General features: G+C 40.0%; 1 protein-coding gene and 1 long non-coding RNA gene across 2 annotated transcripts; one reads left to right on the forward strand and one right to left on the reverse strand.

The window, feature by feature from the left end:
- Positions 1 to 16,293: 16,293 nt before the first annotated feature.
- On the reverse strand, positions 16,294 to 19,266 carry LOC117671097 (uncharacterized). Its single transcript, XR_004592762.3, has 2 exons — positions 19,158 to 19,266; positions 16,294 to 17,265 (listed from the first exon to the last, which is right to left on the reverse strand). It is a non-coding gene; the product is annotated as an uncharacterized LOC117671097 (long non-coding RNA).
- Positions 19,267 to 19,293: 27 nt separating this feature from the next.
- Positions 19,294 to 69,373, forward strand: TNFRSF21 (TNF receptor superfamily member 21). Its single transcript, XM_034426814.3, has 6 exons — positions 19,294 to 19,879; positions 32,385 to 33,027; positions 34,126 to 34,620; positions 44,335 to 44,600; positions 66,308 to 66,527; positions 68,927 to 69,373. The coding sequence occupies exons 1-6, from the start codon at positions 19,808 to 19,810 to the stop codon at positions 69,154 to 69,156; spliced, it is 1,926 nt and encodes a 641-aa protein (XP_034282705.2). The 5' UTR covers positions 19,294 to 19,807; the 3' UTR covers positions 69,157 to 69,373.
- The last annotated feature ends 60,400 nt before the right edge of the window (positions 69,374 to 129,773 follow it).

A 129,773-nucleotide genomic window follows, 5' to 3' on the forward strand; every position in this document is an offset into this window, starting at 1 on the left:
GAAATCCTGGTGCATTACTTAGTGCAGCAGTTATGGTGCCATGAGACAATTGCTCAAAAGTCACAATCAGGCAAATGTTCAATGTAGTTATTACTTTTGAAATATTTCCAGCCCACATTTGTGATGTCATTTTTTTTTTTTTTACTAAAGCTTCAGACAACTTTCTCCTGAAACTTGGTACCTTGTGTAGACAATCTGTGACCCTTTGGGTCGTCCTTTCAGAGGTATTTATCAGATTCCTCAGTGCCTTCAACAACGATCTGTGCTGCTTCACAGGAAAAACTGGAATACATTTGTGTTGAAAAACTATAGCACAGTCAGAAATCAGCACAGGAAATATCACATTCTGAATTATGTGATTCACTATTTTATAAGGTGACTAGACGTCCCGCTTTTGGCGGGACAGTCCCACTTTTGAACAATTTGTCCAGTGTCCCGCGGCGTTTTAAAAAAGTCCCGATTTTGGGAAAGAATGCACCGCACAGTGGTGGGTTCCTCCCGGCTGCCTCCTGAGTCCGAGGGAAAAAAACTGTTTAAACTCTTGCCGCGGGGCTTCAAAGGGCTGCCCTACAGCTGATCAGTGTTAAAAGAAAACAAATGAGTAGACCGATGCCTGCAAAAATAGAAAAAACAGCCCCTAACAGCTTCCGCATAGGTTAATTAGCACAAGTTGATTAGATCGACTTCCCCACTCTCAGCTGATTTGCTCTCAGCTGTTTTGCTCAGGGCTCTGTAGTTGCTAGCTGCAGAGTGCTGGAGATTTTTTTCCCCTAACTATGCTGAAAAAGTGAAAGCGAAAGTAAAGAAGGGTCTTTGCTGCAGCATGGCAAAATGAGGCAGAGAGAGATTTCTTTTTCTTTTTCTTTTTCCTCACCAAAAAAGGTAGGTGCAAAACTGCAAACAATGGGAAATTTAGGGCAAAAGAGGAGAGTTCAAGATTTTAAAACACAAAAGGAAAAAAGCTCTATTTAACTAGGGATTTGTAATAATTGAGATACTATTAATTGTATATTGTGTTGAAAGAAGGAATGGTTAAGTTGTGGTTTGGAGGAATATATGGGGGAAATTATTTGGTTTATTATTATTGGTAATATAATTAATTGATTTGTAAGAAATTGGATTGCATGAAAATAATTGGAATATTCATGTTCATATTGATTAATATACAAAAAAGATAGTTATATAACTAATTGATTTGTATTAAAATGTTGAATTTATATTAAACAACTGTATTACATAATTACATAATTAACCAATGTGAGGATGGATATAAAAATAAATGACAATGGGAAAGGGTATAATATAGAATAGAAGGGAAAAATTGAATTTGATTAAGATTAGAGATGAGGATGAAGGGTAATATTGGTTTTTTAAAAAAATAGATGAGGAATAAATATGGCAAAAAGGAAATATAGAAATTGTAAATTTAATTGAAATGACTAAACACTGTTTAAATTTGTGAACCAGCCAAATATTCTGTTCAAAGAAAATACATTGTATGTTTGTATGTGTGTTTCTAATTATTGCTATTTATTCATATTTGTTCTCTTTTATTCTTTAAAGTTTAACAATTCATTCTTTATCTTAATATCTTTATATTTGTTTGGGGCTGGCTTTCTTCCCTTTCATCTTTTTTATTGTACAGCAATCTTTCTCCTCAAACCTACCACCTCTCTCTTTTCTTTCCTTACTTCTCTTCCCCCCCTCTTCTTCTCCTCCCTGCTTCCTCCTCCTTTCTCCTTCTCCTCCTCTCTTCCTCCCTCTCTTACCCTCACTCCTACTTTAATTTCCCTTCCCTTCCTTCATCCCTCTCTATTGCTGTATCCTTTTATGCATATGGACTACTCAGAGGGCTGAAAAAGTTATTTTTGACTGGTCTGGTCCTCACACTTTTGACCAGTCCTCGAACTTACGACTGTCCTCACATTTTACATTTTTGCCCTATCTTGTCATTATGGTGAAGAGAAGCAGTTGTGAAATGAGTGACATGGTTGTTAAGAATACTGCACGGGCATAAATGTGAGGATGGTCATAAGTGTGAGGACCAGTCAAAAGTGCAAGGACCTGTCAGAAATGACTTTTTTCTATACACATAGCCATGGCCACCTGGTCACATGACCAGCTAGCCACGCTCACCCAGTCACATGACCTCCAAGCCACGCCCACAAAATGGTGGGTGTCCGGCTTTACCAATGTTAAAATCTGGTCACCTTACTATTTTATGATAATTTGGTAAAATGTTTTATAAAATTTGCCAAATTTCAATTCCACGGGAGTCATGGATCCTGGATTTTGAACACGTTTATTGTTTCTAATTTTGTTATACTTTATAAACTATTGTTGATTACATTTTTTTTAGTTAAGATGTGATTAAATTACTATTTGTTAGATGCCCCATCTATGGATCAAATGTTTGGGATAAAAAAAAGTCTGTAAATAAATCAAAGAAAAGTTAATGTTTGTGGGAAATAACTATATATGGCTATAATCACAGAAAATAGGGGCACAGCAAAGATCAGAAAGTTTAGTGTAATTATTCTTAGAAGTAAATTCCACTGAGTTACACAAAACCTACAGCAGCTATGAGAACTAGTCACTAGCTTGAATTGAATTGAATTGAATTGAATTGAATTGAATTAAAGTGATAAAACTTCATTAAAAGTCATTTTTCTTCTAAGGCTTTCCTTTGAATATTTTCATTTTAAATGTAATAATTTGAAACAGCTGGATATTCTTTCGTGTGCAAACAAAAGGCACATTCAAGGACAGGTCTACAGAATAAAATTCTAAAGCTTTTGTGATGCAAGGCATTTTAATTTACAAAATGTTTTTCTAGACTTTAAAAATAAATTGTTTGTGAGTTTACAATGAAACATTTCCAAACTGTAATTATAGAATCTTTTATTAGAAGGGAGAAAAATGTGGCTGTCCCAACAGGAAGACAAGAGAAGGCAAAGTCTTACTCTGTAATTATGCTTCAGGAATGCCAAGTATCTACCTTTCTTGTTCTATTTTAATATTGACATCAACCAGCACTAAGCTTCCTTAAATCCATTCAAAAGCAGGAGTGGATTTGCTGAAAGATGAATTTCTGATAACAAAAACAGATACTCTTTTACTACAAACACTCTGGCTATTACTGCTGATAACAAATAACCACAAAGAAAGTGACTGGATTATTTGCAATGTTTGGTGCACATGGGATTCAGTCAAGCTTTGGTTATAGATTCTTGCAACATTCAGTGTTCTCTGCTTTGTGTCCAGGAAAAAATAATACTACGGAAAATATATTTCAAACTTATTGGAGAGGATTTTTTAAGATGGCTGGAAGATTTCCAGGAACTTGTTAAGACTCACCACTGCCTCTGATGAGCAAATCTTTTCCCCCTCCAGCCTGGTCATCCATTTTGAACACACAGTTTTTTTCAGAGAAATGAACTACTTCAAAAGCTTGTGAAACTGCTTTGATCAGAGTATAGTGGAAGAAAAGATGTCTGCCTATCAGAAGCTCTTAAATCTCTGCAGTCTACTCAATTATCTTTTGTTTTTGCGCCTAATATAATACTATGCATTATATTATGCATAGATTCCCAGAGAGACAATGAAGACAATGTCCATATTAAAATACAGTTGAGTGTTATTTCCATTAAAAATATTGTTCAACACAATGATTCATCTATTTGTTATTAAAATATTTGAATTGCAAGCAGTGTTTTCCATTTTAAAACTTATTCTAGATATCAAGCAACAAGAGTATCAGATAAAATGGTTTTGACAGTAGAAAGATAGTTGACAGTTTACAATAAGGTATTCCAGGGCTTGAGACCTGTATCTGAAAAGCCCCTTTTGCATTTCCTCTGAAGATGTGGCAAGACAAGAAGGGATTTTCCCAAGGATGTTAAAACTTGGGCAGGCTCGTATAGGAGAACAGACATTTACAAATTGTCTAGTTCCAAGCCATATGGAATTTTAAAACACATAGCTATAACTTTATATTATTTTCAGATAGTGAGTGATAACAGTGAAGTGGTTATAACAAGAGAGAAAAACTCTCTTAGAAGATTCAAGCTTGTATTCACAGATTCATGGGCCATCCCTGTCAATTGATGGAGAGAGGATTAGAAAAGGGAATCTGCAGGTTTATGCTCTTTGTGTAGGAATGCTTACTTTACATGTTTTTATATAATATGGCTCCAACTGATGTCTCATCTTCTCATCACTTACAATCCCTGGTTCTTGATACACTCTCTGTCCACACCCTTTGCAGATGCTCCTTGCTACCTTAACCTACAAGTACACTAGGTAACTTAGGCTTTCTTATCCCAATGTTACTTCCAGAACTTTTTTCTCCAGAGGTTTCTACAAATACAATACTCGTAGCTTTGTTTCTACACATTTTTGTTGCTGTGCAAAGCTAACTGCCCCAACAGAAAACGTTTCTCTGAATAGTAACTGGAATAGTATTGCCTCCTAGTGGTGCAGTGGGGAATAAAACAAGAATTCCAAAATTTGGCCTTGATTGAATCATTTGTCTGTTGACAGCTGTATTAAATGAATTAACATTTTTAGTATGATTTGTGTCTGTGTTCAAATTGCTTAAAAACATTTGAAAATATACAAAAATATTTCTAAAAACACTCAAATTAAAAACTAGGTTCACACTAAACAAAATAGTTGCAGGATGTTTGCTACACTTTTCAGAGGCTGTAACTGCCTGTGTGATCAAGAAAATGCAGGAAACTGATTATAATTTATTTCTATAGAAAAAATACAGTACTTTTGTAAAGCTTTACAAAGAAAAATCTTAAAATTAGATGGATATTTACATGATTTACTAAGTAAGCAAGCTCTAAGTAAGAAGTTGCTTGCTTTTAAATAAAACAAAATGTAGAATTAGCTAACTTACGGTTTTTCTTAGATGATTTTTAAGACAGATTCCAGAATAAGTTATAACCTATAACCCTTTATTACATAATACTTTTAAATAGAGCATTCATGCTGTTCTCTATTTTCTCCATCTCTTTACCTTCATTTTGCTTTTTTTCTGTGCTGCAATGGCTTCTGGAACTTAAAACACCATGCTGCATGATTAGTTCATCAGATTTCAGGGTGTTTCAGCTGAATATGTTAAACTAAAAATTGGACTTTCTGCAAGCTATGACAATGCCCTTCCACTAAGACACCAGCTATCTTGGACAGTTGTGAAATGGCCTGATTAGATGCACCAATGAACCCTGCTCTTAATCAAATAAAAGGCTGGTTCATAGTGGGGAAATGGCCATAGATATGTCTCAAAATGTTATCTGAATGAACAGATTTTTTTTGTTAGGAAGGGAGAAACTAGGCTCTGTAAAATAATTTAAAAGCCCAATGGTTTTACATCCCTACTAAAGCTAAAACAGAAACAGATATATTAAGCATACAAAGTGCAAAGTATAATATAAAATATACAAGTTTGGGCATGTTGTGGAAAGCTTTACAATCTATCTTTTCCAAAACAAAATGTTACAATTGAATTTCTCCTCACAAACTTCCAGAAGTAGACTGCCAAGATGATTTCTTGTCAACGAAAGGATATTGACCTAAGAAATTTAAATGAGGTTTATTTCAGGTAAGTGCCAGAGATATTACTTAGATGTTTGACTAGCACTGCAAACTAGTCCCTTGTTTATGCTGCTCCTTTTTCCCTTCCGAGGACACCATCTGTGTGTTGTTCAGGGAAACACAGTAGATGGGAAACAATAGATGGACAGTTTTGTATTAAAAACACTGTTTTAGTCCCTCTGAAGACCAGTGCTCTATTCATAAAATCTATCTGTCAACTTCTTATTTTTCTCATTACTGTTTGCTCAGTAATAATCCTAGACATTCAGGAGAACTCCACATCATCACTATGCAAGGCAGCACTACCTTGAGGAAACTGTGACTCTGGGCTATACTTTGCTGCACGATCAAGCTGCTGGACTATCAGGTATAAACCCAGTGGTGGAATTCAATTTTTTTTACTGCCGGTTCTATGGGCGTGGCTTGGTGGATGTGGTGTGGCTTGGTGGGCGTGGCTTGGTGGGCATGGCAGGGGAAGGATACTGCAAAATCTCCATTCCCACCCCACTCCAGGGGAAGGATACTGCAAAATCCCCCATTCCCTCCCCACTCCTGGAGGAAGGATATTGCAAAATCTCCATTCCCACCCACTCTGGAGCGAGCCAGAGGTGGTATTTGCCGGTTCTCCGAACTTCTCAACATTTCTGCTACTGGTTCTCCAGAACCTGTCAGAACCTGCTGAATAGCACCCCTGTATAAACCAGCTAGAAAGGAAGCCAATTAAGAAATCCTTTTCTGCGTATCATCCCCTTTGTCTGCTTTTCGGACAGATGTTCAGACCTCTGTCTTCAAAGTGGAGCAGTATAAAACATCTAGTAAAGTACATTATGTAACTGTAAACTTATGAACATGGGAAACCTTGAAATATAAAATGTGTAAGACTTCTTATGAATTCTACAGAATAATAATTCTAAAATTATGGACATCAAGTTTTAATTGCTAGCTACTAGGCAGAGTAGTTTATAGGTTTTTCTTTCATTAGTAAAAACAGCAATAACACCTCCAGTGAAAATGCATTGTTAATAAATACTTCTGAATAACTTATGACTATGAAGAAGAAATATGAACAATTACAATGAGACCGCATCTAGGTATAATTTTACCTATAATCAACAGCTTTCATGTGAAGAATACATCTTGTGAATTTTGCTAATTACAGAAAATAATTAGCATTATGCTGCTATTCCATTTTTAGGTATATTGTTGGTTAATGGTCCATGATGATTTCTGCTTTTTCCTAAATGGCACCAACTGCAAGGGGATCATTGTTAATTAGTGCTTTGAAAGCCAGTCATTACAGTTTGGAGAAGGTAACACAGCTCCAGCTGATTGGAGGAAACTATATAAACTTTGGAGGCTATAGAACAGGAGTGTCAAACTCACGTTGTCATGGTGGCATCATGTGACGTTTCGAGACCTTTTTCCCCCTTCACTAAACCGGGCATGGGCGTGGCCAGTGTGTGACACATCCAGCCTGTGGACCGGGAGTTTGACAGCCCTGCTATAGAAGTTACAGAAGTGGCATCATAATTTTGGTAGTAATTTTAATCCTTTCCCTCCATGCTGTTTTTCCAGTTCCTTGCTTCAAAGAGCAAGTTGACCACTGCCTGTATGTGTTAATGCATGGGATCAAACAGCTGCTCCAGGAGAGTGGAGTGGCCATGGCTGGCTTTCGACAGCATGGTAGGCAGACATATTGGTTTATGACTTGGTACAATGTGCAAACTCAAGATTTGGATTGATTTAGTAAGCTAAGATTCAGTTAACCATGGAGGAATATGTTGTGTAAATTGCATGTGGGAGGAAAATAGGAAAGAAAAGTGAGTGTTCCCAGAAAAATGGCATTACATAAAAAGTTTGATAGTCCATTCTATAATGACAAATTGATATGATGATGATAAATGATAAATTGAGCTGTCACTGCTGCTGCATTTAGTATTTGAAAAACACAAAAGCAGAAATAAAAAGGGCAAATTTTGTAATGAAGAATCCAACTCCATCTCTTCAGTTTCCTGAGATTCAGAATATTTTTCTGCAGGATTTGAGAGAGTGCACTGGCTTCTTTACCTAAGAGAAGGATTTGTTACTTATCTCTATTTACTCTGTTCGATAGATATAAGAAACCTGAATTCAGAGTTTTAAATGATTGTGAACTGAAGCTCCCAAAGCATTTCTAGTTTCCTACTTCAGCGTGATGCCCTATAGAAGTCTTGAGTGACATCTCCCAATTGGGCATTCATATAATTCCAACTCATCCCTATGCACTACTCATCCATCTTCTAAATCCTGTAAGTCATATAACAATTAAAACTCAGACACAAACATTTGTCCAATAATAATATAGAATCACAGGATTATAAGGGACCTCTAGTTTAACCACTTGCATAAGATATGAGATCTCATATCAGAGAAATATTTTCTTGAAAACCTCCAATGTTGAATAAGCAAGCTGTTCCATTGCTCAGGTAAGCAAGCTGTTCCATTGCTTGATAATTCTCAGTCAGGAAATTCTTCCTTATTTCCAGGTTGGATCTTCCTTTGACAAACGTCCACCCATTTCCTCTTGTTCTACAGTCAGGTACTATGGTGGATAGTACTATGGTATCTATCATAGATAGATACTATGGTGAATCAATGTATCTTACTTGTGCCCAGATCTTCAAATATTGGAAGACTGCTATCATATCTCCCCTGAACCTTCTTTTGTTAATGAAGATTAAGCTAAACATACCTGATTGCTTTAGCTGATTTTGTATAATTTAGCTTCCAGATTCCTTATCATTTCTGCTGCTGCTCTTCTCTGCACTCTTTCTACAGCTTCAGCATCAGTGGTGGGTTCCTCCTGGTTTGGCCCGGTTCCGCCGAGCCAGCCGCGGTGACGATAGGACCTTATTTTTCTTTCCATTGAACTGCATCTTGTTGGATAGGACCCAATGCTCATGTTTGTCAAGCCCTCTGAATCTTGAGTCTGTTTTCCAAAGTGAAATATGCAAAACTGGACTCGTCCTCTTATCCCCTTGGAGGTAACTGGCAACGATTGGATACAGAGGCAACAAAATAAGGCAGGAAGTAGAATAAATAATTTTCTAGCATTTATATGTATGTTTTAGTACATATTTTATGGGGATGTGTTTAGTCTAATCTTTCCCATCCTTGGTAATTTTAAGAAGAATGGACTAAAATTCTCAGAATTCCCCAGCCAGCATGGGAGTTTAAGTCCACACATCTTAAAGTTGCTAAAGTTGACAAACACTACTGTAGTCATATAGTTACTTTCTCAAACCCATTGTGTTTTCAATTTCTTATGTATCTTAATTTTTACATTGAATTCATTTTCACTAGTAGTTTTATTCCCATCTCTGCTTACTAGGTGCTCTATTCCATTATATTAATGTAGCCACTAGAGGTCACTATACTGATAGTCAGATTTAGGAAAAGCAAATTGGATACTGTAATATATTTTTATGTTACAATATTTATTAAGGTATAAAGAGATGAAAAATGAAAAAGGTAAGGTACAGGGAAAGTTGAAGGTCTGTTTCCTCAAAAGAGAAAATTCATGGCATTTGGTAACTAATTAATCAGGACAGTCAGAAGGGCAATTCTCACCAATATTGTTAAGGGAAAAGAAGAAAAAGCAACTAGCAGTAATTTTAATATATTCTTGTTTTTTAACATTATGAGAAATATTTTTTGTATCTAAATGGCAGTGTTTGGGAAATAATTGCTTATAAAATATCCTATAAGGCCTCTATGCTTAAAAATGCTTTGATTGAATTGATATAAATTATTAATCATTTATAATGATTAATAAAATGTACCCATGAAATGTTTCATTGAATAATTCAGCTCTTGAAGAATTTGGAAAAGAAATTATTTCAGAAAAATTTGGAGAATTTCTTTTAATATAAATAACACAATTTTTAAAAAGTTAATTTTTGACTTAATCATCACATTATACATATTAAAAAAAATTGGGGATTTATAGCTTCTTAAATGTATTGTATTCATGAAGAACTGAATTTGTCTGGCACTTTCATAGAATTTAAGCCTGCAAATGGGGAAAGTGGAAGTGTAGATATACTTTAAAAGTGACAAATACAGAGAAATAATTTAAACTGCTTTAACACAATTATCTCTAATATTTTTAAAATTTGGCAATTTGATAATTGTTTTAATAGAGATTTCATTTGCAACATTTCACCTAGTTACAGATAAAAATCTAGATAAATTAAACAGGTCATTGAAATCTTTTCTTGGTTACATTACTGTTAGAAACAATAAGTAGACAATTAGAAAATCTATAATCACTATGTAAAATATTTTCTTCTCTTCTTTGTTTTAGAAATATTTATAGTAGTACTTACTTTTAGCCAACATAGATAATGGGAGGTATTCAATATATCAGCTATCAGTAAATATGCAATGGTTTTATTTTGGTACTTATTACACATTAATAAAGAATGGAATTGCTCTTTCATTCACCATATGTTTCAACACTGGCATCCGCTCCCTCCCCCACTTTCCTCTTTTTGCTATTGCCTTTCTTCTGATTCCCCACTGCACCCACCTCATAATAGCTTGAAAGAGAGTTTTGCACACCTTGGGAAATGAGAAGGAACAACTGATTACATGCAGGAATGCTAATTTCTAACAGAACTATGGAACCAGATCTACATTCCCTGAAGAGAACCCTTCACTATTGATGTTTCTTTGCCTTCTGTGTTAATTTTCTCTTATGCATCTCATGATAGCTGGCCTCCATCTTGCATGAGAAGTAATTAGACAGAGAAGCCTGTTATTTTTTATGTTTGATAACAATCTGAGATGGCATATTATGAACATAAATATTCCACAGTAAAAATCCAGCTTTCATCATAAAAAAAAAAATTAATTATGAGAGCTGAATGGAACCAAGAAAGATATGTTCACATAATACTAATTAGTTCTTTTGTTTTCTTTTCAAGACCGGAGACCTTACCACAGGTACTTAGCACCTTAAAGCTGATACAAACATGGATTTTTAACAGCATCTTCACTGTTTCAGGAACCCAGTTAAAGAAAGACTGGTTTTCATCATACATTCTCTAAGACATTTTGGGATTGAGTTTTGCATATTATCAAATTATTTAGTTAGTTAGTTTGAATACTAAGTAATGGAATGGAATAATGTGTAGCAAAAACCATTGTTTGTTTTCATATATAAATCACAACAAATTCCATTACTAGTATCAGTTCACTATCCTGCAGACTTTCTGAGACATGCAAACATTTGTTTCTATCTACTTTCCCCCCCCCTTTCTATCATCCTATAATCTCTTAATTGGGGTAGGATCTGAATGGAGCCGCGTGTTTACGGTCTACAGAGAGTCCACAGCAGATATTTTCTCTTTGCATCCTGAGGATTGAAAATTTAACTTTCTGAGCTGGAGGCAAGCGTTTTCATTTCTAGCCCACCACACATTTGTTTCTATCTACTATGGTGCAAAAACAATGGGATGTGTGTTTTAACATTGCATTTTGGTTATAAAAAATGATTTTTTTATGATTAGATCTATATGTTCTAACTGCCTAGTTTCATCATTTTGAATTCTCGATCATACTACTAAACAACAAAAAAATCTTATATATATTCTTATGGATCTTATGGATTCTATTTAAGAAATTAGCCTAGGGTTTATTCCTGTTTCAACTAACTGAAAGACAAAGCAGATGTTGGTATTAATTATATGAACGGAACAAATATGCATATTTGCTCCATAAGGAACTGGGCACTTCTGAAACAGAAGCAGAGAATTTGGAGGAGTGGGTAGCATAAATGGGCACTTTTGGAATGTTGAGAACACCCTGAGGGCATCCTTACAAAAGGGATACCATGGGGCACAGCATTCACACAACACCATTTTCCATATGATAAATTGGTGAGGTTGCAGATATCCTTTTATCAGTCTTCTTTGGGAACTGGTGAGAAACCTTCCAAAGCAAGCTTAGATGTAGAGACATACATCATTTCTATTCTCTTAAATGCAAATGGAACATAATATTAAATTATGTGTACATTATGACATGATGTTTTACAAATGCCAGATCCCAATACGTTTCTTTTGAAAATAATATTAATACAATGTGGGATGGAGCCTCCTAAACAGCAAAAGTAAGGGAGGTATTCAAAAGTATTTAGTATTTTATACGTTAAATTATATGATGAATGTTTATGTTTTATGTTACCCTATGAATAATTTAATGGTTGTTCTATAATGTGCCTTGGGTCTATTTGGATCTGGCAGCATTCATATCCAATAAATAAAGAGGCCTAATAAATGTATTGAGAACCAGTTTGGTGTAGTGATTAAAGCATCAGGCTAGAAACTGTAAGATTGTGAGTTATATCCCTGACTGCAGGATGACCTTGGATCAGTCACTTTCTCTCAGCTCTAGGAAGCAGATAATGACAACATTTCCCAAAAACTTTGCCAAAAAACCTGCAAGGATTTGTCCTGGCAATTGCCAGGAGTCAACACTAGCTTGAAGGCAGCAAAGCAAAAACAAAACAAAAAAATGTATTATCTTAATGTGGATTTCTGATTTTCCCTTCCCTTCTGTGGTTATCATGGCTGCTTCTATGTTTTAAGGTTAAATAAAAATAAAAAATATATATCAAAAAACCTTCTTACAACTGTAATGAACCTGGGACAAATTCTTTTCAGTTTATGGTATGGTCTTCTGGATAAGAATCTCCAATATCTACTAAAAAAATAAACCTTAGAGTCATAGAGCTGGGAGCTTGGAGGTCTTCTACTCCATCCCCCTGCTGGACAAATGGTTGTCCAACCTTTCTTTGAAAAACTCCAGCAATGGAGCACCCATGACTCTGGAAGGCAAGCTGTTCCATTGAATTGTTCTCACTGTCAGGAATTTCCTCCTTAGTTCTAGGTTAGATCTCCCTTTGATGAGTTTCCACCCATTGCTTTTAGTCCTGCCCTCAGGTGCTATGGTGAATAAATTGCCTCTCTCTTGTCTGTGACAGCTCTTAAACAATTAAATCTTACACAATGAAAAGATATTAGTTTGATGTGAAATTCCAAAAAGGTTTTAGAAGAAAAACAGAAATCTCTGGCCCAATAAATCATATCAAGATAACAAACTGAACCTTACTCCTCAATTTCTTTGTAGGCTATATTCATACAACACATCAAGCCATACTTTAAAAACCTGATTTACTGAAGTAACTGAATTGATTTTGTTTGCACTAGACATAGAACCATAAATTAACCATTACAGCTCAGTTTAGACAGCAATATACATCTTCTACTACTGTCACCTTCCATCATCCAGTATTTATAGCACACTGCCTATAATTCAGGAAGTAGAAAACTGACTTCAGAATTAGGAATTATTAATGACCTATGCTAAATACCCCATTATCTTGCTTATTATCTGACTATCCTATAAAACACTAGACTCAAATATTGTTGTAATGATTAACTAATGATTGATGATTATTTGTCATCCAGTCAGTATCAATTCTTAGTGAATGCATAGGTAAGATTTTCTCCAGAGCAATCAATTATTCATTCAACCAATATAATTAATAACTAATCAGTTTAAAGTTTTAACAGAACTGATACAGAGAAGACATGATCGAGGTATTTAAAATCACATGTGATGTAATGCAGAAACTGTTCAAATATGTGATGTCATTGTTTTAATGAAATGTAGGCAGAATCAGAACAAATAGAAGGAAACGTTTTTTTACATGGTGGACAGCTAAACTGGAATTTGCTACCAGTGATTGCAGTAAGTGAAGCCAATGTGGATTGTTTTAAAAGAGGCTAGAGTAGACAGACTGACCAGAGGGTCACACTAGTTGGGGTCTGACCCAGTGGTGAAATGTAAAATTTGTTACTACCGGTTCTGTGGGTGTGGCTTGGTGGTGGTGGGGGTAATATGACTGAGTGGGCATGGCCAACTTTTTTTTTTTTATTTAAAACCATTTTTTCTACAACCTCTTCGGCTGAAGAGGTTGTAAAAAAAATGCTTTTAAAAGCCTTTGATGATCCCAGATGACTTGCCTAATCGGCAGAGGCTTTTTTTCCTTTAAAAACATATTTTCTATAACCTCTTTGGCAGAAGAGGTTGTAGAAAAAATGCTTTTTAAAAGCCTCTGATGATCCCAGCTGAGTTGCGCGATCATCAGAGGCTTTTTTTTTTACTTTTAAAAGCATTTTTAGGCCAAAAAGGTTGTAGAAAAAATGCTTTTAAAAATTAAAAAAAGCCTCTGATGATTGCGCGGTTCAGCTGGACATGGGGGGGCAGGGATTTTTGCTACCAGTTCTCCGAACCACTTGCCTCCATTGCTACCGGATCAGGCGATCCGGTCCGAACTGGGAGCATTTTACCCCTGGTCTGACCAGTGCATATATGACCTCAGATGGATCATAGAAGTTTTTCTCTGGCCTAAGAAAACGTTAGGAAAGTTAGTAAGGAAGGTCAGCATCAGGTATTGATGAGAAGCTTTTCAAATTATTTTGGCCATGTCTCTCAAGTGTTTTATTCATATGGATATGCAGGACAATTAAGATGTTGAAAAAGTGCCTTTTTAATTGCTGTTTTAAACTATTGGAGGGGAAGGGAATGATGAAAATCCTGAAAGTAACAGTCTAGCCCCGTGATAGCGAACCTATGGCACGCATACCTGAAGTGGCACACGGAGCCATGTCGCCTGTCACGCCAGCCATCACCTCAGCTCAGCTCCACCACACATGCGTGCATGCCTCCCATCAGCCAGCTGGTCCTCGGGTCTCTGCCACACATGCATGGGGGCGGAGTGCATGCAGGGGGGTGCTCGCATTGCATTCTGAGGGTTTGCGTGACCCCCTGCACCCCATTTTGTTGGTGCACCCCATCCTGCACCAACCTGGAAGCCAAAACGGGGTGCAGGGGTGCCGTGCAAGGCCCCCTATGCTGTTTTGGGCCTGGAAAGCCTCCTGCACCAACCTGGAAACTAAAATGGGGCATGGGGGAGTATGCACAGGGGGGAGCATGCGCAGGAGTGGAGTGCATTCATGGGGGGCACTCACATTGCATTTTGGGGGTCTGGGCACATGTGTGTGCATTCACATGCGTGCGCTTTGGGCACTCGGCACCAAAAAGGTTAACCATCACTGGTCTAGCCAATAGAAGGCATATTATAGAGTAGCATGCAAAGTAAGTATTTTAGACTAGGGAAAGAGATGAAAGTGCAGAGTCCCTTCACTAACTAATGCTATATGTAATGGTCCAGTGGTCAGTAGATATATAGGTGCAGAAAACCAATGCATGCAACATGAAAGATGAACAGATTTGGCTCAACCAGGAGCCACTCTTATTTGATTTGTTCCTCCTCCTCCTAAAAAATTGTGCCCACATTTTGGCCCAATCTTTTAAAACCTTAATGCCATGTACACCAGATGAAAAATGCTGATTACAGGAATCAGTTCCTTTTTGTGGTAAAATTATAAGACCAATCCATGTCCTTGAAGAGTTTAGCAGACAGGTCTAGTTGGAAAAAGGAACACAGTTTGCAAAAAGTAGATACTTTCAATAGTCCCTTGCACAATCCTCTGTATTCAGCAATATTAGTAGCAACAGAGAATAAAACTGGTATTAAAGTGTCAAGGATGACACTTTCCAGACTAAGACTGGGCAAATGCTAAACAACTCTTCTCCTTTGCATTGCTACTTGCTTGCTTGAATCTTTGTAAAACAGGAACAGATTTTGCAAGAAGATATTTGCATAAGATCATCTAGTTAGGGCCATGAATTTTTCTTAGCACATTCCTATTCTTTTCGTTATTTTTAATTTATTAAAAGTTATTACCAACAATAGAAAATCAGAATCATAATGTATAAAAATAGTTCATGCTAAAACACTAAAGGCAGAGGTAGAATATAGAATAACATGTATTAGCAATCCTAGCAGAAGAGATAAAAAAATCAAGATCAACTCAAAATCCAAAATTGTTAAACAGGTGAGAAGATGAACTTCCTACAGCCTTGAAATTGCTGCTTTTAATTAAACTATATCTTGTCTAATATTTCTACTGCAAAACTAATACATTTCCATAATTTCAACATAATTTCAACATATTTTTTTTAAAGAAATGCAAGTGGTTCTACCATTATAACTAATTTGATTTTGAATTTGCTGCCAAAACCTAGCAATGAAAGGAGATTTTCAGCAAGGAATTGAAAACTGTTCCAACAGACAGAGGGTGTAGTGTCAATCATATGTTAATTATAGAAGATGTTTGTACCATTTGTTCTTATAATAAAAGTCCTTCAAACAGGAATACCCTGCATCTTTAAGCCTAGAATTTTTACCAGGAGAATAAAGTAATAGTCGTGTTTTTCAAGGGCTCTTCCTTGGAACAGCTTTATCCAAGGAATAATACGGGAAGACCTCTTTAGAACTATGGTATCAACTTTTAGTTGACTATCTTGTTCAGGAGGAGGAGGAGGAAGCACTCATCTTTCTGAATGCAAAATATAAAACCTGCAAAATAAATAAATGCAAAAAAATAAAACAACTTGATGTTTGTTCAAAATGAAATGCTGTGAAGATTTTAACGGGTAACTAGACAACTTGTGATCTGGGTCATCTTTCAGAGATATTTCCATACCTAAACAGAGAAACAGAAACACCATGGGTTGATGGTTATTGTTTTGATTTTAAAATTAAAGAAAAAAACATTTTATTAAAAAAGAAAGATTTGTAGCAAGACAAATATAAATGCCTTTTAACAAAAGATGCTTTTGATAACAATATTATTTCCTCAACTTAAAGTGTCAGGCAGTTAACCATGCTGGGACACCAGTTTCTCCAGATAAAGCAGCATAATCTACATGGTTTGTCTTTGCCTTGTGAAAGCAAAGTACGACTGTATTGGAAACTGTGCCCACTGAAGAGGGGTCTCTTCATCTTCTGATAAATTGAGCTTAATTCTTGGAATCATGACAAGGTCATTTTTGAATGGATCAATGTATATCTTTGTTACAATAAGATTCTTGTGGAGTTTCCCCACTATCACTTGTGTTCCATTGCAAGCCTTGGAAGATCCAAGTTACTCATTAAAATAATGGGAGAGTCTATCTTCAATTCAGTTTATGTGATGATAATCCAGAGAGTTCAGTTAAGGAATCGTGTTGGGAAATGAGTAGTGTTAGCTCCTTCACTGACAGCATTGAAGGAACAATATTCTTTCATCACTCCGTGAAGCATCTAAACTATTTGGAACTGAATACTGGTGAGAGAGAAGTTTCCTGAAGATAAGCTCCAGCACGAGTCCAAAAGCTTGGAAGACTTAAACTCTGGTCCTGGTGACCGATCCAGATTGGATCCTGCAACATTATCCTGGGACACATATATTTGTCTTCATTTGTGAGTACTGGAACAGCCACAACTTCCCCAAATTTCATTCTCCCAGGAGTCATTGGTTCTGCGTCTTAGGTACATTTTATAAGTTAGCTCGTTTGCTTCAAAAATTGTTGTTGTCCAGGTAAAGACCAGAGTTTTATAGTATATAGATGGAAATCAGTTTCACCGCCTCGGTATGTAGTTTTGGTTTCTTTTGAGTGGTCACAGAAGGATAGTTAGAAAATAAGCTTTGAATGGTTTCCCAACTGTGGATAGATATGAAATTATCAGTTTATTTTATTTTTACAATTTTGATGATGATGAAAATACTAGAGAGTTAAATTCTGATTTTCTAACTCAGTGGTTCTCAAATATTGTGGTCTGAGGACCCTTTTGCATTCTTAAAAATGAGTGAGGACCCCAAAGCTCTTTGCTTTATTCAGTGTGTATTTATTGATATTCACTGCATTAGAAAAATTGCAAAAATATTTTAAAGTTCTAAAATACTGTAGTTGACACTGCTCACCTGCTGAAAGGGTTTTGGAGAGCCCCAGACCAGGGGTGAAATGTAAAATTTGTTACTACCGGTTCTGTGGGTGTGGCTTGGTGGTGGGGGTGTAATGTGACTGGGTGGGCATGGCCAACTTTTTTTTTTTAACTTTTCAAAGCATTTTTTCTAATGCTTTGAAAAGCCTCTGCCAATCAGGCAACTCAGCTGGGATCGTCAGAGATTTTTCAAAGCATTTTTTAAACCACCTCTTTGGCCAAGAGGTTGCAGAAAAAAATGCTTTGAAAAGCCTCTGACGATCCCAGCTGAGCCGCGCGATCATCAGAGGCTTTTTTTTTTACTTTTAAAAGCAGAGATTGTAGAAAAAATTCTTTTAAAAGTAAAAAAAAAAGCCTCTGATGATCGTGCGGCTCAGCTGGGCATAGGGGGGGGAGGCACTACCGGTTCTCCGAACCACCCACCGCCATCGCTACCAGATCGCGTGATCCGGTCCAAATCGGGAGCATTTCACCCCTGCCCAAGACAACACTTTGAGAACCACTACTAAAAGCTCCCTTTTTATGACCCTGCAATTCCTGAACTCAGGGTAGAGTTGGGGTGATCGGATCGATCTGAGCGTTTACTGGCCAGATGCCCTTCCTGACACCATGCAAAGTTCACAGCAGATATTTTTTCTTTATGTCCTAGGAGATAAACATCTGCTGCCACCTGAACTCTCAACCTTCCAAGTGGGAAGCAAGTGTTTTTACCACTAGGCCCCCACGCATCTCACACTTTGAGAACCACTACTTTAATCTTTATATTGCTGAAAGAGCTATAATTGGCTGAGTCACACAATATCAAAAGCCAAATGGGCTACCATACAATACAGTGCAACATATAGACTAGACTAGTAGATCTTTTATTTGGTTCCTGAAGATGTGTTTTTATTAATCATGGGAAGGGGTCCACGTGGATTAAGTGGACAGGTCCATATCTTGACATTCACATTGGGATTGTCCGATGTGGTACAATGGTGGATGAAACATGTTAATATGGTATATGTTTCTATGAATGGTGGTGGCAGTTCACTTACAACATCTATATAAGAAAATTTGCACATGCATCTTTCCCTATATATATCTTTATCATATGTCGTATCTATGCATTTTCAGAGCATAGGAGAGAATGATTATAGACCTTTCTTCCTCAATCATGTGAAACCCCTTTGCACAATTTATATATGCTAATGCAAAGTAGCAATTTTCATTATAAACATTATGGGATCAGAATTCAAGGAAACAAAAACTTATTGGAGTAGATAACATATAATCTGATTTTCTCTCTTACACACAGAGAGAGAGAGACAGACAGAGGACTGTCCATGGTTTTGGAACAGCCCTGGGATCTCTCTAGAATTGTTCAGTTGTGATCAACTCGCCAGCTTACCGGTAGCTCACGGTCAAGGAAAATGGATGCTGTAGTTTAACATACAGCCGGTTTTGCTGCCCAAAATTAAGATGATGTCCCATCCTTACCATTCAAAGCTGATTTATAGTCCCCCAAATCTAATACACCTGGGAGAGCGCGGGTGCCCGATTCCTGTTCCTGTGGAATCGAGCTAATCGCATCTGACCCAAAGCCCCTTTGCGGACAAGCTCAGTCACTTACAAGACTCTAGTCTGGAAAAGGAGATGGAGTACATTACTCTTCTTAAAGTAGTTTCGAGTCCGACGAAAGGTTTTTGGGCTGGGCTGGGCTGGGCAGGACGGGGCGGGGCAGTCTTTCTGAAAAGATGATGTAACAAAAGAAAGCCCCGCCTCTCCTTCTCGGCCCATGTGCGCTCTCGCCGCCTCTCTTCCCGCCCACCGGCTGCCTTGGGCACAGACGTTTCCCCGCCCTTCTGGTCATTCGAAACAGGCTGAGGAGCGAGGTAGGTGGGAGTAGGGTCTCCCGCCGCCCCCAGTCGCTATGGGAAGCCGGCCGTTTCTCCTGCTGAGCGCAGTCCTCCTCCTGTGTCTTTCGGCTCCTACCGCCAAGGAGCTGCACGGCTGGCCCCGGAGCCCGGTGGGGCCAGCGTTCCCTCGTGCCGGGGGGACTGCCCTTTGCTAAACCCCCGCCAGCCCCCTGCCCTTCCCGCCCTGCCCTTCCCCGAGTCCTCCCTTGCCCATCCCCTGCCCGGCAATGGGGCAGCGGGGCTGCTAGATGGGCAGCTCTTCCGGCGGTGGGCAAGGCGCGCCCTTCTCAGCTCTCGGCCTCCATGGCTTCGTAACGGCCTCCGCCCGCGCAGAAAGCATCTTTCCCCGCACCCAGCGACGGCCATGGGGGCTTCCGCCGCCGCCGCCTTCCGCAAGGCCACCCGAGGAGCCGCGTTGGTCTCCAGCCTTCTCCTGGTGAGTCACCGTGTCAGGGATGCGGGCGAGAGAAAGGAAGAACCGAGCGCCTCGGGAGCTTCCCTATTGCGGTAGAGGGGTAGGTGGTTTGTGGGGACGGGGGGGGGGTGAGGGAAGCAGCCGGGGAGCGAGCCTCTCCGCAATGCTGTTGCTCGGGAAGCTGCGCCCTGAGCCATCCAACCATCTTTGACTCGAGCGGTCCGTGCTCCGAAAATGAAACACGCCGGCTCTCCCTGGTATGGAGAAGTGAGCCGCCTTTGCTTTGGAAGCCTTGAGCTTTCCGTCCGGACCTGGGGCGACTCAAGTCACAACCTGCCTATGGTCGGAGGCGGTTTTTGGCGGTTAACCTCAAGTGGCCTTCAAAACAAGAGAGCAATCGTTTATCCAAGGGGAAGGCTGGCGTGGGGAAGCCTCACAAAGCCGGCTGCTCATCCCACATGTTCAGAAGCTAGGGAAAGGCAGTGGGTTGGCCCTGGGCTGGGCTTCCTTCCAAAGTTCGTGGGCGAAATACCTCCAGGATCTCATTTCTTCCGTCTGCCAAAGGACTCCTGCCATCAGACTGGTGGGGAGAGATGTTTCAATTTGCTAAGTCATGGACCAGTGGCACTGCAGCAGGGAAACCTATGAATCACCCCTTTCCCAACTGGGAACTCCTCACCTCCTCCCTCAGGCTGGGGGGGGGGAGGGGGGGCTCTTATTTACCTAGAATAGACAGTGTCTCTTTTTTCTGGCAAATAGGGAGAAGTTTCCATAGGCTGCCTTTACACCTTTACAGAAAATATTCCCATCCCTGGGTTAGAGAGAGATGGCTAATGGGAGAATTGGAAGAGAGGAAGATAGTCACAGAAGAGTTCCGAACTCTTGGGGTCAAACATGGGAACCCCCTATGCATCTTTGACCCAAACTCTAGTCTCAGACCAGAGATTAGTTAGTGCTTTCCACATATCATGATTATAACAGTGGCTTTGCAAATGCTTTTCTGGTGTGTCTCAGGACATACACCCAGAGAGAAAAAGGCTGAAGAGCTGAGGTTATGAAAGGAATGGTTCTGCTACAGCCACTGTTGCTTTGTTGCCATCAGGAGATGGGGTGGACAAGCGCGTTGTTGTTCAGTTTTTGGCCTATTATAGGGGAGGGGAGAATTAAGGGACTGAGCTGCTGTTATTTAATTCCTCTGTGGTTCCAATGTTGCTTTTCATTAAAAGTGAATTACTAGCAGGGTTCTAGATCATGCCGTCAAATACCTGGTAAACAAAGCATTGAGAATTTGAATGTATTCTTGCTGCACCAATATGCTGCTTTTCTAGATTTTATTTATTGCATTTATATTTGCAGTCTTCAAGGGAGGCAAAAGTGTAATTTGCCAGTTCTCCAGTTTCATTCTTGAGTAATCCTCTGAAATTGGCTAAAGCAAGACATATAATGACCTTCATGACTGTAAGGATTTGCTGTTGTGAGGAATATTAAGTGGAGATCCATACCAGTACAAAAGTGCCATATAGAAGTCACACAAATATTTACCTGCAATCCATCATCTTTAAGACACTGTGCGGGTGTGCAAATGGTCTTGTTCAGATCTCTCAGTAGACTCCCTGATGCAAGATACTATGTTGCCTTCAGTTTCTCATCTTGCATTTCATAATAACATTGAGTTCATTTAAATTGAAGTGTTTGGAAGAGTGTTGTTGAAGTCTTACTTAGCTCTTTTTATCAGCATTGATACTGTTGCAACATCTGGCACATAGGAAATTGCTTTTTTATTTACCAGGCTTATTTAGAACCTGGTCATTTTGTTGTCTGCCAGATGCAGGAATGTTTTCCCAGTACTGATCTAAAATGCCAAAACTTATTTCAAACATAATGCAAAGCCGTAATGAGTTATTTAGGAAAAGAGGGGTAGTTTAACAAATTCATTTATTATTTTTTTGTAAACCACAGTTTGCTTTCTTGATAGGATTCTTATATAACACTTGAGGCTGGAGAGAGACAATTCTTGAATGGCAGGCAGAAAAACCCACTTCAAAATATGGGAAAGGCCTGGGCAGATTTAAGTATATAGATAAAATTTAATTGATAAAGAGCCAGATAATTTCATTGCTTAGCATGCATTAGTTTCATCTTTCTGTCATATTCAAAATCACAATTTGGTAGCAAATCCAGAAGGGGATCTGAAACTATAGCCAAGGCTTTAAGAAGTGTGATGAGTGCTGGAAACAGAGGTTTTGCATTTGGTAGCTGAAACAAAAGTGGGCAAACCAGATTATAGATTAACAAAATGTTTCAGCCTGGTCCATGCTTGCACAAGGATTGTTCAGAGTTAATAATGACATAATGGGAGAAAAGAGTAGGATCCTTTGGCTCATTTTTGGTATCTCTGAACAATGGTAAAATGATCATCATATTGCCCGTAGGATAACTATATGATTAAGGTGATAATGACATGTTTCCCTTCTTCTCTGTTGTCAAAGTGGGAATTTTTCTACTAGACCTCAGGAGATTCACAGAGGTTGGTACAGTTGCATAGCTACTTGGATGCGAACTGTACTGTTGCTATGGTGCTGTACATTCAGCATTTTTCAAGGACAACACGAAGTTTGTTTTTCATTTGGAGCCCTTGTGAATTTGATTCCCTTTATAACAGCTGAATTTGGCTAGCATTTGGGGTTTGGTGCAGTGTTAATCTTTCGAGATTATTTTTATAGTCAAGGGTGTTTCGGAAATACCAATTGAAAGCTTAATTCTTTGCTTCTTCAAGGAGTGATTAGTGCTTTGAGAATAATGATTTTTTAAAATGATAATAATTCAGTTAAAGGGAGTCCACCTTCTTTTGTAGATATGATTGCTGTGGGTTCCAGCAGGACCACTTCCAGGAAGGACCTCAGTTTGGGCTAATTTTGACCCAGATTAGATTATTAAATTCTCAGGATTAGGTTTAGGATTCACATACTCCTTTTTATAAATAAGATTTTTTTACGTGCTAATACATCCTTTCCCAGGCTTTACTGTCTGTAGTCAGAATTATACTTGCATTTTCTGTTACGTCTTGCAGGTGTTTTTATAATACAAATAACATTCATTTAGTGACCGTAATTAGAACTGGCCACTTGGTTGTTAAGTGGAGTGCTCACTAAATGAAATCATGACTGTACATATGATCGTACTTCAACTTTTCTTTGCTGTACAGATCTTAGGGTTGTTAATGTGCGGGTTGGTCATAGTTGTTTTTTCATCACTGTCATAATTGCCAACAGTCACAAAATTTGGCAGTTCCTAAATAAAGTCTACCTATACTTCACTGCTTCTTTCAATCTGTATATGTATCAAATTAGAAGGAGAGCTTTTTAATGCCTGCATCAGTTGAAACAGTTCCAGTTTACAGAATACACAATAACAGAATTGGAAGGGACCTTATAGGTCATCTAGTCCAACCCTCTGCCCAAGCAGGAGACCCTACACCATTTCTGACAATTGGCTGTCCCATCTCTTCTTGAAAGCCTGCAGTGATAAAGCACCCACAGCTTCCGAAGGCAAGCTGTTCCATTGGCTGATTGTTCTCACTGTCAGAAAATCTCTCACAAATGAAGGCGAAAATAAGAAAAATCTCTTCTTATTTCTAGGTTGAATCTCCCCTTGATCAGTTTCCATCCATTGTTTCTTATCTGACCTTCAGGTCCTTGGAAAATAGGTTGTCCCACTCCTCTCTGTGAAAGCTCCTCAAATATTGGGACACTGCTATCATGGGAATGGCGCTAATGGCAGCGACGGCGACAGCAACACCAGGAGGCTGCAAGGAAGCCCTCGTTGTTAATAGAGGAGAGGGCAATGCTGCAAAGGCTATAAATGTTAGATCCCTTCAACCTCTAGGGATCTGTTGCACTCCTCTTTCTTGAAACTCTGAGGACTTATTAAACTAATTGAACTAAGTAGCCTGAGCAAGGTGATGGATAGGGACTGAGGATTACAAACTGGAGATGATGACTTACTCTCCCCGTCAACTGTCCCTCTCTCCTTTATCAGATCTAGATCTATTATGACCACTCAGCGTTAACTTGCAATCTTAGATCGATCTGCAGCTTTATTTACCACCTATTCCCCCAAGATTACCCTGATTATTTAACCCTAAATACTTTGTCCAGTGGCTCTGCCTTACTTTTTTGATCTAATCCTCGGCCATCGCTGGTATCAGGACTGGAGGAGATACAGACATCGAGAGTCTTGGATTATGGGGAGATAGACCACCTTCTCTTTGTTTGTTTCAAATGGTTTGGTCGCTGTGAGAGGACGACCCTTTGAGACCTCTACCCCCACCTCCTTTGGATGGACTTACTACAACCACAAGACTTCCCATCGTCGTGAGAGGGCGATGATGTTCCGATGTATTGACATTTGTAACATACTGGTCTCCCTTTTACATCTATTTCCTCCCTTATTTTAAATTACCTGTCTTAACCATCTCTAACACTCTTAGAAGAAAATGATCCTTCATCTCCTTCAACTTGCTCCTATCTTTGATGCATTCAACTGCGGAGCTCCTTGCACTGCGAGATTCCCCCCTCTCGCATGTCTGGTCCTCTCAGTTATCAAGGGCCGCCCTTGAGGGCGGGTTTTGGAACCCCGAGAGGTGGTTTGCAAAAAACCGACTGCTTTGGGGGTTTTTAGATAAATCTTTAAGTTCTATTTTAAGGGGTTCTGGGAGGGATTGTGGGAATGGATCTGGGGGATCCATAAATCCACTGAAAGGGGTAATGGGTCTGATAATCATGGTGGGGAGGATGGGGACAGAAATCTGACAAGGATGCAAGGGGATGAAGCGATGGGCATTAGTATAGTAAGTGGGAGGGGCAGATATGACGGCTGCAGGGGGCCATATTATATCTCGGGAGTGCGCACTCGATGTTTACGAGCGATTGCCCACTCCGACCCCCAAAGCACTGCTCGTTTCCCGGGTTGTTCAGAGTCTCAGACCCTGGGTCTACGGCTGATGTTATGTAATGCCAGGTCAGTGGTAAATAAAGCCCCTCTCATTCATGATCTTATTTCAGAGGGGGGTGCTGACCTGGCAAGGATTATGGAGACCTGGTTAGGCCAGGAGGGAGGAGTTCCCCTTGTGGAAATGTGCCCGCCAGGTTTCCGTGCATTCCATCAGCCAAGGACTCAGGGAAGAGGTGGGGGAGTGGCAGCAATCATTAGAGAAAGTCTTTGCCAGAGGGAGGCCACTGTTCCTCAGATAGCCGGATGTGAGTCCCTCCTTGTGAAGTGGGGTCGGGGGATTCAGATGGGCCTACTGATTGCGTACCTGGCTCCCTGCCACGTAACAGTGGTCCTGCCTGAGCTGCTCGACATTATAGCCGGGGTGGCGGTGGAAACCCCCAGACTTATTGTTATGGGGGATTTTAACCTGCCATCTGCTGGTGAGATGTCGGAGATGGCTCGGGAGTTCATGGCTTCCATGACGGCCATGGACCTGACCCAGGTAGTTCAAGGCCCCACCCACTTGGGGAATCACACTCTGGACTTGATTTTTGTCTCTGATCAGTGGCTAAATGATCTAAGAATAGGGGATATAGACATCAAGCCCTTGTCATGGTCTGATCATTCTCTCCTTCACATGGACTTTCAAGTCACTTCCACCCACTGCAGGGAGACGGAACCAACCAAATGGTCCCGTCCCAGGCGCCTGATGGACCCCGAAAGGTTCCTGATGGAGCTTGGGCCATTTCCTGAGACTCTGGCTCACGACTCGACTGAGGACCTGGTGGTCACCTGGGACAGGGCGGCTACTGGGGCCTTGGACCGCATCGTGCCTTTGTGGCCTCTGACCCAATGCCGATCTCATCTAGCTCCTTGGTTTTCTGAGGAGCTGAGAGAGATGAAGCGTCGGAAAAGACGCCTGGAGAGCAATTGGAGGACAAGCCGATCTGAATCTGACCGAAGACAGGTGAGATTTTATATTAAAACCTACCTAGTGGCGATAAGAGCGGCGAAGTCTAGCTACTTCTCTGCTCTTATTGCATCTGCAGAGAACCGCCCAGCTGCGCTGTTTAGGGTGACCCGCTCCCTACTTCAGGTGGGGGTACGGGAAGATCCCTTAAAGGGTCGAGCTGAGGATTTTGTACAATTCCTGCATGATAAAGTCGCTCAGATTCGGGAAGGCCTGGACTCCGATTGGGTAGATCCAGGGGAGGAGACGGGGGCAGGTCTTGAGAGCGTTATCTGGGAAGAGTTTGACTCTGTGGCTCCTGAGGACGTGGACAGGATTCTGGGCAAGCTTAACGCTGCCACATGTTTATTGGACCTGTGTCCCTCCTGGTTGGTACTGGCCTCCTGGGAGGTTACACGAGGCTGGCTCCAGGGGATTATAAATGCTTCTCTGAGTGAGGGTGTCTTTCCCGCCGCCTTGAAAGAGGCAGTTGTGAAGCCCCTCCTCAAGAAGCCTTCCCTGGACCCGGCTATATTATCAAATTATCGTCCAGTCTCCAATCTTCGCTTTGTTGCGAAGGTTGTTGAGAGTGTGGTGGCGCGACAACTACCCCGATACCTGGATGAAGTTGTCTATCTGGATCCGTTCCAGTCGGGCTTCAGGTCACGATACAGCACAGAAACGGCATTGGTCGCATTGGTGGATGATCTCTGGAGGGCTCGGGACAGAGGTTGCTCCTCTATCCTGGTCCTATTAGATCTCTCAGCGGCTTTTGATACCATCGACCATGGTATCTTACTGCACTGGCTGGAGGGGTTAGGAATAGGGGGCACCATGCTTCGGTGGTTCTCCTCCTTCCTCTCTGACCGTTCGCAGTTTGTGTTGGCAGGGGGGCAGAGGTCGACCTTGAGGCACCTTATTTGTGGGGTGCCGCAAGGGTCAGTCCTCTCACCCCTTCTGTTCAACATTTATGTAAAACCGCTAGGTGAGATCATCCGTGGTTTTGGGGTGAGTGTTCATCAGTATGCTGATGACACACAACTATACATCTCCACCCCAGACGACCCCAATGATGCCCTTGCTGTGATGTCCTGTTGCCTGGAGGCCGTGCGGATCTGGATGGGGAGAAACAAGCTCAGACTCAACCCCTCCAAGACCGAGTGGCTGTGGCTTCCGGCGTCCCGGTATAGTCAGCTGGTACCATCACTGACAATAGGGGATGAGATCTTGCTCCCCACAGAGAGGGCCCGCAACTTGGGTGTCCTCCTGGATTCACGGTTATCTTTAGAAGATCATTTGACGGCCGTGGCCAGGGGTGCCTTTTATCAGGTTTGCCTGATCCGCCAGTTGCGTCCCTTTCTGGATCGGGACGCCTTGCGCACGGTCACTCATGCCCTAGTTACCTCCCGTATGGACTACTGTAATGCTCTCTACATGGGGCTCCCCTTGAAAAGCACCCGGAGGCTCCAACTGGTCCAGAATGTAGCCGCACGGGTGATTATGGGCGCAGCTCGTTACGCCCATGTAACACCTCTCCTACGCGAGCTGCACTGGCTCCCAATGGTCTTCCGATTGCGATTCAAGGTGTTAGTTATCACCTTTAAAGCGCTCCATGGCTTAGGACCTGGGTACCTACGAGACCGTCTTTTGCCACCAATAGCCTCCCACCGACCAGTTCGTTCTCACAGGGAGGGACTACTCAGGGTACCGTCAGTCAAATTATGTCGACTGGCAACTCCCAGGGGGAGGGCCTTCTCTGTGGGGGCTCCAACCCTTTGGAATGAACTGCCCCCAGAGATACGGAATATCCCTGATCTCTGTGCTTTCCGCCATGCCCTCAAGACCCTGATGTTCCAACAAAAGGGCTAAACATACGAACATGTGAATGATTTTTAAATGTTATCTAATTCTGGGTTTTATTTAATTGACCAAACTAAGTAATAATTTTAATTAGCAATTTTATGATGTTTGTGTGTCTATATTTTTCTTGACTGTACACCGCCTTGAGTCCTACGGGAGAAAGGCGGTATAGAAATATAATAAATAAATGAATGAATGAATGAATGAATGAATGAATGAATGAATGAATGAATGAATGAATGTATGTATGAATGTATGTATGTCATCCCTGGTCCTTGTCTTCACTAAACTAGCTAGGCCCAGTTCCTGTAACCGTTCTTCATATGTTTTAGTTTCCAGTCCCCTAATCATCCTGGTTGCTCTTCTCTGCACTCTTTCTAGAGTCTCAACATCTTTTTTGTAGTGTGGTAACTAAAACTGGATGCAGTATTCTAGGTGTGGTTTTGTTAAGGCTTTATAGAGTGGTATTAGTACCTCACTTGATCTTGATTGAATCCCTCTGTTTGTGCAATTTAGGATTGTGTTGGCTGTTTTGGCTGCTGCTGCACTCCAGTGGCTCATATTTAATTGATTGTCCACTAGGATTCCAAGATCCCATTTACAGTTACTGCTATTAAGCCAGGTCTCACCTAATTTGTAAATGTACTTTTGGTACATGTGTATGTATACGTATACAGTTGATGGAAGGATGTCAATAGAAAATTCTACTTAGTCTTTGAAGATAAAATTTCTAATCAAATAAATGGAAAAGTAACTGATTATTAGCCTGAAAAATGTAACTCCCCCCCCCTATTTATAATAATCAGAATGTACAGCCTAGAAATCTGATCTGCAAGCATCTCCATGAATGAGCAGGAAGGAGAAAGCCCATGATGCTTGCTATTTCTCTACTTCAGGTTCATTTTTTATAAAATTTGGATGACATAGCCATTTCACATCATAACATAATAAGGCAACCCCAGTAAATAAACTACAAAATTAAAAAATAAGTTTTAAGAAATTCTAATTTAGTACTGTAATTTCTGTTGCTATTATACATTTATATGCATACATAATATTAAACAGCATAAACCACTGATATTTTCAATAGAAGGTATATTCCTTCCTTCCCAGTAAATAGATGAACTAGTTAAGAGAATGTTAAATATTTGAGGAGACAGACCTGGTCCCTGTGAATTGAAAAGCCCTGCAAGTATTGTTGCCTGAGTCTTAAACACAAGAATGCTAAACTAAATTATCACCTCTGAATATAATACACCATATATGATTTTTATACTAATACAAGGCTAATAGTTTCATTCAGATTTGAACTTCTCAGACTCTCATTGAATTAATCTACTGCCCCAGTAATAAAGGGTGCCAGCTGCCCTTATTTCACATTTCTGTGCATTGATTGTTGACCTAGTTATTGGTTAGCAACTCATCTGCTCAACTAGTTTCCCTCTCTCTTTTGTCTTTAATGTCTTTACCTTCCTGATTTAATAACTTGCCACTGATACATTACTTTTTTGTTAATAAAGTAACTTACTTTGAGCTATTTCAAGTGCTTTTTAAAAAATAAATCTGAGCATCGAAAAGGAAAGGAGCATTCAGTCCTTTGAGTCATACGTAAGCAGTCCAACTAGTATCAGCAAGCTGTCTGAATACTTAAGCAGCATTAATAGGTATTCACTGATTTTAAAGCTTATTTTTCAAGACAATTTCAAGTGTCAAAAATTTTAAACGTTAAGAAATTAAGAGTTGGAAAATATTTGCATGTTACTAACACCTGAGCATAATATAAAAATTATTCTGTTAAAATTAAGTTATTACCCATTGCTGGTTTATTTTATATGTGTACTGGCTCTATCTTTTTATATTGTCAATGATGACATGTTTTTTTTTGGAATCTTGTTACCTTGTTACCATGATCTAGTAAATCATGGTTCTTATTCTTATAGTGAGCAGTTGATTTGGACTGGCGTGGTTCGTGTGAAGTTATGATTTGTTGGTTAAAAATCCTAGCTTGTTATGCCTGAATCATGATAAACTGATTTGCTCAACAGATATTTGTCAAAGCAGTTTTTGGCATTGCATAGTGTGCAATACTGTCATTGTATGCTAAGCCATTGTTTTAATTATGCTTTGATGAACATGCCAGAGTCCTACAGATACACAGATTAATGATTGTCGGGTTGTATAATTCCTGCTTTGTTTTTCCTCTGTCTTAACCAGTTGTTTGTCTTGAGTTGCTATAGATTGATTAGAAAGTTAAGTAGGGTACAGGGCAGGGGTGAAATGCTCCCAGTTTGGACCGGCTCGGGCGAGTAGATAGCGATGGTGGAGGGCAGTTCGGAGAACCGGTAGCAAAAATCCCTTCCCCCACCAGCCTCCAGCTTGCTTACCTTAGCTGCTGGTCGCAATGCCTGCCTTGCTTCGCTTGCTGTAATCCCTGCAATCCATTGCTTCAGCAAGCAACTGAATCTCCCTGCCTGCAATCAAGCTCATCAGTGAGCAGTTCTTTCTGCCTGCCTGCCTGCCTGCCTGCCTGCCTGTAAGTTTTTTTTCCCTTTGGGAGCTTTAAAAAAAATAGTTAATTGGGGTTTTTTTAGTTGTTCTTTTTTTAGACCTAGCCATTTAAAGTTTAGGAAGTTTTAAATTTAGCTGCTTTTATATAAAAATAAAAATAAAATAATATTTGTGCAGCTTTCTGAGATTTTATGTGTTTCTGTAGTGTTTCACTCTAACTACACAAACACACAACATCTCACAAAGCTGTACGTGGAATTTTGTATGTGTAAAGTGTGAAAGTTGGTTTTTTGGACTTTTTGTGGCTGTGTGAGGTTCCTGCTTATTGCAGGGGCCATTCTGGGTCTAGCACAGCTGCTTTTACCTTGTGGGTGAGCCAGTTGTGTTGTGTTGTGTTTTGTAGGTTAAAAAAGGGCAACAAAGTGATGTCGACTTGGCCACACCCACCTGACCAACAAGCCACGCCCACCCATTCACCTGACCAACAAGCCCCACCCACTAATTAAGCCATGCCCACAGAACTGGTAGCAAAAATTTTTAGATTTCACCCCTGGTACAGGGTAAACCAGGAATACACCAGAAAATGATGGCTGTTCACACATCATGCTCATCCTTACTTACAATAAATAAGCAACAACCAATCATAATTATTAAAAGAAATAAACCATAATGTGTTCATATTTATATATCATGCTTTCACTACAAGCAAACTGTATTTTGCTTAACACAATGCAGAGTATCCTTACTTAGCAATTGCCTCAGACAGTGGCCATTTATAGTTGCAATAATAATGAAACAGTAACTTTGAGACCAATCCTTCCATTTATGACCTTTGCAGGTCTGCAAAGCAAAGGAAAGCTGAAATAAGGCCCTAAGCACAATTGTGGTTTGACTTAGCAACTGCTTTGCTTAATGACTGAATTGAGGATACCAGCTACTAAATGATGTGTGTGTATCTATATGTAAATCCAATAGGTTTTTGTAGTTGTTCTTCCTATGCGCAGTAAGCAGACATTCATTTTGTATTGATTGATCAATATTGACTGATATCACCCCCAACCTTAAGATTCTTGATAAAACCAATAAAACTGTTGTGTGTATGTGATGTTTGCTCCTGCAAGAGAAGAAAAGAAAGAAAGAAGAGAAGCTCTCTACAGGTTGAGGGAAATGCATAGTTTGCAATTTTGAACATATGTATTTCTGGTACACCAACCAGTGGGAATATCTTACTGGGAATAGAAGAAATTGATTGAGGAGGTAATAGAAGCACCCATGAGTAGGTTGTGACCAAACATCTGCCCTCTTACAAAAGTTTGTAGCTGAGCCAGAGTTTTTGGGTGGACCTGGTATTTGGGATTAGAAAGGATTCTATTAAAGAAGCAGATTGGTTGACACTATGAGAAGTAGTTCTCATACAGTCAGAAAAACAACAGCAACAACAACATGCTAGCAGATCTTACTGTTGCAAAAAGAAGGAGAAGTTGGAACTGGCCCTTTCTCTATGGGATGAGAAAGAGCATTTGAATGCTGATCGGTTTGAAAACAAGGCAGAGCTGCCTGGGAGCTAGATCAAACCATTTCTCATGTCAATCATAGTCTTCTATTGCAATTCCTTTCTCAAAAAGGTGAGCTGAGGACTTAAAAAGAGAAATAAACTGGTCATCCACTCTACATCAAGCTTTCTTGTTTTTACTGAAGGGTACTCTTCTGTTGCCAGTAGTGGGTGGTAGTTTTGTCAAGGTGTCAAGTGGAGATGAGCTATCTGGGCTGCAGTTATGTTCTGATTCTCCTCCAAGACTGCCCATTTTGAAACCTGGATTCTTAAGAAATGTCCCTTCCTCTATCATCCTGCTTTGTGAGAAGGGTTGAGGGTTCTGTCATCTGAAATGTATGTATATATCTGGAAACGAGTAAATCCGTAAATTATTATATGTTTTATAAATGTGAACATATGTGTCAGATTTCACCACTGAAATTCAATCTGAAACCCATATTTTAATTCAGTTTACCATCACTTGCTGAGATCAAGAGAAAGGCAAAAAGACTTCCAAGAATCCAAGAAATAAGTGTTCATAAGAGGGTAAATAGCTTCTGCGAAACCACAGATTTGAATATGTATTTGGATTATACTTACTCAGTAAATCAGTACAGCTGATACCATTTGCTGTAATTTGCCTTGCAAGATGTATTTGACTTGCATTTGTGTATGTGTTTCAGGGATTTATGTTCCTGGGCACTGTGGATGCTCAGTCCGAGTTGTCATCTGAACAGAATACCATCAGTACATACACCCATCATGATCGTGCTACTAACACACATCTGACTTGCCACAAGTGTCCTGCAGGAACTTACGTATCTAAGCACTGTACCATGACGACCTTAAGAGAATGCAGCTCTTGTGCTAATGGGACCTTCACAAAGCACGAAAATGGTATAGAAGAATGCCATTCATGTAGAAAGCCCTGTGAGCAGTCAATGATTGAGAAGACACCTTGCACTGCTCGGACTGACCGTGAATGCTCCTGCCCACCTGGTAAATTTTTACAAGGAGACATTTGTATCCCTTATAAAGTATGCCCCATTGGATGGGGCTTAAGGAAAAAAGGAACTGAAACTGAAGACATCAGGTGCAAACCATGCCCTCGTGGCACTTTCTCTGCTGTGCCTTCTAGTGTGCTGAGATGCAAATCCTTTACTAACTGTTCACAACTAAACATGGTGGTGATAAAACTAGGGACAAAAATGACAGACAACATCTGTGGATTGCAGTCAATTTCCCAGAATGTAGCTGGGCTTTTGTCAAGTCCAGGAGAAGATGAAAAGCACTACAAAGTTTCTTCTGCTACTTTTCTTACCAAAGGTAGGTGTAAAGCACTGGGAAGCATTCTTTGCTGGAACATGGGAAATCATGTGATGAATATGAAACTTTATTTTAAAGTAATCTGGTAATGCTCCAATTTGGAGCTCCCTTCCTTTCTCTAAAAGATACCTGTTTGACTTTACATACTTTACATTATGTTAGATCCCTTTTTTACAGTTCTTCGATAGTTAGCCTGATTCAGTTTCAGCATAATTCCTCTTGCAAGTACAGCACATTATGGCAGCAATTATTTGACCAGCATGAATGTGGAGATGGAAGGTCCAACTACACTGTAGGGAGAGAGAGAGAGACATGAAGAGTTTTAAGTTGCATCACTTTTATCAGTCTGATACAGAATTGTATTTCTTAAACTTGATAGATCTTATGTAGATATATATATATATAAGAATGTATAGTCAGATACCAAGTGAGTTCTTCTTTTTCCAACAATTAAACTGATTAATTTGCATAGTGTTTCGTCCTTTTGCTTGATTGTTTAAAATACTGTATGCAATAAATAGTAACACCTGCATCCTAATCCACTACTTTTACTAAATCTTTCATTGTTAGTATTTTGATTTCATTTGAAACTATAGTATTAAACTTGGCTTAAAATCAGCATCTATTGCAAAAATATTTTTCATGAATTGAGGATTTGCAGCCTAAGAACTATGCTCAGCAATTATGTTTTGCAAGACCTGTAGGCACTCTTCGGGGCTATTTCACAGCATGAGCTACATCGGAGTAAACAACCTGATGCCTTCCAGATGTTTGGGATTTCATCAGCTATCAGCATTTTTCTTCCTCATGGGATTGTGGGATGTGGGGTCCCCACCAATTAGGGAGGACACTTCATTGTATACTCTTGAGCCAGTTACTTCTTTCTAAATTAAGTGCTCTTAGAGGTCATTCTTGGTCAGAGCTGTATTAATAGCTCCATCAAGGGCTTTCCAGACAGTCTGGATTTCAACTCTTGAAATTCCCAGACTTTTCGGTCACGTTGACTTCTAAACATAATTGGTAGCACCAGCCATGGAAAGACTGGCTGATAGGGTCTGTGCTTGCTGATTCATTTTTAATATTGTATGTGTTTTTCAGGTGTGAATGCTTCCTCTTCCAACTTCACCACCACTCCTCCCCCAAGCACATATGCTGACATGATGGAGCCAACAGACATTTACAATGAAACCTCCAAGAATGAGACTGTGGCAGCTTTGAACTATTCTAAGTCTATAAATCACCAGCAGCTATATTACCACAAACACACCCCTTCCAATCTTAACTTACAGCCAGCACTGGAGATGAGTGGCAATGTGAAATCCAGCATTCCATATAAACCCCCTAAAAGAGGGCCCCCGAGACAGGCTATGCATAAGCATTTTGATATCAATGAACATTTGCCATGGATGATTGTCCTGCTACTGCTGCTTGTGCTTGTGGTTATTGTTGTTTGCAGTGTCCGCAAAAGTTCACGAACTCTAAAAAAAGGACCAAGGCAAGATCCCAGTTCAATTGTGGAAAAGTCTGTTTTGAAGAAATCTTCTACCCCAACCCAACATCGGGAGAAATGGATCTACTATTGCAATGGGCATGGTGAGTAGTTATAGTTCTATAAACAGAAGTACATTCACAGCTAAAATAGACCTCCATTCCAGTTTAAAACATTCAAATCTCATAGCTTCTTAAAAATAACTTTATTCTGACATAAAAGTTTATTATGTCAGAAACCACAGGCCTTCTTTTTTTCATACTTATTTATTACATTTATATGCTGCACATCTCACAAAGCAACTCTGGGCACCTTACAAAATAGTGATATAGACTAACATGGAATGTATTGTTTTATAGTCATGATAGAGATCATAATAGATACTCTGTATTCTGCAAAAAAAACACAAATTGCCTCCTCAAAGTGTCCCAAACTATATAACATGTATGACTTTACAAATAGGCAGTCTGTAGCAATCATTTAGGGAGATATATGCTGCAAGGAATTATGTTGCTATGTAGCTATTTATCAATTTCTATGATGCTCAGTGACTACAGTAATTTTAGGTGGCTTATGTACTAGGGCAGTGGTGGCGAACCTTTTACACACTGAGTGCCGAACAGGTATATGCTTTGCTAACACATGGCTCCTCCCTGGTCCGCTGCACGCATGATTGCACCATCTGTACATGCGTGGTTTCACGCGGCTCCCCTGTGCACTGCGCGCGCAATCCCACCATCTGCGCATGCATGTGGTTTTTGCGTGTGCAATGCACATGTTCGAACGCAATCTATGCATGCGTGCGCTGCGTGCAAATACTCTCATGCACATGCACAAATGCGAATGCATGTGCAGGAGAGCTCCGAAGACCATCTGGGTCCCCTGAATTACCCACATGCGCACCAGAGGCCCGAACACCAGCTGGGGCGCACGCATGTGCGCAGCTGCAGGTGAATTGGGCGACAGCTCATGTGCCCAGAAAGATGGCTCTGCATGCCACCTTGGGCATGCGTGCTATAGGTTCGCCATCACGGAACTAGGGTCAAAATAAAAACAATATATTAAAAATAACAAAAAGACAAACTGAAGCCAAAATGAGTTCAAAAGTTTGGCTTGAAAAGTTTGGCTATCTTAGGTCTATGTATTGGTCAGAGCTATGTATTGTGGGCCTGACTATATACTAGTCTCCATAGGTGTCTGTCCAGAGGGTGAGTAGCATCACTAGGAAGGGATAGAAGATTTCAATGGGTCTTCATCCTATCTCAGGCAGCAGATCCTCTTATGCTGCCTTAATGATAGATCTCAGTTTCCCAAACAACTTACTACAGCACTAAAGCTGTTTCTCTCAATAGGTTTTCCTGTCTGTCTGATATAGAGAGGGTAATATTTAAAGGAAAGTGGTCCTCTTAAATCAGCAGCTCTGCATGTGCATCCTGCTATGTCTTTTTGCCTGTTTTAATGATCAGAATTTGCATTTTGATTGACACTCGTCATCTCTCTTCAGAAAATGCAACCGTGGAGATTCTCAACATTGTGATATGGATAAACTAAAACCTTTTATAGGGGCCTGTTTTCTTTTTTATTATATGCAATATTTTTGGTCTAAAGCCATTCCCCCTAACTTTATTTGATTTTCAATAAACAGTTTAGAACAACAGCGGGCAACTTTTTCCAGTTAGGGAAATAAAGTTAAGGAGAAGTCTTCCTTCCAAAGATGAAGTGTTATTTTTGGTGAAAGTATTTTGCTTAAAAGGTAACAACCGAGCACAGATTGGATTGCTGACAGTATGATCAGAAGTGCTGTGCGAGATGGTGGACTATATGCAGCTGATGGGTTTTCCATCTGAAAATAAAGTATCTGAAAGGCATCTGGGTCATTTCTACAGAGCCTAAGAATTCCTCCCCTCAGACTACTGTTAGTGAAAGGCTTGTCAATGTAAGTTCTGTTTTGCAATTTAAATCTCTTCTATGCTGATGCTTTTCATGATCTCATAGAATCTTGGGATCAATTACAACCTAAATCTGTTCTGTCCTCCTGTCGTCAATTCATGATCTCAAGGACACTGGCATCTTTTATGACCTCATATGTATTTGGAACCATTCAGGCATCAGTCTGTTCCACTCTGCTACCATTTCATAGGCTCTTTAAAGCATTATTATTATTAAAGTATTATTAAGAAACAATAAATCTTTTAGATTCATTTTTTTCCATTGCCATTTTTGTTTCAGATGATCTTAGGTTCAGCTCAGTTCATAATTCAGTTCAAGCATTTTTTATCTGCTTGCATTTTTCCCATATTCCCATATTTTCTTTTTTCTTTCTTTCCTTCCAGTGCATCTTTTGTGCTACCCATAGCACATGTTTATTTAAACTGTATCTGTTTTCACTGTTGTTTTTAACAATAAAATGATTTCATGTCAGTGGAGACCTGATGACACAAGGCCTTGCTCCTCCTATTTTAAGAAATTTAAATATATATTTAGAAAAATTGTATTTCACAAAGATACTCCTGATGTATAGTAAACCTTCACACAGTGGACTTCCCTTGTGTTTATGGTCTGTACACCCTGAGGTTCACATGTTGGGCAACTGCAAGTGACCCCAAGACCTATGCTTCACTGTATAAGGTCTGAACAACAGTAGGGGTCAATTTTCAATTTAGTCAAATGCTTATTGTTCATAAATCTGATACCTTTGATGTTGAACATTTGCTCTCCTGTTTAGGGAAATGGGGGCTGTATGAAGTGAGAAAATCAGTCCTCAGATACCCTCAAGAATCTGCTACTTTAAAGTGCTTTTTAATATAGCCTTCCTGGCATTTATTTCTACCTATCTCAATCCTGCCTGTAAGTTTCTGACTCAAGCTGTGTTTACCAGACGTGATGCTTGGCATCAGAGCCTTGGTAGATCACAGGGAGCAACTTGCTTCTTTCCCCTACCCTAGCATGTAGCTTCCTGGGATCTGTGGTGACCACACTCTTGATATTGACTGTGTAAATGTACGTAGTTTATTAATGTGTAATTGTTATTCTGTCACTTTATTTTAATAAGTTTTGATAGTATTCTGATCTACGAGAATGGAAAGAAAACACAACCAGGTTCTCACTTTGCACTTGGAAAATTGTTGTTGATGAGGAGGTGTGAAGAAAAGGAGAAACCTGTTTTTCTTCCTGAGCTGAGGGGGAACAGCAGAAGAAAGAAATTCTTTAGCATAATTAGTTTCTGTCCATGACAGGCAGGATTTCGTGATGATTATCCTAAACAAGGAGCTTCAGTGAAAGAAAACAGATAAATGAAAACGGTAGGATTATGGATTATTTGTGTGTCTGAAGATTCATTCTATTTCTTTCACATTCAATTATCAGGAAAAAAGAAAAGAGACTGTTCCTGTGTACATACTCTTTTCATGTCCAGTTCTCAGAGACTGGAATAGACCATGCAGTTTTCTTGACAAGGTTTTTCAAAAGTGGTTTGCCATTGTCTTCTCCTGAGGGCTAAGAAAAAGTGATTGGTCCAAGGTCACCTAGCTGGCTTTATGCCTAAGGAAAAAAGACTAGAACTCCTTGTCTCTCCCAGTTTTTAGCCTGATGCCTTAACTGCTATACTAAAATGCTGACCTTAAACACACACATATAAACAGTAAAATTTATAATCTATCTTTCCTTTTGTCTTAAAGAGGAAGGTTAAAGCCATCCTAGATACTATTTTAGTGACTACTTCTATGGCTTGCTTTTAGGCAATATCAGCTGAAAATAATCTTTCAACTGCAAGCTATTTTTAATAAAATATGTAAAGCTTTCTAACATTCTGTAAGTAAAGGAGAAAGCAAAAAATCAGCAGCCTTTACCAATATGAGTATTTCTTTTCTTTTTTTGTTTGAAGTTTATTTTATTTTATATATACATATCAATGCGTGAACAGCATAGCACCTGGGTGTTGTACATTTTAATACAGATAAAACTATAATAATCACAGTTGTTACATTCATCCAGGTTATGTATTTCTAATAATAGTACACATTTCTATTAAGCTATAGTTTTTCATTATTAAATTAATCCATGTTTCAATATATTGTTCTAATGCCAATCACTATATTATTTAAACATACATAATACCGCCATTCAATTTCTAAACTTCCCTCTTGTTATTCCTTTCATTTTATTATGTAAAAAAATGTGTATACTAATATTCCCCCTTTCTCTTATTGCTGTCTCTATTCTAACTTTTAATCATATCTCCCTTATATTAAAAGATGTTTTCTTTCAATCCAACATCTATCACCCACTTTGGTGCTTTGAATCCTGTTCATTTTTAACTTACCTCCCATATTTCACTCTTTGCATCTATTTGTATTAAGGTACAATCATTATTTCATTTTTCAATGTTTCAATACACGGTTCTAATACCAATCACAATATTATTTAAACATACAAGGTTATTCTAATCATATTCTTTACAATAATCAAATCTATATAATTCTGATAGTAATTCACATATGTTTATATTAAGGTATGTTCTTTTATTATTTAATTGCTCAATGTTTCAATATATTATTCCAATGCCAATCACAATATTATTTAAATGCTCTTAATAATACCATCATTCAATCTCTAGTTTTCTCATTTTATTATTGCTTTTGTTTCATTACACACACACACACACACACACACACATGAATGTTCCCCCATTCTCTTATTTCTACCTAACTTCTAATCATGCCACCATTCTTTAAAAAAGGGGAAAGAAACAACAACAGAACCCTTTCTATCCATCATCTCTTGCCTGCTTCAGTACTTTGATTCTTATACTTTTTAATTAACTTGTCTTCCATATTCCTTTCTTGGATCTTTATCCCTATCTGCATCTACATCCTAGCTATTCAATCCCATCTCTACCCTCTTCCACTGCCTAGCTTTCAAAATATATGCCCGAACCCCCATCTCCCTTTCAAATGTATCTTTCTGTATCTCCAATTCTTTTTTTAACTCTTTTAAAATATTTTCTCCTTGGTTTGATTCATCAATCATTGTTATTTTTATTATTGTCTCCTCCTTGTCGTCTTCTTTTGTTCGCTGGTTCCTCGGTTCTGTCATTTCCTCCATTCCTTCTGCTAGCTCCTCCCTTTTCTGGGTGTCTTGATCTTTACTCATTGTCCCTCATATAATATTTTCCATTTTTTCCATAATCTTAAATCCTTTCTCCATAATGTCCTTTGTGCGTTGAAAAATCAATGCCATCTCATTCAAAGTTCCACTCATTTCCTCCTTATGGGGCATCTTATTTTGTTTTAAGAAGTCCCCCTTTTGTCCAGTGGTCTAAGAACCATTTATTCAGACTTAAAGTTGCCCATCAAGAAGTACTAATCACAGTTCTTTGTATTCCATAGGTAATCAAGCAGTTCCATTCAAATAGTCCTGGGAATTATACAAAGCCTCTTTGAGTTCCCTTTATAGGTTCAATCTTCTAGCATAACAGGGGTCACTTTAATTGAATATCTTCCTTGTTTTAATATTTAAATCTCCAGTAGTCATGGCGTAGTTGGATATAGCCCAGTAAGTATTTTCACAGTCCTTCAAATAAGTATTCCCAGGCTTGTATATTTTCCTTTTGTCAGCAGGTGGTACTCTCAACTTAAATTTCAGTGTTGCCACTAGTCAGTCTGATTTTAATTATTTTAATTGTAATTTTAATTGTAATTCAATTATAGAAGCAGGATAAGTTTTTAAAGTAAATAATTCTAGCATTTTAAAATGCCTTCCCATTACCACGTCTTCCCAGTTTAAGAGTCCAATTTTCTGTATTTTTTAGAAGTTTATTGTTTTTCTCTCTTTAAATCTTTTCCTTCCGGTCTGGTATTTACATCAGAATGCTTAATCGCCGCTTTAACAAATAATTCTGAGCAAATAGATCTAGATTATTCATTGGGGTTAGGTTTTAATTAAAAAGGAATCCTCTCCCCCAGTTCCAGTAATCTGTTAATCTGTTAATCACTCTTCACCTACTTTGCTCCAGCACCAGTCTTAGTTGTTCCTCGGCTGTCCCAGCTTCGTGGCAGACATCTTTAGGCTGCCTCTTCTCCTCATTGTGGCTGAGAGGGAAAGAGAACCCTAGGTCAGGCAGGAGAGTTGCGACTCTCTGCAACCTCACAGGGCACCCCTCTTTGCTTCACCACCCCTACAGGGTGGATTTGGCTCCTTTCAGAGCTCACCAACGGGGAGAACTTGGTGCGGGGGCATGGAGACCTGCTCCTCGTGTCCGATCTCACCACAATGTCAACCAGAAACCAGTATTTTTTCGGGGGGGAGTCAGTTCAGGGTGACACAAATTGAAAAAATATATATCCACAACCTTTTTAAAGATTGATTTATCACTTCATATAATTTCTTTATATATGCACACTGGTTCGTTGCAAGAACATCTTAAATGTTCTAGTTTAGTCCTGAATTGTTAAGGAACAAAATCCAAAGTCTTGGAATATCCAGCAGTGTCTTTTGCATTCTAATTTACATCTGGAACATGTGACAACATAGCAAACTTACTTGACTGAAATTAAGTAACCTGAAGAACTTATCAAGAAAGAGTTGATAAAGCTCTGGGCTTTAATGCATTAGAATTTCTGCATGGGGCCAAAAGTAAATATCAAGATTGTTCAACTCCTCAGAACTCTAGAATTGAAATTATTGTGAAGACAATAAAGAACAAAAGTAAACTTTAAGTCACCTGACAGAAACCGAGGCAATCGGTACTTCATAAGGCTTTGTATGAGAGAGTGATTGCTGGATGGAAAGGATATACCATCCATGCTGCAAGAGGCTGCTGAGAAGGGCTTAGGCACAACTTCACAAAAATATGGTCTAATGCAAAGGGGAGTTTGGAAGGATTGAGCTAATAGCTACCACAACATTTTGGAAAACCACAGGGCCAGCCAAAGTTTGTGGATCCTTAGTATACGTAGAATATTATTTTTGGAAAATCCATTTTCTGTTTGATGCTGCATCTTCAGTGCTCCATGGAAATGTAGTAAAACCTTGTACATTGACTATTATATCATAGGGGGGCAGGTATATAGAACACACTGTTCATCTTGCTTAATCTTAGCAACGTAGATTCACGGCAGTTTTATCTAACTCATCTTGGAGCAGAGAAATAAAGGAATTATCTGTTCAGAGCACTAAGTTTCTTTGTGCTTCCCTATTGAATTCCAAGTACTGCTCCACTGGCTGCCACTTCAGAAAATGCCCTTCTTTTTCTCCAAAGAATTTAGCCCTTTCTGATAGTTTGGCTGCAATTTCAAATGAATGGCATTCTGCTGGTTTAATTTTGGGTCATTTCACTAATGGATGAAATAAGCCTGCTTGATTTAAATCTGCACTTTAGTTGGGTAAGTTTCATTGAAAACTAAGGATGTAAAAAAGAAAAAAAAACAATGCCCATTGAATAAGTCTTGACAGTTTTTTAGATAGATGTTAGCTACAAAATGTAGGGTAGTCCAAATAATCGCTGGATGACAGTAAAGAGTGAGATTTTTCTGACCCTTTTCACTGCCATGTAGTGATTATCTGGATATCTGTAACCCAGATAAAGTTTCCCTAAGGTTGATTCACACAACAGTGGTCTTCAACTGAGTACAGGGCTTAATGGTTTTTATTTTGTTTTATGTTTGCCTTTGAGTCAGTGTAGATTCTTGGCAACTGCCTGTATGAGTCTCTGCAGTTTTCCTGGCAAGATTTCAGAAGTTGTTTGCCATTGCCTACTTCCTAGGGCTGAGAGAGGATGACTGGGCCAAGGTCACCCAGCTGGATTTGCGTATAAGGTGGGGCTAAATCTCACAGTTAATCTTTTCTAGATTTGCACCCTAATCACTACAACAAACTGGCTCTTTAATAGGGAAATGAAAAATGGACAGCTTGTTTATTTTCATTGAAATTGCATGATATGATTTCAAAATCTTTTCTGTAGAATAGTCATTATGTAGCTCTAATGGCAGGTGATTAATGTAATTTTCTTTAATGATAAAGGGAATTAAAGATTTAATTTTTTAAATCATCTTGGAATTGAGGATTTACTCAATTCAGTCTGAGTCTTATGGACATACAGTATTTAAGATTCCTTTCTACTAATGAAACAAAAGGAGGTATAAATAGTCCCATTGCCAGTACCAAAGTCCATCTAATGCTATACAAGTGGAATTTTTACTCATTTCTCCCCAATTTCTTAAAATCTTCAGATAGTTCCGGTGATCTAAAGCAAAATTTGGGCCAGAGAACAACACAATGCTATAGAGTAGACTGAGAAGAGAAGTAAAGAAAAAGAAATCCCCAAAGAAGGAAATGGCAAACCATTTCCATATTGCTGCCAAGGAAACTATATTTACATGTCCATCAAGTAATTAAGTTTTGAGTTCAACTTGGGTGAGGCTTGACTTTATGTTCAGAAGAAATCTGTTCCACTGAGGCCATTCAGTTATTGGAAAAACTTTGCTTGGGTACAAACAACTCTGTTAATATCCATTGCTTCCACCATTGTTTTCTTATTTGATATCATAAGCAGTTTCTTCTTGGCATAATGAAGCATTATTCGTTGTTTTATATGATAAAACATAATAATGAAGTAGATCATTTTAATCTGCTTTTGATTAAGGGAGATAATGTGCAAAATCCATGAAATTTATTCAGCACAAATCGTATTAAACCTCTTGAAACTAGAATGCTGAAAATTTGACTTTCACATTGTTATAATTTAAAATAAATCTGCATGAATTTTGAAGATTGGTTGCTGAACCACACTCTGCATTTTTTAATTTTAATACAATTTTATTACAACATTTTTATCTCAGCTTTCAATGTTACATGAGGCGAATAGCCTCCTTCTAAAATAAATTAGCTGAATTTGTTACAACCTAAATAACAATCCTGTAAATTAGGTTGGGCTAAGGGATGATTGATTGAGATTTGTTGTATAATCATTTTGGAATTTGAGTATCTTTGTCTTACTCCATCATATTTAGTTCCATTGCTTTTATTTGTCTTATTATTAGATTCCAGGATGGAACTATATTATGTCGCTTTTAGATCTCCTTGGCTTGTTGAGAGTTCAGTTTTTTGCATGCTAGCATTACCAGACAATTATCCAAAGAACTCAAAACTCTTTCTTGAAAATACTCTGGAATCTTTAAGTAACATAGAATTCATCTGATAGAATATTGGGCAATTTGTTATATCACTTCTAACTTGCATGAAATACGATGTTTTTATGTGCACAGACATTTTAATTTTTTTCCAAAAATCTATTCTTTGATATAGTTTAAGTCTTAATTTTTCTATTTTATTGTATTTTATATTTGCCCTTTCTCAGGTGTAAATTAATTATGTAAATTTATTTACAAATAAATGAAAACATCTTTCTTCTCAACTAGAACGTATTTTATGAATATATGTAATGCAGATGTAACCTTCAAAATCATGATAGTTGAATGAGGATTTCCAGAGAAGTGAAACCATAATTGAAATTGCTTTGGAAAAAGCAACTCCCAAGTTCCATTTTTAAAATTTGCCTTTGAAAATTATCATCTGTATTCATTGTAGCAAGACTACAAATAAGGTCGCCAACATTACATGCATTTTTAGATGAATAACTATACTGAGGGGGGGGGAAAGAAACGAAAAGTGTTAGTGAATCTTCTAATTCATAGCAGTGTTAGTATGTAATTTGCAAAATTTTCTTTGAACAAGCGTTCCTACCGTAAGGTAAAGAGAACTTTTTGATAAGCTTGTATTCAATATTTTTGCACCTTACCTGAAATTCTTCTCTTAAACAGGCATCGATATTCTGAAATTGGTAGCCGCCCAACTTGGAAGCCAGTGGAAAGATATCTACCAGTTCCTGTGCAATGCCAGTGAGCGGGAGGTGGCAGCTTTTGCCAATGGATATTCTGCAGATCATGAAAGGGCTTATGCCGCTTTACAGCACTGGACTATCAGGGGCTCTGAAGCTAGCCTTGCCCAGCTGATCAGTGCTCTCCGCCAGCACAGACGCACAGATGTGGTGGAGAAGATCAGGGGTTTGATGGAAGATGCAACACAGGTAATACTATATTGCTAGCTACGTGCATTCATATTCAATGCTAATCTAGAGGCGGGGTACAGAACAGTCTTATGTAGCACAATTGTAATTCCTTCTGCTAGTGTGATCCTCTCTCTCTTATTAAAGAATAAATGTGGGGGGACAGCAACACAGATACTTCCTGGCAACGTTTGTTTTTCTTGAAATCAAGCAATTGTCTTCTCCAAACATCTTAGTACTGACTCCAGGTCAGCCAAAGTGCAAGAATTGAAGAAGTGGAAAGGCAACACTGTAGGGCAGTAATGGTGACCCTTTTAGACACCGAGTGCCCAAACTGTGCATGCGTGCGTGGCCAAACTGAAAGGTGCATGTGCGCAAATGCGTGCATGCGCATGCATGCAGGGACATGCCCGAATGTGCGCAAATGTGCCCATGCACGCATGCGTAGCAGAGACTCAAAAACCAGCTGGCCAGCAGTAAGTGGGGCATCCCAACCCTGGCAGTGCGGCAAGAGGAAAGATCTTTTTCTTTCACGAGCTTCTGTTTCATCGTTTGCAGGGAAACAGAAGCTCATGAAAGAAACGCCACGGAGATCTGACCTGGGACGACGGTGTGCTTGCCAGCAGAGAGGGCTCTGCGTGTCACCTCTGGCATACATGCCACAGGTTCGCCATCACGACTGTAGGGTATTTTTTTTTTTTTTAGGCAGCAAGATTTCCTTCTCCTAGTTTTCCATCTTTTGTGTCAGTTCATCATGCTATACTCAGTATGTGAAATGGGTAGACCTGAAATAATTCCAGCAGTCATTGGTGGAACCTTAATGCACTTAAGCAGCAGGTTAAGTGCTCTGGAAATCACTGGCAAGTCAAGGGTTAAGTGGTGCTTCCTCACGTTTAGTGCTCTTCCCCAGATTATGAAGGTACGCTTATAGCTCATCTTACTTATCTTTCTGCAATTCAGGAGGAGAGTAAGACATTGCCTAACCTGATGCCTTCAACAAGTGCTTTCCAACATTGCACTACCTGATTTATGCCCTTTTTTGCTGATACATAAAGTGAACTTTTTTATGTTTTAAAACTTACTCTATTCAAGAGTTTCTGTTTACTGAAAAAATGTTGTTACCAAGAAGGAGTTGGCTAATATGGAAATGTTCGATCATTTGTCCCAATGACAGAGGCGTCAACTCTTTTTCAATACTGTGGCAGAGTTTTAATTTCTCTTCTGCTTTCCTTTTTCTTCCTCTTTTCTCTGTATCAGAACAGTTTGATGCTTTGCTTTATCATTGTCTGTTATTTGAAATTTGTTTTAGAAGAGCTTGAAAGTGCAGGATTTTCAGCTGTAACCTTATCACCATCTACACACTAAGAATGGTTTCTAATTCCTTGTTTAAAATAATGCCCTCTAAACATATTTCTAGGCTCATGCAAATGATGCAAAATGCTGTGGACTCTGTACATTAAAAGTAGCTAAAGTGCCTGCTCTGGTGGAGAGGCTGGATTTAATTGAGGACTACAGCAGGCCCTATCACAAGCATTGCATTCATAAAGTAACCACCACTGATAATTATACTACCAGTAATAGTAATGATTGTATCATATTATACACCCATGTAGACACTGGCTCTCCCCAGAATGTAGCAGCTTATAATCACAACTTGTACATTAAGAGTCTCCCCATTTCATTACCAAAATGTTGCAAATTCCTAATTGTTTTACTTACTGTAAATGATATACTACCAAAATGCCAGCAATGTGAATTTTGTAGAAGTCAGAGGACTAAAATAAGACAAATGCTCAACCTTCCAATGTAAAAACCTTTGTAACAAGCAAAAGCAGGAAAAAAATTTGCAAAATAAGAGAGGATAAATGTATGTAATTATACTTATTGTAGAATTCAAGTGATTTTGATGCAAAGTTAAAAGGAGAATGTAAGATTTGACAGAAAAACAACATTAACTTTTCTAGTGATAATATAGAGGGAGCACTTTTTTTCGTCCATAAAGAAATAATACTGATTATGTGATGTTTTGATAGGAATCTATCCCACTTTGCACTAATGGGTCTGTATTGGTGAGAATAGTATCTCAGCAAACCAGACTTGGGTTGCTGGAGAATCATGGCTAACATTTCAATTCTCATAGTTTGGTAGTGTTTAAAAATGAATGAGTTTAAGCCTCTTTTACAGTAGCAATGGATTATGAGAGTCATTGCCAGAGTCCTTAGCAGTTGAAAGTCAGCTGTTTTTCATCACTGCACTCTCATATTTTGCTTTCAGTAGCTGTACAGCCAGCATGTATAAGTGACTGATTTCAATGTTACTGAGCTTCTGAAAACTCATGCTGCACAAAGGCAATAATGAAGGAAGGCATATGGTTGTTTGATATCTTGCAGAGTTACAGAAAGTTATTCCCTTCTTGGCAAGAAATAAGATATCCAAGATGAAAACAATTCACTTTCATCTCTAAAATAAACACTGTTAATCAGGACAGTTTACAAATACTTCAAATACTATATACTAAAATTGTAACATAAACAATAATTTTGGTGAAAGCACAAACTTTTACATGGAACGAATGAAAGAACAATCTGTAACAGTTACAGTGCCAAAAATGTTATCAGAATGCTCAGCCAATTCAACTGTCCAAAATGAGGCACATTAATCACATTCTTAATAGCCAAAAAGATGGATAGTTCTCTGTTTTGTACTGAAATACAGATGGGTTATGAGATCCTGACAAAATATTTCAGTATATCCCATCATGTGTTGTTGGGCTATTTATTCACGTTAACAGCCAGTGAGAAAAAAGAGCTGGCCATTTTTGAGCCCAATGTGTAGAGAAACATCTCCTTTTGATCATAATCTTGATATCCAAATTCTGCAAACTAATAGGGAATCATGCAACCTTATATATTTATCCATGTTAATGGAAACATTCAATATTCTTCATTCAGTGCCGTTACCTATGATTATCATGATATGTTTTTGCTTTTGTTTGATTTAAATACTCAGCAATATGTCCTTTCAACTGTTTTTTTTAAAGAAATGCTCAGAGCAGAAACAAATGAAATAGCAGAAATAAAAAAAGAGAAATTCAAGATGATAGATTCAGCACAATTTCTTGGCTTAAAAAAATAGAACTTTATTGAAAGAAGGTATTAATGAAAACACAAGTCACTGTTGAAATCATGGTTGAGTCAATTATGGGTTGTTTTCTACTGTACCCCTTCCTTTTGAATTGCTACAGTTCAGTAGTATATCTCTGCCACCACCCCTGCAGCAATCGAACACCAGAACTAGAAGAGAACTTGAATGTCACCATGGTTGCAAAAAAAAAAATGGTCTCACATTTTGCTCAAATTTATTAAGAGCCAAGACCTGATAAAGAAACTTTCAGAAAAGCAGTTCTTAGTTGAGATAATTTTGTAATCTCATAGTTTATTTTCAGACCAAAATGAGGAACTGAACTAACCCAGAAAGCCATTAAAGATCCATTTAAATCAAATGTAATCTTAATTATATTAATATAATTATGTAATAGGCACTAATTGGCCTGAAAACAATATTGTTCCTTTAAAAAAGAGACATTTAAGAATTTAATGAGCAAGCTTTCTGTACTGCATTGCTTACAAATTCTACTTCCCTGTTTATCCAGGAAGAATGAAATCATGCTTTAAACCTGTCCCCCTGAGGAATATTTGTCCAATAATAGTCCAGCAGTTTCTTATTTGGTTAATCTTGAAGAGAACAGAAGTCCTAGCAATTCTTATATTGCCATTAGATTGGGGTGGGAGTGAATAAGCAGCATATAGTATACACCCTCCCACACACTACTTGTCAAGGATTTCTATATATAGGTTATTAAGTTAAAATAAAAGACAGAAATGTCAATGGAAAATTTGGAAATAATAAGAACAATCTAAAGATTGATTGATTCATGGAAATTGGGAGCAACCTTTGATACGACGGGGGTCTACGGAATTTTTTTGCAAAAAACAAGTTAATTAAAGTCAAAGACTAAAATATAGGATTCTCATATAAGATGCATTGTTATCCAGTAGTACTTCTTCCAACAGTATGTGCAAAAAAAGGCTGACAAAATTCTGACAAATACAATTTTTGTCTGAATGGTAAAATGAAATATCATTTCTTGTATATGCAAAGAAGTATTTTATAGCTTAATCTCCCTTAATCTCCTTTGCAGTTGATTTGAGATTTGCGATAAAAATTGATAGGTCAGAGATGATAACAATTATCATACTCAAGTGTTTGTCCGGGCACCAACATTGCCTGATTTGTGTCCCTCAGATAATAGTGTTTGTTTTTGGTTATGCTTAGCACCTAAATAGCAGGCATTTCAGTGTTTCACAATAGAACAATGGTTCCCCATAGTCTTCTGATGCCTCCGTAGCCTCTTTGCTAGGTTAAACCAACTGTGGAATAATAAAAAAAGGAAGTGACTCACAAATACTATGATTAGGATTTGCTGAAGTGGCAGCTGGATCTTGAGGTCTAGCCATAGTGAACCAAAGCATTTATCTGTGAGTCTGCTCTGTATTAGATACTTTATTGGAGCTGTTAGTATGATATGATGCCTTATCCTGAAAATGAATTCTTAATGAATTCTTCCAGTAATCCGGAGTGGATAAAAATTGATGATTTTTTTTAAAAAAAAATTTTTTAATGGATTTTTTAAATTTAAATCGGATTTTTTTTATTTTTATCAAATTTATTTTAATAAAATGCTTTTGGAGTAAAAAATCTATCCAAAGATAGTTTTCTATTTAAGATACATTTAAATTTAGTTTATTCAGCATGAAATGGAGTTTAGTTATGTAGCATGAAGCTATATATTCTGCAATATTGGGACTGTTGGTGAGTCAACAACAGGTCAGAGGAGGAGCTGCTGCAGGACAGGAATGGCAGTTGCTCTTTAAAAATTATGATCTAAATTGAGTTGATTTAAATCAAGCCTTTTTACTAGTGATTTAAATCATGATTTAAATTGTGATTTAAATCGAATTGATTTAAATCAAATCCACCCTGCAGTAATCCTAGTTATATTAGCTAATATTTATTCATGGATATATTTGGAATACATGCCTATTGCTCTCAGTGCAGTGACGTCCTTAATCTCCCCATTTATATTTCATGAAAAGAGTCCTAAATATAGTCAGTTTTGGTTGGATTATGCTCTTAATTCCATTTTTTGTTCATATTCTATCACAACATTCTGAAATATTGTGTAGCATACTTTCTATTGTGTAGAAAGAAGTTTGGACAACATACTGCTTGCTTAACAAAGTAGTGTAAGAAGCCAAAGGAAATATAAATTATTGTGTGGGATAGCATAATTTCATCATAATCACATTTCATAAGAAATACTAAAGGATTGGATGGGCCCTTTAAACTCCCCTCCTTTTGAGAGGTTTTTTCATTTATTGGTTAGAAAATTGTACAGTTTTTACAGAACTACACTTGCCTCTTCCCAGCAAAGCTAATTGGGTATTATGCTAGAAAATAGAGGAATTAGGTCACTAATCTCTACAGTACTGTAAACTATCTTTAAAGTCCTACCAACCTCTTTTTCCCCCATCATAATAATTTCAGTAGAATACAGACAGTTCTGTTCCATGATTTCATTGTCTTCTAGTTCTCCAGGAAAAGTCACCCTTGGTTGGAACCTGTTCCATCTACTCATTGTCTAAGTAAAGATGTTCAGAATTTTAAATTAATTGAATTAAAATGGACAAGTTTGGTCTATTGGTTAAAGCGCCAGGCTAGAAAGCAGGAATATATAAACAAGAATCTTGAAAGGAAGCTGATAAAAGTGACTAAAATTCTTTGAAATCTTAGTTGTGGGCTCTGCTATGTATATGCATGTGAGTCATTCATATTCACAGAGGAGAGCCTTGTTATAATTTCTGTAAATACGTCTGCTCCGGCTAAGCAAAACGACTATTATACTTATTCCAAAAGTTCAAGTAACAGCATATTGACCTTATTTTATTTTCCATCCAGCAGTTTCCCACATCTTGCTCATCAACGGAATATATAACTTTTACTGTCTAAATGGCTGAGACAGGAACCTGACAGGACCCCATGTTGCCATTTTGCCCTGCTTGGGAGCTTCAAGAGACATGGCCAACGATTTACAAAAATTGGCTGGGCTGGGCTGAAATATGGGTTTGGGGGAATTTTAAGTGATGAAAGTTGATAGTTTGCCCCTTAACCTTTCCAAAGTGGGAATGATTGACTGGTAGGAGATGGTTTAGGAAATAAAATAGTGCTTTAAGGTTCTGTCAAAAACAAAAAAAATCACTACCACAGTGTTTAATCCGGTCCACTCGGGTAGCAGTGGGATACTGAAGGATGCTGGAGCTGAATATGGTTGCAGGTGGCTCCCATTATGCCACTATTTTTTAAATTTAGATCAGAATACCCAATTATTTTCCCAATGATGATTCTCTCTCATTTCTCCCCCACTTTTATTTTTATATTTTAGAACACAGGTAATACACTACAAAATGTGGCACTGGGTCCAAGGAACCCTGCAGGAAAAGAAGATTGTAGGAACTGAATTTCCCTTCTTCCTGCTTTATCTACCACATTCAAGCAAGGGTTGCCTGTAATCAGGGAATCCAGATAAATGAGTGGGCTGTAACACAGCAGGGGAAAGCAAGAATTTCCAAATATCAGTTTGAGATACTTCGTTTTCACCTTATTTGGAATGTGTCTGAGACTTTGAGGGGATGGCAGAAAGGGAAAGAGAATTGGATATCAAAGTCATTTTTTAAGGACTGTATCGCCATGTTTCTTTAGATCCAGCTTCATCATTATCCAATGTCTACAGCTACACATGAAGTAAATATATCCTTAAATTGATTTTGACTCCTGGTGACTAAACCTATGCAGTTTTCTTGGTACAGCTACAGAATCGTTTGCTTCTCTGAAATACAGTTTTGGTTTCTCAGTATTGCTAACCGTCCTGGAATTCCCAGCTAGTTCACCATCCCAAACTTAACTTCAGTTAAGTTAAGAAGTTAAAATGTAACTTCTTCTTAAGAAGTAACTTCAGCTTCTGAGTTCAGAGAAGATCAACTAGCTGAGTTTGGCTGATCCAAATAAAGCCGTATATGACATAGATATGAAAAAATACATCTGCTTCTTGGAGCGTGTATTTTCAGGTTTTACTTTGATATGACAAATTGTGCTGATTTTCAAATGTATCCCTACTGCAATATAGGTTGAAGCAGAATTAGTCTTCTAAAAAACTTTATCACGAGCGCTGCATCATTGGCAGTAGTCTTAAGTGTAAGTGAGGAAATAGCAGCTGTTAACTTTTTTTTTATCTTACTAGGTTTAAGAAAAAGTCATAAGCTATTTAAATCCAGTAGTACTTCCCCCAAAATATATTTGTAAGCGAGGATGAGAAAGAAAAGGGTGTAATCCAAAACATGACAAACAGAGAGCAGATGGACTTTACGTTATCTGGTAAAAGATCCATTAGTAGTACAGGTAAGCAGTTCAGAGGAAAGAACTTCAGACAATTCATAAAGACCCGGTCTTAATGATTTCACTAATAAAGAAAAGCTGAATGTTTGCTTATTTTGCTTGCATAATTTCTGTACCTCCATTTTCCTGGCTTGATTAATGAAATCCCAAATGAATATTGCTTCCTCGGTTAAGGTTGCAGTTGACTTTTTTCCCCTTAAAAAATTAACTATGCAAGATTTTAAAATACATGTATGCTACTGAGTTACATTATATTTTAAAAATAGTTTGAGTTTGTAGTAGGTCAGATTTGAATGGAAATGGGGATTTTAGAATTCATGTTAGCAATCCTTAAAACCAATCATGTCTTGGGAATTACTGAGCAGCTCTGGAAGACAGCTGCAGAATTCTAGAAAAAGACACTTTTGTCTTAAGGAGATGCTGAGAGGTTCCCCATGATAATTTCAGTTAAAAATGTTCAAGTAAATGTGTTTATTCTTGACAGTAATCAGAGCTTTATTATTCAACTGAGTTATTTCAGAATATCCAAAAAAAATTTCTTAAATCTGAATAAAACATACTAGAACAGATTCCTTTCAATTGAAGAAACTGCAATATTTACTGCAAAATCCGTATCATTGACTTTAGGATTCCCCAGATTTACAATTTTTTCTGTATTATTTCATGGTCAAAGGAGTTAAAGCAACTCCCTGTTATTCTGGAATTACTAGAAGTGGCAGAATAAGAATTTTAAAAATATGTCAAACTGCTCATTTTATTTTAAAAAAATACTCTGCCACAAGCGTTAGCTTTTATGAGGACTTCAGAATATGAGTGTTCATAAAGTTATGACTATGTACATTCTGTTATACAGAAAGGGATCTTGTTCAGAGCTTCTGGAAATCTTCATTGCTTTCTTTCTGTCTCAGGGCTACTAGATCCTGCTGTTTGTCTTCCTCTTAGCTCATAGTTCTTAACCTCATTTTCCTCTGCTACTACAGCTCTCTGTGCCAAAATATATTACATAGTTATTAGAGGTAATTTTGTAGAATCCTCTTTTTGGGACAAACATGTTCAGGTGAAGGTGAAGACAAAATTCTAGACTATATTTGTGATCCTCATCCTGTTTATTGTACATTTTTACCCATAATGGAGATATTTTAAAATGGTGGTAAACTCATTATATTCTTCGAATTTAGGTTTCATTGGATACTTGAAGATCATGCCATTAAGTCCATTCCCTTTTTCATTGTTCTTTCAAAAACAAGCCTCAGAGTGGGTTGGACTTGGATGTGTTAGGATTAACGGAATAACAGAATAATAGAGTTGGAAGGAATCTTGGAGATCTTCTAGTCCAAACCCCTGCTCAGGCAAGAAACCCTAAACCATTTCAGACAAATGCTGTCCAATCTCTTCTTAAAAACTTCCAGTGTTGGAGCATTCACAACTTCTAGAGGCAGGTTGTTCCACTGGTTAATTGCTTTAACTGTCAGGAAATTTCTTCTTAGTTCCAGGTTGCTTCTCTCCTTGATTAGTTTCCATCCATTGCTTCTTGTCCTGTCTTCAGGTGCTTTGGAGAATAGCTTGACTCCCTTTTCTTTGTGGCAACCCCTGAGATATTGGAACACTGCTATCATGTCCCCCCTCCCAGTCCTTCTTTTCATTAAACTAGACATACCCAATTCTAGCAACCTTTCTTTATATGTTTTAGCCTCCAGTCCCCTAATAATCTTTATTGTTGTTCTTTGCACTCTTTCTAGAGTCTCGGCATCTTTTTTACATTGTGGTGACCAAAACTGGATGCAGTATTCCAAATGTGGCCTTACCAAGGCATTATAGAGTGGCATTAACACTTAACATGATCTTGATTCTATTTCCTCAGTTAATGCAGCCTTGAAGTGTGTTTTTTGGCAGCTGCAGCACACTGCTGGCTCATATTTAAGTGATTGTCCACTAGGACTCCAAGATCCCTCTCATAGTTACTACTATTGAGCCAGGTACCACCTATACCAATGATAGCTAACCTTTTTGCCGTCGCGTGCCACAAGTGGGGGGAGCGCGGGGGTTTGTGCGTGTGTGTGCCCACACCCATAATTCAATGCATACCACCCCCCGCACATGCGCACGTGATCCCCCCGAGCTCTGCCTGCTTTTGGCACGCGATGGCATGGTGGGCCTGGTAGGCCCGTTTTTCGCCCTCCCTAGGCTCCAGATGCTTTCTGGGAGCTGGGGAGGGTGAAAACTGCTTCCCCACCTCCCCAGAGGCCCTCCGGAGGCCAAAAACAGCCCATTTCCCGACTTCCTTGAAGGCCCGTTTTTTCGCCCTCCCCAGGCTCCAGAGGCTTTCTGGGAGCTGGGGAGGGTGAAAACTGCGTTCCCCATGGCCCCCAGAGGCTGGAAACAGCCATTTCCTGATTTCCGGTGGGCCTGGAAGGGCCGAAAATCAGGTGGCTGGTGCATGCGTGCGAACTGGAGCTGAGTTAGGGTAACGCTCCTGTGCCCACAGATACGGCTCTGTGTGCCACCTGTGGCACGCATGCCATAGGTTCGCCATCATAGACCTATACTATACCTGTGCATTTGGCTTTTCTTGCCTTAAATGTAGAATCTTACTTTTTTCACCATTGAATTTCATTTTGTTAAATAGCGCCCAATGTTCAAGTCTATCAGGTTTTTGCATAGATGTTAATGTGATTGGTGATTAATTAAATGAAATATGGAATTAAAGTGAGATTTTTAATCTGAATTGATTGATTTTTTAAAGTAAGTGATAATACTTGTTAGCCTTTAGAGAAGAAAGGTGGTTTTACATCCTGGACATAAGAAAGCAAACTAGGTCTGTTTGCGATTTAATTAAGATCTTCTCTATTCTTAGTACAAAATGAAGTAATAGAGAAAACTGTTAAGGGGCAACATCTGTGACTTTTTCCATGCAAAATAGGTACTCTCCTGATAAGCTATATTTTTTGTTTAAAACCTGGGGGAATTAGTTAAATTAACATCACATTTTCCTGCTAAATCCAGATTTCTGCACAATCCTAGCATTAATATATTTTGCTATCTACTGTGTCCCACAGTGCAGACATAAATACTAGCAAGCCCTGTTTTATTGCTTTCAGGCAGCAAGTATCATGCTGCATGGCCATGATACTTGCTGCCTGTTTTCAGCGTGCAGTGAGATCCATAGCATCTCCATTAGACTGACATAGTTATCTGTAAACAAAAACTGCCACTTGTTCAACTATTCATTTTAAAAATGGACTAAATCATACTTTGATATTCTTATTTTTCAATAAGTCACAATTTAGACATCATAAAAAACTGTAACTCTGTTCAAAATCAGAACCCTTTAATCTTCTCCCCTATATGTCGCCTGTTCCCATGACAAATCAGAAGCATAAGAAAACTCCTGGTAGACTAGACAAAGACCTATCAAATCCATAATGGTCAGCCTGAAATGAAATGAAATGAGTGTAGCAACATTCTCCCACTGGAACTGAGAGGCATAATGGTTTGAGAGATCAACTTGATACCAGCTTTTTAGCACATAAAAGTATCTTCCCAGGTCTGCTTATATTTCCTGAGTTATCACTCTCATGAGACACATTTTGAAGATTCAGATACAGTAAAGCTGTTACTGTAATATCAATTTGGGATACTGGATAGGCGTTAATCATCTAAGTAGTTGATCTGCACCTTCTATCTGTCTCCCTCCTCCATCATTCAGGAGCAGTTATTTAGGTTCCATGTCCTATACAGAATATCTGGGGGGGGAGGGGATGTAACCACCGAGGCACCAAAATAAGGTTTCGTGTTGGAGAATCATGAAAGGTAGAGGTGTGGGCAGGATCCAGTGGTCTCATTGAAAGTTGCATACAGTGCAAGATCCACCCCTTTTGTAGGTGCATATAATGTCATAGTACATACAGAAAATTGGCAATGCTTATGTTGCCTTAATATGACACTACTTTTGTCATTTGCCCCTCTTGATCTGCATCCCACAGGTGCCATCAAATAGCAGTTTTTTTGAGATCATTGTATTCATTGCATTATTTCAGTTTCCCAAGCCATCATTATTGACTGTGTTTTTTTCTTCTGGTGAGTACTGTATATATCAGGGGTCAGCAACCTACAGCTCTGGAGCCGCATGTGGCTCTTTCACCCCTCTGCTGCAGCTCCCTGTCACTCAAAATATGCGTCACAACCGCCAGTGTGCGACACCCGCCAGCACATGGTTTATTCAGCTTTTCAACCCCCGGTAGGCCAACCATGGATAAATCCAAAAAAAGAAAGTTTCCAAAGAAAACAGAACGTTTAATTCAACTACATATGCTAGTTTTGTGGCCACTCAAGAAATAGTCAGGCACGGGAAGGGTTTTGTGGCTCCCGATGTTTTCTTTTTTGTGGGAAACGGGTCCAAATGGCTCTTTGAGTTTTAAGGTTGCAGACCCCTGGTATATATGTTAACTTTGAATTATGCACGCTCCAAACAGAATCTCTTTAAATTGGCTAAATGATTAAATTAAAACTAGTTCTTATTGTACACATACTGTTTTGAGTTGAGTTATAAATTAGTTTCAAAATATTGTATTTGGTATTATTTCTCCTACATTATTTAATCAACTTTCAACTTTCAGAGTGACCAGTAGGGCCAACATTGAGGGCCTTTGAAGTTATAATCTAAAGCAGCTAGCAGTTGTTAGGTTGCCTACCTCTACGTTAGTGTTTTAGGGAGACAGAAGTTGTCTTATAGAGAAATAGTTGCAAGATCATAATTTCATTCTTGACAATGGTACTTTGGGAACCTTTGCTTCCTGTTGAAACTAATGTAATGATAACCACATCAAATGCATGCATGATCACTTGGTTGCCTTTCATTGCAACTTCTTGTGTTTTATAGGAGGCAGCTGTACATTAGCTCTGGTATTCAGAATTAGACATTTTTTAATGGTTGTTTCAAGGGTAGAACCACCAGTGTGCATCTATGGGTCCTGGGAAAGTATCTTTTTATAAAGAGCTGGCAATGATTTAGCATAAATTACTGTCTAGAAGGGACAACAACAGTTAGATGAGGTTGTTTGTGTGGGTTCATGGAAAGGTTTTATTAGTACTAATGGGAGTAATTGCTTTGAGTGTCTCTAAATAATACTATCTATTATCCTTTCTGTCCCTGCCCTTCCTCTTCTGGCCTCCCATGACCTCATCCAGCTTCCCCCTACCCCACCCTTTGTCCTGCCTCAATCTCCGCCTTCATCTGATACCCATCTTCAGTCTTCCTGTACAGAATGTTTGTTGTTTTCTGGGTGGAAGAAGATTTTGATACTTCAGAATTACGGCAGCTATGTTTCAGGGGGAAAAAAAAGCCTGACTTTTGAATCAAACAGGTTTTCTTTTTTTTTCTTTTTTAAAAAAAGATGCAATCCAAAGTTAGCAGGAATTGTTTTTCTTTATCAATAAAATTGTTGCTGATTATGAAACCTTTATTGTTTTGGAATTTATCTCTGGGATTTCAGTTTAGGTTTAGAATTTTGATTTATATCGTTATGTGACGAGGGATCTTTTTGCATATTTATGGTACGCAAAAGATTACAGATGATTCTGAGCTTAAACGTCTTTTATGCCTTCACTTGTAGGAATGCCACAGTTAAAATGTTGTATTGATCAAGAGAAAAATCAGAATCAGAATAGAACTGAAAGGGACCTGGGAGGTCTTCTAATCCAGCCCCCTGCTCAAGCAGGAGATCCTATACCATTTCAGACTAGTGACTGTCCAGTCGCTGCTTAAAAACCCCCAGTGATGAAGCACCCACAACTTCTGAAGGCAAACTGTTTCACTGGTTAATTGTCCTCACTGTTAGGAAGTTTCTCTTTAATTCCAGGTTGCTTCTCTCCTTGATTAGTTTCCATCCATTGTTTCTTGTCCTGTCCTCTGGTGCTTTGGAAAATAAATTGACCCCCTCCGCTCAAATACTGGAATACTGCTATCATGTCCCCCAGTCCTTCTTTTCTCTGGACTAGCCAAACCCAATTCCTGCAACTGTTCTTCATATGTTTTAGTCTCCAGGCCTTTCATCTTAGTTGCTCTTCTTTGCACTTTTTCCAAAGTCTCAAAATCTTTTTTGTAATGTGGTGATCAAAACTGGATGCAGTATTCCAGATGCCTTACCTCGGGTGAAATATAAAATTTGTTACTACTGGTTCTGTGGGCGTGGCTTGGTGGTGGTGGGGGTAATGTGACTGGGTGGACGTGGCCAACTTTTTTTTTTAACTTTTCAAAGCATTTTTTCGTCAGAAGAGGTTGTAGAAAATATGCTTTTAAAAGTAAAAAAAGAAAAAGCCTCTGATGATCGTGTGGCTCAGCTGGGCATGGTGGGGGTGGGGTGGGGCAGGGATTTTTGCTACCGGTTCTCCGAACCACCCGCCGCCATCGCTACTGGATCGGGCGATCCAGTCCAAACCGGGAGCATTTCACCCCTGGGCCTTACTAACACTTTATAAAGCGGAACTAATACTTTATGTGGTTTTGATTCTCTGTTCATACAACCAAGGATTGTTTTAGCTTTTTTGGCTGCTGCTGCACACTGCTGCTCATGTTTAAGTAATCGTCCACTAGGACTCCAAGGTCCCTCTCACAAGTTACTGTTTTTGAGCCAGATTTTGCCTAAGCTGTACTTACTTTGTTTTCCTGCTTAGGTGTAAAACCTTGCTTTTCTCCACATTACGTTTCATGTTGTTGGATAGCCCCCATTGTTTAATTCTGTCAAGATATTTTTGGATCCTGAGCTTGTCTTCTGGGGTGTTCTAGCTAGGTCTGACCTAGATCTAGCTAGGTCTGTTCTTGAAACAGTGATACTCACAGGGAAATTATAGTGAGAATAGATAGAACTCTCCAAAAATAACATCAATATACTAGCGAAACAAGGGAGGGTCCTTAGCAAGATCTCCCCTGCCATGACTAGTGGAGGAGGCTGTACAACACTTTATCATTGTTGTCAGAATGAATGGTAGAAAGGCAGAGTAATAGATATGCATCAATTATGAAGAACTCCTCAAAAGGTAAAGAAAACAGAATAAATCCCTTTGGCCCAGACCACTCATTGTGGTCAACTGCAGATAGGTAGAGTTTTAAACAAGACGAATCCTTTCAGTCTAAAGTTCATTCCCTCACCACATTTTATTGTATTTGTAAACCAAGCTACTATTGTCTTATACGAGAACAAAGGGTGCACAAGAGTCCACCCCCAAAAGTACATCATGTGGTTATCAAACATCCCAGTTCAAACAGTTATTGTGTAATAAATCAGTTCTTGCTTTCCTCTTTTTGCATGTGGGGGATGCATGTGCTCTGTTGAGTTCATCTGAGTTTTCAGACATTCTTATATGAATGCTGCTTTGTGTAAATTGTAAATTGAATTAGATGGATGAAAGCTGTGTGTGTGTGTGTGTGTGTGTGTGTGTGTGTTCCCTTGCTTTCCTGAACCCTTGTCTCTTTAGCTTTCTCCTCCTCCTGCTGAAAACAAGGCACAGAGTGAATCAGCATCCTACTCTGAGGGTCACAGGATGATTGTTGGTGTAATAGCACTGAGCAATTTGGCCGATAGGAACAAAAGATTCCAAAGAGATTGTTGGATCTAAGCAACCTTTGAAGCTCCAGGAATAGAAAATCATTTGCAGCTCATATTTTGTTCCTCATTACCCCTGTCTTCCCCCTCTACGTATATACGTATATAAAACATGGCATTCTTTGGTAGATAATATTTCTTTCAAAATTCTGGTGAACAATTACATTAAACATTTGTTTGAGAGTGGATCTGTGAATGCCAGAGACTGTGCTTTTTCAGAGTGCTCTTTCAGTGATGTACTAGAATTCCATTGTCCTTTGATTATTATTCCTGTTAATCATGAGTTGGCTTATAATGTTTAAAAAAACAAAACAAAAAAGTATTCTTTTCAGATGCTTTTAGGACTTGTTTATTAGTACTAATAAACTTTCAAATTTGCAAAGGGGTTTTATTAGCCTGGGATAGCTCAACAGACAGAGCTCTGTAATTTAACACCAGCTGTCTGCAATTAAAGTAAGATTGAATCCCACCAGGCTCAAGGTTGACTCAGCCTTCCATCCTTTCTAAGGTAGGTGAAATGAGGACCCAGTTTGTGGGGGCAATAAGCTGACTTTGTATAAATATACAAAAGGATGAAGGCTATTGCTGAGCACATTGTAAGCCGCCCTGAGTCTTCGGAGAAGGGCGGCATATAAATCAAATTAAAAAAAAAAAAATTAGAAAAACACGGATAAATGACATGTTTCAGCATTTTATTTGGCCAAGTGTGATTACACACACAAGGAACTTGTCTCCAGTTCATAAGCTTTCAATATACATGCAAAATAACAGAGTAATAATAATAATCATAATAATTATATCAATAAGAGAAGGTAGTAGAAAAAATGAGAAGGATAATAGTAATACAGCCATACTACATGGGTAAATATAATTAGACATAAGACAGTACTGTGGGAAATAAGTGTACAGCAGAGTGATGGCACAAAAGAAAAAACTCTGTGTGGTTGTTTTGGCATGCAATGCCTTGTATCCCAATGGGAGGAGTTGAAACAGTTTATGTCCATGATGTGAGAGGTCTGTAGATATTTTCTCAGCCCTCCTTCTGACCCGTGCAGTATACAAGTCCTCAGTGGAAGGCAGGCTGATTTCAATTGTTTTTTCTGCAGCCCTAACTATTCACTGAAGTCTGTACCTGCCCTGTTTGGTTGCTGTACCAAACCAGACAGTTATAGAAAAGCAAATAAAGATAATCAATAATTTCTGTGTAGAATGGTATCATCAGCTCCTGGGCCAATCTGATGGTAGGCTTGTTCCATCTCCTCTCCTTAGAAAGTATCTTATACTTCTCCTCTTTGTGTGCATGTGCATATTCATGCTTTCACCATCGCTCAGTTGATGAAAGGCCCATTTCAGAGAGCAGAAGTGCCTTCCTTCTGCAGCAAGACGTGCAGTGGGGGAGGGCTGAGGTAAATGCATGCATGGAAAATGGTCATTTTAAAGCAGCCACTCGCTATTCTTTTTTCTTGGGCATTAATTAATGATAATTGAACCCAAACGAACCCTGCTCTGTGTTTCAGGACACTTAGCATTGTGAATAATCATAAAAATAGGCAGAAAACTGTAATGCAATGGCTTGTTTAGCTATTTGCTCAATAGAATTTTGTGTAAAAATATTGGCGGACTGGGATTAATTAGTACAACCCATTTCTGGCTACTCCCTGTTTATGAACTACTTGAAAGAAAGGGCGAAAACATTTAATTTCTAAAAAATAAAATTCAGGGACTCGGCCTTAAGAGAACAGTCTTGCTTGTTGTGTAGTATATGAGCTGACATAATCATTTTTTTCAGTTTTCCCTCAATCTGATTTTTGCCATTGTGTCTGGGAAGGACTCCCAGGGCCTCAAAATAGGGAGCAATCTGAGGCTGTCTTTAATTTTGATCAGACATGGCATTTGTCAGAGTTCACTGGTGTGAAGTTTCTTCTCCTTCAAATGAAATAAAGTTATTTAGAAAAGAGAAGATGGTGATAATAAACATAAAGTTGTTGTGACCCATTTATGGACTTGGGCTATAGCACCAAAGTATGCTTAGGTTGCCCCTCACTGACCTTTTAAGAGCACTGGCAAAACAGCTGCCTGTGCTTCTCAGGAGGCAGAGCAGCTTCTTCCACCAGAGAGAAAGAGAGAGATGCAAGACAGAACCTGGTGCTGCAGAGAGATGCCATTGGGCTGTCTTCTCTCTCCAGCAGATTTAGTGCAGGAGTTCTGTCAGAGTAAGGAAGATTTAAAGCTGACCAGCCCCTTTAAGACTGAGGATGAATCAGCAGGGTTATTGCCCTTTAAGAAGCTGTCTATATAAGGGAGGCCATTAGAGGGCGTGTATCGCTCTCTCTCCTCGTGTATCTGCATTCTAGTTCTCCGTGCTTGTCTGGTATGTGCCTACCATGCAGGGGTGAAATGCTACTGGTTCGGACCGGTTCAGGAGGACCGGTAGCAGAGATTGGGGCTAGTTTGCCATACCAGTAGCAATTGCTGGCTGGCCACGCCCCCGAACCAGACCACAACTCTCAGCCCTGCCATGCTTCTCTGCCTTCCATGCGGCCTTCCCGTGGCCAGCTTGTGAAGGCAGGCAAGCGGAAGGCCACGTGGAAGGCAGGCAAGCATGGCTGGACTGCGGGGAAGGGAGCTAGCAGCTTACTCCCTTCCCAGCAGCCCTGCCATGCTTGTCTGCCTTCCACATGCCAAACTCATTGTTCGGAGCATCAGCGATCTAAGAAAACGTCTTCCAACTCTTCATTTTTTAAAAGTTTTTATTGTTAGAAAATTATAATACAATTCCACCTTTCCGGTTTCATGGTGTTAATAAACACATACATATACATATACATAATATTTACTTATTATTTACATGGTATTGCCTGATTATCTTAATTCAAAAAGTACTACCCGTAGGAATTCTTACTTATATCATCCTTAATACTTATTATTACATTTTATTTACATAAACTTATATCCTTACTCCATTTTATTTCCTACTGCCTGTAGTACAACTCATTTCAATATACCCATTTAATTAATCATCAGATTGACCTTTAGCCCTCTCGCGCTTCACTTCGATTTTCTTTTCTCTAACCACTCATACCACATATCCCACACGCTATAGTAGTCAGTTTCCTCTCTATCATTAATTTCTAACGTCAGTTTGTTCATTTCGGCACATTCCATTATTTTCCTAATTACATGCTCTTTGGGTGGTAACTTTTTCTCTTTCCAATGTTGAGCGAAGGAGATTCTTGCTGCTGTTGTTATATGTACAATAAGATACTTCTTCTTTCTTGCAATTTCTGTCTTCAAGATTCCCAGGAGAAATATTTTTGGTTCTAATTCAATAGTGTCTCCTATTATTTCCGACAGCCATTTACATATCATCCTCCAAAATTCTTTGGCTTGTGGACAGGTCCACCAACAGTGATAAAAAGTACATTGCTGGTGACCACACTTCCAGCAGCTTGGACTCAAATTTGGGTAAATTTTGGCAATCCTGGCTGGTGCTAAGTGCCACCTATAAATCATCTTATATTGGTTTTCCTTATAAGTTGTTGCCCTGGTCATTTTGAGATTGTTGTTCCAAATTTGGTCCCACTCATCCAGATTTATGGTTTGTCCAATATTTTTGGCCCATGCTAGCATTGGGTCCTTAACCACCTCCTCTATCAAGTCGTACTCCACCAAATAATTATATAATTTGGCCAATAATTTATTATCCGTGCCCATCCATATCTTGTCGAACCCATTGCTGCCTATCTCTATGCCATGTTGCTCTTTATCTTTTTTATATCGTGATTTAATTTGTGCATATGTCCACCATTCTGTGTGAGTGCCCTGTTCTTTCAATTGTTCCATTGTTTTGAGATTCCCTGCCCCATCTAATATCTCTTTATATTTTACTGTTTTGCCCAATTCCAGGACATTGGGGTATATTATCACCTCCATCGTAGATAGCCATCTGGGGACTTTAGTATATTGCTTTTGTCTTATTTCTCCCTATGTTGACATTAACGTGTCCCTTATTTTATGTTTATGGAAATATGTTCTTGTTCTTTTTCCTGTCTCCCAGAGATAAGCATGCCAACCCTTCTGGAGGTCGTACTTCTTTTGTTTCCCAGAGTTGCCCATTCTTTTAACCAAACTAAGATTGTCGCTTTGTGATAGATTTCCCAAATTGGAAGTCCGAGACCACCCCTGTCTTTTTTGTCTTGTAGGCTCCTAATTGCAATCCTTGGTTTCTTTCCTCCCCAAATGAATTTCCTGATAATAGAATTAAATTCCTGGAAAAAATTCCTATCTAATTTGATTGGAGTGGTTTGGAATAGATACAGCAATTTGGGTAGGACACTCATTTTGATTGCTGCAATCCTCCCTAAAAAGGATATCTGGAGCTTCTCCCACTTCTCTAAATCTTGTTTAATATTTTTGACCAGGGGTACATAATTATCCTCTTTAAGTACTTCTAGAGCCAAAATAAACAGGAGTGGTGATAATGGACATCCCTGTCTCACTCCCTTGCTGATTTGGAAGGTTTTTGTTAGTTCTCCGTTCACTAAGATATTGGCCCTTTGTTTCTCATAAATCGTGGTTATTGTGTTCACAAAATTTTGTCCGAATCCCATTTTGTTAATTTGTTGCTTTATAAACTCCCAGTTCAGATTATCAAATGCCTTCTGAGCGTCTAGGAAGACTAGTGCCATTTCTTTATCCGGGTGTTCCTCATAGTATTCTAACACATCTAGAACTGTCCTTGTGTTGTTTCTTATCTGTCTCCCTGGAAGGAATCCATTTTGGTCGCTATGTATTAATTCAGAATTACCTTTAGCCTTCCCGCTATAATACTCATATAAATTTTGTAATCAGTATTGAGGAGGGAGATTGGTCTATAGTTCTTTATCAATTTTACATCCATTCCTTCTTTTTGTAAAAGTGTAATATAAGCCTCCCTCCATGATTCTGGTATTTTTGATTTTATCAAGGCCTCATTATAGATTTCTAACAGTTTTGGCCATACTACCCTGAAAGCGCCCGTCCGTCTTCCAACTCTTCAAGATCGACTTGAAGAGTGCCAAGAAGCCGACAGCAAAAGTAGCGGCAGCAGGGGCAATGGTGTGTGTGTGTGAGTGTGTGTCCCTCCACAGTCCTCCTCTTCCAGGTGACAGCCAGGGCTTCGCCGCCATCTCTTTTCCTTAGAGGGGCAGTGTCTGCCTCCAAGTCCTTGCAGAGGGAGGGACACACACGCCCCTGTTTCCCCTCGCCACTACTTTTGCTGTCGGCTTAAAGTCAGTCTTGAAGAGCTGGAAGACGTTTCCTTAGATCGCTGCCAGACTCATTGTTGGGAGTGTCAGCGATCTAAGGAAACGTTTTCTTATACCTTCTCCTCCCCATTCTCTCCCCATCCCATTTTTCCATTTCTGTACCTGGATTCTGCTAATTACACCTCCTCCTCCCCATCCCCCCCTCGTTTTTCCATTTCTGTGCCTGGATTCTGCTTCTGCAAGAGAAGGCTCGCTTGGGTGGCAGAGGGAAACTCAAAGCGTTGGGGGCTTCAGAAGGGCAGAATGTGCTTCAAAATGTGCAGCTCCTGGCTCTAACAGTGAGTGATGTCAAGTTGGCCACACCCACCTGTCACATGACCACCAAGCCACACCCACAGAACCGGTAGCAAACATTTTTACATTTCACCCCTGCTACCATGTGTATGTTTGTATATAGAAGTCTTGTAGAATGTAGTAAACAGGAATTCAGAATAGGTACTTTCATCTATTTTGTGAAAGTAAAATAATGATTATGTAAAGACTTTAGTGACATTTAACTGTGTACATTATCTTCTTGCCTGTACCCACAAAATAAAGTCAGTTGATAAAATTTTAGGAGCTCCTTTGTCAAAGTCTAAATAAGAACATAAGACAAGTTTTATTGGTCCAGATCAAAGGTCTCTTATTTGTCCAAAAGAAAGCATTCTGCTTCATTTGTGGCAACCTACTTGCTACTGTGATCCCATAAATTGGGTATGAAAGCAGTAGCTTCTTTAGTTTTTCAGCAATTGGCAAAGAGAGGCCTATTGTCTCCAGTACTAGAAACTATAACTACCTGCCTTGTTTATTTGTTAACATTACATTCCTCTTCTTTACTGGAGGTCATGATAGTTTACTTTCCATTTGAAATAGATTGGGTTGAAAATGACTGGTCAGAATCATCCAGGGGATTGCCATAGCTACAGGGAGACTTAAACCAGGTCTCCACAGTCCAGCAACTTAACTACTACATCACACTGTCTTTCCTTATCTAACTTATTTACTCGCCCTTCAAAGTTTTCCAGGCAGTGTCTATCTCTACATTTTTTAGGATTAATTTCAAATTTTTATAGCATGATCTATGGAGCAGTACTTCTCTTTGTCTGTCCGTAATTTTAATTTCATAATTTCAAACCATTCAGCTTTACTGTTTTCAGACCTGTCTGTTGGAGTAGTGAAGAGAGAAATTTCTTGGCCTGGCAAAACCATCCTGTTGTTATCTTCATACTTTTCTGAAGGGACCTGTATGTCCTAACGAAAGTGGGTTGGCCCAACTTGTCTCAGAACACTAGTATGTATTTTTTTTTCATATTATGTCTTCCTGTTGCAGCTTGAAGCTGACAAGTTGATTCTTCCGGTAAATTCTGGACCACTCAGCCCCACTCCCAGCCCAAATCCAAAGCCAGAGGCAACCATAATCCCTGTGGAATCATCTCCCTTGGAAAAAAACAAGTGCTTCTTTGTGGATGAGTCCGAACCCCTTCTTCGCTGCGATTCCACCTCCAGCGGTTCTTCTGCTCTTAGCCGAACAGGCTCTTTTATTACCAAAGGTACTGATATCTGCTAGTCTCTGGAACCTCAGTTGTTCACAGGGCCATTGTTTAATTTCATTCAGAATCAGATGTAAAGGGAACAGATGGGACATAATGCAGACTTCAGGTTTGTCCTGCAAACATATTTCAAAAACCTAGACTGCACATATGGCAAATTATTTAGAAATTGATTTTGGCTTAATACTGTATGATGCCCAAGCCTGCTTAGTATCATTTATAGAAATAAAGTTTCTGTTTTTGGTCACAATATAAAAAGATGTTGATACTCTAGAAAGAATGCAGATGATTAGGGGACTGGAGGCTAAAACATATGAAGAAAAGTTGTAGGAATCGGGTATGTCTAGTCTAGTGAAAAGAAGGACTAGGGGTAAAATGATAGCTGTCTTCCAATATCTAAGGGGCTGTCACAAAGAAGACAGGGTCAACCTATTCTCCAAACACTGAAAGGCAGGATTATAAGCAATGGATGGAAACTAATCAAGGAGAGAAGCAACCTAGAACTAAGAAGAAATTTCTTGACAGAACCCTTAGTGGAATGGCTTGCCTTCAGAAGTTGTGGGTGCTCCATCACTGGAGATTTTTAAGAAGAGATTGGGCAGCCATTTGTCTGAAATGGTACAGGGTCTCCTGCTTGGGCAGGGAGTTGGACTAGAAGATCTCCAAGGTCCCTTCTGACTCTGTTGTTCTGTAGTTCCATGGCTTCTTCAACTATCCCATATTTAAAAACTTGGTTTAGTATTATAGATGGTCCTCACTTAACAATGGTAATTGGGGTGAGAAACTCCATCACTAAGAGACATAGTTGCAAAACTTGACATACATGACCATGTAGTCGACAATTGCAGCTGTCCCAGTTGCTGTTGTTAGCCAAATCCCATGTGACTGCAGCATCTCCCATAGTCATGTCATTGCCAGTAGTGAAGATCACAAAGATCACCAGCAGTGATCTCTTAACTGGGACACTGCAACTGTTGTAACTGCAAGCTGGTTGCTTAGCGTTCAGATTGTGATCATCCAACTGAGGGGGCACTACAAGGGCTGCAACTTCAAGGAACAGTCATAAATAAAACAGTGCCATTGTAATTTTGAATGGTTCTGGATGAGTGGTTATTCAACAAGGAGTGCCTGTATGCACTAACTTAGCCATTGTGCTCTTATTTTCAAGTGATACTGATCACACTTGGGTCATTTAAGGAAATCAGTTGTATCTGAGACTTCTGAGCCCAACTCATCTATTATGGTACAACTGGTTTTTTCTGTCTTTTTTTTTATTTATTTATTTTATTTATTTATTTTTAATTTGATTTATATGCCGCCCTTCTCCGAAGACTCAGGGCGGCTTACAATGTGCTCAGCAATAGCCTTCATCCTTTTGTATATTTATACAAAGTCAGCTTATTGCCCCCACAAACTGGGTCCTCATTTCACCTACCTTAGAAAGGATGGAAGGCTGAGTCAACCTTGAGCCTTGGCAAGATTCGAACCCTGCAGTAATTGCAGGCAGCTGGTCTTAAGCAGCTTAATAACAGGGTGCCTTAAACCCTTGTACTACCAAGGCTCTTAAACTATACTAGAAGGAAAATGGGGGCTGTTACTGCTGATTTGGCAACCATATATGCACTGTGTGAACATAATCATCATTCACCTGCTGTCTAAGTTTGAGGATCAAGTCATATTGTGCTTGGATCACAATGGTGTAGGGCATTACTACTTCATCTCTGGACAATAGACTCATAGCCCAAGCAGTAAGAGTAAACTGCAGTTTATTCTGTGACAAAAGTAAAACAGCAGAGTAAAAAAAAAAAAGCTTTTGCATATAGAGGAAAGGAGTCTTCAGTGACCCAGATTCTCTCATTTCATTACTCCATATTTAGGCTTTCTTCTGTTAGACATTTGGGGCACACAGGCACTTATGAGGTGGTAGCATCATGATGAATTGAGAGCCATTGATCCACTCGCCCTATGATTCTGGGCAGCTTGCAAAAAGGTCACAAAAATAATAATAATTCTACTAAAAGCAATCAAAGTAAATATATAAAATGCTATAAAAGACAAGGATAAAGATTTTAGGCTGAAGAAGGTGGTCGGGGGTGGGTGGGGGTGGGGAGGTGGTGTTGTTCAGCCCTGGTGGCAGTTTGTTCCATAATGCAGATCCTGCCATGGAGAAACTAGTGTTAATTATTGATGTTTTTGTGGCAGGACCTGTCCCCAAAGTCCCACATTGATGGTCTTAGTCTGTGGCTTGGACTATGGAAACAGGCCAGTCTGAATTCGGCATCTGAGCCAGAAAGCAGCACTGAAAAGACTGCCAAGCCTAGTGAATGGTAACACAGCCTAGGGCAATTCATTCCTTGCAAATCTGTGATTAACAGCCAATTTATCTTCTCTTTTGTTAGAAAAGAAAGACACGGTGCTGCGCCAGGTGCGCCTGGACCCTTGTGATCTGCAGCCCATCTTTGACGACATGCTTCACCTTCTAAACCCGGAAGAACTGCATGCTATTGAGGAGATTCCACAGGCAGAGGACAAGTTGGATAGGCTTTTTGAAATTGCCGGTGTCAAAAGCCAGGAAGCGAGCCAGACTCTACTGGATTCAGTTTATAGCCACCTGCCTGATCTGCTTTAGACGTGGGCCACCAGAGGGAGGCCCTTTGCACCTACACAGTGGCTGCTGCTTGTATGCGCTTGGCAGATGTTAAAGATAAGACATGGGCAGGATATTTTGTAGAAGCCGTGGCCAGTATTTTCCTCTTAAGTTTTCTTTTCTTTTCTTTTTTGTCTTCTGGGAGTAGTTTACTCTCAAGTTTATGGTTTGAATTAAAAGATGTTGTTTTCCCCTCTTCTATTACAACATTTTAATTTTTCATTCAAAGCTGTAATTGTAGCCACTTGAAAACTATGGATTATACATTCATAATTTACTTATTGGATTTGGACTTGCATTTTAATCCTTTTAACTTTTCAGGAGCCTTTTGGATTTTTCTTTAATTCCAGTTTGATTTTTCCTGCCCTCTCCTTACAGATACTTTGAATTCTTCTTCTCTACTCTTTTCATGGTTAGCTAGATCTGCTTTTCCTCAAGATGACTTTAAGAAAAACTACTGCTGAATGATGCACATTCACTGATATTTTACTAGCACAGCTATTTATTGTATGGTTTTCACGTGGACAAACAGATAACGATAAGTGACTTGTGCTTCTCTGGAACTAGAATGCTGAAACATTTCAACTGTAACTTCTTCAGCCTTCCAGACAATGAGACCTTGGCCTGCAGCTGAATGTAATTCTGTTTGCTTGATTTAAGGGAGAGATGTTGCCTTGCCCCTGTAGGATCTCAGCAGGCTTGATCACTTGGGAGTAGCACCTGGAGCTGGACTCTGGAAAGTAAAAGAGAACCCTGGTGGTGCCACATTTCTCATTCTATAAGGTTTATTGATATGTGCTTCAAAATTGTCCTTTTGTGGGTTTTTATACAGATGTGGCCAATAAGTATATTTCAAGGCCTTCATGTGGTCTTTGAAATTCTTCCCCATCCCCACTTCACTTTTTATTAAAAATGCTGCATTGTGAAAAATCCTGCCTCTGCTATATTTGCATCTACTGTGCTCAAGGAATAAATCGATCTACAATCATGCTTATTTAGGAGACGATATTGCAAGGTGGCAACATGATGAGAGGTGATGGAAGGAGAGCATAATTTTTTTGAGGTGGGGGGAGACTGTTGCCTTCTGGTGTACTAATTTATTAATAAATACTAGGTGTTTGCTATGTGATAATGTTTCTGTTTATCCTCCGTAACTAATTGGGGACTTTAAAAGCGGTTCTTGCTGTCAGGCAGGGGTTTAAATGAAATCATATCCTGAGGTCAAGTACATGTTGTCTGCATAAGAAAGGAGCAGTTATGAAGATGGGAATGGTCATGGACTATCTAATCTGATGCACCAGTTTGATGTGGTTAAAGCATCAAGCAAAAACTGTGAGACCATGAGTTTTAGTCTTGCATCAGGCACAGAGGTGGCTGGGGTGACCTGGCCTGACACTCTTCCAGTCCTTGGAAGAAGATAAGGCCAAGCCCACTTCTAGAATCTTGCCAAGAAAACTGCAGGGACTAATCCATGAAGTTGCCAGGAGTCAACACTGACTCAAAAGCACCCCTCCACCACCATCATCACCACCACCACCACCAAAAAAAAAAAAAAAAAAAACCAACCCTCAGAGAGAAAGTAATGGAAAGTCATACAGCTACTTGCCTTGAGTCAAAAGGCTCACTGTTTTTAACTCCTTTAGACATACTGGCTGCCATGCAGAGTTTTCATGGTGTGTTATTGCACTTTCAGGGTGGATTCTTACATATGAACTTAACACAGACATTCAAGTAGTTCAGATTTTTTTGGTCTTTTGCATTTGCTGAATAAACAATTAAACTGACTTCACAGAGGAGGAGAATTGCAAATAAGTTTACCATGTGTTGCAATCCTCTGGATTTGGCACAAAGGGCAGAGTCAGTACAGTTGGTAGGCATGCAGTTGAATAGTCTCAGCCCTGTGGCCTGTAGCTGAGAAACAGTGATTAAGGGGCAATGTTCTTGGCATACTCTGTTTGCATTCAGGGCTTTTGGGTAGAAAACATAACTTTTACTGCTTCTTGTAAAATAATAGCATTCCTTGATTCATCCAGACATAGAACTTACGGTAAGCAGGTTTTAAATCTCTTCTGGTAGAGTCAGGCATGCAGCTTAGAGTTGCAAGTTGTTTTATTGCTTGGAGGATTAGAGTCTGTCTTGCACCTTGAGTATTGCTTATTCTGGCCATTTGGCTGAGGCTGTCTTTCACAACTTCTCGGACTCAAACTTTTGTAAGGGATTCTCAGAAATAAGGGAGCTGCAGTTAATCTACCTCTGATGTTGACTCATTAGGGTGAGTTAAATTATCAGAGAAGGGAGATTAGTGAGACCTTTAGTGCTAAAGGCTGCACAGCACTAAAATTACAAAGCCAAAAAATTTGGAGCATGTGGATTGTCTCTGTGTGCTCACATAACAGCTGTTTGTAACTCCTTAAAGCAACTGCAGAAGGATCCTGGGGGAAAATGGTAAAGTGTCTCTTCTGCATTGAAGCAACTTTTTGCTTCCAGATCCAAAGTGCTGCACTGCCTTTATACTTTGTAGTCTCAATCTTTTTTCTTCCTAGGATTGTCCCACAATTTGTATGAGATTCAATCTATTGGCAGGAGGACCTGTTTGATTGTACCCCGGTTCTACTCACTAAAAAGTTAATCAGTCTTTTTGCAGTTTGAATATGCATCTAATTGATAGGTAGCTAAAAGAAGAAGAAGATGCCAATTAGACTGATCAGAAATTAAGACCTAATCTCTAGCGGCTAGCAAACGGATGAGCAAGTTCCTTTTGGAAAATAAATTTTACTAGAACTTGAAAATTTATCACTGTTCACCCATTTTTGTAAATTCATTCATTCTCAACTTCATTTACAGTAGGCAAGACACTGCCAGTTTATTCAAAGGATAAAAGTCTAGACCCGTGATGGCGAACCTATGGCACACGTGCCACAGGTGGCACACGGAGCCATATTAGTGGGCACACCAGCTCAGCTCTGGGGCGCATGTGCGCTCCAGCCAGCTGATTTTCGGGCCTTCTGGGCCCACCAGAAGTAGGGAAACAGTCTGTTTCCTGCCTCTGGAGGGCCTGGGGGCGGGTTGGGGAAGGCCCGTTTTTCTTTCTTACCTGGCTCCAGATCCTCTCTGTGTATCTGGGAACGGCGAAAACAGCCTTTCCCACTCCCTTGGAGGCCCTACGGAGGCTGAAAGGGCCCATTTCCCCACTCCCGGTGGGACAGGAAGTGACGTTTTTTCCTGTCCCCAGCCTCCAGAGACTCCTAGAGAGGCTCCTACAGACTCCTAGAGAGGCTCCTACAGACTCCTAGAGAGGTTCTGGAGGCTGGGGACAGCAAAAAATGTCACTTCCTGTCCCACCAGGAGTTGGGAAATGGACCCTTTCAGCCTCTGTAGGGCCTCCAAGGGAGTGGGAAAGGCTGTTTTCGCTGTTCCCAGATACACAGAGAGGATCTGGAACCAGGTAAGAAAGAAAAAGGGGCCTACCAGGCCATCATGTGCCAGGAGCGGGGGGGAGGGGGTTGTGCACACATGCGTGTGGGCACGTGCGCGTGCAACCCTCCCCCGCCCCCCCTCTCCTGGCACGCGATGGCAAAAAGGTTAGCCATCACTGGTCTAGACCCTAGTGCAGTGATGGCGAACCTTTTAGACACTGAGGACCCAAGCTCTGTGCGCGCATGCCCAAATTGAAAGGTCTGCGTGCGAACACGTGCATACATGAACATGTGCATGCAGCAGCAGAGACCTGAAGATCAGCTGGCTGGTGGGAAGTGGGGCATCCCAACATTGGCAGCGTGGCAAGAGGTAAGATCTTTTTTCTTTTGTGAGCTTCTGTTTTGTCGTTTGCAGGGAAACAAGCTCACGAAAGAAACGCCATGGAGATATAACCTGGGACGATGGCACGCGTGCCAGCAGAGAGGGCTCTGCGTGCCATAGGTTCGCCATCACAGCCCTAGTGTGTTAGTGGAAGAGACATAACATAAATTTGGTAAAGTCAGAAGTTGGGATGGAAAAAATGGAGAGGGCTCCTTTAAAACTGCATGTCACTTTAAAAACTCTTATTTTCAGTAGTCTCACTTGCAATGTGCAAATTCATATACGGTAACAATGGCTACTTGACATTTCTGCAAAGATCAAGTAACAGCAATGAGACCTAACGTTCCAAGAATGTTGACCTTTACTCCGGAAATGTTTCCCTATTTGAGTTGGGCACACAATTAGCCGTTCTTGAGTTTTACATGGTGATGTCACTGTAGTTACCTTGTACAGATTCCCTCTTGCCCTCATTTCCTCTAGGTGTTCCAACTGCTTGCCTTTACCAGTAAAGTTCAAGATATTGATAAAAGAAGCAGCAATTAGCTACGGAGATTATTTCTGAGAAAAGCATTGGGGGGAAATGGAAGAATCTGAGAAAAACAGACTTCTCATTCCTGATTTGGTTGCAGAAATCACACGGATGTTCATAAGTGACTGCAAGAGCTGAGTTTTGTGTGGTTTTTGATGCCTGAACAGAAAGGAAGGCTGTAGTCATTTAAAAAGGGAACAATCTACTTGGCTGGATAAAAACTATATCTGCAGAATTCACTGCATTTTGGAAACAGGACTGCATTCCCCATAGCGTGCAGCCCTTTGAATTGTACTCTACTTTCTATAGCAAATATGGCTGTTTTCTTAATGGATGAGGCAGCCTTCACAAGATTCTTAACTCTTTTATCCAAAAATCTGTGCTACATTTTTATCTATTCTGCTAATTATTCCTTACTATGTCAATTGGACCTCTTGGCATGGGAACTGGAATGTGCCAGTGTCCAACTGCAATACTTTATATTTTAGCCTGATTACATTAAATGTTATTCCAAAGCAGGGTTCAATAGAAGAAACAACTGGAATTATAAAAAAAATTAGCAGCTGATCACTGGTGGATAAAAAACAATCTGCCCAATGGGTGGAGACAGTATTTCTATGTCAGAGAGCTTCTCAAATGATCAATGGTATATGTGGCCAAAGTATTGCAAGACCAGGAACCTTAGGCTCAGAAGCTGTGAAGGCATTTGTACAGTAGGTGAGCAAACACCTTCCCTTTATAAGTGTTTCTGTATGGTGCTTGTGAGGTGGTAGGATTTACAGAATGCAGAATAACAGAGTTGGAAAGGACCTTGGAGGTCTTCTAGTCCAACCTCCTGGTTAAGCAGGAGATCCTATACCAGTGATGGCGAAACTTTTAGGGACCGAGTGCCCAAATGCAACCCAAAACCCACTTATTTATCACAAAGTGCCAAAACAGCAATTTAATCTGAATATTAAGATTTTAGTTTAGAAAAAAAACTACATTAACATCTTTTGTCTTAGAAAAACACAATAACAGAGCTTTCAATGATACAAACAACTTTTTATTGAAAGGTAAAAGTTTGCTTTTGGCATGCTTTTGAACTTGGGAAAGTTAAAAGAGTCAGGGCTTCTGGGTTATAGGTGTGGTGTATGTAAGATAACACAGCAAACCCTAAATTTTTAGAGACAAGCTATAAAACAGTTTTAATTCAGGCTGTGCAGATAACTTTTAGGACGGGCTTTTGAGCAGACGGGGAAAAACCAAGTTACTGATCAGGAGGGTATTTCGGCTAACCAATAACTGGGACTCCTCCGCATAACTCTATTGAATAACAAAAGATCCAAGCTGGGCACATGGAGAGACGGCGGGGGAAGAAGAGTCGTTATTTCACTGCCTCGCTCCTCCCCCCCCAAAAAACCAAAAGAGAAATGGAGCATTCACCTTCTTTCTCCCAAAGCTTTCAGGGGCTTTCCAGCTGTTCCCAAGGGTTGTGAGCAGTGGCATGGAGGAGGAAAGCCCAGATATGCTCTTCCCAATTTGCTGGCCAAATTGCTTTCGTCAATTTCTACAGAAAAGCCCCGCCACCGAATTGACTTGAAAGCAAAAGGGAGCCACAAGGTGACCTTCCTTGTGAATCCCTCGGGCGCCACTTCCTGCCCCCATTCGCCAAATTCAAACCCCTCACCTGGAAGGCAGTCCCCTCCCCCGGACACTGCACCTCTATTGTAAGGTTCCACATTTAAGGAGGAAGGGGGGAAGTTTTCCTTCTAATCCTGGCCGAGGAGTCTGGCATCGAGAGCTCGTTTTCTTTGTCTTGCGGGAAGGCGAGCAAGATAGTTTAGCCGCTAGCGTGCCCACAGAGAGGGCTCTGAGTGCCCCCTCTGGAATGAATGCCATAAGTTCGCCACCACTGCCCTATACCATTCTGGAGAAATGTCTGTCCAATCTCTTCTTGAAAACCTCTAGTGCTGGAGAACCCATAATTTCTCAAGGCAAGCCGTTCCACTGACCAATTTGTTCTCACTGTCAGGAAATTTCTCCTTAGTTCTAGATTGGATCTCTCCTTTATATTGTTAGGCACAAGAATTTGTGACAGGGCATGTCTGATTTTGATTATGCCAGGTAGGAATTACCAATATTTACATGTAATTTGCACATTTATATTTCAACTGGGAGACAAAAAATGATTTCTCATGAGACCTTTTCTCCTGCAAAAAATTATCCCTGTGATGGTCTCAGACTACAACATTTATTGATGGTGATAAAGATTAAAATATTTCACAGGCTCAGGAGCAAATTACTCAAATTATTTGAAGTATGATTATAAATAAAGTAGACTAAAACTTGCCAGACTAAAGCTATCTTTGGGAGAAACAGAGTCTCCTGTAGGGGGAAGTGAATACAGCCCATTAAAGCAGGGGTCTGCAAACTTGGCCACTTTAAGACTTGTGGACTTCAATTCCCAGAATTCCCTAGCATGGCTGGCTGGGGAATTCTGGAAGTGTAAGTACAAAAGTTTTAAAGTTGCTAAGTTTGCAGACCCCTGCACTAAACTGCTATGTGATTTCAGATAATTAGAAACTTTGTTTAAGCTCCAGGTCTCAATGGAAAACCATACTAGGATGCAGCCAAGTTAACAGCTTTTCAGTCAACCTTTATGGATATTTTCTAGATTTCCAAGCAGAGGGCAATGACCTCCGACCTAAAGCAATATCTTTTTTAAAACATTAAATGACTTACTTGTCCAACATATATTGGATAGCTTATATTTCATGTTAACAGATGTTCATTGGCAATACACTTATAGATTTAAATAAATTATTTTCTGTTTGTGGGAGATGAATACCAATATTCAATTTATCTTCCAAACAATGCAATTTCTATTGTGTTGCCCATGTGGCCTTAAACTATCCATTCTATTGGGTGCTGCCTAGTTTGCTCAAAAGTGTTTGCATTCTTAATTTAAGAAAATTCTTTGCCATCTGTGTTTATAGTTCGTTAAATACTTAATGATGCAAAGCTGATAGAAGTTTAAGGTGTGACATCATAGCTTGAGCCTAATCACTCAACATCTTTTGAGAATAAAATGGAATGAAGTGATTTCTCTGCTCCCGTGTTTTGCACCGTAGAAATTATACTTCCAATTTTTCAAACAGGCCATCAGCATGTGCCTCAATAGAATGTTTTGCATTGTCTCATAAATAGAATGAGTCTGTTAAAATACCGGTCCTTTGTTCTTAGAAATGTTAAATACTCCTGAGAGAGTGTGGCTCCGCAACCTTTGCTCTATATAAAAGAAAAGCCTAGAACACACTTATTCCAGATTTGATTGTCTGCATCTCAAGGGCACCTGCTGCACGTATGTCAACACCAAATTGCAGTGTCCCGACAGTCAGCAATATTAGATCTCTGCCTTACCCTGTAGAATCTCTGCCTACACACTGATTTCTCTTGAAGGACTTGGCAGATCAAAGTGTTCCAAAAGCATCAGACTTCATTCTGTCCAAAATAGAAAAGGGCAGATTTGCCTACTGTAGCAGGGGCATTAAAACAATTTTAACTGTATGAGTTTAGCCCTCAATAGCTAGGTACGCTTCTCAAAAACCCACATTCTTCTCAAGAATTTAGCAAAGGCCTATTTTTTTTTTTAAAAAAGGAGATTAATTGGCAACAGTGGCTGTGACTTTTTAAGTGACCTGTACCTTTTGTTGTTCCTGTTGTTATCTAGATCAGGAAAAGTCAGTGCAGTTGTCTCAGGCTATTGACAAAATATTTGGAATACTGCAATCAAGCATGAGTCATTTGGTTGCTGCTGTCTCAAAATGATAAATACATTCATGTTTTATACTTAGAGATGGCAAAAATACATTAGGGATATGCCAGGTTTGGAAAAAGATTTGAGGACATGCCTCAGACCTTGCATGAGGGCAGAAGGAATGCTAGAGGGGATTGTTCAACCCTTCAGTAGCAATGTCTAGTTATAGTAAACGGTTAAAAAGTTCAAGCACTGAACAGGGCCGTAAATCAAATATTTTCTTTAGAGTAGCCATCTTGTGTTCTGCTAATCAGCTTTCAAGGATGTGTTTTATAATTGATAAGTGAAATAAAGTTTGCAGATGTTTCTGAATGTTACAATGAAAATAACCAAAGAGTAACACAGTACTTATCTGAAGAAAATCTTTTTTTAACAAAAAATAATAATATAAAAATGCATTAGAAATGAGGAACGTCAGTTCTAATGTCCATAAATTTAGGCTGTGACTCAGCTCTGAACTTGATGGGAGACATCTCCTTCCCATCACTCATCTCACTGGCTGATCAAGAAAACCTCTTTCCATGATTTGCTCATGAAGACCTACAATTTTGAGGACAGATGACTCGATTTCACATTTCCTCCTTAAATCAATAGGAAAAGCAGATAAGAGTAACTGAGGATGGAAGAAGCTGTGACACTGTCTCCCTTTGAAGATGGTTAAAGTGGCATTTTCTCCACTGGAAGAAAACCAAGTCGGAACCAAGCAACCCCACTTTCTCCAGGCTTCAGTGCAAACTTGAAAAGAGCTAATGCTTTCAGTAGTTTACTGATTAATGTTAATGCAACTCTTATAGCAGCTGCGTTTTTTATCCAGTGTCATAATAAAGCCTGGAAAAAGACAGGCTACTTTAAAGAATAAGAATGCCTTAAAATGATTCAGAAGAAGTCCCTTACACCCCAAACAGCTTAACACCACTAATGTATATATTAAAGTGGGCATGTTGTTTTTCTGATTTCTGCATACAATGTGTGTGAGAAAAGATGCACCTGTTTCAGTAAGTGAGATCATTAAGCAATGACTTGTTTCAAGCTCAAGTGGAAGAGCTGTTTGCTTTCAGAAACAAGACAGCTGGTGTGCTTGTTGGGGTGGGGCAAGCATTTCTTTCAAGTCATTTTTGATGGCTGCACAGTCTAAATATACACATTTCTAATAATCATCTGTATAAAATGGAACAAAATTTAGCACAGTTAACTGCCAAAAATTAGCAGATAAATGAATCCAAGCACCTAAGGTTTTAGATGTTGTGGCAAGTGTTTACTGTCACATTTTGGAATATCATTCAACGGGTTTACAATTCAAGCTTCTCTTTGATGTACTTATAATTAACACAAAGTGACAGGGCTTGAGAGAGTGCAGGATTCCTGGCCTAAACTTCCTGCTCAGGCCTCCATGGAGGGAACAGGACACCTGGGTTTCTTTCACCTGCTTCCTGACACCCAGTTTCAAAGAAACCCAGCCTTGTTTTCCTCCTGTTTTAAACAGCTTTTTGTGAGCCACAACTTGTTACCTCATTTCCTATTTTCCAACACTAGCAATTAGGTGCTTGTCACAAAAGGAGATTGTTTGTTGTTATAAGTAGCCTATCTGATGAAAATTGTGTTAAATCACGGTTCACATTGCCGTCATGTGACGTTTCGTGATGTTTTTCTCATTCGCAGAGCTGGGGTGGGCATGGCCTATGCGTGATGCTTCTGGCCCATGGGCTGCCAGTTTGACGCCCCTGTCAGTTAAATCATAATAAACCCCCCCACTTTTAAAATCTCCTCTTCATCACCATTTTTCTTTAGATGAAAAGCCTCAAAAATGGTGAACGTTCCTTAAATGTATCTAACACATTCCCTTGCTTTTATCTACTATACTGTGATAGATTTGTGTTACTTCAGGCAAGACCAAACCACAGAATTCATAAATACTGTACATACCAAAGTGGACATTTTATTGTGCTCCAATTTACCTTTCTACCAAATAGGACCTCAAGATACCAGATGGTAAATACATGTTCATACTAACTGAGGAGAATGGAATGTGGAAGCCAATATCTATCTTATTATATATACCGTATTTAGTTTAGACTGCATTTTCATCCATTCCAGGAACTTTGGGAAAGATGCCTCTGAAGCTCTTTGCAGAAAATTTGTTTGCATCTAATTAAATTTGTTTCATTTTCAGCCCAGCCCCCTATTTGGTCTCCATAACTCCAGATAAGCTTTCTAGAAGAATGTGCTTGATTAAGATGCTTCATAAACTGAAATCCAAGCATGTACAATATGGAATGCCTGGATTAGCGGATGAATCTTAATTAGGCCACTAAATCCACCAGCATCTGCTTTCTGATTAACTGGCCTTCTGATTTTTGAGCATTAAAAGTATAACAAGATTATTTTTTTCAAGGACAGTTGCAATCTGAATAAAACAGACAAGAAATCTAAGAAATGTTGCAGAAGACCAAAATGTTTATAGGAGAGGAGTAATCAATGGTATTGGAAACAGCATCTAGAAGTAAAGATTGAAAGAAAAATAATAAAAAAGAGAACATATCTTGGAAGAGTTATATTTTTCCTATTCATCTAATGGCATTTGCTAGGCATATTAAAGGCATTTTATTTCACAGTTCCATAATCTGTGACTTACTACAATCTTCTTACAAGTAGTTTCATGCATCAAAGAAAAGGATCAGCAGATTGTGATTCCATGCAACAAATAAAAGGGCTTTTTGCTGGAAAAAAAACCCCTTTAATTTATGGTTTTTATGATTAGAAAGTAGTTTATGAAAATTATGGTGAAATCTTAGAGAGTCAGAAAGATGGGAAGCTTTTTCTTTTTCTATTTTCTTTCATATTTATTTAATATTCTTTACTTTTGTCTTTTCTAATATTGTTAATATTTTTTATCTTGTTAAAAGTTTTTCAGTAAAAATTAGATTGAAAGATAGGTAGATAGATAGATAGATAGATAGATAGATAGATAGATAGATAGATAGATAGATGATAGATTTGGAGAAATGTACATGACATCATAAACCAGATCTTCTTTTGATAAAGTTAGTAAGGATCTCCACTTGGCCAAGAAAAAATGCCCCACTTTGAATTCACAAGATACTTTCAAGGCTCACGTAAAATACTTATTGTAGACAAATGTCAATTGTGTTCAAGCTGTGTCTTAAAATAATTTATGGATCCATTGGTTCTACAGAGCAGCTGCTACATACCTTGCAACTTGCCATCAGTACCGCTCATCTATCTTCTAGCCTGCTAGAATTCTCCAGTAATGCTAGGTCCACATTTTCCACTCCATAAGGCCAGCCATGTTGACTGCAGAGCCTCTGAGAATTATGGTCCAGAGCTATCTACTTCAAACAAAGGTCAGAAGTATTTAGTCAAGGAATACTAGCAGATTGAATAGATAGAAACAGTGCACACTTATTTTTCTGGTTTCCTGACTCTATTTTTGTCCTTATGGTCCAGAGGGCTACCTCTAGGAATGGAGCTGGGCTTTTTCCTCTTTGGCCATTTAGATTTTGTCCTAATTCTGGAGTCTGCAAGTAATGCTAATATTTGTCAAGGCTGCTGTGCATGTGAAGCCCTATAATTATTATTAGCTGCTTGCTAGTAAAAAGCTGCTTGAAGGAATAAGACACACAACTGCCTGATTGAAGAAGAAACTGTTTTGCTTTCCATAAACAAGACAGTGCTTGGAAAGTGAAAACTCTCGTTTGTGGGACCCAGCAGGTGCCAAGTAATAAGGTTGCTTTCACCTGCCAAGAAGTTTTTTCCAGGGTTGTTACTCCACAAAAAGCTTTTTGTTTGCTTCACCTGGAGACAGCCCAACCAAGTTATCCAGAATAAGATCGTGCTGATACATCAGTGAGAATTTGAAGTAAAGATGGCTGATGGTTTGGTATTCTTCGTCCATGTTCAATTATGGGACATGAGATTCTGTGGACCAAAAACTGTCATTTATTATATTTTAAGTATTAATTTAAGTTATTGCTCATGTTACATCATAGAGCATGTAAAATAAGATGTAAAACAATGGACAATATTGCTTATCCTGAAGGTTAATATGAAAAGAAGAGTGTGTGTGTATGTCTGTCTGTCTGTATGTGTGTCTGTCTGTGTGTGTATCCATAGAATTGACTCTAATTATGATTGACTTTAAATTTTCTTCTAAAAAAATAAGGGTGATATTAGATATACTGTAGATATTTTCTAATGTCTGTGTATATCAAATAATCCATGTATATTCAATAATCTTTCCGAATATTAGATTTCCAGTTGCATGGAGAAATGGGGATTTTATATGGAAACATGAATTATGTTAAAAGATCCAAATCCCATAATTAAGTAATGTTTATGCTATGAAAAAAAACCAAAATACCACAAGAAGTGTGTAAAGGGTTAAATTCTCCAGAATATACCAGTTAGAATCATACAAAAAAAGAAGGAATGGTGGAAGTAGTTCCCCAAATTAGGCCAGATTGCCTAATGATAGAATCAAAATAAATATGGACATTACAAATGAAATTATTGGGAGACGTTGCAGATATCAAATTTCATCTGGCATTATACCATAATGAAACAGTGGTCATCAATTCTCACTCCAGGACTTTAATTCACACTAATTTTTCATTTTATATTCAAAACATTTGGGAAGGACCTAGTAATATTCACTCTTGACATGGATGGAGATGAGCCTTTTTCAGAATTAATTTTTTTTTTTTTAACACATTGACAATGTTCTTTTAGCTGTGCCTCCAGTATTGCATTCTATATTCCTCTCCATTCAGGGTGTCCCTTCTTAATTCAAGGTAGGTTATAAAAAATGCTGTTCCTCTAGGTTGACTTTAAAGGCAGCCAATATGTAGATACTTAGACTGGCCTACATTTTTGTGTGCATCTAATCTAAATAGTATTTAACAAAACAAAAACATACAGTATCATATTATTCCTTTCTTCTTGTAAAACAGCCTTAATGTGGAAAGCATTTCAATTGCATGTAAATGAACTGAAACATTGGCATCACCTCAGAAAAATTATACTCAGAGAAGAAACTGGTTGCAATTCTGGAAAAACTCTCCTCATCAGGTCATGCAGAATACCTGATAGACTTCTCTCGGCAGACTACCAGAACTTTCATCAATTTTTCAAATGTAATGTACAAATATTCAAGATTTAAAACAAAGATCTGCATTAAAAACGGATTTTAAAAGCAGCTCTTCTGACATTCAGATGGAGGAAGTGAAAATTAAATAAGCTGAATTTAAAAACTCAACAGTCCCTGCTGTAGGGCTTATTTTACATTTACTTTCTTCTGGAAGGTGACACAACATATAGAAACAAAAGTAGAGCAGTCCACTACATGAAGCTGCCAATCATAAGGCTGAATTGTTCCCCACCTCCATCCCTCACTTCGTTTTTCAGTCATTTATCCAAGGATCTCAAACTAGCACAGTTCTAGTTGAGGGATTATAATATTCTTGGATAACTACAGTTGTTTTTACCCAACTGCACATTACAGATCACTTTGGAACTCTGGAAATTGAAACTGAAAAAGTGCAAAGGAACAAAAAGAATCTAATATGTACCTTCATATAATAATGATGGCAACATCAAATGGGAATACTGTAAATATTTCTCAATGAATGCTAGAACTTTGGTGGAATTTTTGTCAAATGTGTTTTTAAAGAACGATTTGACAAAACTGTGTGTCCTTGTTTCTAAATTTTCCATAGAAATGATAAATTTTAATATTTCCAGACTTTTCCCAAAAAACTAACTGGTTCACATTAATTTTCCATCTCCATCATTTTTATCTATAGCCAGAAGCAGAAATGAACATCTTCACATTCATAAATATATCTGGTATGGGCCCAGGATTTAAACTAGATATTTTGTGCATTTTTTTTTTTTTTTTGCTTTAATTTATATGCCGCCCTTTTCCGGAGACTCAGGGCGGCTTACAATACGTTAAGCAATAGCCTTCATACTTTTGTATATTTATACAAAGTCAGCTTATTGCCCCCACAATCTGGGTCCTCATTTTACCTACCTTTGAAAGGATGGAAGGCTGAGTCAACCTTGAGCCTGGTGAGATTTGAACTTGCAGTAATTGCAAGCAGCAGATGTTAATAACAGTGCTTTAGTCCACTGTACTACAGGCGCTTTCATTTCTTCTGAAATTGATTGCTCTTCAGTTTGGTTTCAACTTATATTAATTGTATACATTTGACAAGATTCCTTTGTTATGCTTGGTATTAGAAAGAGAAAGGACTTTTGAAAGTTTATTTATTTATTTCCTCCTCCCTACATAAGCACATAAGAAATGTTTACCACAAGACATTAAAGTAATACTGGTATTCACAGGCAAAAACATTTGCAATATTGATGATATATACTTTACATTTTTTGTATTTGGTTAGTTAGTTTCTAAAACTACCCACTAACCAATGCATCTCAGCTTACAGAGGGTTAAAAATAGGTAAGAATTAATGAAAAAACAACAGCAATGTATCACAATTAATAGGTTCACATTTCACACATTATCATCAACTCTATCCCTATACAAAAATGTAGGTTTTTAATGCTCTCTGAAAGGTCAACAGGGTTAAGATTGTTTGACCTCTCAAGGAATGCTTTTCCCAGAGAGAGGGGGGGGAGGGGGAGGGAGAGAGAGAGACACGGAAGCAGGTCTCCTGGGTCCCATGAGATGACATTGCTTTATGGATGGGTTATGGGACACGCAGTCCTGTCCAATCTTATATAATCACATACCGGTATACTGACACTTTTTAAAGTAGTTGGGCATGTCATATCTTGGCACTCAAGTTAAATTTTGTCTGTTGGAATGTAATTGGGTCACACTGGTCTCTACAGCAACCTGACCTTAAAGTGCAGGGGAGAGATATATGTGCCAATCATTTGCAGTATTAAGAGTCTGGCCTTTACTGTCTGGGTTAATTATTGACCAGGCTATTAATGGCATGAAAAAGGAACTACCAGAAATGGTTTTCTAAACACCTAGCAAGTCATTCAGATCATTTCCCCCAAAGATTTATTTTGATTTGATTAATCAGGCAGGGCTGGCCTATTTTAAGGTTGTGCACTCATCAAAAGCTACTACAGTTTTAAGGCTGCAGACGATTTCTGAGCAGATGTCCAGTTCATCAGGGTTTGGTTTCTTTTCTTTTTAATCAGGCAGGGATTGATTTCAAGAGCTCAGTCTATTTTGTAACACGAATCCTAGGACAAATTATCCCTTCTAAACATTTGAAACTCCACCAGGAACATCTCATGATAATTTGAGATATTGCCCTGTGCAATACCCCCTTCCTTTTCTAATCCTGCTAAAATTTTTGTTGGCTTTGCTGTTGAGAAAGGAGACAAGGGTGACACTCAGCTCTTTTAAAGACAGCAAGGCTGTTCATCAGCAATGGAGCTGCTAATCCACATCAGACTCTTTGTCCATTTCTCTGTGGAGCAGAGTGATAGCATCTGGACCAAATTTTCAACATGTCAAAGCAATCACTACAGATTTGACTAGCAGATCATATACTCTCAACTGCTAGTTAAGATGATGCCACCTATTTGTCTTGGTCTCTTACCACTGCACTGAGGCTAAGGGATATATAATATGTTTTGCTGCCAGTCCAAAAAACAAATCACTCTCCCTCCCAACACAAATGGACTAAACTGGTCAATGAACTGGTCATCTGTTGCAACTGACCTGCATCCTTCACCTATTCAAAGGTAGCAGGCTTACAGAAGAGAGGTGGGGCAAGTTGTTTGGAACTAATGATTTTGGAGGAAGAATGTGTGCTAGTGGTACAACATACAGTTTATCTGTAAAAGGTCCCACGGTTGAATTCTCGCCATCTTCTTATAAGATTATTGGAAAAGATCTAAAATCCCAGAAGATCATTGCCAATCACCTCCCCTATGCCTGAAGAAAATTGAAAACTTTTCAATCAGTGTGTGCTACCTGTTCTAACATATGCCAGTGAAACATGGACACTAACCTCACAATTGATACAAAAGCTATGAGCGGCACAAAAAATGATGGAAAGATACATGTTCAGCATTACAAAACAAGATACCGTGTTTCCCTGAAAATATGACCTACCCCAAAAACAAGCCCTTGCCTGATTTTCATACCTGCACCTAATATAAGCCGTACCACCAAAATAAGCCCTAGTTGAGCCCTGTCCACCATCTGCTTGTATGAGATGGGGCGAGGCGCAGGTGTAAAAATCAAGCTAGGGCAGGGGTGGGGGTTGGAGGCTGATGCACCCACTACCCACTTACCTTAGGACAGCTGCAGCCAGGCCTTCCAAGACCCGACACCGATTGTGCCACTGCCCGGCTTCTTCTGCAGCTACCGGTGGAGCCGTTCCTGGCAGGACACAGTGAGGCTCATCACGCCAGTGGAGCTGCTGTCGGAAGGACACCGTGAGGCTCATTGCACTGGTGGAGCCACTTGTGGCAGGCTCCACTGCGAGGCTCGTTGCACCAGTGGAGCTGCTCTCAGCAGAACGCTGTGAGGCTCATTGTGCCAGTGGATCCACTCATACGCACAATGTCACAACACACCTTGCAGCATCCTGCTGTGAGCAGATGCACCAGTACAATGAACCTCATGGTGTCCTTCTAAGAGCAGCTCCACTGGCATGATAAGCCTCATGGCATCCTTCTGAGAGCAGCTCCACTGGTGCAACGAGCATCCTTCCAAGAGCAACTCAATCGGCACGACGAGCCTCGTGGTGGAGCCTGCCACAAGTGGCTCCAATGGTGGGACAAGATCCAAGCTCCAGTATCCCAGCAGCAGCAGGGCCAGCAATCAGGCAGGGCATAGACTGGGGCGCACAGTCTATGCCGTTGTGGCCGCAGGCAAGTAGACAGTGGGACAGAGGGCTGGGCTGGTGGTAGCAACCCTCCCACTCCTGTCGGCCCCCATGCTCACTGCCTCCTGCACCTCAAAAAAATAAGACCTTCCCAAAAATAAGCCCAAGTGTTTATTTTGGAGCACAAAAGAAAAGAAGACCGGGTCTTACTTTCAGGGAAACACAGTAGAAAGTCCTGCACATGAATTAGAGAACAAACGAAAGTATACGATATCAAGAGAGTAAAAGAATTGAAATGAATATGGGCTGGTCACATAGCAAGAAGAACTGATGGCAGGTAGACCAAGGCAGCCATAGAATGAATTCCACTTGATAAAAAGCGTTCATGAAAGAGACCTAAAACAAGATGAATTGGTGACATCAGCAAGTATTGCGGGCCCAATTGGCAAAGAAAGTTCAGGATCTTATTGGTTGGAAACATGTGAAAGAGGCCTTCATCCTTTATATATATATGACATATATGATATATCAAAACCTATATATATAGGACAAATATGACATTTGAGTATTTCAAAACTCTCTCTCACACACATACACACACATAGGTTTTGAAATACTCAAATGTCTTTTCTCTCTCTTTTATTTACACCATATTCTGGTTTCATAACAAGCAGTTATTTGGCCAAGTGATGCAAAATCACACCAAATATTAAATGAAAATGCCTCAAACCCTTTGATGTAATTGCTGGGTAAACAACCAAATTCTTTTGACTTGTATCCATCCCCCTCTAGTGTCTGGCGCTGGAACAGCAAAAAGAGGAGGAAAAGCAAATAGACAAAGGGTTCATTCAGCTGGTTGCATTTTGCAGATCTACACATAAGGTAAAGTTATTCTACCAACTTTATACATAGCCTAATGTTCTGGCATGTGATTTTAAAAAGAATTTCATTGTAACTGCAATTCACTTCTTGTCATTCTTTGAATTACTTGGAATTAATTTCAAAACTCAATAGCATGACAGGCCTCTGTAATTATTTCAACGATGTTTCCCAGATCTAATGTCAACTGCAAGAAATATCCTAATTCCAAAGAGAGTACAAAGAGATATGGCCACATGGGGGTCCTGCAAGGCAACCTCTGGGCCACATTCAAGAAATGAGGCAGAACCAGGACAACCTAAACCAAACACATTCACAACCAGAAATTAAATAGAAATACAGACATACAAATGTTGTGCAGATACTGCTTTCTCTCTGTCACGCTGGCTGATGAAGAAAGTTAGCACCCACCCCCTCCTAGAAGAATGAAATATTTTAGGAAATATTAAAAAAGCAGAATATTATACTTCCCTGGATGAGAAAAGGAGAAACATGCTCTTGGAAAGTAGCCCTCATCTTTGTTAATAGCCCCAGAAAGACTGGGCCATCTTATCTACAAAACAAAAGGCCTTCAGCTCCAGGGTGATAGGATTAGCCCTCACTCAAGATCCAAACCAGGACAAAGCCATTAAGCCATAATAGGAATTGCCCAACACCCTTTCAGAACACAAGCCTCTTCATTACATAATCACCCAGCAAGTTTCAACCAAGCCTGGGACACAGACAGCCTACAAGTTAGCTGGATCCCCACGTAGCCCCTTGGGAGTCTGACAACCAATAGGATACATTTCTTGCACAGGAACAGGAAGCTCTAGGGCCGAAGAGAGAGTATAAATCTCTCTCTCTCTCCACTCCATGTGGTCAGCTACCCAGAATCACACATGCTTGGAGATTCTGCTTCACCATTAAACCATCCTTCCAAGCAGCCTCCATGTTCCCAATGTCTTTCTCCCTACTTGGAACTGAACCCAGATGGACATTTCTTCCAACACTGACAAGCATTGTTTTGAGGAGAGAACTGCACAATTAAGCAATGGCAGCATTTACAAAGAGAAGTGGATTTTTAAAAAATATAAGCATAAATAATTAATTAAATTAAACTCCCCCCTTCCGCACAACAATCTTTAACTGCCGTTTTCCATAATCAAAGCACAGCCTTATACTGACTCCCACCAGGGGAGTATGGCTGAGAATTCAGAAGCATTTGAGTCCAGAGATTGCATGATCTCTTACCTACATAGGTAAATACATACATAGGTACATACATAACGGGGTGGGTAGCAGGGATGTATGCACACTTCTTAATTTTGAAGTTCCTTTTAAAAGAATCTGGTTTAAAATGAGCATAAAAGAGGCAGAGCAAACACAGCTTTCAAGGTAAAATAAACGATTAGATGAATAAAAAGCCACAGAGCTGCTGCTCTGCTTCACTTTAAAAAATCTGCTGCCATCTAATGGCTGCCTAAATCTTTTCTCACGCCAGATATTGACAAGCTTAATCTCAAATCATTTACTAAAATGAATAAACCAACTTGCACCAGTAGGTGGTAGGCATGTAATAGACATAAACCATTATTTGATCTCAAATTGAGCAAGTTCTGGTTTTAGCTGATGGTTACTTCGTAATGAGAAGGGATGCCGTCAATTTTGGTGATATCTAAGTAACATAGTGAATGGATTGTGGAAGAGTCATAATTTCTGCTTTGAGTCATTGCCCTGCTTCTTACTATGGCAGTCTTTCATTTCATTTAACTCAGTGGTCCCCAACCTTTTTGACACCAGGGATCAATTTTGTGGAAGACAATTTTTCTAGGGAGGGGAGGGAGAGGGAAAGTTTTTGGTTTTGTTTGCTTGCCTGGCGCTCACCTCCACCTGTGTCCACAGTTTGGAGATCTCTGATTTAACCCCTATCCCACCCACTCAATTTGGGGTTCTTTTCAACAAATTAAATTATTCCTGGTGGTACTGGATCTCTGCCTTAAGGAAAAAGATGTTGCTGAAACTGCTTGGCCTGAGATAGGACATGTTTCTTACTGCAGTAACTCAGCACATGCTTTGAGCACAAGGCACTGGATGCTCCTCATAAATACTGCAGCATTATCAGGGATAGAGATGGAAAAAGATAAGAGCAGACAGCATGTCATCTCGGAGGTATCTGCAGGTACTGGGCACCTTGTCTGACATTTTTGTCAAAATTCTTCCATTATTTTCAATTCTTGCCTCACAAGTTGTCTCCTAAGAAGTCCCAGTCTTATATAAATCTAAGAAACATGAGGAAGTAGACTCACCCACCTTTTACAGAAAGAGCACTCAGAAAAAATTAATACTGATTTTGATCTCAGATTGAGTGCATACCTGGAATGTGGCTGAAACATGACTGATATAAATAACAAGGGTTTTTTTCTGTATTTCAGCTGTGATGATTGCACAAATGCATCACTAATTTTTTTTCTTTTAAATATTGATTCCTTTAATTGCAAATAGAGATTTTGATTAGATTATTTTTCCCAGAGGGCAACACAAGACAACTGTGACCAGAGAAGGTTTGGATTCACACCTGATTTAGCATGATGTATGGAAATTCATAAACATTGATTTAAGGTAAACACTCTGTTTGAACACAGCTATTTGTAGATTAACCATGGTTTAAACAAATGACGCCTTACTGTAGTTTATGACTCTACTGAGGATCTGTTTGTTCTCCCCCCTTATACCAATCTGGTTACTTAAAAAAAAACTAAGAAAAAAAAAACTCCCATCCCTCTGTGCATCTGAAATTAAGCATGTAGTTTTATATACATTTAAACTTTCATTGAGTTGTTAGAAATTACACTTGTGTTTTTGTGACAATTCGACTCTATCTCTTCAGCCAATGGACATTTTGTTATCATTAGGATGCCACAGATTTCACAGTACTTTCTAACAAGCTAGAGCAGCTGTTCTTGGAATTTTTTTTTTTTTTTGAAGTAGACAAAACAATCATTTCTTATTTAGTACATTCTGATTGCTGTTCTGGACTGTTTATATTGCATTACATTTTTGTTGTTAGAAATTAGTGTTAGATTTTTGTTTTCTATCAAGCATTTTTCTTGCAAGTACAGGATTTGCTCTTTTTTTCAGATCAACTGGTTGTGACAGGAATTGACCTACCAGTCTGTCAATAAATAAAGAATACAAACTTATCAGAACAGGAACAACCAAAACAAAGAATGCAGAGAAAGCAGAGAGATCATGAACTTGTGGCTCCATGTGAATGATATTAGTGATCAAAGACTTTTGGTTTGTGGTTTTACATGTTGCATCCAAGATTGTAGGTTATGTCATCTTCTCTGGAACACAGTTTGTCCTTTCATTCCTTGATAGTGTTGGCAATCCCCATATTATAAGACATATATAATCTTTCTTTTAATGATAGGCATAAAGGAAATTATGCCTTTATTTAGAGTTGGATAGTTATAGTGTGCCTGAAAAATGTATAAGTGGAAGAAGATCAACAAGATAATAAAATTGGGAGCTTTTTGTCATCCTTTTTGTCTCATATGTATGTGTGGAATTTGTCTCCAACTCACTTCTGGTTTATCAGCCAATATTATAAAAAGTTAAAAAAGAAACAGAAAAGACAAGTTAGAGTTACATATTGATATATGCCAGACATATGATTACTAAATCAGGGTACAATCTTCCAACTTGTCTGTGCCTGAAAATAAGATGTTCAGAAAGACAATTTCAAGGAAAGACAGACTGCCATAGAATGAAAGGAATACAATACTAAAAAACATCTCTTTCTTAAGGATGAGGACACCATAGCAGTTAACAGATAATAGATTAACAGAGTTGGAAGGAACCTTATAGGTCATCTAGTCTAACCCCCAGCCCAAGCAGGAGACCCTACACCATTTCTGACAAATGGCAGTCCAATCTCTTCTTGAAAGTCTCAAGTGATGAAGCTCCCACAACTTCTGAAGGCAAGCTGTTCCATTGGTTGATTGTTCTCACTGTCAGAAAGTTCCTCCTCATTTCTAGGTTGAATCTCTCCTTAGTCAGTTTCCATCCATTATTCCTTGTCTGGCCTTCAGGTGCTTTGGAAAACAGCTTGACCACCTCCTCTCTATGGCAGCCCCTCAAGTATTGGAAGATGGCTATAATGTCTCCCCTGGTCCTTCTCTTCACTAGACTAGCCATGCCCAGTTCCTGTAACCATTCTTCATATGTTTTAGTCTCCAGTCCCCTAATCATCCTGGTTGGTCTCCTCTGCACTTTTTCTAGAGTCTCAACATCGTTTTTATAGTGTGGTGACCAAAACTGGTTTCTTGAGGGGTGGGTGGGTGGTTCTGCTGTGGCATGGTTAAGCCATCATATTCAATATATATTGAAGAACTAGAAATTATAACAGGTATGAACTATATGCTCACCCTTTAGTACTTTCTCTGTATTCCAGAAACATCTAATCTAACACAAAGGTAGAGTCAAAATGTGTATGTGTTTTGGGTACAGTATCTGATGGAATGAAAGACCAATGATATCATATTTGGGGTGAAATAGCTATTATCAACCAATGGGGGAAAGAGACAGTGGCATCAGATCTTCTCTAATGAAGACTTTAAAGATATAATTATGTATGTGTCTTTATTTTTTCTCAGTGATCCATCTAAAGAAACTGAAGCAAGGGAATGTGACGGGACATCAAGATAACCATTCCACAGTTTAATTTACTATTTTGGCTGCTTTTCATTCTGCATAATAATAGCCACATTCAAATAAGCCATGATATCTCCAGATAATTGCTCTACAATGTTTAGTTGTTTAGTCTTTTTGTAAACATATCTAATATGAATTTAACAGAGCAGTTTTGTAATGTCTTGTTTGAATTTGAGGCGTGGGAAATTCCTTAAACAAGGCAGAGCTTCCTCCGATTGTTAAGCACAAAGGAACACACTGAAACCAAACTAAAATTCCTCTTTTTTTAACCCATTCATCCAGTCTGAAAGGATAGCTTCTCAGATCACTGCTTGTGGCACATACATGCTGCCATTATTGAACTCTCACACTGGCTAATATTTATAAATATAATTACAACATAATTCTTTTCCATTGGGTAAGCATAATTAGGCCACATATTACATTTATCTAAACCTCCCTGATTTAGTAAGACTAATTTTGAATTGATGAATAAAATCTATGATATTAGGAAACTGCACACATTTAATCATGATGTGCACTTCTACTTGTCTATCTGAATTTGGGCATCTTTTTCTACAATGCCTATTGCAAATACAGCACAAGATTTTAAACTTTATGTATTTTATGTGTTGTGCATTGCATGCCATCTGTAGTAAAGTACTCCATTATTATTTGAGGAAATGCATAGCCTCTTCTTTAACTTGTTAGTATTTCATTAGTCAAATCAAATCAATCTTTATTACAGTCAAAGACCAGAATAAACAGGATGTGATACAAGAAATATAAAAGCATAAACACATAAGATACAAAAATAAAATTATATAAAAAGCTAAAAAATATTAATTAAAAAAAATCTAAAAGGAGGGGTAAAATAATACAGTACATGTAAAACGAAATACCCTGTAATAACAGTCTAGATCAGGGCTGTCAAACTCTCGGCCCATGGGCCGGATACGTCACACACTGGCTACACTTGTGCCCGGTTTAGCAAAGGGGGGAAAAGTCCCAATACGTCACGTGACACTGCCGTGATGACATGAGTTTTATACCCCTGGTCTAAGTGCTCCTTAAAACTAATTTATGGCACAGGTCATCATCTGAAGTATTTTAAGTGCTGCTGCACAGGACCAGGCAACACTGTATGTTATAGCAGGGTTGGTATCTGAGAAGTGTAGAAATGTCTTATGTGCCCTGATATTTATGCAATAATAGTGAAGTGAGGCTAATATGAGTGACTCGGTAGTATAGGCACTGGAGAAGCACAATGTCCATTGTTTCTACATGTCTAGAGATGCAGAGACCGTGTCTCTCTGCCAAATAATCCTGCTATATTGGCCTTCAAGAACCACAGAGGGGAGGTCATGACATCATGCCAAAGTAAAGTCCTTCCATGATTAGGCACTTTAAGATTTGTTAAGTTTCTATCTAAAACCAACTGTGCCCAGACAACACGCTGTTCAGATGTATATGGAAATTTTTATGCTCATAGGTATCAATAAAACATTTATTCAAAATAGATTTGTTAAGTAGGCCATAAGGGAGGCGGAGTATCTATTGTGTTTCATTGGAATCACGTGGATGAGAAGGAGTAATTTAGTAATCAATTCCAACCACCTCCTCAGTTTGAGAATCCACATTAAAAATTCCCAGAGGCACCACCTCCTGGTTACTTGGTTTCACTGTTGAAACATTCTTGCTGTTAGGATTACATTCCATCAGAACCTTTTTCCTGTAAATCTGTATCCTGCACTGAGATCAAAGAGAACAGGAGTTGACCTTATTCTTTGCAGCATTTTTCAGTCATTTGAATATGCTGTCATGCCTTCCCTTATGGCCTACTTAAGGTTCAACAACCTGTATGGGGGCACCATTGCTCAATATTCTATTCTATTCTATTCTATTCTATTCTATTCTATTCTATTCTATTCTATTCTATTCTATTCTATTCTATTCTATTCTATTCTATTCTATTCTATTCTATTCTATTCTATTCTATTCGCTGCATGAAGGGGTGAGCTTCCATTATTTGCCCCAGCTCCTGCCCATGCAGCAGTTCAAAAGCATGCAAGTACCGGTAGATAAATAGGTATCACTTCAGTGGGAAGGTAACAGTGTTCTGTGCGCCATGGTGTATTAGTCGTGCCAACCATATGACCTCAGAAATATCTTTTTTTTTTGAGAATTTTTTTTTATTTTAAAACAAAAACAAAACATAAAACCATCATCATTCCAAACAATTACAGACAGTGAATCGAACGGTTCGTATTCTGTTGTGTATAAATTCATTTCTAAAATACCAATTTATAACAGAAACTTATATCTTTTATATAAAAAAACATCAGATATTTTATCTTTACATCAACCCCATATTTCATATTTCAATTCCATGATTTATTATCTATCCATTGATAAAACAAATCTCATATCAAATAATATTGTTTATCTTCCTGTTCTCTAATTTCAAATGTCAATTTCCGACCTCGGAAATATCTTCAGACAATTCTGGCTCCCTTGGCTAAGAAACAGAGATGAGCACTGCCCTCCTAGACTCAGACACAACTGGATGGGGGAAACTTTACCTTTTCAACATTCTGCATTCTTATCAAACTCTTTTTATAGGACAGTTTTTAATCGTCTGATCATCCTTGTACTCCACTTTCTTTTAATCCTTCCTAAATTGTGGTGCCTACAATTGTTTTGCTGTTGCATGACTGTCTCTTTATTCATTTTTTAATTAACTGCTATCCAAGTTGTAATAAATTGTGGCCTCTCACAGTGCCAGTCCTGTTGGGACTAGCTTATTGAACTGGCTTATGATTTCCACAAGGCCCAAAATTAAACTATAAAGAGTTGATCAAAATAATTTAATAAATAATATTTGAAGCTTTTGGCATATATGACAATTATTCAACAATTGGTAATTATAATTAACAATTAGCAGGCTGACCCAGAGATCTTAAACAGTCAATAGTCAACGGGTTATGTTGCACATTCAGCTAAATGACAGAAGGATTAGAAAGAGCATATGCAAGAAAAGGTGAGGGATGCATGGACTGACATCAAGGTTTTGTGCCAGAGCAAAGAAAGTAAGAGCTCTATGGAATAACATAACACAAATACAGGTGTGAAAAGAGAAGAAAGGACATAGAAATAGAGAATGAAAAAAGAGAAGGTTGTATTTTGGGGGCAAACATGTTACGTCCTCATAGGGACATCCGTCGGTGATTGGCTAATCCACCAGTGGGAAAAATGAACTGCTGTTCATTAAAAGAGAGCTCCGGCAGCGCAGCCGGCAGTCTATTCTTGAGCTGAATAAAGGTACTGAATGGACCATCGCTGGTCATGTCTTCTTTTCCTGCGCCTGATCTAACACTGGCGACGAAGGATTCAAAGAACCGCAGTGACGAACCTTGTGGCAAACCTCCAACAGAGCTAAAAGCTAAGCACTGAGCTGAAGTCACGAAGCCAAAGCCACCGAAGTCATGGTGACATCGCAAGCCGCGCTAGTCTCGCTAGCCGCATTCAACCCCGGGAAGGAGAAATGGAGATCCTACATGATCCAGTTTCGCCAGTTCCTGAGGGGCAACAACTACCAGGACCTGAACGATGACTGCAAAAGAGCCCTTTTCCTGGCTCTCTGCGGGTCCGAAGTGCTGGAGATGGCCATCGACCTCGTGGCACCGAGGGACATTGAGGAAATGTCTTGGGCTGACCTCCAAGTAGTGCTGCAAGAGCACTATGCCCCAACGGGAACTCCAATCGCCAACCGCTTCACCTTCCAACAGAGGAACCAGTGGGACGGAGAGCCGATCAAAGATTTTGTGGCAGCCCTATGCCAAATCGCAGCAAATTGCGAATTTGATAATGTGGACAATGCCATCAGAGACTGCATTGTATTTGGCATGAAAGACGTGGCCCTCCAAAAGAAATTCCTAAGCCGAAAGAAGATAACACTCAAGGAAGTCATCGAGGAAGCCATGGCCGCAGAGACATCAGAAAAAGCGGCAGCCGCAATGATGAAGGCCAAAGCAGTCCACAAGATCCAAAGGGCTCCACAAACTTCCACCGGCGAATCGACTGCTGGATCCGACTTGGATGAGGAAATGGCTGTCCACAAGGTTTCCAGACCCCCAAGGTGGGAAACCGCTCAAAATGGCGACCGGGGGCAGCGCTGCGCCAGCTGCAGAGGGGACCATGCGAGGGCCTGTTACAATATTTTGAGGATCAGACTCAATAATGAATTCAGAAGTATTTTCTTCAGTTAAAGAAGAGTTTATTCATAATAGGCATTCTACTTATTCTGTCAGATTTTTACAGTGAGAAGCAAGCATGAGGTAAAAGCATTCTCTATTTATATCAAAGGGGAGGAGTCAAGGATGGGGGTGATTACATATGACTACATTAAAGGAGGAGGAATAAATTAACTCTTAATACCCTGTACATATATACATATCTCTTGTTATAGAATAAGGCATTTACTTATGACAAATCCCCCTCTAAATGCCGATTCGATATATAACAATGATTGCATTCGGATTCAGAGCTATATAGTACTTGTAATTTTGATGTCAAGTATTTGTGTTGTTTAGAAGGTAAAGGTTTAGTTAATATATCAGCTATTTGTTCTGAGGTTTCGCAGTGGATTGCTTTAATGAATCCATCCTGAGATAATTGTCTGACGTGTTTAAATTTGATATCTATATGTCTGGATCTTTGACCAATGGCGTCAGATCTTGATATTTCTATAGCTGCCTTATTATCTTCATGTATGACAAATGGTAGTATTGGATTTTTCCAAATATCAGATAATAAATCATTAAACCATACTAAATTATTTGAGGCTTTAGATAAACAGACGTATTCTGCCTCTGTAGTGGAAGTCGCTACTAAATCTTGTTTCCCAGTGTACCAGAATATTGGGCAACCATTTAGAAATAATACATAACCTGAGGTGCTCTTTCTACATTTGATGTCACCTGCCCAGTCTGCATCAGCGTAACTGGTGATAATAGGTTCTTTAATATTATTGGGTTCTAAGAGTAGGCAGAAATCTATGCTGTGCTTTAGATATCTTAGTATTCGTTTGACTGCTTCCCAATGATACATAAGTGGCTTACTTACATGTCTAGATAATAAATTAAGTGGCAGAGCTATATCAGGCCTGGTCCAATTAGATATATACAAGAGAGAACCAATAATTGATCTATACAATGTATTGTTCTCGAATTCAGGCGAAGATTCATCCATATTCCTTAAAAAATCAGTCTGCATAGGAGTATCGTAAGGTTTGGCATCTCTTAAATTGCATTTTTCCAGAAGTTCTATAATTTTATCTCTCTGAGATAATTTGAATCCCTTTCTTGTCTTATTGATTTGAACTCCAAGGTATTTGTTTACCCTTCCTAGCGACTTTAAAGAGAAATGTTCACTTAGCCTGGATACAAATAAGTCTTTCTTTTCTTTATGTTTGCCTATATACAAAATATCATCCACATAGATTAACACAAATTCTAATGACTCACCTTCCTTTCTAACAAAAAAGCAATTGTCTGCAGTTGTGGCTTTGAAATCCATATTTTTAAGCACGCTGACAAGACATTCATACCAACGCTTGCCAGATTGTTTTAATCCGTACAAGCTTTTGTTAAGTAACCAGGTCTCATCTCTGTTTGTACATTGGCTATGAGGTGCCCTTACATATATCTCTTTGTCGAGTTTTGCATGTAAGTATGCAGTCTGCACATCATATTGAAAGACATCAAGATTGAGTATAGCCGCTATGACTAAAGCTGTCTTAACACTTTCAGTTCTTACAGTGGGAGAGTATGTGTCAGTGTAATCCTCAGGATATTTTTGAGCGTAACCTTGTGCGACTAATCTAGCTTTATATAATTTATTACCCTCTTCTAAATCTTTGATTTTGAATATCCATCTGGTGCCTATAATTGTCTTGTTCTTAGGTGCAGGGACTGGTGTAAATACACCTAATTCACGCAAGCTGTTCATTTCTTTTGTTATGGCTAATTCCCATTTTTCTTTTTCTTCCATGGGAAGTTTTAACACTTCCTCGTATGTGTTAGGTGTTGGTATCTCGTCATTCACACACATTATATAATCCTTATACTTATTAGGTAATTGTCTTCTGTTACACCTGATTGTTCTTATTGGAATGCTCTCATTATCGTGTAGATATCTTGCTTCCTTTTTGGTTAATGAATCTGTTTTTATCCTGGTGTGGTTACCTGTCCATGTTTTGTTTTTGTCATCATGTGTGTTATGTTCATGTTTCTCTCTTTCTATTCTGTCTTGTTGTTTAATGTTTGGTTTAGTATTTTGGATTATCTCGTTAAGATGTATCTTAGACCAGTTGGCCTGTTCATGAAACACTGCTGTTCTTGAGACTATGAATTTGTTATTACTGTCAATGAATCTATATCCTTTCGTGCCTGTTTCGTATCCCATGAATCTAAGCCTTCTGGATACGTTATCTCCCTTACGTCTTAATTGTTTTGGTATGTGTACGTCTGCTGTAACCCCAAATATGTGCATGTGTGAAATTTTTGGTTTCCTATTGTACATTACTTCGTATGGTGTTTTATTTAGTATGCTAGACCAGGTCCTATTTTGGGTATAGTTTGAATATAGTAATGCTTCTGACCAGAATTGTTTTCCTAAACCAGCATCTTCTAATGTACATCTAACCATGGTTTGCAGTGTTGAGTTCTTTCGTTCTGCTGTACCATTTTGAAAAGGAGAAAATGGGCTAGTCGTGAAGTGTAGCATTCCTTTGTCTTTTATCCATTGTGAGAATTCTTTAGACATGAATTCGGATCCCCTATCTGTCATGATTTGTTTTATTTTGATATTGTGTTGTGTTTCTACACGTTTGTAAAATTCTTTGAATTTTTGGAAAGTTTCATCTTTGTGTTTCAAAGTATAAACAAATCCATAACGGCTATAGTCGTCTACAATAGTTAGGAAATATCTTTTTTTGTATGTGATGGATGGAGTTAATGGACCAACCAGATCCATATGTACCAGATCAAAAATTTGGTTAGAGGTTCTTGATGCCCTTTTTGGTTTTGGGTTAGTTCTGAGTTTTGATGATTTACATACCGAGCATTCTAAATAGTTTTTACAATCCTTTATTTTAACGCCATCAGCATGTTCAATCATTTTTTGTATTACAGGGAAACTTGCATGTCCCAATTTTCTATGCAACATGTGTGCACATTCATCATGAATTGGTTTGCCTATATTGGGCCTTTTGTTATTGTGTGTATCACTAGTGGGTGTGTCTTTGTGATTATAGTGAGTTTTGGGTTCTTCATTGTCATTGTTGTTACTATGTTCACTGTCTATGTTAATGTCGTCATCAGTGTTTGCATTAATGTTATGCAACCATTTATCTTCTGTTACAAGAAAGGGTAGACCTCCTTCGATAATTACACTATTCAATTTAGTCCCATTCTTTTCTAGTGTTGCTTTTCCTCCAGAGAAGATTATGTTTATGTTGAAATCTTGGCTTAATTTCACTGCACTAAGTATGTTATGTGATATTTCTGGTATCAACAATACCCCCTCTATTTTACCTAAACCAGGTATATTTACATTTCCTTTCCCTATGACTTGAACATTTTCTTGATTGGCTACTCTTATCATAAATTTATCATTTGTGAATGAAGACAGTATTTTCTTGTTATTTGTTGTATGATTAGTCGCCCCTGAATCTATGAGCCAAGCATTATTTTTTGATTTTTGTGTGATGACATTGTTATGTTTATCTAATCCATTTAATGATCCTGATTTCCTATCCCTTGAATTATCTCTATCCTTTCTGCGTTCTCTGTAGTTTGGGGAGTCCCTATATCTGTATCTATCAATAGATGATTGCCTGTCTTGATATCTACCCCTATAGTCACGGTTTTGTCTTTCCCTATGAAACATGGGGCAATCTCCCTTAGAGTGTTTTCTGGATCCACAATTGTAACATTCAATTGTTTTTTGGTGATTCTCTTGGAAGGCTACTCTTTTTGCCTGCCTGTGTTCTGTGTATGCATTGTATCTACTTTTCCTCAAATTATCTTCAGCTATTAACTTGTTTGACAGACTTTCTATGGATAAGTATCCTAGATTGATTGAGTCTAAGTGTGATATGTAGTTATCCCATGATGAATCTAATGAGTTAAGGATAACACTTTTCATTGTCTGTTCTGATATTATTTCTCCTCTTAGATGTAATTCTGCTCTGATTTTGTTTAAGGATATTAAATGTTCACTTATGGTGGTTCCAGATCTTAATTTGGCTGAAAAGAAATCTTTAGACATCCTAGTGGTTGTTGCTACACTTTCACTGTGAAACAATTTAAACATGCATTGAATTATTTCTGAAACAGTAAGATTATGCTTAATACTGTAGTACATGGCAGGTGATATGCTAGAAATTATTAAATAGAATGCTCTGTGATGCAGGCAGTCCATTTTTAGAGTCCAAGGTCTTTTGGGAGGATTGGTTATAAAAAATAATAAATTTTCTTTCATAAAGACAACCTGAATTTGTTGACACCATTCCTGTAAGTTGATGCCATCAATTCTAAGTTTTGGGAAATCACTGGGTAGATTCCCAATATTATTATTCCCACTACTTACAACTGTGGGTAGTCCATGGTCCTGTAGATGTTGAAAATTGCAGAATGGTGTGGGTATTCTGCTGATGAGCTTGAGAGGTTCTCCTTCTTCATAAAGTTCATTGTAGTTCTCTGTGTTCATCTGCGCATGCGCGTTGGTCATTTCTCTGCTGAAGCCGCTGGGAGAGGTTCTCTTTGCTGTAGCTCCCTCGCAGTGCTCTCCTTCTGATGATTCGGTTTCCGGCTCGATCTTGGGTGTTCTGCTGGCAGCTGTGGTTCGTCTCTTCTCTTTGGAGCTTTCTTGCTTGGGGTATTTTGTTCTTTGGATCGTTTGCGGTGTGGGGGAAAGTTCGCAGGGCCCTCTGGGTTCAGGCGTCGTCATCATCGTTGTCCGGATCGAGTCGTGCAGGCTTTGAGGTGTCTGTTTATTTCTTCGTCTCTTTTGTATTTTTGCATTATCGGCTTTTATCGATTCTTTTGAAATTGTTAGACTTGTGCCAAATGTTTTAAATAGTTTTCTCATGGGTGTTTCGATTTCTTGTTCGGTGGATGATTCTTCTGTATCTGTTTCTGACTCTTCAGAAGAATAAATATATTTTTTGTTATTTTTTGTGTTTTTTCGCGCCAGAGTTTTTGAATGTTGCATTCTGATTGGTTCAGCCGTGTTCATTTCTGTGGCCGGTTGAAGAAAAGATGGCTGCCTTTCAAAATTTTGAGCGGGACCTCTGGTCTTGCTTCTGGTCATTTTTTCTTTCGTTGTAGGTTCGCTCACCATTTTTGTATTTTCGGGTTTGGCTTTTTCAATGTCTTTTTCTCTCGCTGCTCCGTTTTCTTCCAAGAAGCCTCGGAGTTCTGCGATGAGTTTGTGGTCATCTTTTTGACTTTTTATTAGCCTCAGTATCTCCGATCTGAGGTCTTTGTCTTTTATTTCGTTCTCTTCTTGGTTGTCGGTTTCATCTGCTGTTTCTTCGATGTCTGTGGTGTTATCTTCAGATTCTTTGATTGTTATATTTATTGGTTCGTCGATCATTTCGTGATCTGTTTTTGTTTCTTTATCATTTGCCCTGGTGTTGGGTCTTTCTTTTTTGTTCTTGAGGTTTTCTTTCTTAGGCATGTTGGATTTTATTGAGTCAGTTCAACCATCGACTGCTACCAGTTTGTTACAATATTTTGAGGATCAGACTCAATAATGAATTCAGAAGTATTTTCTTCAGTTAAAGAAGAGTTTATTCATAATAGGCATTCTACTTATTCTGTCAGATTTTTACAGTGAGAAGCAAGCATGAGGTAAAAGCATTCTCTATTTATATCAAAGGGGAGGAGTCAAGGATGGGGGTGATTACATATGACTACATTAAAGGAGGAGGAATAAATTAACTCTTAATACCCTGTACATATATACATATCTCTTGTTATAGAATAAGGCATTTACTTATGACAGGGCCAAATGCTGGTGGAGAGATGCGACCTGCAGATGCTGCTTCAAGAGGGGTCACATCGCAGAAGCCTGCAGAGCCGAGGATCCAGCCCCTGAACCATCCAGTCACCGTCTGCACGAAAATTGCAAAGATTACCAGAGGCCATCTAGATGGTCCTCGTACCAACCCAGACATGGAGAGGGTGAGTTTGCAAAGAACGGAGCAGTCCACCAGACCATCGCGCACACCGACGACAACAGCGCCACCAAATACCACGTGACGGTGAACGTGAAAGGGACTCCATGCTCCATGGAGGTAGATTCGGGATCGATCTACTCCATTATGGACTGGCATCAACTGAAGCACTTAAAGCCCAGCTTCAGCAAGAAGGACCTGAAACGCCTGCGATCGAGACTCATAGACTTTGGAGGAAATCCTATCGGAGTCCTGGGAAGAACCTCCCTTCAGATCACCTATCACGAGTTCCATAGCGACCTCCCCATCACCATCGTTGAGCACAGCCACTCGAACCTTTTGGGAGTGGAGTGGTTCAAGCCCTTAGGCTCTCAATTGGAGGGATCCACCAAATTTGCAGGGATGAACTCGACAACCTCATCGAATAGTTCAAGGAAGTCTTCGATGGTAAGCTGGAGAAATTTGTGGGAAAACTCATTTCCTTAAATCTAGACAAAACAATCACACCAATTAGACTAAAGCCTCGCAGAGTTCCATTCGCCTTGCGGCCCAAAGTAGATGCCCAGTTAGACAAGTTAATTGCCCAAGGCATATTGGAACCAATCGATCATGCGACATGGGAGACCCCCATTGTGACCCCAATGAAGCATGATGGATCTGTGCGCATCTGGGCTGACTATAAATGTTCCATCAATAAGGCTTTACAGCAGAGCGCATACCCTGGAACATCTGCTGCATTCACTCGGGAGTGGGTCAATATTCGCAAAACTGGACCTGGCCAGCAACTGCCAGTGGACGAAAAAACTGCAGAGGCACAAACAATTGTCACCCACAGGGGCGCATTTAAATGTAACCGTCTCCAGTTCGGAATCAGCGCAGCCCCAGGCATTTTTCAATCCATGATGGAACGCCTTCTCCAAGGCATTCCAGGGGTGGTGCTGTATTTCGATGATGTCTTAATCTCCGGGCACTCGAAAACCCAACTAATTGAACGACTGAGGCTTGTCCTACAGAGGTTCAAGGTGAAGGGTTTAAGAGTCAGGAGTGATAAGTGCATCATTGGAGTCCAGGAGGTCGAGTTCCTGGGCTATCTCATCGATGGCACTGGCATTCACCCCACCAAATCTAAGGTAAAGGCTATCCATGAAGCTCCAGCCCCCAAAAACAAAGCGGAGCTTCAGGCTTTCCTAGGACTACTGAATTTTTACAGTGTCTTCTTGCAACAGAAAGCCACGACTGCTGAGCCACTCCACCGCCTATTGGGGAAAGCGGCACCCTGGAAATGGGAGGAGGAAGAGGAAGCAGCATTCAAAGCCATCAAAGTACTGCTTTTATCAGACAGTGTGCTCATACAATATCATGAGACACTCCCATTGAGCCTGACCTGCGACGCATCACCCTACGGAGTCGGAGCAGTACTCAGCCACCAACTCCCCAATGGAACAGAAGCACCCATCACGTATTTCTCCAAGACAATGTCCAGTGCAGAACGCAACTACAGCCAGCTGGACAAGAAAGCCTTGGCCATCGTCGCTGGCATCAAGCGCTTTCACGAATACGTCTATGGCAGAAACTTTTCCATCATCACAGACCACAAGCCGCTGCTGGGACTGCTGGTGGGGGACAAACCGACACCAGCGTATATGTCCCCCGGAGTGACAAGATGGGCAATTTTCCTAGCCGGGTATTCGTATACGCTAATCCACAGACCCGGCAAAAACATAGGAAATGCAGATGGACTAAGCAGATGCCCATCCAAAGAGCCAGTGGAAGACCCTGCCCCCACACTCGGGCTCTTCCACATTGATGATGACAAAGCGTGCCCAGTTACCTCCACAGACGTGGCAGCCCATACATAACGGGACAAGACCCTAAGGCAAGTGAGATCATGGGTCCTGCGGGGCTGGCCCACGGGGAAGATGGCACAGGAGTTTAGCCCGTTCACCAGGAAGCAACAAGAACTATCCACCATGAAGGGTTGCCTCCTTTGGGGTGATAGAGTGATAATTCCCCAAGCCCTACAGCAGAAGACCCTAGAAACCCTGCACAGCGGGCACCCAGGCATAGTAAGAATGAAGGGGTTGGCACAAAGTTATGTCTGGTGGCCAACCCTAGACAGGGACATTGAAGAGTGAGTCAGCAAATGCGATCCATGCCAGGAAGTGAGGCCAGCTCCTCCACAAGCCCAGCCGATGGAGTGGGAAAAGCCCATCAGCCCATGGTCAAGGGTCCACATTGATTTCGCGGGTCCAATTTTATTTATTTATTTATTTATTTATTTATTTATTTATTTATTTATTTATTTATTTATTTTATATACCGCCCTACTCCCGAAGGTCTCAGGGCGGTGAACAGCCAAACAGTAAAAATACATAGATACAAAATTTAAAAACAAAGTAAAATCGAATTAAACAATTTGGCCCAAACAGATTAAAACCCCAATCATTTTAAAAAACCGATTAAAATTTGCATAATTAAAAAGAGGGAAAAGAATAGGCCAGGCCCGCCTGGTGGAATAAAAAGGTCTTAAGAGCGCGGCGGAAGGTGCACAGATCTGGGATCCTCCGTATTTCCGGGGGGAGCTCGTTCCAGATAATAGGTGCCCCTATAGAGAATGCTCTCCCCCGAGGGGCCACCAGTCGACATTGTTTGGCTGACGGCACCCGGAGGAGCCCCTCTCTATGAGAGCATACTGGCCGCTGGGAGGCTATTGGTGGTAGTAGGCGGTCCCGTAGATAACAAGGTCCTAAGCCATGGAGCGCTCTAAAGGTGGTAACCAAAACCTTGAAGCGCACCCAGAAGACCACCAGGAGCCAGTGCAGCTCGCGCAGGAGAGGTGTTACATGGGAACACCATGTCGCTCCCATTACCACCCACGTGGCTGCATTCTGCGCCAGTTGGAGCCTCCGGGTGCTCCTCAAGGGGAGCCCCATGTAGAGAGCGTTGCAATAGTCCAGGCGGGAGGTGACGAGGGCATGAGTGACTGTGCATAGGGAGTCCTGATCCAGAAAAGGGACGCAACTGGCGAATCAGGCGAACCTGATGAAAAATCCTCCCGGTCACGGCCGTCAAATGCTCTTCTAAAGACAGCCGTGAATCCAGGAGGACGCCCAAGTTGCGAACCCTCTCCGTGGGGGCCAATGATTCGCCCCCAATAGTCAGTGATGGTGCCAACTGACTATATCGGGATGTCAGAAACCACAGCCACTCGGTCTTGGATGGGTTGAGCCTGAGCCTATTCCTCCCCATCCAGATCCGCACGGCCTCCAGGCACCGGGACATCACTTCAAGGGCGTGGTTGGGGTGGTCCGGGGTGGAAATGTACAGCTGGGTGTCATCAGTGTATTGGTGGTACTTCACCCTGAAACCACGGATGATCTCACCCAGCAGCTTCACATAAATGTTGAACAGGAGGGGCGAGAGGACTGACCCTTGCAGCACCCCACATATGAGGGGCCTCGGGGTCGACCTCTGCCCCCCTGCCAACACAGACTGCGACTGGTCAGAGAGAAAGGAGGAGAACCACCGCAACACAGTGCCTCCCACCTCTAACTCTTCCAACCGGTGCAGCATGATACCATGGTCGATGGTATCAAAAGCCGCTGAGAGATCTAACAGGAACATGACAGAGGAGCACCCCCTGTCCCGAGCCTCCAGAGATCATCTACTAACGTGACCAATGCTGTTTCCATGCTATACCTGGGCCTGAAGCCCGACTGGAACGGATCCAGATACGTCGTTTCATCCAGGTGCTGGGGGAACTGTTGCGCAACCATGCTCTCAACAATGAATGGGAAACACCTCCTAATCGTAGTGGATGCCTTCTCGAAGTGGCTGGAGGTAGTTCCCATGGCATCCACCACAACGGAAGTAACAACCATGGCGCTCCGGAGGCTTTTCGCAACCCAAGGGCTACCGGATGTGTTAGTTTCCGACAATGGGCCCCAACTTACATCCAAGCCCATGGAAGCATTCCTGGCAGGCCTGGGCATCCGCCATGCCCTGATGGCACCCTACAGACCAGCTGGTAATGGGCAGGTAGAAAGAATGGTGAGGCTCACCAAGGAAGCACTCACCAAGATGGGCACGGGTGACTGGCAAGAGAAAATAGACCAGTTCCTCCTCACCCAGCACATCACACCAGATGCCACCACCCACAAGAGCCCAGCAGAACTGTTGATGGGCAGAAGGCTGAGGTCACCCCTAGATCAGCTGCACCCCCAGTACAACCCGGAGGTGCCACCCAACGCCAGCCGCCCGCTTTGTGCCTTCACCATAGGAGATCCGGTATTTGCACTAAATCTCCAAGGGTCTCCGAAATGGCTGAAGGGGAAGATAGAGAGCATAACTGGCCCGAAGTCCTACAGAGTGGAGTTGGAAGACGGACAGGTCTGGAGACGTCACATCGACCAGCTCCGGAAAAGGTGGAGGGAAGTAGGATGAAAACACCCTGACGAGGTAGGCCAGCAACACCCCGATGAGGTAGGCCTGCAACACCCCGATGAGGTAGGCCTACAACACCCCATCGAGGTAGGCCTGCACCACCCCGACGAGGTAGGCCTGCACCAGCCCAGCAAGGCGAGCCTTCGGCGTTCCGTAGGGGTAGACCGGTACCCTGAGGGAGTGGGGAGCCAGCACCACTGCGGCAAGGAAGACCTGCGCCACTCTGGTGAGGGAGACCTCCACCTCTACCAGCAGGTAGACCGGCGACATCCAGGAAGGGAAGACCCACAAAACCTCAGTGAGGCTGGTCCATGCCACCCCGGCAAGAGAGACCGTCACCTCCACAGCGAAGTAGACCGGGGATAACACGAGGAGGGAGGCCCGCAAAACACCGGCGGAGTCAGCCTGCACCACCCCGGCGAGGGAGACCTCCACTGCCACAACGAGGTAGACCGGGGACAACATGAGAAGGGGGGCCCACAACACCCCGGCGGAGTCAGCCTGCGCCACCTCGGTGAGAGAGACCTCCACCCCCCAGACAGGGTAGGCCAGCAACGAGTAGGGGAAGCATCCCCACAACACACCAGCGAGGTCGACCGGCACCAGCCAGGTGAGGGAGGTCTACACCAGCCCGACGGGGTAGACGGACGACCCTCCGGTGAGGTCGACCAGCAGCCATGACAACCCGACATGCGGAAGTGCCAACAACAACAACAATGACACCCACAACAGAGGAAAGGAAAAGAAACCATGGACTTACCGGACATCAGTGGTTCCCCTACGCTCGACAGCGATGTCCAGCCGCGAGGTATCCAGACCCCAGGACAGGGAGGAGACCAGTATCACCAGTGGATAGAGCCCAACGATGCGGCCGGAGGTGCTGGGACAGGGCCCGCACACTCGACGGCCAGACTCCGGACAGCCCCAGGACGGGAGCCGGAGAGAACAGGAGCTCCGCCTGCTTGGGGAGGCGGCGAAGCTCAAATGGGACTGTGCAGGTCAGGTAGGACTATCAAACGTCCCACCTACCTGCACGACTATGTAACGTTTAGTGACAGGATGGACAAACCATGATCTAGGAGGGGAGGGGTGTTATGTCCTTATAAGGACATCCGCCGGTGATTGGCTAAACCACTGGCGGGAAAAATGAACTGCTGTCACTGGTCGGCCAGCCTGCCGGAGCGCTATAAAAAAGAGCTCCGGCAGCACAGCTGGCTGTCTATTCTTGAGCTGAATAAAGGTACTGAATGGACCATCGCTGGTTGCGTCTTCTTTCCCTGCCCTTGATCTAACAAAACAATTTCTGGTGTGAGGAGAGAGTATGAGCAGAAAGAAAAAAAGGTGTGTGTTTGTTGCTGTCTTGGAAGTTGCTTTAGCCTCTTCTGGATCAAGAAAAGGATGGTGGGGGGGGGAGAGAAAAAAGGGAAGAGCCCAGTTAAGCAGGATCAGGTGACCACTTTTCTTTCTTTGGAAAATTTAACAAGTTAAAATCAAACTAAACTAGGTTTTCACTTCAGCATTTGGGGAAGTCAGATTCAAATGAGGAGTTTCTTTACTCTAATGATCATTCAAGCAGAAATTCTCAATCAGTATCTCTACCCGTGGATTCACTTAAACACTGATATTTATTGGGTATATTTTAATTAATTCAATAGCTAAAGCTACTGAGATTACAAAACCATTTAAAAGACAATGAACAAAACCTTACTAAAAACATTACCAAGACCCTTCCTGAAACAGTCGTTAATAAGTAACACACGGCATTTATAATTCAAATGAAAATATATTTAAAGTGCACTACTCCTTTCCAGTGTAACTTCTTAAAAACCTTTTTATATTTTACTTTTGTTTTAAGTGCATGAGAGAAGATGAATGCTTAGCTGGAAAAAAAAATCTCAGTGAAAGGAAGTTATTTTTGTTAGTAACAATAAATACGACTTTTGTTTTAGGGCAAACGTAGACGTGAGACCAAGTTCCATTATAACTCCATTTATTTCTCTATTTTGAATGGGCTACTATCAGAAACAGAAGCTTGACCCTTTCATTTCATCTATTGCCATTTGTTAGCTAAAATGTCTCCACTGCCAGCAGCTGTTAAAACAACTCTTGAATGTTTTAATCCATGTTGGGCTTTGTTTGCATTAGTGTGCAAATGAATTTCCTTGCGATTTTCTCAGGCAGGGCAAAGTTTCCTTTGATTGTTAAAAAAAGAAAAAAAGCAATCTTGAAATATTTGTAAAGATTTTGCCTCAGCTTGCTTCAACTGTCACAAGAATGGTATTCACTGGAGTATCATTTATTTTCTTCCCTCTGCTTTTCCTCTTTTAAGGAACGAAGAACTTACTATATCAGTTGTTTTGAAGAAAAGAACAACAGAAACTCTGGTTCAGGGCCCTGCAACATTTTTTCTTCCCTAGTGATCTGCATCATCCAACATCATTAGAAGGGTAATTCGCATCGGCATCGGACCGGGGTATCTACGAGACTGCCTTCTGCTACCAATAGCCTCTCACCGACCAGTACGCTCCCATAGAGAGGGGCTCCTCAGGGTGCCGTCGGCCAAACAGTGTCGACTGGCGGCCCCCAGGGGGAGAGCCTTCTCTGTGGGGGCACCTACCATCTGGAACGAGCTCCCCCCAGAGATACGGAAGATCCTGGACCTGCGCACGTTTCGCCGTGCTCTCAAAACTTTTCTATTTCAGCAAGCTGGCCTGGCCTAACTCCCATCTTTTAAATTTTTAAATTTTTTAATTCGTGATTTTACAAATTGGGTGTTTTAATCTGTGTTTCGGCCGAAATATTTAATAATTTTAAGGGATTTTTTAATATTTGTATTATTTGTATTTTATCTTGGCTGTTCACCGCCCTGAGTCCTTCGGGAGTAGGGCGGTATAGAAATTTGATTAATAAATAAATAAATAATAAATAATTCAGGAGACTATTTTCAGTAGGAAATTAAATCAGCATTAAGGACCCAAATTCCTATTATCTCTTCAAATATAGAATATGCCCAACTTAAACACATTTCTTTAGAAAACTAAAGATTAATTAGAGATCTAAAGAGATCTAAAGTTTGATTTATAACATCTGGGTGAATTTTTTGAGTATGAAAAGCATTCAATTGTTTCCTGGCAGGTTGTGATTTTTGTACAACAAACAAAGCATGGCATAGCCATATGTTACCACTAAAACTATACTGATAATTATTAATCATTTGATTTGTTTTGCCTAAAATGTAGCAACCTACCAATAGATGAGAATGATGCAACTTTGTGGAGTACAGGTCTCCATCTCTCCTCTAAGATGTATACATCAGATCTGTGTAGTTCAAATGTGTGACAAAAATGGGCATGGACCAAGTGAGAAAGACAGTATGATTCTGTATGGATTCTGTATCTTTCACTGCATTAGAATCAGGCATCTGAGTGGTGTATCAGTTGGAATGAGTCTTTTCTCCACATACACTGCAGGATTAAGGAATTCTGGAAGTTGAAGTCCATGCATCTTAAAAGATGCCAAGATTGAGAAACACTAATTTAGGCCTTGACTGCCCAAGTGGAATGCCTTCAGTACTAGCAGGAAACCTTAGACTTTCAAGATCCAACCAAAATCTTTCTCCTAATATATAAGTTTTCTATATATCTTTGATCTGGAAAAAGATCATGACATCAGTGAAGCTACAGATAGCAATTTTATTTAAGCCAAATGCTTGTTTTGGAGCACTTTTACAGGTAGTCCTCAGTTTAGGACAGTATTTGAGCACAGAATTAGAGTCATCTTTGCAATCATTAAGCAGGTCACCATATGATTTGGCCCTATTTATGTCATTTTTTTTCAGTGGTGATTAAATGAAGGACACAGTCATTAAGCAAATCAAGTTTACTCTATGGGTGGTTTTGCTGGAAATTGGAAGTAAACACTGGAAACTAGCAAAAAATGTTGACAATTGCAATTGTGTGGCCATAGGACATTGCAAATAGCCATAAAGGTGAGCCATTTGCCAAGCACTCAATATGTGAACACATGACCACACAGGTGTGCATTCAGACCTTGAAAACGAGTAATAAGTAGCTTTTGTGGTTCCATCATTACTTCAAATGTTCACTAACCAACCAGTCATGAATTAAGGATTATCTTTATACTTGCTGCAAAGTATTTGCTACAAAGGAAATCAGATGATGCTTCTTGCTATTTTTATCTTTTTTTCTGCATCTTTATATTTTTTCTTTTTTTCCCTTCCTTTCTTTATTCTGTATTAGCTTGTGTTTGTTTTTATGTTATTTTTAAACATAAAATAATCCTGCAATGCTCACCATTTTTGTTTAATGTTCTCCTAATAGTAATCTTCTGGACACTGACATTCAGCAATACAAGAGAGGCCTTTGGCTCCTCATACATTATCCTGTGGTTCTTTGAGACTTCCCAGAGTATTAACGTATGTTATTCTTGCTGTCAATTTAGTTGATCAACCACTCCTTAAAAAGGTAACAATGGAATTGTTTCCATTTGTACACAACCTGCCTAACAATAGACTGGTGGAGTTCACACTCTTTGTAAATCATTTTATATCCTCTTCCAGCCTGGTGAACCTCAACAACTGTTTGTTTTTTTTTGTTGTTGTTTTTTTTGAGGTCATCAAAAATCTCTTTTCTTTTCTTTCTTTTTCTTTTCACTTCCACATATCTGTTTGGTGAAGATCAGACTTTGGTAGCTAATAACCAGAATGCGGTTCTTTAATTAGCATCCCATCCCATTAGGAAACACCTTATTTCCTCTTCAAGTGAACTGATTCTAGCGGTTCACATACAAATATGTGGCTTTGCATCATTTTCCTCAAAAAACAATAAGTATGATATTTTTGACTAATTTCTTTAATTGGGTTCTCTTTTTTTCTAATTTTAAGACTTGTGTGGAGAACAGATTTTTGGGTCATCTTTATGCGGGAATTTTAAACATTCAAAATGGCTCATAAACTTCTAAGCAATATTGTGCTTAGAAGGGAACTTCTAATGCCTACAATACTTCAATTGTACTTCTGAAAAGCAAACCTTTCAATAGTTAAATGTCAACTGTTGATGTGTTGCAGATATAATTTTAGATTCTATAATCATAATGCTTACATAATAGCTTAACCTTGTCTAAACTGGGATTCATGATTTTTAAAAGCTAGAATCTGTTACGTGTCAGTCACTGCATACCATTTTGTACTTGGAAATGTGGTTGCTAGGTGTACCAGAGTTAATATTCCATTCAGGAAACTGTTTCAGCCTCCTCTACTAAATTCTGTAAATGTGGAATAGTAACACCTGCCTGCCTGACCTCTCTGGCTTGGCTGCCTTGATGCCTTTTCAGCAACTTTCTGACAATAACAGGAAAAGGGCTTTTAGAGAAATTTAATGAGCTGCATTAAACAGGAAGTATCCTATCACTAGACTTTCTAGGACTTCACTGCTTTTCCAAGCACAGCCATCATTCTCCAAAGCCTCATTCATTCTGGATATCAGTTCTTCTGCAAGTGTCTTCTAGCGGGGCACCTTCTTTCTCAGGGGAGTGACCTAGCACTTTTCCTGGGACACACAGATGTCCAGCTCCTCTGCTGTATTCTCAGAGTTTATGGAATTGAGGCATTGTCTTAATCCTGCCAAAGGAGAAGGCTGGAGTCCTTCTGAAATCTTTCCTTTCCTCCACCTTATATCACTGTCCCAGAAGGCGGGCAAAGATACTGAGAGTACCTTTGGAAGTAGAAAGGGGTTATGAAGTTCTTTTAATTAGTAGCATGTTCACTGGCTGTATGCATTCAAAATGAAATTAACCCAAAGTAGTGTTGAGTGTTCATGTACACTCAATATATGAATTATGCAAGTGGTAACAAGTGCACCATTTGTACTGGCCATTACAGTTTGGGAACTTATAGGAGGAAAGTTGAAAAAGCTAGTCCCAATTATGTTCATGACAGAAATTATACATGACATTTTTCTATTCAATGTAAGTACATTTTTCAAAATACAGGAATTATATTTATTTCCTTTTCTCTTTTTAGTATGTGTACATGTTGCAGGAATCTAAAATGGCTGCAAAACATTCTTCATGGAAAGCTTGGAGAGAAGCTTCATAAGGATCCTGTCCATTTCAGTGGAATGGGAAGGATGATATGCAGTCTAAGGCTCTCATCTACTATTTCTATAATTTGTGAAATATTCCCCAAACACTTTCTATTCAAGTAATATGGCATAAATGATACATCTGAGTACAATTTTCTGATTAGCTTCCTATTGTACCAAAAGTGTCTGCAGCAAGTAATTGTTATTTCCCATTATTTCCTACCAACAAATAGACCCATAACAAAATCAACTAAAAATGGAGAGGGAGTGGGGAGAGTTGCATTGTATATAAAGAATTACTACACCTCTACAGAAATATACAATGCTAGGGAGGGATGAAAGTCTTCTTGAAAGTATTTGGGTGAATATCAGAGGAAAAAGACATAACATTGCCACAGGTATGTATTGCAGGCCACACAACCAAGAGGAGGAAATAGATGAACTCTTTGCTAAATGATTAGCCGAGGTATGTAGGAAACACACCACAACATGAGGGACTTTAACTACCCTGATATCATCTGGAAGGCAAAATCTACAGTGAGTGGGAGATTGAACAGGTTTCTGACATGCTTTGCCTACAACTTTGTCACCAAAAGGTGAAGGTGGGAACTAGAGGGCCAGCTATATTGCTTTTAATTCTCACCAACAGAAATTAAATGTTGGAGGAGGTTGAAGCCACAGGTACTTTGGAGGAGAGTGACCATGCGATATTGGAATTCAACATAATGTAGTCACAAGTAATAGAACAAAGTGAAACTAGTCTCTTAGAGACTTAAGAGAGCTGATTTCCACAAACTTAGAGCTTGGGAAAGATTCCATGGATGGAAATCTTAGATGGAAAAACAATTCAGGATGCATGGAAAACTAAAAAGTGAAATACTAAAGGCCTAAACAAAATACTACAGAGAAATTAAAATAAAGGATACCAGGCAAGATGTCAACCATCCAGTTGGCAAATGCAGCAAAATAAACTCCTGGGACATTATTTTACCAAGAGTATAACTTTACTGATAGATCTATATAGGCACAGAAGAAGCAAAGCTAGCTTTGAGGTTTCTGTGCAAAAAGCAGCATAGTTAATTTTCCCTTTACCCCATTTGGGCCACCCATTGTCCATTGTCCACCAATCCTACAAGTTATTTTTATTTTGGTAAAACAATCTGCCCCCTTGGGAGGTTCCCATTGCACGACCTTGAAGTACAGGATCTTCTCAGGCTGTAAATGGCTCACACAAATTCCTCATCTCTCTCCCAGCTCCCAATACATTCCAAGCATTCTTCTTCTCCCTCCCTTTCTTTTTGTTGTCAAGTTGCAAGTAGAGGTGTGTTATGAGCCAGGTTTGACACAAGAGTTATGGTATCTGACAAACAGGGACAAGGAAAACAAATATATAAATTGGAAAACAGAATACAGCAAATGGCCCTACTCTGCAGAGATGGAGTCAGGAAAATTAAGGCTCACAATGAACTAAGACTTGCAACAACAACAACAAAAATCAATATGTAAGGAACAAGAAAAAAGTCAAGGAAATGTTAGGTCCACTAATGGGAGAAGATGGCAAGAAGATGATGAGCAGCAAGAAGAAAGCAGAGTTACTTAATTCCTTCCTTGTACCTGTCTTTACACAAAAGGAAAAATAGTCCAATTTATGAAAAGCAACATAGTGGGAGACAGAAGAGTTCAATATGGCCTTTGACAAAGTAGACCACAACCTATTTTGAACCTATTTTGGGATAAATATTATCATCAGATGGATTCTCAGTAGCTGGCCAATCACATTTGGCATGTAATCCTTAATGGAACTACATGTACATAGAGGGGTATCTTAAGGTTCTGACTTGGGCTTAGTACTCTTCAACATCTTCATAAATGATCTAGGTAAAGGGATAGAAGGGGAAGTCATCTAATTTGCAGATAACACCAAACTGGGGACAATTGCTATCACTTTGGAAGATAGACTCAAGATTCAGAAGGATCTTGATAGACTTGAGCATTGGGCCCTATCCAACAAGACACAGTTCAATGGTCAGAAAAGTATTTAAGCAAGAAAAGCCAAATGCATAGGTACAGAGTAGGTGACACATGGCTCAACAGTAACTGTGAGAAGATATCCTAGTAGACAGTCACTTAAATATGAGCCAGCAGTGTGCTGCAGCTGCCAACAATAACAACAACAACAATGCACTCCTAGGCTGCATCAACAAAGGGATAGCATCAAGATCACAAGAAGTGATAGTACTGCTCTATACTGCATCCTGTTCTGGTTGCCATGGTGCAGAAAGACGCTGAGATCCTAGAAAGAGTGCAGGGAAGAGCAAGAAGATGATGAGGTGTCTAAGAGGCTAAACTGCATGATAATAGAATAGAATAGAATAGAATAGAATAGAATAGAATAGAATAGAATAGAATAGAATAGAATAGAATAGAATAGAATAGAATAGAATAGAATTCTTTATTGACTAAGTGTGATAGGACACACAAGGAATTTGTCTTTGGTGCATATGCTCTCAGTGTACATAAAAGGAAAAAGAAGAGAGAGAAAAGAGAGGGAAAAATACATTCATCAAGAATCATAAGATACAACACTCATTGATAGTCATGGGTTACTAATAAACAATCAAATCATACTAGGAAACAACAGAACAATATAAATCGTAAAAATACAAGCAACATGGTTATAGTCATAAGTGGGAAGAGAGAGGTAATAGGAAGGATGAGAAGAATAATAGTAATACAGTTTTAGTAAATAGTTTGACAGTATTGTGGGAATTAGTTTTTAGCAGAGTGATGGAATTCAGGAAAAAAACTGTCCTTGTGTCTAGTTGTTCTGGTGTGCAGTACCCTATAGCGTCATTTTGAAAGTAGAAGTTGAAACAATATTTGTCCAGGATGTGAGGAGTCTGTAGATATGATGAATGGTCTGATGAGATATGATGATATGGTGAGGAGATATGATGAGGAGTCTGTAGATATGATGAATGGTTAAAGGAACTAACCTAATGAAGATGAGAAGGGAAATGGTAGTTACCATTTAGTACTTGAGGGAGTGTCAGAGAGAAGGTTGACTTATTTTCCAGGGCAAGACAAGAAGCAATGGATAAAAGCTTGTTAAAGAAAGACCCAACCTAGAACTAAAGAAAACTTACTGACAGTAAGAACAATTAACCAGGGGAACAGCTTGTCTCTCTGAGTTGTAAGTGCTCTTTCACTGGAAGTCTTCAAGAAAAAAATTCTCCAGGAGGCAGTAAAGTTCCCTGCCTTGGACAGGGATTTGATCTAGAAGACCTACAAGGTTCCTTCCAGCTGATGATTCTATGATTCAAAACCTTCAGGGCCAAAAGTTGTTTTGTAAAATATAAGGAAGCAAAAAAAAAAAAAGGTGACAAACTGATACCTTTAATCTTGGTAGTCAAACATGGTGAAAATGGATGAAGGAGATTAAAGCTGAAAACCATGCCAAGCACACCCAAGATCAAGTGGTATGATGAGTGCACAAAAAATTGTACATTTAATCATCTTATCTATGCTGGATTTATAATTTAGCCTTGTGATCCAGATTTTTTTTATTGTTTGAAATGTTGGACCCTGTAAATCTCAGTTCGAGCCCCAAACACATTTTGTTTCTTTTGTTTGTTGCTGAAGGACCCTTTAAAGTTAACAGTGATTTGTTATTCAGGCACCAAAAATGTTTGCCCTTTCTCTCAGTTCTGGTCTCTCATAATGTTCTGTGCACATGAATGTTTTCAGAACTCATATGTTGATATGAGTTTACCACAACATTTAAGCTAGTAAATGCATGATTTCTGTGCAAAAAGAGCTAAATCCTTATGTTATGTCCTAACAGATAGACGCCTATGCAAGCAGCTCAGCCAGAGGGGGCGCTGTTCTGGCGGGAGATCGCGAGCCAGTGATTGGTGCAGGTGCTGACAGCCGAGGTTATATAAAAGCTGTCAGTTCGCAAGTGTTGCTCTCTGTTCTGTCAGGCATTAGACATAGTTTGTAGCTGTTGTGTTACGTAAATAAATGAGCTTAAGGTTACTGTGAGTCGACTCGATTTCTCAGCCAGCCCCATTCATAATACTGGCGACGAGGATGGGATTGTGAGGTGAAAATCGAGCGTCGACACTATCTGTAAGGGAACTGTTTCCTCAGCTGGGCTCTGATCGTGAGGTGCCTCAGGCAGCTGTCCAGATCATGGCCACCCTAACGATGTTCGCTCCTTTTAACCAGGCTCAAGAGACTTGGGATTCCTTCCTGGACAGGTTTGACTGTTTCTTAGCCGCTAATGACTATAAGGCTCTCCCTAGCGATCGTAAACAAGCGGTTTTCCTCAGTGTATGCGGGCATGATATGTTCGAGATGGCCCGAGCCTTGTTAGTCCCGCTGAGAGTCCAAGATGTGCCCTGGGAGACATTGATGACCAAATTGAAGGGGCACTACGCACCATTACCCTCCCGTGTCACCTGGCGCTACGCTTTTCGTCACAGGTATCAGGCTGAGGGAGAGACAATTAACCAATACGTGGCAGCATTAAGAAAAGCTGCCTTGTATTGTGAATTTCGAGATCTAGATGACATTTTGCTGGATCAATTGATCTGTGGGGTGAGGGACCTCAATTTACAACACTGGTTGCTGGCTAGAATGAATGACACATTGCAGTCGGCGATCGATGTGGCCCGGGTGTCTGAATTGTCGGATCAGTCCTCAATTGAGATGCAGAAAGCTTCTAGTCCCGTAGCGGCTAGAAAAGCAGCAGCTGTGCATCACAATGACATTGAATCCGACCCCTCATCAGATGACGACGGAGTGAGCCGTGTGAAAACAGTCCCAAGGAAGGAGTGGGATTCCGAGAAGCGGAAGGCACAGTTTCCATGTGCCGGCTGTGGAGGAAATCACAGCCGATCCACTTGCTGTTTTAAAAATTTGGAGTGTAGGCGATGCGGCAGGAAAGGGCACCTGGCTAAGGTCTGCCGAGCCAGCCAACCGGTTACATCTACTCCTAATAAGCCTTCACCCTGGGATCCCCGTCCCCAAGGCAGATCAGGCCAAAAGGGGGGGGGAGTGTTTCACCATATATCATATGGTGAGATTGTTATCGACCAGGCAAGGGGGGAATTAACAAAAAAAATTTTTCTCACCATATTAATCGAGGGCATTCCATAAAAAATGGAAGTTGATATGGGGTCTTCATTGTCCTTAGTATCGTGGAGCACTTTTAAGCGTTTGGTGCCCACTATGGCAAAGAAACGTCTCGATCCGTGTAGTCTGAGGCTGCGGGACTATTAGGGCAATATCATTCCCATTCTGGGAAGCGGAAAGGTTAGAGTCCAACATAAGAGTTTCAGTGGCCGACTGCAAGTAGTCGTGGTTAGCGGGTCATTACCCAACTTACTTGATGCCCTGGGTTTGATGCCCTGGGCCTGGCGGTGACAGGGGTTAATAGGACTAACGAGAATAAATTTTCCGCTCTAATTGATGAGTTCGCTGACATGTTCAGCAAAGGACTGGGCACGTATGTAGGTACTCCGGTCTCCTTTAGCCTAGACCCTGGGGTAGCCCCTATTCGACTCAAACCACGCAGAATGCCCTTGGCACTCAGGCCCAAGGTGGATCAGGAACTCGATAAGTTAATTAGCCAAGAGGTTTTGGAGCCGGTAGATTATGCTAAATGGGAAATGCCTATCGTTACTCCCATCAAGCCGGATGGCTCTATTCGTATTTGCGCCGACTATAAAGCGACGCTTAACAAGGCGTTACAGGCCAACCCCTACCCTGTGCCTATAGTGCAGCAACTGCTCCATTCCTTAGGACGAGGCTCGGTCTTTGCCAAATTAGACATGGCGCAAGCCTACCAGCAGCTCCCAGTGGACAATGCCACTGCGGAAGCGCAGACCATCGTTACACACCGCGGCGCTTTTAAATGCAACCGGCTGCAATTCGGTGTGTGTGTCGCCCCTGGCATCTTCCAAAGTCTAGTAGAACGGTTATTGCAGGGTATACCGGGGGTAATATCTTATTTTGATGACGTTTTCGTCTCGGCTAAGAACGATTTGGAGCTCTTGGATAGGGTGCGTAAGGTCCTGACTAGCTTTCGCCATGCTGGTCTTAAACTTAAGCACAGTAAATGTCAGGTGGGCTCCTCGCAGGTAGAATTTTTAGGCTACCTAATAGACGCCACGGGGATCCATCCTACCCCGGCTAAGATCCAGGCTATCACTGATGCTCCCCCTCCGACTTCTAAGGCCGAATTGCAGGCTTTCTTAGGCCTCCTAAACTTTTATAGCATCTTTTTGCCACATAAGGCTTCTGTCGCTGAACCTCTCCACCGCCTTCTTAAATCTCAAACCATGGTCTTGGGGACGCGAGCAAGCCGGATCTTTTGCAGCTGTTAAGGACTTGTTGACTTCCTTGAATGTTTTAGTTCAATATGACAGCCAGCTTCCTCTCACCCTCGCCTGTGACGCTTCTCCGTATGGGGTCGGGGCTGTCCTGAGCCACCGCCTGCCTGATGGGACGGAGGCCCCTATAGCTTATTACTCCTGTACATTGTCACCGACGGAGAGGCAGTACAGCCAAATCGACAAAGAAGCTTTGGCTGCGGTTGCTGGCGTCAAACGTTTTCACCACTATGTCTATGGCCGTTCCTTTGTCCTTTTCATGGACCACAAGCCCCTTTTGGGTATCCTTGCTGGGGACAGGCAGACCCCCCAGTTCATCTCGCCTCGCATGGCCCGCTGGATCGAGTTCCTGAATGCCTACAATTATAAACTTATCCATCGTCCTGGCAAGGCTATGGGTCACGCTCATGCCCTCAGCCGCTGCCCCCTTCCCTCGGGGGTTGAGGATCCTGCGCCTGGAGCATCTGTTTTGTTGATCGACGACCAGCGTCTTCCAGTTACGGCCGCGGACATTGCCTGACTTACATCGAAGGACAGACTCTTATCGCAAGTCCTGGACTGGGTCCGGAGAGGATGGCCTCTCGGCCGGGTTGCCATGGACTTTCAGCCTTTTAAAGCCTGGCAGCACGAACTAACCACGTTTAAGGGATGTTTGTTGTAGGGCCCTCGGGTTGTTATTCCACCAGGGTTGAGGGAGGCTATCTTAGCAGCTTTGCATGAAGGTCACCCGGGCATTGCCCAAATGAAAGCTTTGGGGTGGAGTTATGTGTGGTGGCCCCGGTTAGATCATGACATTTCTCAGTGGGTGTTGGGCTGCTCCTGGTGCCAAGAATCTAGGGCTGCCGCTCCTGCTGCCCCTCCCAGGGATTGGGACACCCCCTGCAACCCTTGGTCCTGTTTACATATTGATTTCGTGGGGCCAATGCAAGGAAGAACTTTTCTAGTCATAGTTGATGCCTACTCCACTTGGGTCGAGGTTATTTCCATATCAACCACCACTGCGGACGCTGTCATACGGGCCCTGCGGAGTCTGTTCTCAACCCATGGGTTGCCCGACGTTATCGTTTCTGATAACAGGCCACAATTTACCTCCTCCACCTTCCAAAGTTCCTTAGCAAAGCAGGGCATTCATCATGCCCCCATTGCCCCGTTTCATCTGGCCAGTAATGGCCGGGCTGAAAGGGCCGTGTGATCGGAGGAACAGGGGATTGGCAGGCTAGTGTGACCACCTATCTCTTAACTCAGCACTCCACCCCTTGCCCGATCACCAACCACTCCCCGGCAGAGCTACTCATGGGCCGCAGGTTGCGAACCGTGCTTGACCTTCTACATCCCCACTATTTCCCTGATACGCCCCCAGATGCCAGTAGAGGGGTGAGGGTCTTCACTGTGGGTGATTCCATTTATGCAAGGAACTATGCTGGTGAACCCCGTTGGGTGCCGGGGACAGTTTCTGGGGTGACAGGACTGCTCTCGTATACGGTCCTATTGGCAGACGGCCGCACTTGGTGGCGCCATGTGGATCAACTGCGCGCCCGGCAGCTAAGGGGTTCTCAGGAGCAGGGAACTCCACCATCACCCTCCTTGATCGACCTACCGCGTGAGGTGAGCCAACCAGAACAGCAGACAGTGCCGCCACCCATGCTTATACCTGTGCAAAGGGAGATGATGGTTCCTGATGATGAAGGAGTCGATGGTTCCGCCCCATTTCCTAAAAAACCCAATGAGGCTCCAGCACCAATGGCCCCAGTATAAGACAGACCCGGTCAATGTCGGTCTGGGAGGAGCCGGGGCCGTCCCGCATATTTGGACGACTACGTATGCGCCATACGGGGGGGGGAAGGAGTGTTATGTCCTAACAGATAGACGCCTGTGGAAGCGGCTCGGCCAGAGGGGGTGCTGTTCTGGCGGGAGATCGCGAGCCAGTGATTGGTGCAGGTGCTGACAGCCGAGGTTATATAAGAGCTGTCAGTTCGCAAGTGTTGCTCTCTGTCCTGTCAGGCATTAGACATAGTTTGTAGCTGTTGTGTTACGTAAATAAATGAGGTAAAGGTTACTGTGAGTTGACTCGATTTCTCAGCCAGCCCCATTCATAATACCTTAACCTATAGATAGGCTGGATCTGTGAAGGTTATTATTTTAACTAGGCCTCATGTGGAGTTTTATTGTCACATAGGTTTTAAGCTTGTACGCCACTCAGAGTCACTGCTGTGAGATTGGTAGTTCTATAAAATGTTTAAATAAATAAACAAAATGTAAGTTGCATGTATGAATTACATAACAACTAGCTGATGCTGTTTTGCTTACAGTGACCCATTGGTGACTCTTTTCTCTACCCCAGCAGGATATACGTCAATGTTTCTTTTCAGCTCCTAAATCTTTATCATGACAAGCTGGCACTTCAGGTCTTAATAATTCTTACTGTTTTTCACTACATAGCTTTATCTCAAAGGGTCTCATTCTCACAAACTCTCCTATTAAAAATTGTTTGGGTTAGGCTTTTGTTTTATAAAGGTCACCCTAAACTCTATGGCTGGAAACACCAATTACTTATGAGACATGTTGTTGCCGTTACAAAGTCATTCTGTAAAGAAATAATATCAAAACAATGAAAGAGCACAGATTTTCTAAGGAGATATTCAGGAGGGGGTGGGGAGAAACTCTCTGGGCCCATGAGCTCATTAGGAAACCTGAAAAGCTCTTATAGACATCACTACAAAATGGCTACCGTAGAACCATTTTATTTATAGTTCACTGAGAAATCAATTAACCCATCAAAAAGAAAATCAAATGTTTAATCTATAAATGATTTCGGGCCCTAGAACTGCATTTGCCATTATTAAAGTACCCACATCTGAATGTGATGGTACTCTGAAATAAACCTTTTCCCTAAGCATCCCACATCTACAATTAAAGACAATGGCTCCCCACAAAGAAATTTACGTTTACATCCCACTCAATCCTCATTTCAACAACCATATTTAGAAACTAATACAACCGTGCTGCTTTGCTATGAAAACTATGGCTCCCATGGACAGCCTTTCCCCAATTCTCCCAGGTTTACAACCAGTTGCTTGTCTCCTTTTTCTTCTAATTTTAAAGGCAATTTCTCTGGAAAGAAAGCCTGCTGCTGTCCTTCCCTTTTCTTGCCATCATTGTGAACTTCTCTGGGTCAATAGACTGGGATCCAAGAAACATTCTGGGGGAAAAAGAGATAATTAGTGGTTGGAAGCCAGGGTCTGTCTCTCAAGTATTAAAAAACAAAGTCAGAAAGGGCAAGAGCAGTGGTGAAATGTAAAATTTGTTACTACCGGTTCTGTGGGCATGGCTTGGTGGTGGTGGGATAATGTGACTGGGTGGGCTTGGCCAACTTTTTTTTTTTAAATTTTACTTTTAAAAGCATTTTTTTCTGCAACCTCTTCGGCTGAAATGCTTCAAAAAATGCTTTTAAAAGTAAAAAAAAAAGCCTCTGATGATCGTGTGGCTCAGCTGGGCATGGCGGTGGGGCACAGGGATTTTTGTTAGCGGTTCTCCAAACCACCAGCCGCCATCGCTACCGGATCAGGCGATTTGGTCCGAACCAGGAGCATTTCACCCCTGGGCAAGAGACCTGATGACGGGGGTGCTGAGGGAGTTGCTAGGGTGCCTGTGTAGGCTTGTCATGGCAGGTCAGGCAAAGCAAACAGACAGACTGCCCAATTTTGCTATAATCTGGAATTTTCAGGACAGGATACAACTTTGTGGGGGGGGGGCAGCAAATGAGTGCATCATTGGCCAGGGTGTTCATTGAAGGCTGGCTAAAGCCATGTTGGTCCTGAATGCAGCAAACTCTTACTTAGGATATACATTATATATTGGGATAGTATATATACTATATTCCAATATTTTTACCTTCTTTTGCTAAACACATCAGTAAGAATGCCTATGCGATCTTTTAAGTGCTGCCTGTTTGTGGCACCACAGTCCAGGCAACCATCTTATTCTGCCTAGTCAGCAAGTCGGCTGTGCAACCCTAGTAAAGCAACTGTCCTCAGGTTGTGGATTTGCAAATATGTGGTATTAAAAGATAGTGCAAAGTACTTTAAAGAAAAAGATGACATTTTAGTCTTCTGCTTCCCATATGAGCGTTGCTAATGTTCAGACTGAACATTTAAATATATTACTGGAAATGGCACGCAAACAGAATTGCATGATTCTTCTGACTTTTACCATTATGAAATAACAGTGTATTGCTAGAGAATTGTTTTTCTTCAAGCATGTTGTGGAAGTACAATAATTGTCTCATCATAATAATTCTTGGTGCTTAATTTCCCCTTACAATCAAAGATGATTCTCAAAATTAAGTCCTATTAGCTGCAATACCACTTCAGAAAGTATGCTCAGGATTGCTGCTTTCAGCAACTATAGTTCAGCAACTGAAATTATTCCAATGGACTCCTGGGATTATGAAAATAGTGACCTTTTCATACTTTCCTGAATTAGTTTCCTCCTGGCTACCAGCATCCTGTAACTTAATTACTTTTAGTTCCTCACAGTTTCCTTCTGAGTCCTTTGCATAATTTATTTCTGCACATCCAGAGAACTGGAAATAAAAAAATATTTTAAAAAGAATAAATCAAACCCCTGTTGCCATGTCTTCTGCTTAGACCTGTAATGGGAAAAAGTACCTTCTACTATTTAGATTGATACCTGAAGGTCACCTTCTTCTTAATCATTAAAAGCATTTCTGCTGTCATGACCTCATATAAGCATGATTGTCTAGAATTGTTCCATGCTTTTATTATAGAGAGTAAGAATAATAATCTGCATAATTATGGCCAGCAATTATCATGGGTCAGCATAAGAATTTTTTCTGTGAACAACTACCTCATATTTAGAATGCCAATACTGAACTTTATTACTCATCAGGGAAAATGAATTGAATCTATTGATCAGCTGGTAATGACTGACGGTATTCTTCAAGTCTTCCAAAATAGCCACGTATTGGTTCTTTAGTTTGCCTTCTGACCAAGAGCTTGCGCCTATTCAAACCTGCCAACCGATTTTCAGCCCCACCTTTGTTCCAACATCACAATACAGGAAACAAATTTCTTGCCCTGTGTATGATTTCACTAATTGGTAACACCAATTATTTTTGCAGTAGGTTTTCAAACTGCCCAGGTTTCATTGCAGCATTCACAGGGATCATTTCTTGTTTTTCTCCTTAGCAGATTTTCCCCAGTAAAAAAAAGGATCAAAGACAAAGCAGGAAAATTGGAATGGATACAATTGGAAGATGACATTGTCTAGGGCTCCTCTCTCAAATCACACAGAAAAAAAACCCCTCAACTGCAAACACATAAGAAAGAAAAGAAGTTTCCAAATAAAGAGTTATCATAGTTTCACAGTTAGATGTCTCAAACTAAATTATATGTTCTAAGTCATATCTTGTAATAGACTATTTAAACATATGGCATCCAGGACTATTATCAGAAACATTAATGAACAAAAATATTAAGAAGTATTTCACATTGGTACAAGTTTCTGTTAATGCAAATAAATGATTTCTGGCAATAATGAGGAAATAATAAAAATATAGGAGATTATTTCTGTACTATTTCAAAATTTTGAAATAAGACATAGAAATGGAAAATATGTTACAATAGAATAATAATGAGTATTACTTTGGGGAAAATGGTTAAATATATGGCAATAAAGAAAAATACAAAATATCATATCATCATTAATATTTTAGAAAAGGTTTATAATATGAGTTCTTATCAATGTCAGCTACAGCAGGAGCTGGACAAGAAAAACTTTGCTTATTTAGGCAGTGTCAAGTTATTTGGAATTTGTTGAGGAAAGAAAAGTGTTAGATAAGATCAAGGAAATAGCAGGGATAAGAAGGGTTTCTCTTAGGCAATGAAGGTTGTCACACATGTTTATTTTGGCTTTGGCTGGAATTGTTCTGGAACTGATGTGCCTTGCAAATCAACAACTACAGCATCCTTGACAGACTGGAAAACAAAGCTTTATTTAAGAAATGGGGAAACCACTGGGCAGTAATTGTTGCTTCACCTGGTATATTGTTTTCTGCTGTTAATTAATGTTGCCTGCTGCCCATAGTCTTTATGGCATTGGGCAGCCTTACACATTTGACTAATAAATAAAATAAAATAAAATAAATGGAAGAACAATAGATAAGTATTTATTTATAAAAGTCTAGCATGAATTTCTAAGATTAGGAGTACCTTCATTATGATGTTATGAATTCTGCACAGTTGCAGTAGATTAAAATCTATTTTCTTTTTCAATCACCACAAAACAGATCTGAAAAGCCTAGAAAGATGCTTTAGGACAAAGTGAATGAACAGTTCGGAAAATTATGTTGTGGAATATTCCATGCAGAAATGAGCATTTTGGATGGCAGATATAAAGGAATATTCCTTTATTCCTTTATATCAGCCTGTGGCACTTAGGCAATGCCCTTGTGCCTGTGATGAATTTGAAGTCCTATAACATGTTTTCCTAAAATGTAAATTCTATGCAGAGCTGTGCTGTCAGTGAATTTGCTTTCTAATGGCAAGACTGCCTGATTACCATAATACCTAGATATTTTCTGACAGTATCCTAAAACCACCTTTTTAATTGCTGAGCTTTTTGCCTTAGGCCTGTGGCTACGTTGCATCCAGATTTATCCATAAAGGCATCTCATCTAGTAAATGGTTATAATGCTGTTATATTTTTGGATTGTGCTTGGATTGTTTTAACTAGAGAAAATAGTTCATGGAAGAATAGCTACTTACCCACATGCTCACTGTCACCCAACTTCCCACAATCATTATTGGTTGCTCTTGACCTAAACAGCAAGAGAACAATCTAATCACAGATTTTAGTCATTGTGTTTAATGGCCCTCACAGAAATCCATCCATTAAATGTGAAAGATCTTATTTCCTTTGCTTGAACTTGCCTAATACATTCTTGACAGTCCCAAGGGTCATATCGAAGGCCTGCAGGAAAGGACATAACTCTTTCCTGAAGTTTTTTTTTTAACCTCAAAGAAACACTCATATCATGAACCTTGTTTTGTGACCTCAAGAAACTACTGCACAGAAAGCCTCAAAATCTTGTTTCCGGTTTGCTTGAAGTGCAAATTAAGTTCCACTGCATAAGCTTTATTTCTGATCCAGATCGCACGTGTGTCTATAGGTACTCTCGCATACCACACAGTCTGGATGTCCCTGGCCATTTCTTCCCTCCTCTTTTGTACATCCACTGAATGAGAAAAAGAGAATGGAAACTGAATGTGAAATCCTAGCATTGCTGCCTTTTTAGTATTATTATTCTTATATTTATATTCCATCATTATCTTTTACAACTCCAGACTGCATATATAATGCTCCTGCCTCCTTCTTTTGCAACAACATCAGTCCTGCAGGATAGGTTGGACTGAAAGAAAGTGACTTGCCCAAAGTCACCCAGCTGACTTTCATTCCTAAGAGAGGATTAAAATTTATGCAATAGTTTTAATTCAGCACCTTAAACACTGAGGGAAGCCACCTCTCCTAGAAGAATGAAATATTTTGAAAAATATTTTAAAAAGGTAGGATAAAATATTTTCCCTAAAGGAGAAACGTGTTTCTAAAGACAGAAACCAGCTCCCTGCCCCCAGCAAATATTTGGTGCCCGTTAAGGACTGGGCCAGTTTATCTACAAAACAAAACTCTTTCAGCTCCAGGGTGATGGGATTAAGACATGACTCTCCAGGACATAATAGGATTATCTAGCAGCAGAGCTCACCACATGGCACAATCACCTGGGGACATTGGATCACCCTGCAGGCTTCAACCAAACTTCTCAGACAACCTACAAGGTTAGCTATGACCCAGTGGTGGGTTGCTCCCAGTTCGCACCGGATCGCAAAAACCGGTAGTAAAAATTTTTTAATAGTTTGGAGAACCGGTAATAAGATTGGCTGGCCACGCCTCCGAACCAGTTCCCGCCCGGTCGCCGTTCGCTTACCCCACCCACCCCCAATCTATTGCTGCCTCCTGAGTCCCAGCTGATGGCTAGAGGGAAAAAAACTGTTTAAACTCTTGCCGCGGGGCTTCAAAGGGCCGCCCTACAGCTGATCAGTGTTAAAAGAAAGCAAATGAGTAGACTGGTGCCTGCAAAAATAGAAAAAACAGCCCCTTTCAGCTTCACCATAGGTTAATTACCACAAGTTGATTAGATCGGCCTCCCGACTCTCAGCTGATTTGCTCTCAGCTGTTTTGCACAGGGGTCTGTTCTCTTGTTGCTAGCTGCAAAGAGAGCTGGAGCAGATTTTTTTTCCCCTAGCTATGCTGAAAAAGCGAAACTGAAAGTAAAGCAGGGTCTTTGCTGCAACGTGACAAAATGAGGCTGAGAGAGATTTCTTTTTCTTTTTCCTCACCAAAAAAGGTAGGTGCAAAACTGCAAACAATGGAAAATTTAGGGCAAAAGAGGAGAGTTCAAGATTTTAAAACACAAAAGAAAAAAAGCTCTATTTAACTAGGGAATTGTAATAATTGAGATACTATTAATTGTATATTGTGTTGAAAGCAGAAATGGGCTGAAAAAGTTATTTTTGACTGGTCCTTGCACTTTTGACGAGTCCTCAAACTTAACGACTGTCCTCACATTTTATGTTTTTTGCCCTATCTTATCACCATGGTGAAGAGAAGCAGTTGTGAAATGAGTGATATGGTTGTTAAGAATGCTGCACAGGCATAAATGTGAGGATGGTCATAAGTGTGAGGACCAGTCAAAAGTGCAAGGATCTGTGAGAAATGACTTTTTCAGCCCTCTGAGTAGTCCCTATACACATAGCCATGGCCACCCGGTCACATGACCAGCTAGCCACGCCCACCCGGTCACATGGCCTCCAAGCCACACCCACAAAATAAGTCACGCTCACAGAACCGGTAGTAAAAAATTTTAGAACCCACCCCTGCTATGACCCCTACAACAGCCAATAGAATAGGTGTTCTTGCACAGGAACAGGAAGCTCAAGGGCAAGGCGCAAGAGAAGGTATAAATAACCCTCATTTTCAATTCCATGTGGCCAGCTGCCCAGACCTCAAACCAGTGGTGGGATTCAATTTTTTTAATAACCGGTTCTCTGGGCGTGGCTTAGTTGGGCTGTGGCTTGGTGGTCATGTGATTGGGTGGGTGTGGCTAGCTGGTCATGTGACCAGGTGGGCATGGCTAGCTGGTCATGTGACTGGGTAGGCGTGGCTATCTGCATAGGGACTACTCAGAGGGCTGAAAAAAGTCATTTCTGACTGGTCCTCGTACTTTTGACCGGTCCTCGCACTTATGACCATCCTCACATATATGCCCGTTGCGGCATTCTTAACAACCGGGTCACTTATTTCTCTTCATCATAGTGACAAGCTAGAGCAAAAACATAAAATGTGAGGACAGTCGTAAGTTCGAGGACTGGTCAAAAGTGCGAGGACCAATCAAAAATAACTTTTTCAGCCCTCTGAGCAGTCCATATGCACAAAAGGACTACCCAGAGGGCTGAAAAAAGTGATTTCTGACACGTTCTCGCACTTTTGACCGGTCTTCGCACTTATGACTGGTCATCATTTATGCCCATTGTAGCATTCTTAACAACCGTGTCACTCATTTCACAACTGCTTCTCTTCACCATGGTGACAAGATAGGGCAAAAACATAAAATGTTAGGACAGTCGTAAGTTCGAGAACTGGTCAAAACTGCGAGGACCAGTCAAAAATAACTTTTTCAGCCCTCTGAGTAGTCCATATGCATAAAAGGATACAGCAATAGAGAGGGATGAAGGAAGGGAAATTAGAGTAGGAGTGAGGGTAAGAGAGGGAGGAAGAGAGGAGGAGAAGGAGAAAGGAAGAGGAAGTAGGGAGGAGAAGAAGAGGGGGGGAGAGAAAGTAAGAAGGAAAGAAAAGAGAGGGGTGATAGGTTTGAGGAGAAAGATTGCTGTACAATAAAAAAGATGAAAGGGAAGAAAGCCAACCCCAAACAAATATAAAGATATTAAGATAAAGAATGAATTGTTAAACTTTAAAGAATAAAAGAGAACAAATATGAATAAATAGCAATAATTAGAAACACACATACAAACATACAATGTATTTTCTTTGAACAGAGTATTTGGCTGGTTCACAAATTTAAACAGTGTTTAGTCATTTCAATTAAATTTACAATTTCTATATTTCCTTTTTGCCATGTTTATTCCTCATCTATTTTTTAAAAAAACCAATATTATCCTTCATCCTCATCTCTAATCTTAATCAAATTCAATTTTTCCCTTCTATTCTATATTATACCCCTTCCCATTGTCATCTATTTTTATACCCATCCTCACATTGGTTAATTATGTAATATTACAGTTGTTTAATACAAATTCAACATTTTAATATAAATCAATTAGTTATATAACTATCTTTTTTGTATATTAATCAATATGAACATGAATATTCCAATTATTTTCATGCAATCCAATTTCTTACAAATCAATTAATTATATTTACCAATAATAATAAACCAAATAATTTTCCCCATATATTCCTCCAAACCACAACTTAACCATTTCTGCTTTCAACACAATATACAATTAATAGTATCTCAATTATTATAATTCCCTAGTTAAATAGAGCTTTTTTTCTTTTGTCTTTTAAAATCTTGAACTCTCCTCTTTTGCCCTAAATTTCCCATTGTTTGCACCTACCTTTTTTGGTGAGGAGAAAGAAAAAGAAATCTCTCTCCCTGCCTCATTTTGTCACGTTGCAGCAGAGCCTGCTTTACTTTCAGTTTCCTTTTAGCTAGGGGAAAAAAATCTGCTCCAGCACTCTTTGCAGCAAGCAAAGAGCTTGCAAAACAAGAGCTTACAAACGAGCCTGCAAAACAGCTA

The sequence above is a fragment of the Pantherophis guttatus genome, chromosome 1 (genome assembly GCF_059756535.1).
Source record: "Pantherophis guttatus breed Tessera chromosome 1, ASM5975653v1, whole genome shotgun sequence".
Taxonomy (NCBI): domain Eukaryota; kingdom Metazoa; phylum Chordata; class Lepidosauria; order Squamata; family Colubridae; genus Pantherophis; species Pantherophis guttatus.

What these genes read in the sequence shown, in the direction of transcription:
- TNFRSF21 (XM_034426814.3), top strand. Translation starts at nt 19,808, where the DNA reads ATGGGGGCTTCCGCCGCCGCCGCCTTCCGCAAGGCCACCCGAGGAGCC. An exon ending in TGGTCTCCAGCCTTCTCCTG is followed by an intron (nt 19,880 to 32,384) that starts GTGAGTCACCGT and finishes TATGTGTTTCAG; the next exon opens with GGATTTATGTTCCTGGGCAC. An exon ending in CTACTATTGCAATGGGCATG is followed by an intron (nt 34,621 to 44,334) that starts GTGAGTAGTTAT and finishes TCTCTTAAACAG; the next exon opens with GCATCGATATTCTGAAATTG.